Below are 109,611 nucleotides of genomic sequence, written 5' to 3'. Positions count from 1 at the left end.
TCTCCATCACCGAGTCTCCGGCCACGTCCGACTTCTCTTTTTCATTTCCTAAGAATTTGTTCCACAAACTTCTCAGCTTATCCCCATTGATTTCAGAGAGGAAGGGATGGGGAAAGAGAGACAGAAACATCAATGATAAGAATCATTAGCTAGTTGGCTGCCTCCTGAATGTCTTCTCCTGGGGATCAAGCCCGCAACCCAGCCATGTGCCCTTGACCAGAATCGAACCTGGGACCCTTCAGTTCGCAGGCTGACGCTCTATCCACTGAGCCAAAGCAGCTAGGGCTCTTTATATTCTTGCCTCAGTTTCTTTTCCTTTGCTAAGCTAGTCTGCTTTCCTGGCTAAGTGCTGTAATGTTTCATCTGGTGATTTCCAATCCTAAGGGAAGTAAAAGTTGACAGCATGCTCTAATGGAGTCCAGGACCTGGGAATTAAAAGGCCTACATTCAAGTTCTGGCTCTAGTATTTTCTAGCTGAGTTAACCTGGAGAAATTAATTTTCTTATTTTTAGCCCCAGATTAATCATCTATACAATGAGTTAATAATATCAGCCTTACCTCATTAGGATGTTGTATCTAAAGAAATAAAGATGTAAAATTTCACTTGAAAAATTCTGTAAAAAGGAAGGAAATTGTTGAAATAGCAAGGAGAACTATTACAACTCTGCACCTCTACCCCACCCAACCCTAAACCAACATTTTTCAGATGTGAAAACGACCGCCCAGTGATGTCTAAAAGAGGAAAAGAAATTACACTACCTCTGAGGGATGTATCAGGAACACATGGGGGGAGGAGGGTGTAGTTTACACGTAGTCCAACACCTGTCCCTTTCTGAAGAAGTGAAAGGAGATATATATGTATTGACTACTTACCCAATTAACATTTATCATGTACTATAAACCAGGCATTATTCAAATAACTAGGGATGTCTAAATAAAAACAAACAAATGTTCCTGTGATCAAAGAGTTAACAGCCTTGTGTAGAAGGTCAATTACTAGTGCTAAGACCTTGAGCTCTATCATTAGACTAGTTCAAATGCTGGCTCAGCCACATTGTAGCTGTGTAAACTTGGACAAGTTATTTATATCTCTCAGCCTCAGTTACCACATATGACTACTGGAGTAATGATATCTAACTCAGAATTTTGTGAGGATTAAATGAGATTATGCATGTAAAGTGAGTGTCTACTCAGAGAGCCTAGTGAACGTCCACCCTGCTCCCTCCTGCTCCCTGCAGACCCAGATTTGGGGGCCTGGCACCTTGGGTGCCCCCTTAATCCAGATCATGGAGGAAGAAGATTGTGGCCAGCAAGTGCAGACCATTGGCAGTCAAGCAGTTCCATAACTCCAAGTTCAAGTTCCTGCTGCCCTACGGGTCCTTAGTCCATAGCACAAACCACCCTTCACTACCAAGAGACCCAACATCTCTCAGATGCAGGGCCTCCCTGTCCTCTGGCCTGCCCAAATAAAGTACTTGGGGGGAAAATAAAACTACAAAATTAAGTGATAAATGCTATTATTATTAGCATAAGTGAAAACAGAAACAAAGTACTATGAGAACACAGAAGAGAGAGTGATTTATTTCTATCTGGTTAAATCAGACAGATTTACAATGGAGATATTATTTAAAATATGAGCATGTAGCTTAATGTGTTGAAAGAACTGACTCTGAGGTCAGACTTGCATTTTAAACCTAATCCTGTAGGTTTTTAGGTATGTTATCATAGGAAAAGAACCTCTGAGCTTCATGGTGCTATTTATCTTCATGAGGTTGTTGTGAGGATAAACCAAGCTAATGAAAGTAAAGTTCTTAGAGAATCCCAGGTACAATAGAATGGTAGCTGTTATGATTAATTCACAAGGCTGGAAAAGATGTTTCACACAAGTGAAACACAATTATGAAAAAAGACAAGTGTCAAAGTTCATGGCTTCTAAATGGCAAGTGGCGTAATGCTTTGGCTAGAACAAAATGTAGATTTATTTTCAAAGTAATAAGTATCAACGAACCCCACAGGTTAATAATTGTAGTTAAAGTATCTTGTTATTGAGAAAATACGTGGTAATAATTTTAATTTTACTCTCCTTGGATTGAGAGAACACATAATGTCAAAAACCATCATAAATTCGGTGTTTCAAATTAATTTTTCGTTAATTGACATTTAATCATCAAATTTTCAAAAACTTAAAATCATGACTGTCATACACATATATAATAAACATGCATCAAAGATTTATTAACTCATATTGATAACCGGAATGGTGAGCTGAGGCGTTTTTCCCAGGCTCGTGTCTCCTGACGCCGAAGAATGAGCTCCGTGGACGAGAAGATTTAAGCAGAAGTGTGGGAAGTTTATTACAAGCAGATTCAGACTCCCCGCAGGGGCGGGGGACCCAATGGTGGGCTGCCCGTTAAAGCCTTGTAGTCCGGAGATATATATTTGCTACAAGCCTGCTCTGTGTCTACCTGTGTCATCACCTGATTGATTCCTTCAGTTGTTTTTGCCCAGCAGCGGACCTGAACTTGCCCTGTTTCTATGTGTTCTTTCTCTGTTCCTATGCTGAACTTGTTCTGTTTCTGTGTGTTCCTACACCTTGTTGCTGCAGGCCCTCCCTTGTTTTCCCATGCCTCCCGCTTTGAGTCCAGAAACATTTTATTATTTCTGCTTGGTTGGTTCCTGTGGTTAGGCCGGCTCAAACTGCCATGTCTACCCCTGCCTGTTTCACCTGCCTCTGTTTTCCACTGGATCCTTGCCCTATCTGCCTGCGATTCAAGTTAACCCTCCCAATATTAATGTAAGAACCAACAAGACAGGGTATAAAGCTATTCACTAAGCCCTTGCTGGGGTAGCTTAGTTGGTTAGAGCATTGTCTTGGTATCCCAAGGTTGTGGGTGTCCTGATATACCAATCCCTGATCAGGGCACATACAAGAATCAACCAATGAATGAATCAGTAAGTATAACAACAAATTGATGTTTCTCTCTCTCTGTCTATCTCGCTCCCTCTTTAAAAACAATACATTAAATTTTTTTTCAGTCATTATTATAACAAATAAATATGTTGCACATGTTTATTACATATTTATAGGAGAGACATGTTTTTAATTGTTTTAAAATTATACATTGCCAAAATACATATCTGAAAAGTACTTATGCGCTTGAGATTGTTTGTGCTAAAACTTGGGAGGAGAGAGTGCGTAGTGTGAAGGTGGATAGGTCAGAGCTTTTACAGAACAGTCTGTGCTGAAGCTGGCTTATACCAGCTCATGAGAACCAACTGTGTGCATTTCTTTCTGATGCTGTATTCGTTGTTTGGTGACTTCAAGATAGCTTGTAAATGTCCTTTGTGATGGCATTTGTTCCGCACACAGTGATAAGCACTACACATCAGGATCTCATTTTCTGAAGATCTGGTTGTTAAACATTTACTAGCATACACTGTAAGATCTGGTTGAAGGGGGGTGAGGTTGCAAATGCATGCACATTATTACATAGGCAATGTCAAGCCATGGAAGACTTCTACAGAGAGTGAAATTGGGGAGGAGGATTGAATTTCTGTTTTAGAAAACACTTGCTGATAACTATGCTGGCAGCACAGAGGATAGAACATGATGATAAGAGAATAGAGGGAGGAAGGGCATTGAAGATGCAGAGGCATTATTTCAGGTGAGAGATAAGGCAATATTAGTAGAGATGAAAGAAGGTCAAGGACAGATTCCAGAGATTAAATCAAAGATTGGAGTTGAAAATAGTTGAAGTTTCTAACTTGGGGCACACCAATCTATATATATAAAAGGTTAATATGCCAAGTGTCCCCTCAGGAGTTCAACCAGGAGACCAGGAGTTCAATCGCTCGCTATGATGTGCACTGACCATCAGAGGGCAGCGTGGAAGGAAGGAAGTCCCGAGCCGACAGCAGGAAGGCCTCAGTCGGCCCTGATTGCCGGACATGCCTAGGGACCCTACCCGTGCACAAATTTTGTACACTGGGCCTCTAGTAATTGAGATAAAGTAATGGAGGTGGAATAGGCATTTTGGAGATAAGATTCCATTTTGGTTTTGAAGCCTTTAAGATTATTTTAAGGATATGTGGGTAGAAACATTCAGGTTACAGTTGGGGGTGAAATTCAGCTTTTGGATTTATCAGTCTTTAATTATTGCCGAAGTCAAGAACAAAAATGATCCTGACCAAGAAGCATGCAAAGGAAAGCAATAAGAGAAGCTTAAATGTGAAAGGGCTTATAATCAAGAGAGACTGGAGTAAAAGAATATATTTTAAAAGGTAAGAGATGACTAGAAATGATGGCTGCTCTATGAGGTAAGATTTATAAAATATTCTTTACGTGTATGTAGTAAGGAATCTTATCAATTTAATATCAGAGAAAATAGAATGACTAAAATTTGACATAATAAATTTTGTACATTCAATGATTTTTTTTTTAAAGAACACCTTTTGTGGAATCTGAAGACCCAGATTCTTTTTTTTTTTAAATATATTTTATTGATTTTTTACAGAGAGGAAGGGAGAGGGATAGAGAGCTAGAAACATCGATGAGAGAGAAACATCAACCAGCTGCCTCCTGCACACCCCCTACCGGGGATGTGCCCGCAACCAATGTACATGCCCTTGACCGGAATCGAACCTGGGACCTTTCAGTCCGCAGGCCGACGCTCTATCCACTGAGCCAAACCGGTTTCGGCTCAATGATTTTTTTTTAATACAAAGGAATGTAGACACCAATGGAGTAGAGTGCCGGACTTCATGGAGTTTGCCATCTATGCAAGTTAACAGAGAATGATCATATGCTAAAAGGGAAAAAGAGAATACTACTGATAATAATGTTCTTGGGGGCAAAAAGAATATTGGGGATTAGTTATGGTATTGGGAAATATTAATCATACTCTGTTAACCATGATTGACTTGTTCTGGTTAAAGAAAGGACATTCTAACCTGGCTGGGAGTTGTATGCCCCCAGGACCTGGGTGTCAACCTTGGACAGTCAACCTTGGAATGTGGTCCATTCTCATTCAAGAACTGCCTATTATCATGGAAACATTAACAACCCTGTTGCCCAAACAATGGAGTTCCATCCCAACCTGCATTGCGTAACAGCATATTTGTAAATTAGGGTAGTTGGATCCTACAGTAGGATGAGCAATGGAGGGGAATGAGACTGAAGAGACCTCATACCTAATACGATGCTGAGTATGGTTTTGCACTTTATTCTACATAATTGTCACTGTCTGAACACTATCCGAACACACACACACACACACACACACACACACAGCTGGTTTGCAACAGGGGTTAGAAGAAGGTTGCAGTAGCGAGTCAAACTTTGAAGTAAAGGACAAATTCGAAGTGGGCGAAAAGCATTTAGCAGCGTCCACTCTTCGATCTCGCCGTGACTTTTCTAAATGGGTTAGGCTGGAACGCCCAGTACTGACTCTGGCTGAAGAGCCGGTGGCTGGGCTGTCTCCCGCTTCCGGCGTCCTCCGTTGCTAAGGGATACAGGAAGCGCGCCCTTAAGCTCCACCCATGCGAACCGTAGAGTGCCGGAAGAAAACGTGAGAAGGGTCGGAAAGAGACCGAAAAGACCTTGTGTTTCGTGCTAAAATGACGACGTTGGTGCTGGATAACGGAGCCTACAACGCCAAAATCGGTTACAGCCACGAGAATGTCTCGTAAGTGCTCGTTTTTACCGAGGAGCAAGGCACTTCGGCCTGGCAGCTTCACTCGCCGCGCTTCATCTTCGGGACGTCAGTGCGGGGCCCCCGCCCCCGCGCGGCCTGAAGCTGAGCCCCAGGGATGCTCTCGTGGGGGCGAGGTGGTCGGGAAGCTTTGAACTGGAATTTAGAAGTTAATTTGGGGCTGTGGGGCCCCGGAAGTGGGACGTGTGTTTTGTTTTTTGTCACCGGAAATTGCTCTGTACAGAAGGGTTCCAGAGAAGCGGTTCGGGGGAGCCAGGTGGGGTCCGTTTACACGGATCTGCAGGAGTCGTGGGCAAATGCGTTTTCTTGGAGACGCGATTATAGCTTGCTTCATATCCTCAGAGGGTTTTGTGACCCCAAAATGTAAAAACCACGGTCTTAGTAGCTGGAGAATTCGAAAGCTTGTGTCTAACTAAGCCCTTCGAAGTGCTCATTGGCTGACCTGCTCCATTATACTAGTAGAGTCAATTAAACAAACACTACCATAGCATTTATCAAATACTGTATATGTGTTTGCATAAAGAATAAACAGATTTAAATACACGCTTTTCTTCTGTCATTCACAGAGGGGTGTGTATTTCTTTTCCTTTCCGTTTTCTTTTGAAAAAGGACAACTGAACTGCTCAGGAATGTAAATTGTTATAGTCTTCTCTGGAAAATATTTAGGCATGTGTATCATTGTTTTTATTCTTTGACTCAGCAGTTACCAGTTACCTAAGGAATCCATTAGAGATGCTTGAGAAGAGTAAATACTGGATGCTCTGAATTATTTATAGCCACTGTGTGTGGTAGCAAAAATTAAGGAAGGATGCTAAATAATCAAGAATTCCAGATTTATTAAAATTGTAATACAACCATAAGATTGATTACAATGCAGCTTTAAAAAATCATGTATTTAAACATAGAGAAAAACCTGTGCTGATAATGGATCTAGTTTGTCTTCCTAAATAGATTATAAGCTCACGGTGGACACAACCACATTTACAAGTACTACTTCCTACTTCTGTACCCAAAGCATCTTACTGATTGAAAATTTTGACTTTATGGCAACTTGATGTTATGGCCAGAATTTTGAACTTGTACTAGTAAACTTTTTACCATAATTTTATTTAAAATTTATGAATTAAAGCCAGAAAGACCAGGAACTTTACCTAGGTGCCCTTTTATCTGTGTGGTGGCAGGACCAATACCCACCTGTAAGGGTCTCTTGAGGAGTATTTGAGAAAGAAAAAGCATCCAGTATATAACCTGGTATGTACTAGAGCCCTGGGGGTGGCGGGGGTGGGGGGAGATACTTTTTATTATGTGAAGACAATGAGAAACACTGGTTTTGGATATTTTTCTGGCATCCAGGGTGGTGGTTAAGTAAAAATATTTATAGCAACTATTAGGGAATAATTATATTATTTGATTCTTTGTTTATAGGGTTATTCCTAACTGTCAGTTCAGGTCAAAAACAGCACGTCTTAAAACTTTTACTGCTAACCAGATAGAAGAAATAAAGGACCCTTCTGGACTCTTTTATATCCTTCCTTTTCAGAAGGTAATTCAATTATATGCCATTTCTAGCATTATAGATCCAAATTTAAAGATAACTTTAAATGTATATATAAGATTTTGCATGTATGGAAATACTTTTAGATTTCAAAAAAATGTCATTTAGGTGCTCTCCCTTCCGGGAGCACACCCAGGCCTTCCCCTTCCCCTCTCTGCCCCAGGCACGTTACCATTAGCTTCCTCACTTCCAAGCTCCAAGGGACCTTCCTGTACTCCCATAACTTGTTTCCTAAGCCATTACTTCTAGGAATTACTTTTTCTACCTCTGTAATTTACTTAATAAATGTTCTTTTGCAAAAATAAAAATAAAAAATGCCATTAAAATTTTATTTAAAAAAATATGTTTTTATTGATTTTTAAAGAGAGAGGAAGGGAGAGGGAAAGAAATTCACTGTGAGAGCAGAACCTGATCTGCTGCTTTCTGCACGTCCCCTACTGGGGATTGAACCTGTAACCTGAATGTGCCATGACCAGGAATGAACTGGCAACTGGCAACCTTTTTTTTTTTTTTTTTTTTTTTTGGTGCACTGGCTATTGTCCAACCAACAGAGATACACTGGCCAGAGCTAAATTTTAAATAAGATCTTATTAAAACCAAAACTTGAAATTAAAGTGTCCTATTAAAAATAAATGACTGCCCTGGTCAGTGTTCTCAGTGGTTAGAGCATTGGCCCTCACAATGAAGGGTCTTGGATTTGATTCTCAGTCAAGAGCATGTACCTGGGTTTCAGATTCTGTCCCCCCACCCCAGTTGAGGTGTGTGCAGGAGGCGACTAATCAATGTTTCTCTCTCACTCTCCCCCTCCTTCCCTTGCACTCTCTAAAAATCAATGGAAAAAATATCCTCGCATAAAGATTAACAAAATAAAAATAAAATAAAATAAAATAAAATAAATACCATGCCATGCCATGCCATGCCAGCTCAGTTTGTTAGAGTGTTGTCTCACTATGCCAATGTGGTGGGTTTGATCCCGGTGAGGGCACAACAAGAATCAACCAATGAATGCATAAATAAATGGAACAGCAAATCAGTGTTTCCTTTTCCCTCTCTCATCTCTCTCTCCCAAATAAAGAAAATAAAATAAATGAATAAATAACCAACCATGATTATTTACTGGTTGTGGGTATGGGTACTGAATTTTACTTGTTTGTGTTAAAGCTAAATGAGATGAACACATTAAAGAAAATAAGCACAGAGAAGCATCTGTACTTATTGTTACATCTTTTGAACCCTTGACACTTTGTTAATTTGTAATTTTTTGAACTTTTAAAAGGAGAAAAACATAATTAGTTTGAAATTCAAACATCATTAGACTGGTGAAGGTAACGATAAAGAGATAGAAATCAGCAATTTAGAATATATTAATCTGACTTTTTTTAATTGTTCAAATATTTTTGATGATTAAATTTATTTAAAATTTTTTTAGGGTTACTTGGTGAATTGGGATGTTCAAAGACAAGTTTGGGATTACCTTTTTGGAAAAGAAATGTATCAGGTAACAAACTGGAGTATGTATTCAGATTTATTTCCAAGTCTTATTCAAATGAAAAATTAGAGTTTATATTTTAAGGTTTATAAACTTTTGAATATGCTTCAGATATATGTTTAAGTCACTTAATATTCTGTGCGTGGCCTTGATTTTCTAAATAATAAGTAAGTGCAAGTGAATAGAATTTCCGTATTAAAGTGGAATTTGAGGTTGATAAGAGATACTCTGTATGAAACTCAAGATTAAAAGTTTACTTCAGATTTCTATTATTAGACCAATTCAGTATCTTATTTTTATTTTCACAATAAAATATTTTTGCCTAAATATTTGAATGTGTCAATATTACAGTATGAGAAATTTGTGCTTGTAATGCCTGTAGTGTGACTTTAAGTATATAGAGAAAATGTTCAGATGTTCATGCTGCTTAAGAATGGGTGGTAGAGCCGAAGCCGGTTTGGCTCAGTGGATAGAGCGTCGGCCTGCGGACTCAAGGGTCCCAGGTTCGATTCCGGTCAAGGGCATGTGCCTTGCTTGCGGGCACATCCCCAGTGGGGGGTGTGCAAGAGGCAGCTGATCGATGTTTCTCTCTCTTCGATGTTTCTAACTCTCTATCCCTCTCTCTTCCTCTCTGTAAAAAATCAATAAAATATATTTAAAAAAAAAAGAAAAAAAAGAATGGGTGGTAGAGAATTATGTACACATTAAATATCCTCAAGCTTCTAGCCTTTTAACATTTAAAAGCAAAATAACAATAGCCCCAATGCTTATAGTTATTCATTACTTTTGCATAATTATATTTAAACAATTTGATAGTACCATTTTGTTAATGCTACTATTAAGACAGCTGAAATTGAATAGTAGTTAAAGTGCATGAATTCTGTTACCAAACTCCCTGTGTTCAAAGCCTAGGTCACTAACTAGTTGTATGAACCTTGGTAACTTACTCAACTCTCTCAGGTGCCTCCCTTTGCTCACCTATTGACTGAGTATAATAAGAGCTGTCTCCTAGGATTATTGTGAGTTTCAAATAAGCCTGTTTATATATGTGAAATATGTTTGTAATTATAACACAAAGTTATAAAGCTTTTAGGATTTTTTTTTCTCTTTTAGGTTGATTTTTTAGATACTAATATTATTATCACAGAACCATATTTTAACTTTACTTCTATTCAAGAATCAATGAATGAGATCCTATTTGAAGAATACCAGTTCCAAGCAGTATTAAGAGTCAATGGTGAGTTAAAGTTTTGGTTGAAATTGAGTTATGTGAATATGGATATGAATAGGGTAAATGAACACTTAAAATCCAAGAATATTCTTTCAGATTTGAAAAAAATAAAACATGGAATTTAAAAACTAGAGGGACCCTTAGAGATTAGTTAGTCAGACTTCTCTCATTTTATCTTTTACTCGTATAATATTTTACCCTAATGAAATTACTAGCCATGTATATCTAATCTCTGAAAGATTATTGTTTCTGAGGTAGTTATCTTTTCTGTTACAGATAAGCTTGCTATTACAATTATTATTAGTAGCCCTGCACACGAATCCGTGCGCCAGTAACTCGCCAGTAGCTCACTGCCTCCCTCCAGTAGCTCTCCGCCTGCTGCCCTGCTCTCCTGTAGCTCTCCCCACCCCCCCAATAGCTTGCTGCCCTGCCCCCTCCTGTAGCTCTCTGCTGCCTGCTTGTAGCCAGTAGCTCAATGCCACCCTCCTGTAGTTCTCCGCCCGCTGCCCCGCCCTCCTGTAGCTCCCTCTGCCCCTTTGCCCACCCCTCATAGCTTGCTGCCCTGCCCCCTCCTGTAGCTCTCTGCCACCTGCAGCTCTCCACTGCCTGCTTGTAGCTCGCTGCCCCACCCTCCTGCTTATCCATGATCTGGTCGTTATGCGGTCAGTCATTACACTTCATGGCGTAACAACCATTTGCATATTACATCTTTATTATATAGGATTGATTGAAAAAATGTTAATAGACTGCCAACATAGATTCTGTCAAGGAGTAAATTTATTAAAGGTTAGAATCACATTAATGGCCGTATAATGAATGTACTGAGATATTTAGCTTTCAGAATTAAAGTCTGTATAAAGCAACATTTATATATATATATATATATATATATATATATATATATATATATATACACATACATATATATATATATGTATATATATATGCCTAAACGACTGGTTGACTGGTCACTATGATGTGCACTGACCACCAGGGGAAAGACGCTCAGTGCAGGAGCTGCCCCCTGGTGGTCAGTGCGCTCCCACAGGGGGAGCGTCTCTCAGCCAGAAGCCAGGCTCACAGCTGGCGAGCCCAGCTGCAGTGGCGGTGGTGGGAGCCTCTCCCGACTCTGTGGTAATGCTATGGTAATGCTACCGTGCAGCCGGCCGGGATAAGCATGAGTGGTGCAGCACCCGGCCTCGGCTCAGGCTCCTCCCTGGCCACCTGCTGCTTGGCGCTCGGCTACATCCCTCAGGGGATGTCCAACTGCCAGTTTAGGCCCCATCCCCACAGGCCAGGGGATTGCAAGAGGGCGCAAACCAGGCTGAGGGACACCTCCTCCCCCCAATGCACGAAATCATGCACTGGTCCTCTAGTACTAAGAGCACAATTCTGGTTAAGAGCAGAATCTCTAGAACAGTGTTCTCAACAAAGGTGATTTTGCTCCTCAGGGGACTTTTGGCAGTGTCTGGAGACATTTTCGGTTGTCTAGTGGGTAGAGGACACAGATGCTGCTAAACATCTTACAATGCACAGGACAGCCCTAACAGCAAGGAATATTCTGGCCCAAAATGTCAATATTTTCAAGGTTGAGAAGCTCACACTGCATAGGTTTGAATCTTGGCTCTGGTTGGTTCTACTTGTATGACTCTGGACCATTGTTTAACTTCTGTGTGCTGCAGTTTCTGTAAAATGGGATTGTTGTGAGATTTAAAGCACACATACTCAATGGGGTTTAGTATAGTGTCCAACATGTAATGAATGCTCAGTAAAATTATCTGCTGTTAAAATAATTTTATAAGCTGTGAAATGAATATTTACCTTTAAAAATTGATCACAAATTTGTATTTACCACAAAAAGTGATATTTGAAAGTTTAAACACTATAAAGAACTTTTGACAGTTAGGAATACAATAAGTTAACATTTTTCTTATAAACAAAAGAAAACACTTGTCTTTGCCTTAGGTTCTACCTTTATTGCTTTAAAATAATTATAATGTTTCTTTTTCTCTTTACCTTTTTTTTTTAATAGCTGGGGCTCTCAGTGCACATAGGTATTTCCGAGATAACCCTTCTGAATTATGCTGTATCATTGTTGATAGTGGGTACTCCTTTACACATATAGTGCCTTATTGTAGAAGTAAAAAGAAAAAAGAAGCAATTATTCGGTGAGTTGCATTTAATTTTTACGTTATTTTTTAGAATAATACTGAAAAATGTGTGGTAAACTGATCCAAATTTCCATTCTCCTTTTTTAGGATAAATGTGGGAGGGAAACTCCTAACCAATCATCTAAAGGAGATCATATCTTATAGGTAATACTTAACTTTATTCTTGGGAGGATGGGATGCTGGCAATGAAGTTTTTCAAGCAACTTAAAATTATTCTTTACCTTTAGTTGCAATTTCAGGTGGCATTTCTATATGATTAGTGCTTAAAAAGCTGTATCACATATATAAATATTAACGATGTTTAAATCGAAAAGTTTTCTAGCATTTAAAATGGTATTGTCCACTAAAAAAGACATTCCCCAATTCTACAGAATTTAATATATTAATATTTTAAAGTGATAAATGGTGTACATGTGCATTGTAAAACAAATTTAAAATGTGTATAAGGAGACTGACCGGCGTGGCTGAGTGGTTGATCATCGACCTATGAATTAGGAGGTTACAGTTCAATTCCTGGTCAGGGCACATGCTGTGTTGTGGGCTCGATCCCCAGTGTGGGGCATGCAGGAGACAGCCGAGCAATGATTCTCTCTCATCATTGATGTTTCTATCTCTTCCTCTCTGAAGTCAATAAAAATATACCTTAAAAAAGCAATAAAACTAAGATAAACATAAACCTGAAACAAATATGACAGGATTATTTTCTTTATTAATTACAGGCTCTTATTAACCCATAAGAAAGCTATCCTGCCCTAACTGGTTTGGCTCAGTGGATAGAGCGTCCGCCTACGGACTGAAAGGTCCCAGGTTCGATTCCAGTCAAGTGCATGTACCTTGGTTGCGGGCACATCCCCAGTGGGAGGTGTGCAAGAGGCAGCTGATCGATGTTTCTCTCTCATTGATGTTTCTAGCTCTCTATCCCTCTCCCTTCCTCTCTGTAAAAAAATCAATAAAATATATTAAAAAAAGAAAGAAAGAAAGCTATCCTTAGTTAGATAATTCTCAGAAAACAAATGGTCAGTGGCACAGATAGATGATCACTAGAGAGTTACATGCAAAGGGTATATATGGATAATTCTTAGACATAAAAAAATGTTAAACACCTCTAGAAATTATAGATTTAATTCAAATCCTTATCAGTTATTTGTTTAGGAGCTGAGGATACATGAGTTAACAAAATAGACAAGAACTCCTCTTCCTCATGGCACTTCTTAGTAGAGAAAATGCACATTAAAATACCATTTAACAATTCACATTTATGGAACTTTTTCAAAAGATGATGTAGATTTGTGATATGAGCACTTTTTATTTGCTGCTGATCGGAGCACAACTTGAAATAACTTTTCTGGTAAACAATTTGGCAGTATACCAAGAAACTAAGTATTTCATATTCTGTGTTCTAGAGTATGAATAAATAATCATAATAATCAGAGATATAGATACAAGTACTATATTTCATTACTCCTAAGTTGTATGTTTTTTTACATTTTAACCTTTGAAATTGAGGTGAATCTTTCAGTCGTTGGTACCTTAGAATTGTATTAGTTTAATTAGCATTTTTTTCTTTTCATTGGTACATTTGTTCATCTTGGAGAAGGTGGAATATGGGGTATATGACTATGTTGTTAAAACAAAAGCAAAAAGATAGAAGCAATAATTATTATTTAAAATATATATATATATATTTTAAAATATATTTTTATTGGCTTTTTATAGAAAGGAAGGGAGAGGGACAGAGAGTTAGAAACATCCATCAGCTGCCTTCCGCACGTCCCCTACTGGGGCTCAAGCCCACAACTAAGGTACATGCCCTCGGCCGGAATTGAACCTGGGACCCCCCAACCCAGTCCATGGCCTGATGCTCTATCCACTGAGCCAAACCGGTCAGGGCTTTAAATAAATTTTTATTGATTTCAGAGAGGAAGGGAGAGGGAGCGAGAGATAGAAACATCAATGATGAGAGAGAATCATTGGTTGGCTGCCTCCTGCACGACTTCTACTAGGACCGGAATCAAACCTGGGACCCTTCTGTCCGCTGGCTGACACTGTAGTACCCACTATCAACAATGTTGAGTCAAACCGGCTAAGGCAGAAGCAATAATTATTTATTGAGTACAGGGTCTATGCTAAACACTTTATATATATGATTAGAATGATAAACTTATAGCTATGTTAAATTGGCAATATTACCTTTTTAGAGTTGAAGAGTTGGAGTCCTAAAAAGACAAAGTAACTTGGCTACTAATTTGGGATAAAACCTAAGTCTCTGGCTCCTAAGTCCATGTTTATAAACACCCAGGTATCTTTCCTCCCTGATCTAAACTTCCAACATTAGGAACATTGACAGATACATTTTAATAGATCACTCTGATTGGATATTTTAGGGCAATAAGAAATAATTTTTAAAGAGTATGTAATAGCATAAGAAAATGTTCATGAGATCATGTTTAGTCTAAAACATAAAAAGTAAACATGTATATAATCTATATACACAAAAAATATTCAAAGGAAGTAACCTTACATTTTTGTTTTTTACAAATCTTTATACATTAAACCTGTGTTTTTTTTATTTACTCATCAAATATTTACTAAGCATCCGTTACATGCCAGGTACTGTGTGCTGACTCACAATACTTTTGTAATTAGAAAAGAAAGTGCAAAGAGTTAAAAGCAAGATTCTATTCAGAATGGTTGGAGGAAAAAGTTTGCTCTTTAATTGGGTAAACCTTACCCCTTAACACGTTTTCAGTTTCCTTTAAACTGGACTTATATTTGCCTTTAGAGGGATAATGTGGAGATAAAATAAAATAATGGAAATAGGATGGGGCTGGGTGGTGGTGGGCAAAGGAGGGGAAAATGGGGGACATGTGCAAGTGTCAACAATAAAAGTTTTAAGTAAAAAATAATAACAGAAGTATTTCATAAAGTTACAAATATTTTACACATTCAAGAATTTACTATTTTAAAAAATTAGTTAACCTAAAAATTTAATTCCAGAAAAAAATATTTAAAATGATCATTATAAGTTATATTTAAATCTTTTCCATATCATTTTTTAAATATGTTTTTGAGAGAGAGAGAGAGAGAGAAAGGAAGAGAGAGAAAGAGAACATCTATTGGCTGCTTCCTGCACCCCTTCCCCTGGATGGGATCTAGCCCACCCCCCAGGCATGTGTCCCGATCAGGGATGGAACCGAACTGATGACCTTTCGGTGCACAGGACAGTGCTCAACCAACTGAGCTATACCAGTCGGGGCTCTTTTCCATTTTAAATTTTTATTTCTTTTCAGGCAGTTACATGTTATGGATGAAACACACGTGATTAATCAAGTGAAAGAAGATGTATGCTATGTGTCTCAGGATTTTTATAGAGATATGGATATTGCCAAGTATGTATAATGGTAATCTAAGAATTGGGAAGTTGATTCTTGGGAATGTTATCCATAGTTAAAATATTTCATAAGTTTCTATTTTGTTTTCCAGGTTGAAAGGAGAAGAAAATACAGTAATGATAGACTATGTTTTGCCTGACTTTAGTACAATTAAAAAGGGCTTTTGTAAGGTAATTTGAAAAATCCTCATTATATTTCTTCAAGTGACCACCTCAGTTAGATTTGAAAAGCATCCAGCTAGGATTGTGGAGTCTTAACAGAATTGTTGATGGCTGCCTTCCTGGTGGCCATTTTTCCAGGCACAAGTGCATAAATGAATAATAAATGTCTCACTAAAGTTATTTAGAAAAAGAACTGTCAGCTGAATGACAAATCTGGAGATAAACAGAAGTTGGTTATTTGCCTGTTATGAATATTGATACAGTTGACCCAGGACTGAATTGTTGATATTTCTTTTTACATATTTTAAGTATTTTTATACCTATATAGAGGATTAGGATATACTCTATTATGGGAGGAAAATTGCATATATGAGTCAAATGAAGTGAATGTCTATAACTGAATTTAGAAAAGCTGATGATTCTTAGTAAAATTGAGACGGAATATTATTTTAATGATGTAGAATGTTGTAGAAGGAGGTTTTTCCCCCCCTAATTCCTCAAGAACACAGATCACAGATGGGTGGGTTAGCAATAACAAGAATTTCAGTGGTAATGCCCATATATTTGCTTAAGTCATTTGGAAACAGATTTTTAAATAGAGATTGAATAAATAATAAATGTAAAGATGTAGGCTTTTTGCACAAGGGAAAGGGAATATCCTAATAGAAGGAACCACAGTATTCAATAAGCAATAGGGGAGTGAAAGTAGATAACGGAAGAAACATAAGACAGTAAGTGTTTTCTATTGAGAGTATGTTCTTTGTTCTCTGGAAATCACAATCAGTCTACTATTATAAGTAGTTTATGAAGTTTCCTCTCATCTGTTCTTTTCTTTCTGTTTTAAAATGTGTGGAATAAAGCCGGACTATCTTTGGGAGAATAGCTATGTTAACGTCACTAATTATTTATTTGTGTAGTTTAGGCAACAGGAGAGAAAACTACTTATTTCTAACTTTTGAGAACCTGAAACTTCCAAGAACATGTTAATATATTAGTATTACATATTACTAAATGTTATTCATCATGTGAGCTAGATAATGTAGTAAACATTTTATCTTTTGCTTTAAGCCAAGGGAAGAGATGGTCTTAAGTGGAAAATATAAATCTGGGGAACAAATTCTTCGTCTGGCCAATGAAAGATTTGCTGTTCCGGAAATACTCTTTAATCCTTCTGATATAGGAATTCAGGAAATGGGAATTCCAGAAGCTGTTGTCTATTCAATTCAGAACTTACCTGAAGGTACATAGTTAAAATACTGAGTAGTAATGATATTTTTACAAAACCTTATGTGAACTTGAGAAGTCATCTGTTTCTTCCAAATAATTTCAGGAAATAGCAAGTCTTTTATTTGTAGAGATTTCTAGATCCAATAATATACTTGAGTAATTCTTTATTGGTCCCAGATTTTACATCTCCTATGGGAAAAGTCATTATGGTCCACTTAAGCTTGAAGAAATTCTTCTCTCCAGGAGTATTAAATTATATTTATTTTAGAAAAAGTTTTAATGTAACCCACCTTTGCACAGAACATGACTTTATAACTTAGCAACTTAATGGCTTTCAGCTGTTGGTAGGATTGGTTTATTCTTTTTGTTATATTTGGATTGATATAATTTTAATGAGATTGAAGTATGATACTTTGGAGTGATGTCTGGGTTCTCCAGAAGCATGATTTAACTAATATTCTTGAGTGTTAGAGTACTTTTATATCTTGAAAATGTCTTCCTACATCATAAGGAACACTAGGCATTGGAGAAAACCTAGCATATGCAACATCCTTTCGATATATTAAAAAAAGGAAAAATGAAAAAGCAAGTCAATAATGCCAACAGCTAACATAAATATTTCACAACTATTTTCATATTAATATTTCGTATTAATTTCACACTTTATATAAAGTTATAGTCATGAGGTATGCAACATTTTATACTATACTCCTTTAATGTCATGCCAGGAGACTCAGTGTCAATATATACTCATTCCTTGTTTTGTGCTGGTACTCGGTATTGTAATTCTTTTTTTAAAAAATACATTTGTATTGATTTCAGAGCGGGAGGGAGAGGGAGAGAGAGAGAGAGAGAGAGAGAGAGAGAGAGAGAGAGAGAGAGAGAGAAACATCAATGATGAGAGAAAATCATTGATCGGCTGCCTCCTGCACGCCCCCCACTGGGGATCGAGCCTGCAACCAGGGCTTGTGCCCCTGATCGGAATCGAACCTGGGACCCTTCAGTCCTCAGGCTGATGCTCTATTCACTGAGCCAAACCGGCTAGGGCTCAGTATTGTAATTCTTGATAAGTTTCCCTGGGGTACTGAGTAGGCTTTTAATACTGGCTAACCATATGGCACTTAATGTTTGCCATCATGTAACTTTAATGAGTGCAAAACAAGATCCTTTCTTTAAATATTATTATAGATTATGAGTATTTTTCACTATTAAGTATTGCAAAATACTTACACAAATACCTGTCTGAGTGAGATAGTATGAAGTTAAAATGTGATGAAGGACCTCCTTTTCATCTTTCACTAGCTGAGTCTCAACCTACACAAAGATCCCTTCCATTTTAGGGAAGAACAATTATAATTATCAAATGTCCGCTAGTAGAATGTTACTGATATATATATAGCTTATAGTAAGTAGCCCATAGTTCAGCCCCTCACCTTAGACTTTGTTCAATATCTAGAGGTCATATTTCTGTTTAATATATCTATTTATCTATAATATCATTATAAAATCTCAGAAATTATAATTTACATGGTTATAAAAATATTATATAGTTTCCCAACCAGTACCTGTAATCCCTAATTGCTTTTACCTAAGCCCTCATCCTTATTGTTCCATAAAGATAAGTAAACAGATTTTCTAATGTCTTTTTTCTCTCCATTCTCCTTTTATTTCTTTTAAAGAAATGCAGCCGCATTTTTTTAGGAACATTGTTTTGACAGGAGGAAATTCCCTTTTCCCAGGATTTAGGGATCGGGTTTACTCAGAAGTTCGATGTCTCACTCCAACAGATTATGATGTTTCTGTTGTGCTGCCTGAAAAGTAAGTATTGGCTCATATAGACACAAAACATGGCAGACTGTAGATCAAGTGGACTGTGGATAAAGCAGACTTGAGTTTAAAACCTGGTTCTTTCATGTTGGCAGGTTTATGTCACCTTTGGGATCCTTATTTTCCTTTGCTCAAAAATTGAAGTGATAGCCCTGGCTGGTGCAGTAGTTAGAGCATCGGCCCACACACTGAAGGGTCTCAGGTTCAATTCCTGGTCATGTACCTTGGTTTCGGGTTCACTCCCTCCCACCCCCACCCCCCACCAGTTGGAGCTCATTTGAGAGGCAACCAATTGATATGTTTCTCTCACATCGATGTTTCTCTCTCTCTTCCTCTCTCTCTTGCCCCTTCTCTCCTTCTGCCTCTCTTCCTCTCTCTCTTGCCCCTTCTCTCCTTCTGCCTCTCTTCCTCTCTCTCTTGCCCCTTCTCTCCTTCTGCCTCTCTTCCTCTCTCTCTTCCTCTCTCTCCCTGCCCCCCCCTTTCTTCCACACTCTCTGAGAAAAGCAATGAAAAACATATCCTCAGGTGAGGATTAAGAACAACAACAACAACAACAAAATTGAAGTGACAAACCTTCCATTTCAGTAGATTCAGTGTTATGAAGTATGTTAAGTGCCCACCATAATGATTAGAACATGATGGGATGATGGGCACTTGGTTAATATGAGATCACTTCCCTATAGTAAGTCAGTCTTCTTTCCTAAGAGTTTTTATAGGCAAAGCAATTAGGTTATTATCTGTTTGAGTTTCTGAGGTGTGTCATTTCCTGAGAGTTTCAAGTATAGAAATTTACGAATTTACCCATTGAGATAAGTTATGTCCATTCATAAGTTTTTTTGGAATGTTTTAAGATAATTTAAAATATTTTAAATTAACTTTTAAATGTAATTAGTTTTTCTTAAATTCAAACTGTTTTATATATATTCCCCTATCCCGTTTTATGAGAAAAAGCAGATATCATTTCTACTTTACTGGTAAAAAAATTAAGGCAGAATTTTAGAGCTGTAAGGAAGGCTTACACATCATCCTGTCCAATGCTCTTACTTTGTAAATAAAAAGGCAAGGACTCATAAGTTGGCAAAAGCTTTACAGTGAGTTGATAGCAGTGACCAAATCAAAACCCAGTTCTCTTTACCTGGAGGCAGGAGCTCTTACCAAATATACATCTAATATTTGCTTCCTCCCAGGTTTTAAGTGGCAGAGACCCCACATATCTGACTTAGAGTTTTGAGTTTTGTTTTAAAGCTAAAGTAGAAATTTTTAAAACTTACAGCAGGCCCTCATCTGATTACTTATTTCATAGCTATCAGGTAAAAGAATAAACTACCATTAGATATTGAAATGATTTTTATCATCATTGATATTCATATACTCTTTTTACAGTATGAAGCGTACTGGATTTTTATCCTGCATTTTATTTTATTTATTTGTTTCTTTGTTTTAATCCTCTTCCTAGGGTATGTATATTGATCTTAGAGGGGGAATGAGAGAGAGAGAAACACTGATGTGAGAGAGAACATCACTTGGTTGCCTTTCATACGCGCCCTGACCAGGGATTGAACTCACCACGTAGTTATGTGCCCTGACCGGGAATCAAACCCAAAACCTTTTGGTATATGGGACAACGCTCCAACCAACTAAGCCACACCGGCCAAGCTTTATCCTGAATTTTATTTTATATATTTTTATTGATTTCAGAGAGGAAGGGAGAGGTAGAGAGAGAGAGAAACATCAATGAGAGAGAATCATTGATTGGCTGTCTCCTGCACACCCCCTACTGGGGATCAAGCCTGCAACCCAGGCATGTGCCCTTGACCAGAATTGAACCCGGGACCCTTCAGTCCGCAGGCTGTATCTGCTGAGCCAAACTGGCCAGGGCTTATCCTGCATTTTAAATGTAAGTTGTGCACACATTACAGGCCAAGGGATGCATAGAAGTAGTTTTATTCTTTATTCATCAAATCTTTATTGCACATCTACTCGTGTGTGTGTGTGTGTGTGTGTGTGTGTGTTCCTCTCCCCCCCAAGATTAGGAAATGCAATAAATACAATAAGGAAAACATTAACTTTTTTCTTTCTCATTTTTTAGATTTGAAACTGAATTAGGGATAGTGGAACAGTAGAAATAGAATTAAGACACAGAGTATATAACCTTGTTGTAAATAAAGCCAAACTAAATGTTTAACATGCTTTAGTTTTGCTTACTATCCATGTCCTACATGTAACTGTTTATCTTGCACTGTGTTTTCTAAATGTTTCATTTATCAGAGGCAACAGATTATAGCAGCAAAAGCACAGACTGTGTGATAACAGTTCCGGTTAAATCTAGTTCCAGACTTAATCTCTCTGGCCCTTATTTTCCAAACTTATAAAATGGGAGTTATAATAACTATATTGCTGTGTGATGACATATCTTTGCTGCATACAAAAGTTAGACTCACTTATGACAGTGTTTTTCATTTTATGTATTTTTTATCTTTTGCTTGTATTCTTGTTTTCTATTATAAGAACTAAAGGCCCGATGCACGAAATTCATGCAATGGGCTTGGCCCTCACAGCCATAGCTTCGTCTGGAAGGTTGTCCGGGAGAACATCCGGAAGGTCGTTCAGCTGTCCAGTCTAATTAGCATATTATGTTTTTATTATTATAGATTCAGGGCACAGGGAAAAAAAATCAAAAAGAAGAACTATTTGTAATGTTGATAAAGATTATTTTCTTTCTGAGTTTGCTTTAGTCCTATGAAGTTTATGATTATTTTCACACTTTAATGACTCTGTTGGGTAGTGACTGCTACATTTTAGTGACTAATTAATGTTTTTGCCTTTTAGTTTTATAAGATCATCTGGATTCATTTATGTTACCTTTATTTTTAGCCCTATTACTTATGCCTGGGAAGGAGGAAAATTGATATCAGAGAATGATGATTTTGAAGATATGGTGGTAACAAGAGAAGATTATGAAGAAAATGGACATAGCATCTGTGAAGAGAAATTTGATATTTAAGAAACATTTCTGAAAGTTTTGACTGGTTCCGACAAAGGTTTAATTTAAACGTTCTTTTTAAAGGTTAAGGATCTGTGCTACCTTTTATCTTAAGAAAAAGACTTGAACTTATGTAAATACTTTGATCTAGGGGTAATTTTCAAAGGTTTCTCAGCTAGGTTACTAAATGAACTGTAACTCAGCCCCTATTTTCATTTAGGAGCTAGATTACTATAACAATGCTTATGCTGTTTCTGAGAGTAGGTTATCTTTCATTAGAAGATGAAAGAGTGAATGCATTTTAGGTTTAATTCTTCATAGTTGAAAGCAGAGACTTAACTGTCTCACTGGTCAATTTTCCTTAGGAGGTAGTTTTGTGTGACACTGACTAGGAATTGGCCAAAGTGTTTTCAGTCTGGTATGATTTCTGTCTTAGAACTAAGTATTTTACTTTAAATTTGTCATTCTTATTTGTATATACTAAAGTTGTAAAGACCATTCTTATGTGTGTTTAATGTTTATTTTTTACTTAGAGTAAGTTTGAAAATGTGGAGAGTAAAGCCAATTTACTAAAAAGTGTTTTTGGTCACTACTTTGTTGGCAGAAATGTATTCACTCATAAAAATACTGCCCAATTTTGGGGGATTGAAATAAATTTGAAGCTAACTTGGAGTTGTTCAACTTGATACGAATATTAGTGCTTAGTTTTAAAATCTCATATAATTTACAGTAAGTATATTAAGATGTTAAAGGCCATAGCTTTCCTATCGAAGGGAACAGCTTACAGTGACATTAATGAATGGGTCAGGTAGGCTTCTTTGATGGCAAACAGTAGGAACTCACTAGAGCGATCCTAAGCAAAACAGCATTTATCAACAGGACAGAGGACAGCTCAGAAAATCTACGAAAAAGCTGGTCCAATAGCCCTAAGAATAAAAACCAGATAACCTTAGGCATCTAGGTTATAGAAACTAAGAGACAATCCTTACAGAGCCCTGCCATCAAAATATCTCAGCTTCTGTATTTTCTATCTTAGGCCTGTGCTTATAAATCAAATTTCTACCAGTCTCTTTTCCCAACTTGGGATCATGCGCCTACCCCATGGCTTCAGGGACTTTGACAGTCCCAGTAAGACAGCCTAGAGTAAAAGAAGGAAGTTTCCCAAAGGAAAATTAAGGTGAAGAGACAGACGCTGGGCAGGGTGAAAGAGCTGCGTACTAACTACAATTATGTATTGGATCATATTGGGGTAAGGCCAGGTCAGTCCTTCTGAGACCTAGGCTGGTTATCATTACAGAGTTTGAAGTTACCCAGTTACTAACATATAATTTGTGGACATTGTAGGAAAAAGATGCTGTTGGCATAAAAAAGTTTTTGCAACCATACAGTTGAACAGTGCTAGAATTTCAAGGTAATGTGGTTGGAGGTAAAAAGATAAGCCCCACTTAAAGAGCTTTTCTTGATTTGTCAGGATTTCATCTTGGTCAGGTAGAATACTATCATTACCAACCAGGTGTTTTTGCTGTGAGGAACTGGGCATTCCTCAAGGCTGCATTCCCAAAACATGCCCTTACCTGAAGTCTTCTGTTATATTCTACTGAGGATGATGCATGTGTTCATATCCTTACTACAGTAGACTGGAATTTATGTATACAGTGTAGGTCTCATAGTGCTTTTTTGAGACCATAAAAATTAATTTCTTAAATTAATGAACATAGAGCCTAATCCTTTATCTGTAGCATCAAAGCTCCCATGCATTTCAACACCTGCCTGATTTTAAAAACTTTATTGCTAGAGATAATCTTTTAATATTATAAAATAAGTTGACTTCAAAGAGAAATTTAACTTTAGCTCTGAATAATAAACATTGTCTGAGATGATGCATTCAAGATCTCTATTATTATAGAAAAACTAGAGGCCCGGTGCACGAAAATTTGTGCACTCGGGAGGGGGGTCCCTCAGCTTGGCCTGCGCCCTCTCACAGTCCAGGACTCCTTGGGGGATGTCCACCTGCCAGCTTAGGCCCACTCCCTGGGGGATTGGGCTTAACCTGGCAGTCAGACCTCCCTCTGGCAACCTGGGAGTCCTCAGGGGATGTCCGGCTGATGGCTTAGGCCTGCTTTCTGGGGGGAGCAGGCCTAAGCCATCAGTTGGGCATCCTTAGCACTGCTGAGGCAGGAGAGGCTCCTGCCATCACTGCTGCACTTCGCAGCCGTCAGCCCTGCTTGTGGCTGAGCAGAGTTCCCCTGGTGGGAGTGTACTGACTACCAGGGGGAAGCTCCTGCATTGAGCATCCGCCCCCTGGTGGTCAGTGCGTATCATAGCGACCAGTTGTTCCCTTCGTTCTGCATATAATATTTGCATATTATCATTTTATTATATAGGATAGGATATTAATGACCTTTTTTTTTTGAACACTTACCAAGAAAAGCAGAAAAATGAGTGATGATCTTAAGTTTAAAATTTATTAGAAGTAGAGACAGAACTTAGCCACATTAGAGTTTAAAATTTTTATTATAATTTGCATGCAGGGAAGTAACATGTTGACCATGCATAATATACACCTTAAGACAGTAGAGGATTAGGATTTACAGCAATGAGTAATCAAGATAGAACTGCCCTCTCAAACACTTTTCTAACTTGGTTTTGAAATTTTTAATTCAGTGGTGATTGGCCTGAAGTTAGTAAACTGATCATGTCCATCTACTTCTCTGCCTGTCCCAAATCCCTTTAAGCTCAGAGAAGAGAGGCAAATGAGATCAGGGAGGCATACACAGAACACTCAGATGCTACTTGTGATATATTCTTTCTCAACCTGGGTGGTAGGCACATAGGTGTTTATTGTATTAGAATCTATACTTCATTGTGTGCATGAAACAGTTCATAAATTTTATTAGAAGAGTAAATCCTGAAGTATGCCACCCTGAAGGGTGCCATTAATGAACAAATGTGGAAGAACTTTTTAAAAGATGGAAAACTAATTGGATTAAGTTGTTAGAGAAACAAGGACAAGAAAACCCAGATCAGGACAGGAGAAAACTAAAGAGGTAAGAATAATTCCAGAGATATTTTAATTTAGGACAAATCCAGCGAGTAGGAGATCATGGGGAAGCCATATAAAGAATGAGTTAGAAACAGCTAAGCCCTACTCCCTTCCTTGGAGTTGAGGCTCAGCAGAAAGAGTAGAAGTGTAAGAGTTGGAAAGAAACAGAATAGAACCTGAAATAATGTCATATCCACTAAGAGTATCAGAATTTAAAACAATTAAAGGGACAGCTGATTGTGTCACTATCTTTGGCTAAAGACAAGAGCTCAGACCTCATTAGAAAAAATTCTGACTGGGCAGGGCCCTAAATTTAGTACACTTTCCTCCTGCTGGGGAAAGACACCCTAATTAGAACTTAATTCACTGTCAGGGAAACAGGGAATTCATAAATGAAAAAAACAGACACCCAAGCATTAAACATTTGAGGGGTGCTTAACACCACCAAATCCAGCAAACAAGAATGAAACCCTAGGGAATAAAATAAGCAAAAGAAACTTTTAAAGTAATAGTCTCTGAGAGACTGGTGAGGGAATTGCATCTATTACAACAACAACAACAGGTTGCTATAACAAAGATAGATCTTAGAAATTAAAAGTAGAGATTTGTTTAAAAAAATTTTTTTTGTTTAAAGTCTTACATATGTCTCCTTTTCCTCCGATTGACACGCCCCTGCCACTCCCCCGCCTTAAGTAGAGATTTCTTATGCTTAATTGATGGTTGAATAGCAGAACAGATACTACTAAAGACTGAAAAACAGAAAGAAGCTGAGGGAATTTTCCCAGAATGTAGCATAATTGGGCAAGGACTGGGGTGGCTGGGGAAAGAGGCTAACAACCCCAGTGTAGGCTATGCTGTCCACTTAGGGCAGGGGTGGGGAACCGTTTTTCTGCCAAGGGCCATCTGTATATTTATAACATCATTCAAGGGCCATACAAAATTATCAACTTAAAAATTAGCCTGCTATACTTGGTCAGATATTTATTTAATCCAGTCACCCCTAATGCCTCGGCAGGGCCAGACCAAATGATTTAGAGGGCCTTATACAGCCCGCAGGCTGGACGTTCCCCCCTGACCTTCCCCGAAGACGAGGACTGGGATGAGCTTTCATACAGGACACAGGTATCCTTGCACTTTCGGCCTATTCTGAGATGTCCATTCACATACTATCCTGAAGCTTCTCGTTCCCATGTTTTTTGTCTTTGTTTTCAAGTCTCTGATCCTCCAATCAACCCATTAGCCTGTATTTCCAGCCATATCTTGATGCAAACTGGACAACTGGAAATGCTGCTCTCGGTTCTGTTCCCTGGGGTCATTTCTCTTGCCCCCTGCAGGTTAGGCACGCACAGCAGCATGCCATTGTCCAGTGGAAGTGGTACGTACAAGTTTGGACTCAGGTTGGACAAGTCAATTGCATGAGCTCACCCTTAGAGAATTTAGTGCACTGTTTACCTTTCCTTCAACCCACATCTATGACCTCATGGAGGTTCCCTAGTACCAAAGAGAAAGAATTCAAACCTGGTTTATAGGTAGTTCTGCATGATATGGTGGGCACTGGCCAGAAGTGGAGTGCTGGCTTTAATCAAATGTTGAATTATACACCTGTGAGGGAATCAATTGGGCAACAAAGAGTTGCGTAGTAGTGTCATTGATGACAGAGTTGTTAAAGGACAGAGTTGCAGCTACAACACCAACTTTCTGGTTTTTATGTTCAAAAATCTTTCTAGCACGCCAGCAGTTGCATAGTAAAAGCACCCCAAAATCCACTTGTGGAGAGTACAGGGAGGAAAGATTTCCAGGAAAAATAAAAAAGGATCTCAAGAATGGCTTTCAATCTTGAATATTTTGTATATGAATTATATGTGAGAAGAGTTTTGTATCAACATTTATTTCTTTGAGTTAGAAAATCTTACTTAACCTGATAGTACCTAAGAATGTGAATAATATAAGAAATTCAAGCATTCTTAAGCACTGTGAATCAGGCTGTGAATTCCCATGGTAATTTACTGGATATTCTACCAGGAGGTAAGCTTTACAGTGACGGGAGCTGGGTTTTATTTATACAGGGAAAAAAATACTTTGCATATGATGAGTCTCTCAAATTGGGAATTCTATTTAAGCCTAATAACTGTAATTTATGGAATTGTCACTAGGTGGAGTGGCACCTCTTGGTTAGGATTTTCTTTTTAGGAATTAATGCCTCAACTTACAAAAACCATTCAGTAGAAGACAATTTCTTTTTGTAAACAAGATTAATCTAATAGTAGTATATATGTTGATGAAAATAAGCTTCATTAAGAAATGTCATTCAATTTAAATAATAATAAAGCATTTCAAGCATTGCTGAGCAACTCTAACTTCTAGTAATTCTACTTCTAAATTGGATTTTGCCTTAATCAAAGTCATTCACTTGCTAAAATTTTCCCTTCTGAACCCAAATAGGTCACTAGTAAATCCAGGTCTCTGACTCCAGAGCCCATTCTCTCATTGTCTACCATACCACATGCTCGCCCTCGTGCCTCTGATATTTCTGGTCCAGTCCTATAAATGCAACCGCTGCATGTGTATTTTTATTCTAGAGAGTAAAAAAACAAAACTGAGGCTTAGAGGAAAGATATTTACTTAAGGTTATATGTAATCTTCTAATCATCAGATCCAAGGACGTGGTAATATACACTTTCAGCCATTCATAGGAATAGGGAGGAATTCCCCACCAGATTTACACAGAACAATAAAATGGAAACTTTCCCCAGGTATGTCCCTCCAATTAAGAGGAAGGGCGGGTGGGATAGAAAGAGGGAAGGAGGAAAGAAGAAAACCATAAAATTCTCTGTAGACTAAAGAAGAAGTAGACAATGCAAAATCATGGTTTTTAGATATTCATGAATTTTAAATTTATGGCTTTTAAAATCCCCTACTTTCTTAGTCTTACACTATTTAGATGATTCAGTGTTTAAGTAATAGCAGCCCAAGGGGATAGCTTAAAAATAATATATGCTAAGGAAAGTGCATGTTTTCTTCAGAGAACTCAGGTGTGAAATGTTCCTTTTCTGTGGGAAAATCAACCTAAAGACAGTAAATGTGCCAGATCCCTAGTAACACATTTAACACATGACTTCAGCAGCATGATAATTAAGTACATTAGCATACATGAACTTAACTTATATTCCCTTTTAAAGTTAAAAACTTCCCTAACATTTTTTAAAAAGATTTCTCTTTGCAACTTTCAACTTTGTAATTAAGTATTATTAATTATAGTCGCCATGCTGTACAATACATCCCAGGACTCACTTATTTTATAACTGGAAGTTTGTACCTTTTGACCACCTTCCTTGACATTTTATGCACGGTTACACTTGGAATCTATTCTGTCCCTGAGGTGTCAGTGTGGTAGTTTGAGGAAACCCCCAGAGATTTGTTTACATTCACAAATGGTAGTTTTCTGCCACAGAAATGTTAATGCAGAGCTTCTGGATGGTGTTTTTGAAATTCCTTAATTAATTTCTTTCTTTGTTTCAAAGAGATGCTGGGGTTACTAGTAATCTCAAGAGCCAACTGGTGAAGATACTGAGTTGTCATTTCCTTGTGTTTTTCCAGTTCCTTGTATGTCAGGCGTTGGCAAAATGTGAAGCCTTAAAAAAAGTCCATGATCTCATTCATTTGTGGATAATAAAGAACATTACAAACTGTTGAACAAAAATAGATAGAGGCAAAGAAGCATCGAACAGACTGTCAAATTACAGTGGGAAGGTAGGGGAGGGTTGTGGAGGGGTAAGAGATCAAGCATATAAGCACAACCAACAGACGCAAGACACTGGGAGGGGGGTAAGGGCACGTGCGGGGTGGGGGGCGGGGAGGAGAGGCTGGTGGAAGGTCAATTGGGAAAAAAAAAAGGAGACATATGTATTACTAAAATTAAAAAGAAAAGTACAATAGGAGAAGCAAGTTAAAAACAAAACAAAAAAAGTATTTACTCAAACTGGCCTTATTCTAGATTTCCCCCCCCAAAAAAAATATTGTAGATAATTGTACTTACTATACTCAATTTTTTTTTTATAAGAGAAAGTTTATTTAGAAAGTCACAGAGGTAGGAGAAGTGAGTGGTAGAAGAAATGGACTCAGGAAACAAGTCTCAGAGGCAAAAGAAGGACCCTTGGAGCTTAGGAGAGAGAAGGGTAAAGGTAAGGTGCCTTGGGGGTGGGGGAAGGAGGAGGGAGATGGGAAAGGCGGGGTGTGGAAAGCTCAGTATACTCATATTTTGCTTCAGAATAATAATACTGTATCTTCACAAGTGCTCTATATTTAGCAAAAACACTTTTATTTTACATACATTATTTTGATCTCCAAAAAACCCATGCAGTATAAGAAGCAGTGAGGAACTACTCCCCCAGTTTCTAGAGAATATAAGGAATTGAAGTGACATGGCTAATGAACTGGAAGTGTTGGGTAGAAAAAATGTTTTCCTCTTTGGGCCCCTGGCTGGGCCTGAAAAGTAAACTGACAAAGACAGATTAGCAGGAGAAAAGCATACAAGTCTACTTAAAAATACAAGTTACTAAATCACCTCTTATTAATTGGCTCCACATGGTCAGTGGCAGTCCTAACTTTCCGCCACCTTAAAATCACCACCTTAAAATGGAATCCTTCTTAAAATCATGTATTTCCTTGGCTTAATGAGTATAACTTCACCTAATTCCCCTCCTAACATTTCACTTCTGTCTCATTGATAGATTCCTATTAACTTACCCCTTGACCATTAGTGTCCCTTAATGTTTTATCCTTGGACCTCTTATTTTACTCAATATACTCTAAACAGCCTCAATCTCCACATGCTCCCAATCATTTAATTCTAGCTCCTATTTCTTAACCTGAGCTTCAAAATTGCACATCCAGCTTCCCTGCTGAAAATCTTGACCAGTATGTCCCACACATATCAAAAGACCAAAACGGATTCAATCATCTCCCTAAATGTGTTCCTCTTCCTGTTTTTCTATCTGAATCGGTGGCAGTCACCCCACCTGGAAACTTGAGAGTCATCTATGAGTCACCTATATCTCAAACCTGTACCCTCCTCTTCATCCCTCTTGCCGCTGCCACAGTACAGGCCTATGTAATTTCTCACTTGGAGCACTGTAGCCTCCTATTTAAGAACCCTGCCTCCAGTGCCCCTGGCCAGCTTGTCTCCAAATGGCAGCTACGCGTGCTCTATCTAAAATACAAATCTAGCCATATCACTTTCTTAAAAATAACTTTCGACGTCTCCCAAATGCCTAGTGAATTCCATGGTTGCTAAATAAGGTCCTTCATAACCTGACATCTGCCTGTTTCTCTAGTTTCAATTCCTGGCAACCCCTTGGCTGCAGTTTCTAGCACTTACTTATTTTTGCTCACAATGTTCCTTCTGTCCGGAATATCCTTCACTGCTTTTTTGGTTTAGCTAATATTTACTAATTCTTTAAGATTCCTAGTAGGCATTGTCACTTCCACAAGCCTAGCCTGATCCCCTCAAATGAGATCAGGTAAATTCTCCTCCTCCAGTCTTCCATAACCTCCTCTGGCTCATACACATCCCTATTATATTATGACTAGAGGCCTGGTGCACAAAATTTGTGCATGGGTAGGGTCCCTAGGCCTGGCTGGCAATCAGGGCCGATCCAGTTCCCCACCTCCCTGCCTCCTCCTTCCCTTGCCACCCGCGTACCTCCACCACGCAGTTCCCCCCACCTCTCCGCCTCTTTGCCTCCTTCTCTCACTCCCTCAGCACCCCACTGCCACTGCTGGTTGCCCGCCATGTCCTGCTCCACCCCCTGGTGGTCAGCGCATGTCATAGCAAGTGATTGAACTCCCGTTCTCCTGGTTGAACTCCCGAGGGGACACTTTGCATATTAACCTTTTATATATATAGGCTAGAGGCCCGGCGCACGAAATTTGTGCGCGGGTATGTTCTCTAGGCCTGGCCTGCGATCAGGGCCATCTTCCCCAGCTGCCAAAGCTGGCCCTGCCCCCTGCCGCCACCCACCCCTGGTTCCCCATTTGCCATCGGGTGATCGGTGCTTGACGGCCAGGGGACGGAACCCAGAGGTCGGCTGTTCCTGCCTGCTCGCTGGCCCCACCCCAACCACGGGTGGCCATCAGGCGATCGGAGCCTTCTGGCCAGGGAAAGGGACCAACAGGTGGTCAGTGTGCCTCATCTGGTCCAGCGGTTGTTCTGGTCGTTCTGCCGTTAGGGTCAATTTGCATATTACCCTTTTATTATATTGGATAGAGGCCTGGTGCATGGGTGGGGGGGTTGTGGGGTTTGCAGGCCAGCCCTGCCCCTGATCAGGGTGGGGGTCCCTGCTAGGGGGCAGGGCCGGCCTGGGCGAGGGGCCACAGGTGGTGTGCAGGCTGGCCACGCACAGATTGGGGTGAGGGTCCCCACCGGGAGGTGGGGCCAGCCTGGGTGGGGGGCCACAGGTGGTGTGCAGGCTGGCCATGCCCCCGGCTTTGTCAGGAAGGACGTCCGGAATGACGTCTGGTCTATCTTGTCTAATTAGCACATTACCCTTTTATTAGTATAGATTGCTTTATAATGGTTGTCTCTCTCATACATGAATTCTTCCACTGAATTTATTCACCAAATATTTATTAAACGTCTATGTGCTAGTCACTTTGAGCATTGGAACATGAGCTTATTGCAAGCAGAGACATTATCTTACACATCTTAGTATTTTTTGGTGCTTAAACAAAGTCTGACATGTAGTAAATATTTAAAAAAATCTTTGGTGAATAATTGAATGGATAAATATTTGATATCAGGAGCATTTTACATCAACCGATGAATTTCAAGTAATCAATTACTTGGTAAGAAACTCAGATATGGGGAAAAGAGCATACATCATAGAACATACAGATGGTTTTTAAAAAATTCATTAAGTTGCATATTGATATAGTGTGACAATTTTACTGATGAGGGATAAACTTAGAAGAGACAAAATAGTTAAGCTATTTAGGGAAAAATATCAGATACCTCTTCACTTTCCAAGTGCTTATAGCACATGGCACTGTGCAAAACACTTATATTCATTATCTACCTTTAAAGCATATTGTTGAATGAATGTTGAATGGAAATAGATATTAAAATGCCTACAATTTCTCCATTTTCCTCAAAAGCCAAAAGCCATGAAGAATTGAATGTGAAAAGCTAATATAGTAAATGGCAGCCAAATGAGGTTTGTTTTGAAGTTAGATGAGATCAAATTAATCTGAAGAGATTCCTGATGTTAGGTTCAGAATACTTAGCATCATTGTTTAACTGCATCAAAACAAATAGAATACCAGTGGTAACATATCTGTTGCCATATGCCCTGTGTTCAAAGAAGGACATGAGAGAAAATAGCTGAGAAATTAGCTGAGAAATCCCAGTAACTCAGGCAAATAAATGTATGCCCTACTCTGAATGTTTTTTTCTAAAAATTAGTAATGCCTTAGAAACCATCTTTTAAAGGAAAAAAATGTTAACTACTTTTCTAGTTGGCCAAGTTACTTAACCTCTCTAAGCTTCAGTTATCTTATTTATAAAAATGGGATAATAATAATACCTACATAGATTATTGGATAGAATAAATAATTTCATAAATCCATGTTAGTGCCTGACACATAGTAGGCTCAACATTAGTGTCAACTAATATTAAACATTAGCGGTATTTAATATTTATAGTTTATAATATATTATTAATTTAAATATTAAGTATTTTATAACTACCCTATGAAGTAGTTATAAAACTATGAAGTAGTTGCTATTATTTTTCCCATTTCATAGGCGAGGAAGCTGAGGCATAAAGAGGTTAAATGACTTGCCCAGGCAATTCCCAGTTATGGCAATTATGCTATTTTGTCTCTCGAATGACAATCTTTGGAAATTTGCATTAAAACTATTTTTTTTAGTTTAAAGAAATCCTAAATTAGGGAATCAGCTGAACTGCCAGAAGACACTGAGTGAAAAAAAATCATGGAGCCTATTCAACTGCAGGCCAGACTCCTCCTCTGTAAAATTAGGTCATTTCCTAAAAGAGAGGAGGGAGGGGGAGAGAGAATGAAAAACAATAGGAAGACTCAGAGTCAGAAAAAGAGACAACAGAGAGAGCAGGAGCCTGGAAGTGGCAGTGGGTGATATGCTGAAGGGGAGGTGAGACTTGGGAGCAGAATGAGAGAAAGTGTTCACCTTTTTAGAAGAAAGGTAACCAAGGGCTTCCAAACAAACAAACAAAAAACCTAGATATTAACAAGTAGCCTGAATGTAACCACCTTGTATAACATTATATATTTATTACATACTCGGTCCCTCCCAACTTACTTGGCTATAACTGTCGTTGATAAAAAAAGGAACAAGTGTGAATCAATACCTGATACGGCATCTGGATCTTCTCCATGCAGAAGCTTCTTCAGTTTCTTACTAACCAGGTCCAATAAAGTAACTGGTGTCTGCATGAAAACAGGGATTTTTCAAATATTTAATATGATTTTTTTTTTCTATCCAGAAACATAGATAAAAACTTAATGGTTTGACCAATGAGTGGGGGAAAGATTCCAGCTGGGGAGAAGGGGTGGGCAGCAGACCTCTGAATTATAAAAGGTATGAATTCTTGAAATTTTTTTAGAATTCTTATAGTTGTCTACTTTCATGTGTGAACTACATCTGAAACTAGGTTAAACAGTCATTAGTGTAATGTTCTATAAAAAATTATGGTTCTATAGTATCCCTGATCTAAATGATCTTACATTGTAATTACATGGTAAGTATGTAAATAGTAGCTCTAAAATACATGAAAACATTATTATCTTAAAATGGGTAAATGCTCCTTTTCCGGGTTTTGGTTACACAAAGGTAGTCCCAGACTATAACATGTATCCGCTCAGCTAATATTGCTACAGCGGGCATTCCTACACCTACCAATGCTTCTTCATCCTGGACTCCAGGCTGCCTTTACATTAGCTTCTATACTATTTTTTTTTTATTATTATTTTATTGATTTTTCACAGAGAGGAAGGGAGAGGGATAGAGAGTTAGAAACATCGATGAGAGAGAAACATCGATCAGCTGCCTCCTGCACGCCCCCTACTGGGGATGTGCCCGCAACCAAGGTACATGCCCTTGACCGGAATCGAACCTGGGACCCTTCAGTCCGCAGGCTGACGCTCTATCCACTGAGCCAAACCGGCCCCGGGCTAGCTTCTATACTCTTGCCAATTTCGAGTCATGAAGCTGTCATCAATTCATTCTGTCATTCTATAAAAATTTAGTGAGTGATTGCTATGTTCTAGGTGACAAACATCAAGTTTCTGAATTCTTGGAGCTTACATTCTCATTGAAGAGAAAGATAATTAAAAAAAAATAACCTGCAAATAAAAAAAAAAAAAAACACCACAAAAAAACAAAAAAATCAGCAAATACATAATCTGTTTTTAAGTAGTGATAGTGCCATTGAGTAAGCATGAAGCAGGGTAACAGGCCAGAGTGAAGACGATGGGTAGCCATTCTACTTGGGAAGGGCTTCTGCTGAGAGTAACATTGTAAGCAGAGGCCTGAACAGATGGGAAGGAGTGAGCCATAAGAAGATTTGGGAGAAAAATGTTCCAGACAGACAGTAGACAGCATAGCAAAAGCCCCGTAACAGGAAAAAACTTGGCACATTTGAGAGCCTCCATTATAAATGCCGCCATCTCAGCCTCCCTGAAATACCTCCTGCCCTAATCTCCAGAAACCAGCCATGAGAGGGCTTCTCCCTGCTTCCTGAATCCCACATCCGCACTTCCTTCAGTCCATGTCAATTCCTTTTCTCCTTTGTGGCCTGCTGCAAAATTTAAGCCAGTTATGTTTCATTATAACACTGCTCACTCTTAACATGAAGGGAAGGTCAAAAAAATAAAAAAATCCTTTCTAATTTCTTGCCTGTATGTAGGAAAGAGGAGAAATCATTTACCCAGAGGAGGAGGCAGGATGAGAAAAAAAGAAAGTGGAGAGGCTAAGTGCTAAGGAAGACGGAGAGGAAATGTTCTTTCTAAATTCCTAGTTGAAATCTGGGACCTATTTTACAAGTAAACTATAGACATGAGTTTTGATTTAGTGATTGTAGAATTAAACATTTATGTAACCTGGGCTCTCCAACCTCCATTTATTTCATATAAATAAATAAATAAATAAATAAATAAATAAATAAATTTCATATATATATATATGAAATAAATAAATATATGAAATGAAATATATAATATTTTTATTGATTTCAGAGAGGAAGGGACAGGGAGAGAGAGATAGAAACATCAATGATGACAGAATCATTAATCCGCTGCCTCCTGCACACCCCCTATTGAGAATCACAACCTAGGCATGTGCCCTGACCAGAATTGAACATGATCTCCTGATTCATAGGCCAACGCTCAACCCCTGAGCTACACCAGCCAGGCCATTTATTATATACTAGAGGCCCAGTGCACGACATTTGTGCATTTGGGGGGGGGGTGGGATCCCTCAGCCTGGCCTGCGCCCTCTTGCAGGGGAGTGGGCCTAAGCTGGCAGGTGGACATCCCCCAAGGGGTCCTTAGTGCTGCTGCTGCTGCGCTGCTAAGCTCGCCAGCCATGAGCCCGGCTCAGGGTTTCTGGCTGAGCAGCGCTCCTCCTGTGGGAGCGTACTGACCATCAGGGGGCAGCTCCTGCATTGAGTGTCTGTCCCTGCCCCTGGTGGTCAGTGAGTGTCATAGCAACCGTTGTGTCACAGTTTGGTCAATTTGCATATTAGCCTTTTATTATATAGGATTTTGATAAAAGCAAACAAACAAAAAAACAACTATATACATAACAACTGACTTACAAATGAGTTTCCAGAATATATTTCATTCAAAATTCATAATATGGGGACTGTCTCTTGTATATTCTAATTATCACCTTTTTCTCTGAAATAATAGAAAAGAAACTTCAATTAAGGTTGACAGAACTACAAAATTTGAACCAATGTTTATTTCTTAGGACATGAGACAAAATTTTTAAGCAAAAAAATGAAGGAAATAATTTTTTTGTACAGGCTTTGGAGAAATACCACTAAAAGTACCACTTGTCAGTACTAAAATATAGTAGTGAGGCTAAAAAACAATCATTTTCTTGATATATTTTGTGAATCTGACCACATTTTACTAATTCTATTGCTACCCTTGTTTCAAGTCACTATATCTCTTGCCCAGATTATTACAAGTCTGCTAAAAGATGTTCCTGCTTTTACCCTTGCCTCTCAACAATCTATTCTCAACACAAAAGCCACAGCCTATCTAATAAAAGAGTAATATGCAAATTGACCATCACTCCAACACACAAGATGGCTGCCTCCATGTGGACACAAGATGGCCACCACAAGATGGCCAGCAGGGGAGGGAAGTTGAGAGGGACCAGGCCTGCAAGGGAGGGCAGTTGGGGGCGATCAAGCCTGCAGGGGAGGGCAGTTAGGGGTGACCAGGCTGGCAGAGGAGGGAAGTTGGGGGCGACCGGGCCTGCAGGAAAGGGCAGTTGGCAGAGTGGGGACCCAGGCCTGCAGGGGAGAGCAGTTGGGGGGGACCAGGCCTATAGGGGAGGGCAGCTGGGGGGGACCAGCCCTGCAGGGGAGGGCAGTTAGGGGCCATCAGGCTGGCAGGGGAGCAGTTAGGCATCAATCAGGCTGGCAGGAGAGTGGTTAGGGAGTGATCAGGCTGGCAGGCAGAAGTGGTTAGGGGCAATCAGGAAGGCAGGCAGGTGAGCAGTTGGGAGCCAGCAGTCCTGGATTGTGAGAGGGATGTCTGACTGCCCATTTAGGCCCGATCCCAGATTGGAGAGGGTGCAGGCTGTGCTGAGGGACACCTTCTCCCCCCTATGCACGAATTTCATGCACCAGGCCTCTAGTCTATCTTTATAAATGTCAGTCATATCAGGCCACTGTTTTTGCTCCAACCCTCCAGTGATTCCCCATTTTATTCCAAGGAGGAGCAAAGTCTCTCCGATGGCCTACAAGGGCCCCCACATCTCTGACCTCATCTCATACTACCTTCCATTCTGCTCACCACTTCAGCACTAAAAATGGGTTGGGTCACCCTCAGGGCCTCTGCTCTAGGACCCAATCTCTCTCCCCCAAACCACGACTCCCACTACCGCAGTCATTTGGTTGACTCTCTCTTCCAGTCTTTGCTCAAATTTTACTCTCTCATTGAGCCCAATCTTGGCCACCCTGTTTAATACTATAAGTCTCTAGTCATCCCCACTCTAGCACCCATAAGTCCTCTGAACCTGCTCTTTTTTCTTTTTTCTATTGCATTATTGCCCCCTATCAAACTATAAGACTTGACTTGATGATTGTGTGTACTTTTTTATTGTCTGTCATGCTCACCTGGATATAAGCTTCTCAAGGATCCTCATCTTTGTGTTTTGTTTGCTGATGTATTCTAAGTGCCTAAATAAAACAGTGCCTGGCACATAGTAATGCACCAGAAATGGGTTGAAGGAATTAATATATTTTCAAATATTGACATTAAGTCGGCTTCCTTCTCTTTAGTGGGTAGGGGAAGAGAGCATTCCTTCAAACTTTGCACATTACAGGCACTTAATAGATTATTTATTAAGTGAATTACTTGCCTTTTTTGCTTAACAGAAATAGCTTGGTACTAAATGTGCCCAGGCAAAATGCCAGAGATACCTTGAAGAGCTCAGAGTGATATTCCAGTAGAAACCAGATGAGTTGTTCTGCCCGTACTTTTGATAATGATTTGGTTTGAAAAACTGCTTTGGCAAGAGTTTTCAGGACAACCGTTTTATTATCATACTGTAAACAGAAAGATTACATTATCTCGAACAGTTTTTTTTCTTTTTATTGCATTTATTGAGATGACATTGGTTAACAAAGTTATACATGTTTCAGGCGCACAATTCCACAACACATCATCTGTACACTGTATTGTGTTTACCACCCAGTCAAGTCTCCATCCATGACCATTTATCCCTCCTTTACCCTCCCCCATCACCTCTCTCCCCTCTTACCCCAGCAATCACTGCACTGTTGTCCGCCTGAACACTTTTTAAAATAATAGCCCCAAACTGTTATATTTTGTTATATTTTGTTACCTGTTTTTGTAACTTGTAGGTATTAGGCTCTGATGCAATAGCCATAGAAGTAAGTAGCCGTCCTAATTCTTCTCTATTGTTGGCCAACAACAATCTTAGAGTTGTGTTGCCTCCAGTGTTTCTGTTCTTATCTCACTTTCTGTTACATGGGTTACCAAGATGACAAAGAATGGGACAAAAAATGGAGATTATAGAACTTAGTAGCCATTTAAAATGCTATGATGCTGTATTTGGCTTGTGGATTCTTTTTTACAACTTAAAAGTTTTTGTTATGAAATATTTCAAATATACAGGAAATTATCCTATCTAATAATAGACAAATATGCAAATTGACCACACCTTCGCTACACCCAAGCCACGCCCACCAGCCAAACCACACCCACCAACCAATCAGGACGAATATGCAAATTACCCCAACAAAGATGGCGGCTAATTTGCATATCAAGACAGCGTAGAAAGAAGCCAAGAGCTGCAGAAGGGAGCAAAGCTGCAGAGAAGCAAGCAAGCCCGGGGGAGGAGAAGGGAGGAGCAGAGGCGGGGCCGGGGGAGAAGGGAAAAGCAGGCGGGCTGGCAGAGAAGGCGGGCCGGGGGAGAAGGGAGGAGCGGAGGCGGGGCCAGGGGAGAAGGAAGGAGAGCGGGCTGGCGGAGAAGTTAGAAAAGCAGGGGGGCTGGCAGAGAACCCGGGGCGGGGGACAAGGGAGGAGAGCAGGCAGGGCGGGGTAGAGTGCAGCAGGAAACCCTATTGCAGGATTTTTCCTGCAACGGGAACGCTAGTCTAATATAATTCTATATATGCCAAACACCTGTGTAATTATATCCAGCATTATCAAACCGTATTTTGTTTTCAACATGGAATTATATAGCCACCTACATAGCTAAAAAAGTTGCGATACTATGTCACTCAATTTTTATTTTGCTAAAAGGTCACTAAATACCACAGTTTTCTAATCCTGTATTATATCAAAAATATGTTTCTTAGAATGTCCCTGTGATATAATTACCTTTGATATAATGTTCTATAGTGCATTAGTTATATTGGATGGTACAATTTACATGGCAGGCAACATTAGTGAAGTGAAAAAAGACTCCATGCAGTACCTTGACACCACAGAAGAAAATATTAAAATGTTATACTCATATAATATATAGGATTTATTCAATTTGTACCTTTAAAAAGTTTTATTATGCTAGCCAATCACTAAAGACTGTGAGCCTAAGCTCCAATCAAGAGTAAGGGACAGCCGAAACCGGTTTGGCTCAGTGGATAGAGTGTCAGCCTGCGGACTGAAAGGTCCCAGGTTCGATTCCGGTCAAGGGCATGTACCTTGGTTGCGGGCATGTACCTTGGTTGCGGGCACATCCCCAGTAGGGAGTGTGCAGGAGGCAGCTGATCGATGTTTCTCTTTCATTGATGTTTCTAACTCTCTCTCCCTCTCTCTTCCTCTCTGTAAAAAATCAATAAAATATATTTAAAAAAAAAAAAAAGAGTAAGGGACAGGTCACGTGCGTCAGTATTAAAAAGTCAAGTGGACTGCCCACTCAGCGTGCAGGTGCTCCCAGACCATGGGCGTGCGCACCCTCCTGCAAGAGTAGAGATATTTGCCTTGCTAAAAACAAAAAGTTTTATTATGCAAAAAGTTAAAGTTTAAACATCATCTCTTACCTAAAAGTTCAATAATTCCTGAATGAATATCAAAATACTCATCAGTTAACAGGCAATCTCTCTCTTGATTATAACATTTTACTATGACATCAAAGAGTATCTTCTTCTGTTTACTTAGTCTTGTCTCTTCATTTCTGTTTTGTACTAACTGTTGACTAACCGAAACGACGAACTGGTCAGGGAAATACTCCACTCATTCAATTGCTGCATTAAGCCAGTTGTCAATCCTGGAACAAAATAAATCAATGGTTAACATTTCCATTTAATTACCTAAAGCATTGTTTGATAAACATAATCATAACTATTTTATATTTAACTAAATCTAAGGAAGAAACTATTTTTCAGAGAATCATTTCAATAAATTTTATAGGATGAATGAAGGAAAGAATAAGGGAATAGCTTGTTTCCTCACCAGATACCACCATACCTTTCTATACCTTTGTTTTCTTCTTTTTTTTAGACAAAAAAATCTTAAATTGATTTCAGAGCGAGGAAGGGAGAGGGAGCGAGGGATAGGAACATCAACGATGAGAGAGAATCACTGCCCCTGCCTCCTGCACAACTCCTACTGGGAATTGAGCCCAAAACCCGGGCATGTGCCCTGACCAGGAATCGAAGTTTGACCTCCTGGTTCATGGGTTGTTGATGCTCAATCACTGAGCCACAACAGCCGGACATCTATACCTTTATTTTCAAGGAGTCAAAATATTTTGACCACCTTTTCATTATTTATTTATAACTTCATGAATTCATCTGTACTGCTCCATTTCATCAGTGGTTTCCCTCTGTTTTCCCACTACAATAATTAGGTGCATTTGGTTCTAATATTATTATTTGAAAATAAGATACCAAATATTTCCCCATACAAGATGCACTATTTATTCTACCACACACTATCTTCCCTTTCTTCTCTCTCCACCCCAACAAGATAAGAAATGTAGGATCTCTTCACTTCTTCCTTCCTACAATGATGCCTTTGAAAGGCCTTTAATTCCCCCTTAACCTCATCTGCCATCTTACCAACCCCCAGGTTATTGTAAGTTTCCTTAATACTATGTACCTTGTTTTGACTTATTTAGTGCTCATATCTTATACATTCCCACACAGTCTTACATATCAACTTGGAATTAATGTGTGTGTGTGTGTGTGTACAAAATGAGAGAAAATAGAGAGCACAGATCAAAGTTCATTGCTTAACAGTGTTTCTTGGCTATTTTCTTTGCATGAGGTTCCTAAGTAATATACTCTATGAATTCCTTTTTTTAAAAAAATATTTTTATTGATTTCAGAGAGGAAGGGAGAGGGAGCTAGAAACATAAATGATGAGAATCATTGATCAGCTGCTTCCTGCACTGCCCCCTACTGGGGAATGGAGCCTGCAACCTGGGCATGTGCCCTTGACCAGAATGGAACCTGGGACCCTTCAGTCGGCAGGCTGACGCTCTATCTGCTGAACCAGACCGGCTAGGGCCTCTATGAAATCTTGATAATCCTCAAGAATCTTTCCTTCATCTCTCTTCCCTTTATCCTTCCATCTTTCCTTCCTTCGCTTTATTCCCCCGACAGGTGAAAGGTGTATTTTCCCTAATATGTGTGAGTCATTATCTTCTAGATCCTAGTGTTGTTGATGAAAAAATTAATGACAATTGGATTGCTTTTCTTTTGCAGCTAGCCTATCCTTTCTGCCTGGAAGCTTATAAAGGCAGTCTGGCTGCTGTTTCCTGCAGAGGCATCCAAAGAAATCCTGTTTCTTTGCTGGTGTCCCCACACTCTACCTGACTCAGGGCTGGGGAAGACCCAGCTCTTGGTTTGGGCCTTTCTTGGCCTACTGTGAATTAGGGAAACCTGCCATGTGCAAACAGTTGACTATCTAACTGGGTCCACAGGTCTCTTATCACTAAGCTCTTCTCAGGACCTGATGCTTTCTGGTCCTCAGCCTAGAGTCTGATAATGTTCTTTTCTTCTTTGGCCCATAAGGGAGAAAGCATCACATCAGTTCTCTCTGTTGGAATCCCTACTGGTACCCAAGGTCTTATAGCAATAGTTCCCAGCAGAAGGAGTGACAAATATCTTAGAGTTCAGAGAAAAGAGAATGGAGCGTCATTTAGGTTATTGGGTTCCCTGAACCCCTTCCCCACGAATAAGGCTGATTTTATGATAGGGCTTATCTCCTTGAACTGTAATGTTCTGTTTCATGAATGTCTCCCCTTCTAGACTGTGAATTCTTTTAGGGCAGGAATAAATAAACTGATAAAAACTGATAATGTTATATTAGAGTCCTAAAATGGAAATGATAGAACTTTGGAGAATACTCAGGCTGGTGCAGGGAGAAGATGATTGTCAAATCATGACTGAATTCATACGAATGAAACCACTCTGATTTCCAGATCTTCTCGTGGGTCATAATCAATGACTTCCTTTGTTAGATCAAATGAGAATTTAGTGATTAATTTATAAAACAGAGATTGTGTTAGCTTATACATAATGGATATGTGCTCACCTCTTAAAATACCAAATGTGAAATATGTGAAAGACCTTTTAAGTTATAAATTATTTGACAATAAAAATGGTCACTTACTCAGGTACACAGAAACTTGGAATAACCTCTCTGTCTAGACAAGTATTTGAAATAACAAGATCTTCCTCTTTACTTAATTCAAGATTTTGTGTTTTAACTGGTGGCTCCAAAATATTTTCCAAGAATGGAAGGTGAATCAATTGAAGACTACATAACAATGTTTGTTGTTTCCAAGCATCTTCTATAGCTTAAAAAGAAAAATAATGTAACTATCAAATCGAGAAATGACATACATTCAACCAATATTGTAAAATTTTCCCATTTCTAAATAGTACAAAATAAAAGCTACTTTTATATAGTATAATGAACTAATTTAATGCTAAGATAATTTAAAATTTCTAAATTATAATTTTTATTTCCAAGATTGACCTTTAAACAGACATCAGTTGTAAGCATAGTGATTGTATTTTCTGGTTATGTTGATTATAAAGTGATATTATCTAGCTTTTAAGGCCAACAATAGATTAATTCCAAATATAAAAAAATAAATACTGGTCATGCTAATAAATTGTATATCTGAAAGAATATAAGATTGCTGATTTATAATTTTATTCAAAGTAGCACAGATAATTAGTTTATTATTTTTAAAATATATTTTTATTGATTTCAGAGAGGAAGGGAGAGGGAGAGAGAGATAGAAACATCCATGATGAGAGAGAATCATTGATTGGTTGCCTCCTGCACGTCCCACACTGGGGATTGAGCCCGCAACCCAGGCATGTGCCCTGACCGGGAATTGAACTCTGACCTGCAGGTTCATAGGTCGATGCTCAACCACTGAGCCATGCCGGCCGGGCTTAGAGTTTATTATTTTTAAATCAAAGTACAGTATTAGGTTAATCTTCAGTTTCTCATCATTCCTGTTAAGAGTTTGGTTTTTCATTATCCTAAGCATCAGACCATAATTAATGTTTTGTTTTTCCTTTAAATGAAACAAAATCATAAAAGCAACAGCTAAAGTAAATCTCTTGCAAAGCTCCCAAGCCCTGAGCCTATGTAATATATTTGAACCATAGCCATGATTTTTTTTTTTTTGGTTATAAACATTTGAATAAAAATAACCTGAATAAAAATGGGAGATTTCATATAAAATTCTAGGTTTCAAGCTTCTCTTTAAAAAAAGATCTTGCTACTCTGGGCTTGAATTAATCCCTGACCAAAGTCAGCTGATATGAATCAATAGGTACCCCCTTTGCATCTGCATGTCATTTCAAGTTCACCACAAATCCACTACTCCCTGCTGTATCCCAGCTGAGTGCTAGCTACCATTTTCATGGTATTGTCCTGTTGGCTTTGCTACAGTAAAAATTAATTTCCCTGTAATTATATCTTTGTGTTAAGTGGGAAAAGGAAAAATAGCCTGAAAGGGCCATATATTTCAAGCAAAACAACAGTACATTTTTTTCCTATATGTTTGATAATTAAGTACTCACTGGCTCTCAAGTCTGCTTGGCTCCTAAACTCACCTGAGTTTGCTACCTGTGAGCTATTGGCCAAAAAGAAATCAAATTAACAATCTTTTAGTAAAGACTTGAGATCATAAATAGCCTCTAACCAATCAGTCCACATTTGTCAATACCCACGTTTGGGCACAGCACTCATGTGCTTGAGGATCACAGAAGAATCAGATTTCAGTGGATAGCATCAAACTTTATTCATGTCTGATTTGTTAGAGCAGAGAAATTTCCTAATATACTTCCCCCAAAAGTTTTAGTATGAAAATGTAACTTCCAAAAAAGTGAACTTTTTAATGCATTAAATATGAGAGCTACCAGTCAATTTGAAGTTAGTTCTCTTTTGCAAACCTTTTTATAAATCAAAGAACAAGAAACCCACCTTACTGGATTTAAAAAAAAAGAAAAGGTCCTATTAGTAACTTATTAAAGAACTACTTTTCTGAAAACAATGCTATTATTAGAAAACTAAAACAGTTTTTTTGTGTTCCTCTATTCTGAAGGCTGACACATTCAGTTGTCATACCAAATGCATACACTTCATTCCCACATTTTATCATTTACAACACTTTGTTGCAACAATAATGATAAACAATGGATAGAGAGTATGGAAATCTAGGTCTAAATTGTAATTCCATTAGTTAACTGTAGAAACTTGTCATATTATCTAATTTCTCTGTTTCCATATGTATATATGGCTAATATGCAAAGTGTCCTCTAGGGAGTTCGATTGGGAGACAGGGAGTTCAATTGCTCGCTATGACGTGCGCTAACTACCAGGGGGCGGCGCGGAATGAAGGAAGGCCCTGACCAGCAGCTGGAAGGCCCCAATCAGCCCTGATTGCAGGTCAGGCCTAGGGACCCTACCTGTGCATGAATTTCATGCACTGGGCTTCTAGTCTATAAAATAAGCAGTCTAAACTAAAGCAGTGGTTCCCAGACTTGGCTGATTTTTGTTTTAACATAAAATCTCTCTCTATATATATAACACTTAATAGTTTATTGTTTTCTTACTTAATGTTTAAAATATCTGGCTTAATGAAAGTCTTAAGCCTACATATATTCCTCCTATTTTCACCTGATATTTTTTTTGTTAAACAGTATATTACACAAAAAATAGTATAAAAGCATATGTATTATTTCAAGTATTGGGAGACAGAGGTAAGGAAGAGGCCTAAAACCCCAATTTCCTCTGTGGAAAAATGAACAATCATTTCAGTACCCAAAACTGAAAAATCATGACGTAGCAATATAAGCATGCTATTTAGAGATATGGGAAATAAGTTGTAAATGGTTGTCATGGGGAAAGGGCAATGGATGGGGAGAAGGGTAGGGAACTGCTATTATTTTGGTAACAAAACCTATAGGATTCTGTGAATGTTTTACATTACATGCATATATAACACATATAAAAAAATAAGACATTTAACAAAATGTACATAAGAATACCAGCTTTCCTTCCCTACTGTGTCTTACTTATTTATCCCTCCAAGTCTGTTACCCCATTGTTATAGGCAATAAATATAAAATGCATAACAAATTGCTTAGCACGGTGAAAGGTCCAACAAGTGGGAATTATTTTTTATCAGCATCTTTATAAATTAATTACATCCATTTTTAGTTAGGAATTTCTAGAGGTACCCTGTATCCTCAAGGGAAATTGATGGGACAAGTTATTTGTTCATTTGTAATAAATAAAAGCTATAGTCCTGTTGGCTTCTTCTCTTTGGCCTATCCTCTAAATATTAGTCTTCCTCAGAGTTCTCTCCTAGTCCCTCTTCTCTTCCCACTCTTGACATGCTTGCTCTACACCCCTTCTTCGGGCACCCTATATTTCCCTTATCACACTTTTCCTAACTTGTTGATAGCCTTTGCTCCTCCAGGGTGCAAACAATGCTCGTGTTGCTTCTCTCATGGTTTGACCAAATGTAGTAAAGGGTTTAACCATTAATGAATTGTGTATGCATTCCTCTTAATTGCCCTGGGTATGGGGCTCTTCTTTCCACTGTTAGTGACATAATAAGGAGAAAACCACAAGTAGATGAAGTATATAGTCAAGAGGAGTAAAGCAAGAGGTAGCTTAGTTTGTTTTGAAAGGCAAATGGCAGGGAGATGTTTAGGAGGGGCTTACACAATGGACAGAGGATAATTCATTAGAAGATGGTATCGGATTAAAAAGAATAAGGACTGGTAGTGTAGAGTATAGCACCTTTGGTTAATCTGATTATGGTTGCAAAAAATAAACTAAATGTTATTGGATCTAAGTTGCCTCACTTGTCTTGTTTGACGTAATTGCTATGTAGAAGGAAACTTTTACAGGGAAGAGAATAGTGAGTCAATATGCCAAACACACTACTTTTATTATATCTGAAAAGTCAGTTCTTGGAGACAGTAAAAAGATCAGTGGTTGCCAGGGGTTAGGGGGAAGGGAGGGATGAATAGGTGAAGCATAGAGGATTTTTCTGTGTGATACTATAATGGTAGATACATGTCATTATATATTTGTCAAAGCCCCTAGATACACAGCACCAAGAGTGAACATTAATGTAAACTATGGGCTTGACAATGATCTATCACTATAGGTCCATGGATTATAACAACCATTCTGGTGCAGGATGTTGACAGTGAGGAAGGCTGTGTGCCTGTGGGGCAGGAGTATATGGGAACTCTCTATACATTCTGCTCAGTTTTTGTGAGCCTAAACCTGTTCTAAAAAATAAAGTTTATTTTTTTAAGTCAGTTTTTCATTACAAACTTCTGAAAAAAATAATGAAAACAAATTACCTTCTTTTGAAAGCGGGAGAACAGGTTTGTCAACTGTGATATTTGGAGGTAAAGCCAGATTCCCACTCTTTGCATGAGTAAGTTCCTTAATTCTTTTCTCACCAATTTCTGTGCTAGAGGATTTGAAATTATTTCATCTTCTGGTCTGTTAAGAAATAATATGTGAATTTTTCCATTATATACAGGACCAAATTTTCAAATAACAATTTATTAAACTTAATCATATATTCCCTAGTTCCAAAAAAGATCTCAGGCAGCTTACAATAAAAGACACAAGTAATAAAATCTATATATATAAAAAGCCAGCCACCTGAATGCCATAACAACTGGAATGACTGGTCGCTATGGGTGGATTGGGGGCTGGGGCCAGCTGGCCAACCTCCCTCGGCCCCTCCCCCATTTGGCCCCGCCCCTTATCGGCCTCTCCCACCTCAATCAAGGGCAGGGTGGCAGCCACCCCCCTCCTGGCCTTTCCCCCCCCACTCAGCCGGCCCCGCCCCTGATTGCACCCCCCACCGAAATAGGGGGCAGGGCTGGCCAGCCCACCTCCTGCAGCCCCTCCCCCTGCCTGGCCCCACCCCCAATTAGACCCCCACCCCGATCAGGGGCAGGGCCTGCTGGCCAATAGCCTGTGGCCCCTCCCCCCAGCCAGCTCCACCCCCAATCAGCCCCCCCACTCTGATCAGGGGCAGGGCTGGTGGCCAACCATCCATGGCCCCTCCTGCAGGCTGCTGGCCCCTGATAGGCCCCCAACCCCATTCTGGGGTGGGACCGGCCAGCTCACCACCGACAGCCCCTCCCCCCAGCCAGCCCCACCCCGATTAGCCCCCACCACCCCTATCAGCCTGTGGCCCCTCCCCCTGCCAGCTCTGACCCTGATCGGCCCCCCCACACCAATCAGGGTTGGGGCTGGCCGACCCACCGCCCACAGATCCTACCCACGGCTGGCCCCACCCCCAATTGGCCCCCCCACCCCAATTAGGGGCGGGGCCCGATGGCCAATCACCCGCGGCCTCTCCCCCCAGCTGGCCCGGCCCTGATTGGGCCCTGGTTGGGGCCGGCCGGCCAACCTCCTGCCGTCTCCTCCTCCCGACAGGCCCGGCCCCAATCCACCAGACCAGCCGGACCCCACCAGTGCACGAATTTGTGCCCTGGGCCTCTAGTTATTAGATAATAGAATATCACCAAAAGAGGACAGATTAGGGTTGTAAATAAAGAGAAGAATATATTATAAAGAATAATTATAAGGTGAACACTGTTACTATGATAGAAAATTTTTGCACAGAGTTTCCAGAAACCTTGCCTTTTTTTTTCTTCACTTTGGGTAAGTCATTTTTCAAAATTAGGAAACGTACAATTCATCACAGGATATAAAGTTTTTCCTGGTATAAATTCTGCAAAATTTGTGCTAATGTCCTCTACCACACTTTTAGAGCAAATGCTGAATTTTTACACAGTTATTTCTTTTATTGACTTCTGAAAAATACTGAAAGCATAATATTCAATTTTAGCTCAATGACAACTGTTCTGCCATAATCTAAATACAATACAGTATTTCGATTAACACTAACCTTAAAGATTTATTTGCATTTATTTTATCTGTTAATCCATTCTCAGCATCCTTTTTTCTTTCGCAAAAAACATAAGATGATTTATTGCCTAGAAACCTATGGAGTCTATTGTTTAAATCTTCAAATTCCAACTCCTTCTCATTTTTGAATAGCTTCATTCCTACTAGTTGAAATACCTTATGGTTCATTAGAACTTGGCAAAGATGAACTCCTTTAAGACGAGAGAGACCATTACTACTTAGGCACATATTTTGCATAAGATGACTTAATACTACACCAACAGCATCAGAACCAGTAAAACAGTCTTTGTATGTTCGTAAATGATGCCTCCTTCTTTTTATTTCCACTTGAGTCTGAAGGGAATGAATAATATCATCCCATAGCTGAGTAGCTTGAAAAGGACCAGAAGATCCTGAAAATTAAAACCAAACAAAAAAACCAAACACATAAATTACACAAAATTATTAAAATATTTAAGTTTTTCAGTTTTGACACCTATGCTTCTTTTAAATCCTCACCTGAGGACATGATTTTATTGCGTTTAGAGAGAAAGGAAGGGAGAGAGAGAGGAGAAAGAAACATTGACTGGTTGCCTCCTATATTCGCCTGGACTGGTGATGGAATCCACAACCTAAGGTGTGTGCCCTGACTGGGAATGGAACCTACAATCTTTTGGTGTACCGGGATAATGCTCCAACCAACTGAACCACCAGGCCAGGGCAACCTTATGCTTTGTTGTTGTTGTTGTTAATCCTCACCCAAGGGTATTCTTCTGCTCCCCCTGACCCAGGCTATTTTTTCCATTGATTCTAGATAGAGTGGAAGGGAGGCGGGGAGAGAGAGAGAGAAACATGGATGTGCGAGAGACACATCGATTGCTTGCCTCCCCCATGATCCGGATGGGGCCTGCAACTGAGGTACATGCCCTTGACCACAATTGAACCCATGATCCTTCAGTCCCTGGGCTGATGCTCTAACCATGAGAAACCGGCTAGGACACAACCTTATGTTTTTTTTTTTTATGGCATATCAGCTGCCATTGTTAAGTTTCTACTCCTCCAATCTTATGTAAACTATACAATATTTACTAAGATTGCACCAAGTTTGTCTGGGTGTGATGGATGGGGTAGGGTTGGAGTGGGGTGGAGAAGGTGAAAAGTCTGTGAGTGGTGGAGACAATGATATTTTCCAATGGACCATCTGCCTGGAACCGTCATTAAACCAGTGGGCTGGAAGAAATAGGAACCTGTGCTCAAGGAACTTGCCATCTAGTACTTCAACCCCTGGTAGTTCTAAGTGCAGCAAGTGGACCGACAGCATTGGCAACAGCACTTACAGGAAACGCAGATTATCAGGCTATTCCTGAATCCACAGACTGCGTTTTAACAAAAATCCCCAAATGACTTGTGTGCTCATTAAAGTTTGGAAATCACTGCTTTCCTGGACTTCCCCAAGAGGGTAGTTCGGGAAGCTCCATCACGGTCGGATCTTAGTCCAGACCAGAGAGGGCAGGAGCACAGGGAAGGGGCGGGGCCAGGGAAGGGGCGGGGCCAGGGAGGGGGCGGCCCCCAGAAACCTGAGGTGCAAAGGGCCAAACCAACCGCTCAGCTCAGCCACCCTCCCCTAGAGCCTAATATTTGGTTCGGGTACCTGTTCTCCTTTTCCGGCAGAAGCCACTTCCACGGCTTACGAAACTCGGACCCGCTCGGCCCTGGGCCGGGAAGCTCGCTCTGGCTGCCCAGGCTACGAAACCGCGGAGTCAAAAGGAGCCGCCATTCGCTCTCGCGCCGGCCCCGCCCCCGGCCCCGAAGCCCCGCCCCCACCTGATCCTCGGGGGGCGGAGACCAAGGTAGCCCCCGCCCCGCCCCTTCCGGACCAGCGGGAAGTGACGTAATGCCCTGGCCGGCCGGTCTCTGGGTCTCCTTCCCTCTCCCTTACTTTCTCCCCAGTCCCTCCCCTCCCCTCCCCCTTCCCTCCTCCGGCTCCAGCCTGTGAGGGCGCGCGGGTGGAGGAGGCTATGGAGTGAGCTGGCTGCTTCCGCCGGAGCCGAGCCGGAGCCACCTGGAGGCGTTCGTCAGGGCCGGGGAGACGAGCCCAGCACCGCCCCTCCCGGGAGAAGAGAAGAGGTGAGTGACCGCCCCCCCCGGGCACCGAGTGACCTCCCTCACCGGCCGCGCTCCGCCTGGGCTTCCCAGGCCCGCGACGGGGAAATGGGGGAGGACCCGCGCCCGGGCTAGGCCTCCCCAGACCCCCGGTGCTGGCGGCTGTTGCTAGGTGACGGGCCTGCGGGCCGAGGGCCGGGCTGGCCGGGCGGTGGGCGCCCGCGCGCAGTGGAGCTCGGGGAGCGGGTCCGAGAGGCCCGAGCCCCCGGACGAGGCCTGGAAGCGACGGGAGACCGCGGCTGGAGCTGTCTGCCGCCGGGAGAGCTCCCCGCTCCGGCTCGGGAGCTCGGGTTTCCGTCGGCGAAGTCTTGGTTCCCTTTTGGGAAATTGGACGCTCCTCTGGGGACTGGAGGAGACAGCTCCCCTCGGTGCTGGGGTCCGCCTCGGATCACCGGGGTCACCCCCCCAGGGCCCCAGCGCCCGGCGTCCTTTTCTGACAGTGGCTCCGGTTCTGGAACGGAAGGTTATTGTGCTTGAGGTGGGTGGGGCAGGTGTTTTGTTAAGACTGAAAAACGCCGTCCACTCGAGGTTTTTCTAAGCGGGACAGAAAGGATGGAGGATGGTTTAGACCGATAAAGCTTGCAAAAACTTCTTGCGATACGAATGAATACGTACCTATGATTAGCAATTAAGGAGACCAGTGCTGTCAAGTCAGCTCCTGGAACAGTTTTCATGAGGCTCCAGACTTAAGCGACTTAAAGGCAGTAGTGACTTACAGTTGTAAATTGCAAGCTGTTTTTTTTTTTTTTTGTAAGTTGCAAGCTATTTTTTTTTTTTTTGTAGATCAAATTCAGGTATTGTCTGTATGATGATTTGTTTTACAAATTGGATCCATGTGCCTCTCCATTCTAGAACATTAACATAGTTTTACAGCCTGTCCCTGTAAAACCCCCTCATGCTCTGGTAATGGTTTGAAAGTCAGGTGCTTGAAGCTACGTTTTGAACTTTGCAGGTGCTTTTGTTTGGCTTCCTGTCTTATTCTTTAGTATGAATGTTAATTTTTTTAAAATTTAAAAATGATTTATCAGCTGAGTCTAGGTAAAATTCTTGTCACTATTAAACTGTACTCTTAAAAGACGCTTCTGGGGCATTGTGTAAAAGAAAGGAACCTAAGAAAGGTGAGGACCTTAATTCTTTTAGATCCACTTTACACATATGCAGAAACCTCAGAAACCTATTCTTTTGTCTCTAAGACCCACAAACAACCAATAAAATAAATACAAGCACATTATACTTCCATACAACAGAATATTTCTGTACAAATAACTCTAATTGTGAATAACTAGTCATGATCACATGTTTGAAATTCATGATTTTAACCCCCCCCCCCAAAAAAAAGAATAGGCCCTCTTATTGTGTTTAACTCAAGTGACTGGCTTCATCATCTATCATCCTATATAATCCTCCTATATAATAAAGGGTAATATGCAAATAGACCCATCTGAGGAATGACTGGTCGCTATGATGTGCACTGACCACCAGGGGGCAGATGCTCAATCAGGCGCTGCCCTCTGGCGGTTAGTACGCTCCCACAGGGGGAGCGCCTCTCACCCACAAGCTGGGCTGACGAGCTGATGGGCTGGCGAGCACAGCGGCCGGCCTCCTTGGCAGTGTGCTAAGGATGTCCAACTGACGGCTTAGGCCCGCTCCCTGTGGGCCTAAGCTGTCAGTTGGACATACCCCGAGGGCTCCCGGACTGTGAAAGGGCACAAGCTGGCTGGGTTGAGGGACGTGCCCCCCCCCCACTCCAGTGCATGAATGTCATGCACCAGACCTCTAGTTTTCTATTCTATAAGAGGAGAAGTGTGACAGCTTCCTCTTTCTTGTGCCTCATTATCAATCTCTCATTAAGTCCTGTTGATTGTGCTTCTTGAATATCTGTCTGTCTTCATCTTCGCCACTAGTTCCAGCCACGATCATCTCTCATCTGAAGTATCACTAGCCACCTAATTATGGTCTAGCTGCATTTACGGTGCCTCCTTCTAGGTTTCCACCCCATACTGAGTGACGTTTTAAAAATACAGATCTAATCATATTGTCTCCAATATGTCTCCTTCAGTGACTTTTCATCATTGTTTATAAAAGAAACTAAAGTTCTTAACAGCCTATTTGGGTCCCCTTATTGACTTTCCAACCTCATCTCCACAGTGCTTTCTGGCATTCCTTTCTTCCCCAGTCACTCTGTTCTGCTTCAGGCACATGGCTTTTGGTTATGAAGCTTCCTCTGCTTGGAAATGCATTTCCTTTCCTTTTCATCCAGTTAATGCCAACTCATCATGCAGCTCACTTCAGGAAGACTTTCCTGATTAGGATAGATTCTTCTAATTATGTGTTCTCATAACACCATTACAGAGTTGCCATATTTATTAATACTTAATAACTTAATGAGATGTTCCTCATCTTCTGATACTGTGTAAGTGCTTAATAAATGTTTGTTAAATGAATGAATTCATTGAATGCTTCCTAAATATTCCAGGAATTGTACTAGACATTTTACATGCCTCATTATCTTTAATCCTCAGAGAAATCATTTGAAGAATGGGTGATATTTTCCCCCTTTTTTTAAAAAAAGGTTAGAAATAGTGTTAGGGAGGTTAGTTGGTGGTTACAGTGTATTAAGTATTAGAACTGGGATTTGGCCCTAGCTGGTTTGGCTCAGTGGATAGAGCATCAGCTTGCGGACTGAAGGGTCCTAGGTTCCACTCCAGTCAAGGGCACATGCCCTGGTTGCAGGCTCAATCCTCAGTAGGGGGCATGCAGGAGGCAGCCAATCAACGATTCTCTCTCATCATTGATGTTTCTATCTCTCTCTCTCCCTTCTTCTCTGAAATCAATAAAAATATATATTAAAAAAAAAACTGGCTTTTGAACTCAGGCTTTCTTGCCACTGAAGGTTGTGTACTGAATTATATAACACTCAATTCTCACACTGCACATCAGAATCACCTGGGGGAGCTGCTCAGTATAAAATGCCCTGACTGCACGTTTATAAATTCTGATTCGAAAGGTTTGAGATACTACATAAGCATCTATATGGTTTAACAAGGTACTCAGTCATTAGATGTTATTAGATGTTCAGTAGAGTTTGAAAACCATTTGTCTTAGGCAACACTTCAGTATTTTATGAATACCAGTTTTCACATACTGTACTACCATATATTTCAGATTTTATATGTTCTTAAATCAAGAAAGAACTGTAGACCCAAGGAAGGGTCTTCGGTCACTTAGTCAAATTTCCTACCCCAGTTATTCCTTTCTGCCTTTTCTAGCCGAAGACTCTGCAACTCCAGTGCTTCTACATTAAAAAACAAATTACAATAATTTAAACAATATGATCGATTTACTGTAGTAAAAACTAAACCAGGTACATGGTCTGGAAGTACCTTCAAAAGAGTTGGATATAGCCGAAACCGGTTTGGCTCAGTGGATAGAGCATCAGCCTGCGGACTGGAAGGTCCCGGGTTCGATTCCGGTCAAGGGCATGTACCTTGGTTGCAGGCACATCCCCAGTAGGAGGTGTGCAGGAGGCGGCTGATCGATGTTTCTCTCTCATCGACGTTTCTGGCTCTCTATCTCTCTCCCTTCCTCTCTGTAAAAAAAAAAAAAAAAAAAAAAAAATCAATAAAATATATTAAAAAAAAAAGAGTTGGATATAATCTCTCCTCAGATCTTACTTATTGTTCACATTACTAATTTGATATTTAAGCATATGTTTCCTTATAATCTCTCATGTTGCTTTTTAAACTTTATTGCACAATGGTCTTAAGTTTGTAAGCAGTGATGGAAACAATGTTTTACTTCTTTCTCCTTGTTGAATGGATGTGTACTTCATAATACATTGCTAAGTCTCTTTAGTGATTTATATTTATTTCTTAAAATCGGGTTTGTCTTCTGTAAGTAATCTGTCCTAGCTCAACTGATAATATTAGATACTTCCTGTGGTTGTAAAGAGAATGATTGTACTCAGCTGGTATAATCTTTGTTTTCTGAGTAAGATTAAGCATGACTTCTGTGCTAGTATAGGCCAAAGAATGGTAGTAGCCATTTTCAAAAAAACATCTCATTAAATTATTAAGTATCTTTGTAAAACTTCTAATCTCTGAGTGCTCCCACAGGAAAAAGAAAACATGTATTTCAAGAATGTTTCTCAGGATCATCTTACTTTAGGTATAAACAGATAAGTGCTGCATATGGGAGTATAGGTATAAAAAATTTCCCCAAATTTTATGAAGCATTTTACCAAAGGTATTTATGTCATGTTAATGTAATTCTTATTTCAAATTATAAATTTTCATTTATGAATGCTTAACTATTAAAATAACTATAGACGTGGTAGTCTTTTATTTTTAATTTTTATTATTTTCTAATTTTATTGATTTTAGAGAGAGGAAGAGGGGGAGAGAGAGAGAACATTGATGTATGAGAGAAACATCGATTGGTTGCCTTCTGTCCCATCCAAGACCAGGGATCGAACCTGCAACTTGGGTATGTGCCCTGACCAGGAATTGAACCACTACCTTTTGGTGTATGGGACAACCCTTTAACCTTTTGCACTCGGATGTTGAGTGTGACTCAACATGGTTAGCATTAGAATAAAGGAATCAAGAAAAAAGCAAGCAAGTGCAAAGGGTTAACCAACTGAGCCACACCGGCCAGGGTGAAATTATATTCTTTTATTTTTAGACATTTACATAGAAAGAAATCTTAGACCATGGTACCTCTTTAAGGAACAAAACAAACTATTTTGAGCTCATTTGTATTCATTTATATTGTTCTTTGTAGTCAATGTGTAATATTTTGTGCTTATTGAAAGTCTAGTCTCTGCTAGGTGCCATGAGATGAACAGTTACTAAACATAATTTCATCATCAGATGTAATCACAGTAACCTTTTTATTTGCATTACAATATCTACACTAATAAAAGAGAAACATTCAAATTAACCATCACTCCGCTACACCAACAAGTTATGCCCACCAGCCAATCAGGAGTGAGTATGCAAATTAACCCAACCAAGATGGCGACTGGCCACAGAGCTGGAGCAAGCAGGAGGCTTGGGTTGCCCCGGCGATGGAGGAAGCCAAGCTTCCCACCTGCCCTGGCCGGCCCTGGCCTCTGCTCAAGGCTACAAAGTTTCAATTATAGAAGATAAACAAGTCCCAACAAAAATGGCGGCAGCCATGGAGCTGGAGCAAGCAGGAGGCTTGGGTTGCCCCGGCAATAGAGGAAGCCAAGCTTCCCGCCCGCCCTGGCTGGCCCTGGCCTCCACTCAAGGCTACAAAGTTTCAATTATAGAAGATAAATAAATCCTAGATACTTGCTTCCAGCCGTCCCTGGCCTCCACTCATGGAGGCGCTGAAAAAAAAAAAATAAAAAGGAAAAAAGGAGGGGCTGGGACCTTGGGTCGCGGGGGGGTCATCAGGCCAGGATGGGACGGCAGGGGCCGTTGGGGGTAAGCAGACTAGCAGGGGGGCCAGTTAGGGGTGAGCAGGCCGTCAGTGGGGGGTCAGTTGGAGGTGATCAGGCTGGCGGGGGGGTATTTGGGGGCGAGCAGGCCGGCGGCAGAGGCAGTTGGGGGCAAGCCGGCCAGCAGGCAGAGTGGTTAGGGGAAATCAGGCAGGCAGGCAGGCAGGTGAGCGGCTGGAGCCAGCAGTTCCAGATTGTGAGAGGGATGTCTGACTGCCGTTTTAGGCCGATCCCTGTAAACCAACAGTAGGACATCCTTTGAGGGGTCCCAGATTGGAGAGGGTGCAGGTCAGGCTGAGGAACACCCCCCCCCCCCCCCCCCCGTGCACGAATTTCGTGCACCAGGTCTCTATTTTCTAATAAAAATGCAAGTTCTACTTTTCAGTATTTTCTTCTTGGCGAATTAAGAGACTCTTTTTGCACTTGTGTTACTTGAAAATTCAGGACATATTTTTAGCATGAATATAATTTTAACTACTATATTCTTGCTATGTCTAGAGTTTATGAGTAGGCAGAACTGAAAGAATTGCCAGTTCCTTTAAACTACCTGCCATCAGGTACTATAATACTCAACCCACCTTTCATCAGGTACATGTAAAATGTAGTAATACAACAGATTCACCTACTGGTTCTGCTAAAAGCCAAGTGATGGCTGAGCCAGATGGTAGAAAGGTATAATCTTGGGATCATACTGAAGCTGTCTCAAATCTTACTTTGGCTGAGATTTAGGAGGGGAAGATAATTGACTTTCAAGTGAATTCTTGTGGTGTACAAGGGGAAATGGCTTATATGAATATATATTTCTGTCATTTATAACTTTGTGTTTGGAAAATATAGCTTATTTCTTTATTCATTAATCAAGTGAAAATCTGAAAAGCTATCACTTAGTTTAAGAAAAGATATTTAGACTCTAGGTTTTTTAAATGTTAAAAGGTTATTGCTGATAATTCAAAATGTTTTTTTACAAACTCATTCAGTTTATCTGTCCTTAATTTTCTGTTGCTCTCATGATATTCTTCTTAGGTCTCCTTGGGTTACCATTTTCAAGCTCACAGTCTTAACTACTGCACTGCTTATAAGGTCATGGTGCCTGAATTTTGATCTTCAATCAAGAAGTTTTTTCTAAGTTTTTGGCCCACATATTTGAAAACCTATTAGATATCTCCATATGAAAATCATTAAGGCAACTCAAATTCAATCTATCCAAAATTGAGTTCTTCCTCCCACAAAAGACAGTTGCCTGCTTTAAGTCTTGCCTTGGTAAATGGTTTCACTCTCCACCTAGACTCTGAAATTAGACACCTGATGGGATTCCTAGTTTTGTCCCTTTCCTTTAATTGGCCAGTAAGTTTTCTTAATTCTAATGCATACTTGTTTCTTAATTTTTCCTTTCTTCCCCTTCCTTATAGCTATTTTCTTAATTCAGCAACTTCTCTCTTTTTTAAATTTTGATATATAATATATTAAAGGACATAATGAAATTTAATATCTATACTAATAAAAGGGTAATATGCAAATTGGTCATGACGCCCTCACAGTAACAACTGAACAGCAGGCTGCGTGGAGCAACCAGGTTGGCAGGGGGGTTAGCGAGAGATGACCAAAGGACTGAACAGCAGGCTGCATGGGGTGACCAGGCCGACAGGGGGGGCAGTGAGGGGTGACCCAGCTGGCAGAAGGGCAGTTGGGGGCGACCAGGCTGTAGGCTGGCAGGGGGGGCAGTTAGGGGCGATCAGGCTGGCAGGCAGAGGCGGTTAGAGATGATCAGGCTGGCACAGGAGTGGGGGGAAGTCCTGGATTGTGAGAGGGATGTCCTGGATTGGAGAGGGTGCAGGCTGGGCTGAGGGGACCCTCTCCCTCCATGCATGAATTTTGTGCACCGGGCCTCTAGTTAATTATAAAGTAAACATCCATTTGACTAGCACCCCGTCCACTCACCATCTCTTTCCTATCTTCTTTGTCCCTATTTCCTAGTGTCTTTTCTCTTTGTATTCTTGCTTTGTATTCTCTCTCTCCTCCCTCCCTCTTTTCTGAAATACATATTGATATTCTCTTTAGTCTTGCCATATTCCTTACTTTCACCCCGAGTATATCATTCACTCTTCTTAATGATTGATCATCTCACCTCATGCCTGAAATCCGTCTGTGACTTATTATAGCTTGATTTCTTACTACTTTTATACCCATGGCGATCTCACTTTTCTAAGTCTCCTCTCCCATACTTCCTTCTTATACTCCAGCTTTTATCTGAACTGCTTTATTACTCCAGTACTTCTACCATTCACGATCTAGTTCACTCCTACTCACCTTTAAAGACATCTCTAGTTTTACTGTTTGGGGGAAACTTGCTTCCATCTGTTCCTCTTTGTTCCTGTAACACTGTGCATATACTATATTCTTTAGCATTTTATCACTGTAGGCTAATGCTATGGTTGGCTTACTTCTCTCTCTCTTGCCCATTGGATGGTAAGATCTCTCATGACTTATTTTTCTTTTACTTCTTTCTTCTCAGTTTCTTATATGGTGTCAGGTACATATTGGGTCCTCAATAAATATTAAATAATTCACCAGATGAACTTCCATGTCTATTCCTACCTTGTGTACACTAGTGTTGACTCTGTTTAGATTATGAATAGGCATCTCAAATTTGAATATAAACTCTGAAAATATCCTTTGTTTTCATTCTGGACTATTTGTAGTTTTCAGATCACATCATAGTCTTTCTCTCCTTTATGTCTTGGCACATCCTTTCTGGAATGCTCCTTCCCATTTTTTTCTACCTGAAAAACACTTCATTTTTAAGCCCATTTTTGTGTTCCCATAACATTGTACATTCATACTTCTAGTGAGTTGCTGTAAAATTTTGGAGGTCTGAGTCTGCTATTGGACTGAGTCCCTAAAGAGTAGATATGTTTCCATTTACATCTATATTCTCAATGTCTAACAAGTATATATTGAGGTGTGTTTTATGGCCCAGCATATAGTCTGTCTTAGTGGATGTTCCATGTATACATGAAAAGAAAATGTATTCTGTTGTAGAGTGTTTTAGATCAGATTGTTTAATAGTGTTGTTTAGGTCTTCTATACCCTTACTGATTTCTACTTGGTCTCTCTGTCCATCTGTTACTGAGTGAGGAGCCTTCTAGTCCAACTATAATTGTGGATTTATCTCATTATTCTTTCAGTTTTGTCACTTTTTGCTGCATTTATTTTGAAGCTCTCTTATTGAGTGTGTACACAGTTAGGTTTGTTATGTCTTCTTGATGAATTAACTTTATCATTATGAAATGTCCCTCTTTGTCTTCAAGCCTATTCTGTCTATTAATATAGCCATACCAGGTTGGTATATTTTCACATTCTTTTACTTTTAAGTCATCTTGTAAAGTGGTTTTAAAGTGGGTTTCTTCTAAGCAGCATAAGTTGGGTCTTCCTTTTTTTTTAAAAAAAAAAATCTAGTTTGACAATCTGCTTTTTAATTTGAATTTAAAATGATTTATACTTAATGTTATTATTTATATGGTTGGATTTAAATCTACTGTTTTTAGCTCCTTTCAAGCTTTACATGGTTGTTTTTAGTATGAAGGAAGATTCAGACCCTTTACACCACTGTATGTCTTAAGCAGTGGTTCTCAACCTTTTTAATGCCGTGACCCTTTAATACAGTTCCTCATGTTGTGGTGACCCCCAACCATAAAATTATTTTCGTTGCTACTTCATAACTGTAATTTTGCTACTGTTAATGAATCGTAATGTAAATATCTGTGTTTTCCGATCGTCTTAGGCTCTACAGCAGAGGTTTTCAACCTGTGGGTTGCGACACAGATATTTACGATTCATTAACAGTAGCAAAATTACAGTTATGAAGTAGCAACGAAAATAATTTTATGGTTGGGGGTCACCACAACATGAGGAACTGTATTAAAGGGTCGTGGTTAAAAAGGTTGAGAACCACTGTAGGGGTCCAGGTTACATAGTTGAGCAACATTCATATCAGTGTCAAGTGTAAATATGTCTTTTTCTTCCTAGTCTATGACAGTTGAGGTTGCAGAGAACTGTTTGGTTCCTAGACTTAAATTTGCACGAAAGTTATGTTGGGTTCTCAGAAGACTAAACCATCATGTAGCTTTTATCTCTATAGGATTGTTTTGCTGAATGTTTAGATATATTAAGCTTTTCATACTAAGTAATGAATGTTAAGTGCTTAAATATGAATAAAGAAATGATCAGAGCTCCCCTATCCCCCTGTGTTTCTAGGAATTATAATTGCCCAATATTGCAGCCATGGAGTCCATGCTTAATAAGTTGAAGAGTACTGTTACAAAAGTAACAGCTGACGTCACTAGTGCTGTAATGGGAAATCCTGTCACTAGAGAATTCGATGTTGGTCGACACATTGCCAGTGGTGGGAATGGGCTAGCTTGGAAGATTTTTAATGGCACAAAAAAGTCAACAAAACAGGTAAGTTTTCATTGAGTCCAATTGGAAAAAACACATGCTAATAAGAATCATAACATGCATGAATGCATTTTTATGTTAAGAAATGCCAAAAATTATGGGTTCTTTAGTTCTCATTTTGTCTGATGAAGTCATACAAAAACAAATGCTTTTAAACATGCCTTGAATCTCCTGGTTGTGAGTATATTGTTTGATATATCATCTCATCTTATAATTAAATTTTGTTTACTTAATAAACATACCAGCTGCACAATGATTATGTAGGTATTACATTTTAATATTTAGCAAAGTATGTTTTAGAATAAAAATTGTCATGTTGCTTTTCATATTTGTCAATAAGTTATTGGGAAAATAAGCAGTTAAATTTTTTCAGCATTAAGTGCATTCTTATGTAGTGTATTCTCATTCCCTCTTTAATTCTATAGCCTTCTTGAAAATTGACTCCTATAATATTCTTTTGCATTTAACCTGAATAAGTTTTACCATCAGAAAGGGTTATATTGCCCTAACTCGTTTGGCTTAGTGGATAGAGCTTCAGCCTGCAGACTGAAAGGTCACAGGTTCAGTTCCGGTCAAGGGCATGTACCTTGGTTGCGGGCACATCCCCAGTAGGAGGTGTGCAGGAGGCAGCTGATCGATGTTTTTCTCTCACTGATGTTTCTAACTCTCTATCCCTCTCCCTTCCTCTCTGTAAAAAATCAATAAAATATATATAGTCTACAAATATAGCCATTAAAAAAAAAGGGCTATATTTGTAGACTATAATCAGTACTAACATGTCTTGCTGTATACTGATTTTAAAGTTATTTTAAAACTAACTGACCTTTTAGTGAGGAGTAGTTTGAATGAGTTGTAGTATTATTTTCTAAATTTGATTTAGGAGATCCAACAGATTGTTCTTAGAAATGTGGAGGATCATTAGTGTTAAATTTTACTGCAGCTTTCTGTTGGAATTGTTAAAGAATTGAAAAACCTTCCCTTTTAAGGCCTCCGTAGAAGTATGTTCTTTAAAAGGAAAATATCACTATTTCTAAAAGTACTTTACTTCCCTAAAAGTGAAACATTTGGATTATAAAATTGGGATTTATTACACGAATTTTCCGGTGACTATCACAGTCATATAATTGTGGATATGTGTTATTTGTCACTTTTCCAAAATCAGCTTATTTCCCAAACAAGTCTATTTAAGACTAAATTGGCTTTGATAATACTTTTATGAAAAGTATCGCTGGCATGTGGTTTGTATCTGACCTGCAAATCTTGTTTTCTTTTTTTTTTTAAAATATATTTTATTGATTTTTACAGAGAGGAAGAGATAGGGATAGAGAGTTAGAAACATCGATGAGAGAGAAACATCGATCAGCTGCCTCTTGCACATCCCCCTACTGGGGATGTGCCCGCAACCAAGGTACATGCCCTTGACCGGAATCGAACCTGGGACCCTTGAGTCCGCAAGCCGACGCTCTATCCACTGAGCCAAACCGGTTTCGGCGCAAATCTTGTTTTTATTGCCATTTGGAGGGAGTCTTTAAGTCCAATATTGATTTGTGTCCTCAATGCTGACTGATTTGTCATTTTTTGAACATTGTTTTCCCTTTAAATTCAACAAAATTTCATCCACAAAGTAAGTGGTTTCTTGAGTATTGACTACTTAAAAAGCTCATGAAGTTTGAAGTCATGAAGCCTGTAAATGACCAACCTCCCACAATAGCACAGATTGCTTTTACAAGTAATTATATAAGGGGAAAGTGAAAAAACACCAAATTTACTGAATTTTACATTACTTTTTAAGGATGTGGCAACATAATAGTGTCTTAGTGCTTAACCAAAAGTGTCCTAGGTATTTGTGTTTATATTAGTAGTTCATACGCTGACATCCACTGATAATGTTGGAGCTGCTGCTCCTAGAACATGAGAACAAGGCACAGATAATAGATCATTGGTTAACTACTGTACAGTAATACAGCAGTTCTTAATTGCTAACTGCCAGAACTGGGTTCTCTTAGGAAGCTTTACTATATTTCTTGCCCCTTCACCCCCAAATTTATTGCTTTGAGGAAAAATATAGTTTTGAAATATTTCATTGTTCTCTATGGATGTGGTTTTGAAATGTTTTTCTTTGCCTCTTTCACACCTTATGGGTCAGAACTGATGATCCTATCTGGACTACTGGCTCATTCTTGAAGGAATAGCTAAGTCTTTACCCACCTGGGCACTGAATTGGGAATCACAGAAAATAATCTAGAGTTTTGCTATTCAGTATATTTAGTATGGTAGCCACAAGCTATATATAGCTATTTTAATTAATTGAAATTATATAAAATTAAATTCAGTTCTTTAGTTGCACTGGTCACATTTCAAATGCTCCATAGCCACATGTGACTGGTTTTAACATATAGGACAAGATATAGAACTTTCTGTGAACTTATAGAAACTAGAAGGAAAAAAACAAAGGAAAATGATACTTTCCTTAGTCCTCCCCCTCCTTACTTCCCCCTATAAAGGGACATTGAGACTGAGGGCATCTTTCTTGATGTAACATGCAGTGTACTTGATTGCAGTTGTGTTTTACTGGTATAGCAGAATATATGATCTTAAATTTGACTTTGACTTTGAGGTAAACACCAGATGGACTTTGGGCTAAGAGATTCGAATACCTAGTTTTAATAGTTAAAAATAAATAAGGGTGTATCTTATCTCTCAGTCTTCTCAAAACCACCTTATTTTTAACTTAATCTAAATAAAATTTTAGATTTTGCTTTATCATTTTGAGAAAGAAACATTGTTGCAAAATCGCATGAAAAAAAAGAGTATGATGCTTGGCAGTCATCACTGGCCTGTCATGAAAGACCCATGAAATAGAGATCGCAGGGAACCACTGTGTTTAAAAAACCATCTCTGGTGGCTTGAGGGATAGGTTAGTGGAGGTCATGACTGCTGTTAGGAAACCCTAGACACATTGGTCTACATTAACTTAGATTTTATTACTTAAACCAGTGGTTGGCAAACCGCAGCTCGTGAGCCACATGTGGCTTTTTGGCCCCTTGAGTGTGGCTCTTCCACAAAATACCACGTGCGGGCGCGCACGTACAGTGCGATTGAAACTTTGTGGCCCATGCGCAGAAGTCGGTTTGAAGAAGTGGCGTTAGAATACTCAAGGGGCCAAAGAGCCGCATGTGGCTCCCGAGCCGCGGTTTGCCGACCACTGACTTAAACTATCTTGTTTTCAGCAAGTGTTCAACTTTGTAGTAAGCAAAGTAGCTTTTAAAAATTATAAATTAGGCCTATATCAAAAGATAGATACAGACCTAGCTGGTTTGGCTCAGTGGATATATACAGCCTCCATTTTGAGAAACATTTGCTTTTACAATAAATTTATTTCATAGCCTTTTTAAATTTAAAGATAGGCTATTTAGGAAAAATATTGTTTTTAAAAAAATATTTTTTACTCACCTGACATTTAGATTTATTTACCATAGTTCTGATCCTATTGGCATTCCTTTTTTCTTCTTCCTTAATCTTCACCCGAGGCTATTTTTCTATTGATATTCAGGGAGAGTGGGAGAGAAAGGGAAAGACGGAGAGAAACATCAATGTGAGAGAAACACATCTATTGGTTGCTGGGGAGGAGCCTGAAACCAAAGTATGTGCCCTTCACTGGAATCAAACCCAGGACCCTTTGGTCCGCAGGCTGACGCTCTATCCACAGAGCCAAACCATAGAGTGCTAAATATGGCTTACATTTTGTTTTAGTAGTTTTTTTTTTTTTTTTTTTTAATATATTTTATTGACTTTTTACAGAGAGGAAAGGAGAGGGACAGAGAGCTAGAAACATCGATCAGCTGCCTCTTGCACACCCCCTACTGGGGATGTGCCCACAACCAAGGTACATGCCCTTGACCGGAATCGAACCTGGGACCTTTCAGTCCGCAGACCGACGCTCTATCCACTGAGCCAAACCGGTTTCGGCTAGTAGTTTTTTTTTTAAAATAAAAAAGAATCAATTTTTATTTAGAGTTAACAGTTGTTGAATCTTAAGTGGAAGATATATTGGATGATTACACTATATTATCTTTTTGTATGTTTGAAAATTTTCATAATGAAAAGTTGAAAAAGATTTTAATTCAAGATGATAATGAAGAGCTTCATGTAATTGCTTATCTTCATTGACTACCAGTAGGCAATAAACATCTGCTTCTAGGTGTAGATCCTGTGGTGGGTACAGAGGTACTTAAGGCATGGTTTCTTTCTTCAAGAAACTTGTAAACATAAGATGGTAGGAGTTTTACACATGTGATATTTGTTAGCAGAGGTTAGTATAGTGAAGTATTAGAAGGAAAACACAAATTAGAAATTAGATAATAGTCTTCTGATGAAAGAGTTTTCTCATAGGATATAGGTATGAGGCCTAAAGGGTTAGTTAATTAGTAACAACTTTGTTGAAAGTGGTTTACTTTAATTAACTGAATGAAACAAAGAAAATAACCTATTCTGACCTACGTAGGAATCTTTCATCTTTGACCTAAAAGAAGTCTGAGAGAATTTCATGTTTTTCATCTTTACGAACTGTAGTGTTCCTCCTGAAGGTGGTGAAACTGCAAGAGTCAAGAGCCATTTCACATGACCTGTTTTTAAAGACGTAAAACATCTTGAAAAGATAAACAGATTTAAATTGGATGCATTTATAAAATGTGTTATAGCAGAACACTTACTAAAATAAGGTTGTGCACATGAGTAGTGAGATAGGAACTTGAACTTCTAGGTCATTTGTTTTTAGTTCATATTAATAGTACATAATGCTCTTAGCTCCAGATTGTCTTGTGTCTCATAATGAGCAAAAGAGGTAAAATAATGTATTTATATATGAATGTTGTTTTAAGCTCTCACTTAAATGATTGTTTTCCTGAAGGCATATGTCATGTTTTGCTGGGGTGCTCGATATATATTGGTTATGTGTTATTTCTGGGGAGACAAAATGGTATATTGGCTAAGAATGTGGGCCCTAGGATTAGATGGACTAGGTTCGAATCTTGATTTTTTTCATCTTACCAGTTGTGAAATCTTAGATAATACATTTATCTTCTTCACAATACCCTCATCTGTGAATTGGGGATAACTTGTCTCATAGGGTTGCTATTAGGAATGAAAGAATTCCTAAAAAGTACACAGATGCTTAGGGAATGGGATGTTAAAATTCAGTACTAAATAGTCCCTGTATGTTACCACTTTTCAGAGATTTAAGTTAAGGATATCCTCTAATATCCTTAACTCACTTGTCCATATATAAGGAACCTCTAACTTAAAACAGGTTGTATTTGAGAAATTTATTGGTTTGGAATTCTGCAGTGAAATCTCTGTTATGTGATTTGGTTGCTAGGCTAACTTGTGAAAACAGTCATAATGTGGCAAAAATAATGGCAAAAATAATTAGAAGAGAACAGCAATAGAATGGAAAGATATTGTTTTGGATATTGAAGTTTAGTGGTAATAAATTTAATTAGAAGTTTTTGAAAGAGTCTTAACAAATCAGTCAAAAATCTTTCATGACAGGAGGGGGATGGGAGGAGCTGAAGGAAGGCATAAGGGATATAAATGGTGATGGATGGAGACTTGGCTTGGGGTGGTGAACACACAAAACAATTACGATGATGTGTTGTAGAATTGCACACCTGCAACCTGTATAATTTTGTTAGCCAGTGTCATCCAATAAATTCAATAAAAAGGAAAAAAACCTTTCAAAGAATTTTGGAAGGCTAGCATTGATTCCTGCTAATTTTGCTTCCAGCTTTATCAGTTTTCTTTGTATTTATGATGGAGATATAACAGTGTTTATTCATCAACTATCAATATGGCTAGTTTTTGACTGATTTGTTAAGATTGGGTAAATGGATGGGAACTATTTTTCCTGGGTAACTGAGAGAGAATGAAAGCAAGATGACAGTTAAGAAAGATGTATGATTTTGGTAGTAATAAAATAAGCTGTGAATGATCTCAAAGAGAGGTGATGGGGAAGCAACTTCCTGTACTGGTAACCATTCCCATTATTACCCATAACAAGATGGGGATAGAGTAGAAGGAGAGAGAGAAATTATAGGTTATTCATATGTAAAAGAAGCTTATAAATTGTTTTGTGTATACAGTCTTTCTTTTAAAAAGGATTTCAAAATTTTATAATATACTCCAGCGTTACCATTATGAATAGCATTTTGAATTTTTAAACATTTTAACTTTTATATGAATTCTGGTTACTTAAGAGACTACTAAATGTGGGACAACACATTGCACACAGTTTATGTGTACCTCTGATACCAGAGTTCAGATATGGAGATTTTTCCTATGTTCTTAGATGAGGCTGTGGGTCTTATACCTTTAAAAATATTTAGATTTACTAATCATGAAGAAATTAGTTTTTTGATATCAGAAAAGTATTACAATGGTGCTAAAATTTCCAGGTTATTAGTTTTTAATTATTTGAAGACTGTTGTGACACTTAAATAAAATTTTAATACTCTTATATATTCTTGATTAAAATTAGTTACACAATTCTTTTTTTTAGGAAGTGGCTGTTTTTGTCTTTGATAAAAAGCTGATTGACAAATATCAAAAATTTGAAAAGGATCAAATCATCGATTCTCTAAAACGAGGAGTCCAACAGTTAACTAGGCTACGGCACCCTCGACTTCTTACTGTCCAGCATCCTTTAGAAGAATCCAGGTAAATTTTTATAAAAACTTATGTGAGAAACTTCCTGAACAAATAGTTTATAATAACTTTATATATGAAATCTGTCTATATAGTATCCTGTCAGTGAAAAAAATTTTATAAACTGAGTGTTGAGTTCTTAAGGATTAGTTATTTCCCTAAAATTTATTTGCATATTCTATGTATATGTCTGTTTTTGAAATATTAACTGAAGCTTTCTTCACATTTGCCATGAGTCTATTTGCTTATTCTGTGCTAAGCCCTGAAATAGTCAAAATGGAAGATGCAAGAGAAGTATAGAATACAGTCCCTGTCTGAAAGTTGCTGTCCTTGTTAATTTGCTAGAATTTCCTGTCCTCTCTTCATTGATTCACTCTTTGGGGGCTATTTTTATGTGTGTTCCAGGTACTGTTCTATACATTTAACCTACTGTGCCCAGTTTGTTAGTCCATAGCCCTAAGTTACTTTACCATCTTTCTCAAGGATGAGCTTGAGATCTGTTGCTGAGAATGACAAGAAAATGAAATTTATGTTGTGTCATCTTTTAAAAAATATACAATTTTTATTGATTTCAGAGAGGAAGGGCAAGGGAGAGAGATAGAAATGTCAATGATGAGAGAGAATCATTGATCGGCTGCCTCCTGTACGCCCCCCAAACTAGGGCATGTACCCTGACCAGGAATCGAATCCTGACCACCTGATTCATAGGTTGACATTCAACCACTTAGCCACGCCAGTTGGGCAAAGAGCAGTAATTTTAAAAATTTAAAAATCTGCCGAAATTGGTTTGACTCAGTGGATAGAGCGTCAGCCTGCGGACTCAAGGGTCCCAGGTTCGATTCCGGTCAAGGGCATGTACCTTGGTTGCGGGCACATCCCCAGTAGGGGTTGTGCAGGAGGCAGCTGATCGATGTTTCTCTCTCATCGATGTTTCTAACTCTGTATCCCTCTCTCTTCCTCTCTGTAAAAAATCAATAAAATATATTTTTTTAAAAATTAAAAATCTGACACCTTTCTGTTTTTTTTTTTTTAAAAAAAGTATTTTATTGATTTTTTTACAGAGAGGAAGGGAGAGGGAGAGAGAATTAGAAACATTGATGAGAGACAAACATCAATCAGCCGCCTCCTGCACACCCCCAACCGGGGATGTGTCTGCAACCAAGGTACATGCCCTTGACGGGAATCGAACCTGGGACCCTTGAGTCCACAGGCTGACGCTCTATCCACTGAGCCAAACCAGTTTGGGGGAAAAATCTGACACCTTTCAAAGTGTTATATAAAATACATAAAAAGCAAAGCTGCTCCTATGGAATTGGTTATAGGGGACCTGGACCTATGCCCTGTCCCTCTTTCTGATTCCTCTTGCTCCAGAGGCCTTTATGAGAAATCTGTGGCTTCCTTTGCACATAGTCTGAAAATTATAGCCTTATAAATATAATATTTTAGGTATAAAGTAATAATATTTTAAATTAGCTTATTGGTTTTCCATGAAGAAAATCAATAATCAAAAATTACAGCTGAAATAATGTTTTATTTTCTGACTTTTTTTAAGTTTTAAAAAATGTATCACAATGGTTATAACACTTAGTTTAAAAGACTGTTGAATGACTTACCAGTATAATTCCTATGCAAAGCTTCCTGACATTGTTCTATTGGTTTGCGTTATTAAGTTAATACTGGAGAGAAATCTAAAATAGATTATGTTTTTGTTAATAGAACCAATAATATTTTAGGTATATGTAATTTTGATAATGTGGGAAAAAATGATAGTGAATAACCCTTTTTCCTTTTTAAAACAGGGATTGCTTGGCATTTTGTACAGAACCAGTTTTTGCCAGTTTAGCCAATGTTCTAGGTAACTGGGAAAATTTGCCTTCTACTGTGTCTCCAGACATTAAGGATTATAAACTTTATGATGTAGAAACTAAATATGGTTTGCTTCAGGTATGTATTTTTATTCATCATGTGAAAAGAATTTTTCCTTCAAAATTGTTTTTGGCTATTTCAAATTTATTAGCCATGTAGACTACTTTATGTAAACCATTGCATTTTTTTTTTTAGTAATTTAAAATTATTTCTTTGTTCTAGAATTTTCTGTAGTTTATTTCTAGACTTATATTCTATTTAAATTGTTGGAAACATAATATGGGTAACCTTTGGATAAGGGCACTCATTAACTGGTGCATGGGGTGGTTCCCTTTTGATTTTTTTGAGTTTTAAATCTTATGAATTCATTTCATAAATATTAAATTGAAATAATAAAGTATATAATAAAAAGAAATTATATCTTTAAAGGAATTATTTAATAGGTATCAGGAGATATAGTAAGCCATTTCATATATATCCATATTTTCTGATTTTTCTTTCCCTGCTTAGCAAAATATCTTCAGCTCTATAGAATAAATTGCAATAGATTCTTAGTTCCTTGAGGACAGTTAACTGATCATTCCATTAAGAGATCATTCCATTTATTATTTTTAACATCTTTATTAAGGTATAATTAATTGGCATACAAAAAACTTCCATATTTAAAATACACAGTTTTATAAGTTCATAAATCATCACCAAAATAAAAATAATGCATATATCCTGCATATATCCATTACCCCCTATTTCCCCCCCTGCCCCTTTCCTCATACCGGTTATAATCCCTCTCCCCTACTCTTTCTTATTTTCTATCTCTTGCTGCCCTAGGACATCACTGAACTGCTTTCTGTCACTATGAATTGGTTTGTCCTTTCTAGAATTTTATAAATGGCATTATACAATATGTATTCCCTTTTTTGGCCTGGCTTCTTTCAGTAAACCTAAATGTTTTGAGAATGAGAGAACATTAGTTAATATTAGAAAACTGAGCACAATGCTATTCCGAAAAATTGAATTTCAATATGAAGTGTAAGTCTAAAAAATACTAAGAATTAGAATTAAATTGACAAAGGTATCTCTTAATATTTACTATCTGTAACTCAGGAACCAAAGATTTCCTCAGTTTTCAAAATCAGGAATTGAGTAAGTTTGGATAGTAAAGTGCTTTTATATTTTCTTTTCGCTTATAGAAAAGAACTTAATGGCCCTGACTGGGTAGTTCAGTTGGTTAGAGCATCTTCCAGATATGCCAAAGTTGCGGGTTCCACACCCAGTCAGGGCACATACTAGAAACAACCAAATGAATGCATAAATAAGTGGAACAACAAATCTCTCTCCCCCTCCCTCTCTCTCTCAAAACAAACAAACAAAATTTAAGAAAAGACCTTAATAGTTGTACTCTGGTTGTTGTTTCGTTTATCTTAGCAACTGCGATTATCTGCACTTTTGCGTTTGTGATGAAATTTAATTGTTATTTGACAAATAAAAAATCTTTTATTGGGAGAGGCAGCAATTATGATTTATGAGACACTTTATTGTAATTGAAAGGAGTTTTATTTAATGTAAAAATGTCTGGTTATTTTTACATTTAAAGGTTTCTGAAGGATTGTCATTTTTGCATAGCAGTGTGAAAATGGTTCATGGAAATATTACACCTGAAAATATAATTTTGAATAAAAGTGGAGCTTGGAAAATAATGGGCTTTGATTTTTGTGTATCATCGACCAATCCTTCTGAACAAGAGGTAATGAAGGTGTTAGTGTTCTAATTTTTTAAAGCTATGGAAATTTGTGACAGCGTCTGGAATGGTCAAGAGAATTTATAAGCCTGACAAATGTCTAGAAATAAGCTGCATGGTACAATGGTATGCTTAAATTTATAGAAAATTTTTAGAGTTCATTGTACCTAAGAGTATTCTTCAGCTCATTAATTCCACAATAGTTAATGTTGCTTGAGAAAAAGATGCTAGATTTAAATAAATTTGAGGACTGTTGGGTAAGGTATTTTTTTTCCTCACCATGTCAAATGCACTAACAAACGTTGTGAACCTCCAGCAGGCACTTGTTACTTAGTGATTATACCTGCCTATTTACACTTGGAAAACACTGCAGTATTTTAAGTTTTCACTATATATAGTTGTTAAGGGGACATTGATTTGTCCTAAGATAGATTTATAATTTAAGTAAACATTTTTAAGGGAAGCAGAAAGAATTTGTATTGATTATGTACTGTGGGTGAAGGACTGCGTTAAGTCTATTTTCCATATATTTGTTTAATCTTACAACTTTTTTAACCTACTAACTAAATCACATAGGTAGTACAAGAACAAGGTTTCAATCAATAATCTATTTGAGCCCATAAAACTTGAACTCTGTGTATCATAAAACATAGTGTATCATATAGTCTTCTGGAAGAGAACTCCAGTAATCTCAATATAAGAGATCTTTTTATTATCTCTTAAATTTGTTCCATGTACTTTCCAGATTTGGAAATGAGAGAATTTTATGATTTAAGGTGGGGATGACAATTTTTACTTACATGGCTAACTATGAATTTAAAACTAGATCATTGCTACTTGATAGAGGTTTGTTTTAATTTAAAATATGTAAGCTATAAAATCTCTTTTCTGTCTTCTTATAGCCCAAGTTTCCATGTAAAGAATGGGACCCAAATTTACCATCCTTGTGTCTTCCAAATCCTGAATATTTGGCTCCTGAATACATACTTTCTGTGAGCTGTGAAACGGCCAGTGATATGTACTCTTTAGGAACTGTCATTTATGCTGTATTTAACAAAGGGAAACCTGTATTTGAAATTAACAAGCAAGATATTTATAAGAGTTTCAGTAGGCAGTTGGATCAGGTATTTACCTTTAAATATTTGCTTGCATTAAAAATGTATTAAGTGCTGCTTTGATTTTTTTTTTCTAAAATGTATTCAGAAAATTCTGAGATGAGTGTCTTATAGTTTGTTTGCATAAAATCAACTTAGCAAAAGTAATTCTCTAATCAATGAGAATTAGTTAAAGTCTTACTACAACTGTAATCATGGCATGTATTTACTAGACTGAATTTTAAAATATGGTCTAAAAAACTGGGCATTTTGTTTTAGGAATAGAAATAATCAGCTAATAAAGATAAGTGTTTTAATTATCTTGCAGTAGTAGAATTAGCAATATGTTTGAATCTAAAAATATATTTTTAAGTAAATGTTAAGTTTCTTAAATGGACTTGACAGTATAAATGCATATCTCTGAATATTTTTATTCATATTTAATTAATATTATACTTTTTTGAATAGTTGAGTCGTTTAGGATCTAGTTCACTTACAAATATACCTGAGGAAGTCCGTGAACATGTAAAACTACTGTTAAATGTAACTCCAACTGTAAGACCAGATGCAGATCAAATGACAAAGGTAAGTGAGTACACATGAATTTCTGCCTTAGGTAGAGGAACAGAAAATCTGTGAAAGTAGATAAACTGCTTCTAAAACAAGATTTAATCAGATAGAGTCCCCAGATAATATCTGTATTCTTGAATGTATTAAATATTCAGTTTCTTTTACTCTTAAACATTTAAATAATTTATGTATATACCTGCTCTGATATAAAATTAAGATTTCAAAGAAACAACAGTTGTGACATAGTTATACATGCAAAAGTCTTGGACACTCCAACTCTTGTTCACTCATATAAGCGTGGACTTTAATAGATTAATGATGTTCTTTGTACCTCCAACCTATTTTACTTAATATTTCAATATTTTACTAGTTATGTAAAAAAAAAAAAATTATTCCAGCCAACTCAGAGGTATTGCTTCTGAAAATTTGAACTTGGAAAGAAAAATAATTTGTTACTTCCTTATTCTGATTTTTTTAAATTAGAATTTTTATGAAGTAATCTTTTAGCATTTTGTTAAATATTCTGAATATTTTTTCATCAAACTGTGGCAGTTGCAGATATGAGAAGTACCTTAATGTTTATCAAAATAATTTTATTTCCTGTTTTTAGATTCCTTTCTTTGATGATGTTGGTGCAGTAACACTGCAGTATTTTGATACCTTATTCCAAAGAGATAACCTTCAGAAATCACAGTTTTTCAAAGGACTGCCAAAGGTTCTACCAAAATTGCCCAAGGTTTGTTGTTGGTCAGTTTCTTATTATAGCCAGGATTTTAGAATTTAAAGTTTACTTTAACTTGCTATAATAACTCTTCCAAAGAAATAAATGTAACTTTATGACTGTAAAAGACTTGAAACTGAAGCCAGAAGTTTAGTGGACCTTCTTTTGCATTGTTCAAAAATGAAATAGCATAAAAAAATTTGCAAGATAAATGTCAGAAAAGAAGCCCATAATCTGTCATTGTGGAATACTTAAGGGGATATGTTTGTATTAATGCTAGGCCTTTCCAGTTCCTCAACTCTCCCTCTCTGGCTTATTAAACAATGAATGTAATCCTATATAATAAAAGCCTAATATGCTAAGTGTCCGACTGTTCATCCTGTTGCTATGACATGCACTGACCACTAGGGGACAGACGCTCCGACCAGTAGGTTAGCTTGCTGCTGGGGTCCGACCGATCGGGATTGGGCAAGAGAGGCCGGACACGCCCTGGAGCCCTCCCTCAGTCCCTCTCTGGCCCCGATCATGCACTGGTGGGGGTCCCTCAGCCTGGCCTGCACCCTCTCGCAATCTGGGACTCCTTGGGGGATGTTGGAGAGCCCGTTTAGGCCCGATCCCTGCAGGCCAGGCCAAGGGACCCCACCGGTTCACGAATCCATGCACTGGGCCTCTAGTATAGTATAGTATATACTAGTATAGTTTCTATGAATGCTAAAGAAACCACTGGTTAGAAAAAGAAAAATTTCGGGTTTCAAAATAATATCCCATGTTTAATCTGTCAGATATTAATTGGTTATGTACTGCTTGTCTAGCCCTTTACTTAGATCCTATGGAAAATAAAGAGGAAACAAAAATTATTCTTGCTCTCAAGGCCTTTATAGTAAGTGTAAATAGGATTAACATGCATGAAGCAATAATTAATAATATAGGACAGTGTTTAAATTGTGTGGTATGAATCATAAATAATGAAGGAATTAAGAGGAAAAACATATTCATGAAGGCTAATTGAGGGAAGGTTTCCTAATGGAAGAGTGATTATGTATCCTTTTTTATCTGTGACATTACCAAATTATGTCTTTGTCCTGCCATAATTGGTAATAGCACCCTATTTTACTTTTAAAAGTGTCCCAGTTTCAACCATAAATTATATGGTCACCTTACCCAAAGGGATTGGAGATTTTAAACTATAATTTCAATGTTAGTACTAAAGACCTGAAATAAAATTTAGTTTTATGAAACATTTTTTCCTTTCAGCGTGTCATTGTGCAGAGAATTTTGCCTTGCTTGACTTCAGAATTTGTAAACCCTGACATGGTACCTTTTGTTTTGCCCAATGTTCTAATGATTGCTGAAGAATGCACCAAAGAAGAATATGTCAAATTAATTCTACCTGACCTTGGCCCTGTCTTTAAACAGCAGGAGCCAATACAGGTATGTATATAGATAATTTTCCTATTTATCTGCTGTTATTCAGTAATATTGGTCAGTGGTGACTATCATTGAAAACAAGGAGTGGATATGTGACTTTTAAAAAACTGAGGTAAATATAAGACTTCTTTTCCATTAGTCAGCTATTTTTCATGTTTGAAGTGAACCATTCCTAAGATTATAATTGAACTCTCCAAGTAAATGTTTGCAGTTCTCTATAAGTTAACATCTCATAAAATTAATTGTAATGAGATTATGCATGTGTTATGCTGTTCCCATTGGCCTTATTAAAAGTTACAGGTTTGGAAAAAGAAGTGTATCTTTTTCTCCTACACGCCTAAGTGTTTTCATTTGTTTTTTGTTTGTTCTATTATCCAGGGTTTTTCATTTACATAGGTTTATGCCAGTATTTTCTCTTTTATTTTACTGTTAATGAAGAGTTTCATCAGAAAAGTGAAAATGCTTACAGCACCCAAAAATAATATGTGTGTGTATTGTAAATGAAAAACGTAATTAGTGTCTGATGTAAACTCTATTATAATATTTATTTGCCAGATTCAAGGTGGTCTTGGATTTAAGAGCAGTAGGGTCATACACCTGGGTTGGAATCTGTCCTTTATCTCCTTACTTGAACAAGTCCTTAATCTTTTAAAGCTTCCATTTTGCTCATTTCCAAAATGAAAGAGGCTGTTGAGAGTAAATGAAATTTTCTGGCACATAGTAAATTATTACTTGCTTTTGCCACTACATGGCAATCGATTATTAATAAACTATCAGCTACTTGATTTAATGGTTTTGTGGCAGGCTGTTTGCAATCCTTCCCTTGAAAGGAGGGGGACAGAAGGAAGTCTTTGTGGTAAGGCAGGAGTTCCTGTGGCTAAGGAAAGGGCAGATGAAGGAACTGGTGACTTGGAAGCAGCCTCCCGCAAACGCTGTTAAGATATCAGGAAGGAAAGTAGCGGAGCCACATGTCCACTAAGCTATGCATTAATCAATATAGTATCCCAAGGATACCATCTGAATTCTTATTTGCCTCCATTCTTTGGTACTCTTTTCCCCCTTAGTAGTCCAGCTAAAAATTCCTTCTGAAAAATTTTAACCGAGCCTTGGAAAGACTTAAGTATTCTTTATGAACAGAAGAGGCAGTTTGTTCCTTATAATTTAGGTAGGTGGTGGCAGCTAGGTCAAGGTAAAAAAATGAACGGAGACATTTCTTTCTAGAATTTTTCCTGATAGTCTTCTTTATTCCTATACCTTTTCTTCTCTTGAGCTTCATAGAAACCAAGTGACAGAATTTACTTTTGGGGGCCATGTGATTTTGTTGCCCTCAGGCTTTTATTTCTTTACCCAGTTGCTTTCCAGATAGTTGATACTTGTGGGTGAGTGACATATTACTGAAGATTTGTGAGAGTTAGGACATTAGTCTTTATTTAAATGCCTAAACTGAGAGCAGATGTTAAATATTGTGCTTCCAGAAATGTAAGAGACTTGATTTGTATGTTTTTGTCTTCCATGCCCTCAGGCTAGCAACATGGTGAGTGTGAAAATATATAACTTATTCTTTAGAATTTTATTCTTTAGAATATTCTTTTAATTTTGGGATATGTAAAATTATGTAAAGATTCTGGAATTTAATGCATTATTCCTTTTTTCTACACAGATTTTGTTAATTTTCTTACAAAAAATGGATTTGCTACTAACCAAAACTCCTCCTGATGAAATAAAGAACAGTGTCCTACCAATGGTTTACAGAGCACTAGAGGCTCCTTCCATTCAGATCCAGGTACAATATTTGATTTCTTCCCCCCTTTAGTGATGATTTTGATTCTTAAAGCAAAAGAAAAAAGTAAAGTACACTTTGGATTTGAGTCATAAAATCTTTTATATAAATAACTCAGTAGTATATATTAATCAATTGAATTGCATCATACACAGTTACTAAAATGTACCCACTCTTAACTAATTTATTTTTCTATGAGCACCGCCTTTTAATAGCATAAGGGTTGTCACATGGAAGAATTGGCTTGCCCTGCACAATCTCAAAAGTAGACCCACGACCAATTAGTGGCTTCTTCAGAGAGTTACATCTGTCCAGTGTGAGGACAAGTTTATGACTCACAACTGTTCCTTCCAGATTAAGTGTCCAATCCTCCAGTTCTGTGACTTGTGATACCACCCCTGGAGCTTGGTGATGCTTATAACTGTGATCCTTATAAAGTTGTTATCTACATAAGCCAGCTTCACAGTGCCATGTTCCAGAAACAGTTCAGCCAACAAAAATCCCCATGAGTCCTTCATTAACATGCTTACATGCTTCATAGCAATAACCCCCCCTTTTCTTTCCTATCCATGTCTCCCAGTCCCTCAGTTACTTCTGCACCGAAAACCTCCTCAGCCCCAGTTGTTTCCTTTTCCTTTTTTCCTCTTATTTCTTTGTCACCAAAGTCCTAATAGATTTGGTTTTTGGTGGGTTTGGGGCATTTTGGTATGGAGGGCCTTATGGGAAACTAGTGAATTTGTCCATTTGGATGACAAACCATCTTTCTTTCTTTGGGTAGAAGTGAGAAGTTCCTCTTTCTCCTTCACTCTCCACATCTAATCCAGTCATCTAATGTAAATGCAATGCTTGAGGCTAGAGATGGTACAGGAGCCAACCAACCAGTTAGATTAGATTCTACCTTCTAACTTTTCTAGCACCTGCCCCTGCTCTCTTCCACACTATCACAGCCCTACTTGAGGATGCCTTGGAGTCTTATAAGAATTTCTTCAATTCTCCTTTCAGGTCTTAGAGTTTTGCCACTTTATATTACAGCTAAACACATATCTTTCTAAAATTGTTCTAGAAGTCAGATCTGAGCACTTCTCTGCTTAGAGTATTTATGGTTTTCCAGCTGTCCTCAGTTCAATCCAAGTTCCTATTCCTAGCATGTGAGCCCTCCCTGGGTGGCTCCGTGACCCTCCAGCTTCATGCATTTTTCCAAACACCTTAACTATAGGTAGTTCTCCACCATGCCCCCCTCTGAGCCTTTGCTCAGGCTGTGCTGTCTACTGGGGATCCCTTTTCCTCTTCAACTACCTGACAGATATCCACATATCTTTGAGAACTTGACTTAAGCATCACCACTCTAGGGAACCTTCTGACTCCGTCCCTCCAATGAATGCTCCCTTCTTTGTGCATCTCTGTTCTTCCCCAATGGACTTTCACCTGTAAAATCCCTGCATCAGTTCCATCTTCTTCCCACCTAGGCTGGGCTCTGGTAAGTCACAACTGGGTTCCTGTCTATCACTGGCAGGCTGTACTGGGCTGGATCCACCACAAACCCCAGTAAATGTTGAAGGAATGAAAGTACTGTCAGAGCCGTCACACTCTGTAGGGAGACCTGGTGCACTGGAGTTAGATGAACTTGAGTTAAACTACAAACACTCCAAGACCTGTGTGCTCGTGGGCAAGTCATTGGAATTCTGAACCTCAATTTCCTCAGTTCTGTCTACCTCTCAGGATTCTGTGAATTAACATGTGAGTTCCTTGTACAGTGCCTGGTACAGTGCCTGGCTTACTATAAGGGTCAAATATGTATCACTCTGGCAGCCAAGAAGCAGAGAAGGAAAAGGTGTCCCGTTAGTGAGCAGGGGGTCAGGAGTGGGCTGTAAGGGGGTAGGAATACAAATCTCTGAGACCCCAGTTGCTTGGGTTCTTAAAACTGTGCTGGTCACCTGCTCTGTTGTGAGCAAAGTCAAGTTAGGGGGATGGGAGTGAGGGTGACAGATCACAGGTGCCAAGGCCAAGCCAATCCCTGGCTGCTGGAATGGACCAGCACCCAGTGACATCACAATCCTGAGTAGTTGCTCTGGCAGTGCTGGAGGGGGACCCTCATTTCTCTCCATGGAGCTCTAGGATGTAGATGTGAGAAAGGTGAGCAGGGAGGCAGATGACGACGAGGAACAGCCTGAGCTCCATGCCCACGGGCACGGCTCATGGTGACACTGGAGAGGCAGGAACGCTGTCTGCTCCTGATGCTGGCATTCGGGACACAAGTTCAGCCACTCAGCTGAAGATGAAGCCCAAGAATGTGCACAAGATGAAGGCACTCATCGTCGACCTGGGCTCGCAGTACTGTAAGTGTGGCTATGCAGGAGACCCAAGGCCCACCTACTTCATCTCCTCCACGGTGGGCAAGCCCCATGAGGCAGCTGATGTGGGCGATGCCCGCAAGGAGATCTATGTGGGCCACGAGCTGCTCAACATTGAGGCACCCCTGAAGCTGGTTAACCCTCTAAAACACGGCATTGTGGTGGACTGGGACTGCGTCCAGAACATCTGGGAGTACATCTTCCACAAGGCCATGAAGATCCTCCCCGAGGAGCATGCTGTGCTGGTCTCCGACCCCCCGCTTAGCCCCAGCAGCAACCGGGAGAAATATGCGGAGCTCCTGTTTGAGACCTTTGGCATCCCCGCCATGCATGTGACATCCCAGTCACTGCTGTCCATCTATTCCTATGGCAAGACCACAGGGCTGGTGGTGGAGAGCGGGCATGGTGTCTCGAATGTGGTCCCCATCTCAGAAGGCAACGTGCTGCCAGGCCTGACTGGCCATGTTGACTATGCCGGGAGCGACCTCACCAACTACCTGCTGCAGCTGCTCATCAAGGCCGGCCACAAGTTCACCAAGGACGACGACCTGCACATCCTCGACCACATCAAGAAGATGTGCTGCTACTCGGCTTTCCAGCCTGAGGAGGAGCTTGGCCTGGACCTGGAGGAGCTGCGCGTGGACTACGAGCTCCCAGATGGCAAGGTCATCACCATTGGCCATGAGCGCTTCCAGTGCGCTGAGATGCTCTTCAAGCCCACCCTGGTGGGAAGCAGCCAGCCTGGCCTCCCTGCACTCACAGCCACTTGCTTGGGCCACTGCCAGGAGGCAGGCTTCAAGGAGGAGATGGCCGCAAACGTGCTGCTGTGTGGCGGCTGCACCATGCTGGAGGGCTTCCCTGAGCGCTTCCAGAGGGAGCTGAGCCTCCTGTGCCCTGGGGACAGCCCCGCAGTGGCTGCAGCTTCCGAGAGGAAGACCTCCGTGTGGACCGGTGGCTCCATCCTGGCCTCCCTGCAGGCCTTCCAGCAGCTCTGGGTCAGCAAGGAAGAGTTTGAGGAGAAGGGCAGTACAGCCATCCACACCAAGTGCTGAGTGGAAGCCGACAGGCCAGGCCTCGTGGGCAGGCGACCTCAGGCCACACTCTACCTTTACAAAATTTCACATAAAATTTTAACACAATGGCTCTTGTCTAGTCCGGATTTCTTGCTTTAGTCTGATAGCAGAAGGTTGTGGGGAGTTGGGTTTAGAGATATCAGTACCTTTTGCTCTGCTGCATCTGGAGTAGCAGGGGGTGGGAAGTAGGTGGGAGGGGCTCCCCTTACTGGCCCCTCCCCTCCTGAAGGTGACATCTCAGAGCCCAGAATTTGGCTTCCTGTTCCATTAGCTCCTCAGGGTTCAAAACCCAATTCAGCAGACACATTGCTAGCTCGTCTATGGACCAAGGGGGAAATGAAGGCTCAGATTAAGGACTAGCTTTGGGTGTCATGTAGTTAAGTGATGGGGGGACACTCAAAACCAGGTGTTTGACTTCCATCTCCTGTTTCTGCCAGATGTGTGTCTGCCCATAGCTTCATCATTGCTTGATTGCCCTGCTCCCTCACTAACCTCCCCTCACTGCCTGCCACCTTCAGAGGTGCAGCCCACAGGTGTGTGTCTCCTGAGCGTGAGGGGCCTTTTCTATCCATCCGCCTTTCCACTTCAGCCAAAATTGCAACTTTTTTTGCAGTCACAAAGTAGAGCCACTGAATCCAGAGGATGTTGGAGGAACCAGAAAGTCCCTTGGAAATCATGTGGTTCTCTCCCTCCTGTAGAGGTGGGGAAACTGAAGACCAGGAGGGAGGGGCCCATGTCAGTGGATGAGTCCAGGTCTTCTGTCCCAGGTCATGATTATTTCCAGAAGGGCAAAGGTGGTTGCTGTAGTCTGGGCTGCTATAACAAAATACCACAGGCCAGGTGGCTTATAAACAATAGAACTTTATTTCTTACAGTTCTGGAGACAAAATCTAAGATTAGGGTGCCAGCAGGGCCAGGTTTTAGTGAAGGCCCTCTTCTGGGTTGCCAACTGCTGACCTCTTGCTGAGTTCTCACATGATGGAAGGGGTCTTTTAACTAATTTAAAGAATCAATTTACAAATACCTGTATTAGTGAAGCAAAATGAGTCATTGCTTTTATTTATCAAAAATGTACATTCTGGAAGGTTTGATTGATTATAGTTTAGATTATTATATACTTTCTTCCTACATGAGTATTTTACATGTAAATGAAAATGTCAAATATGTATGTGCCTTTTTCTTAAGAAAACATCAAGTAATTCTTCCCATACTCATAATTTTATTTCATACTTGGTAACTTAATTTTCTATTCAGAAATGTTCCTTCTGCATTGAAGCTTATTTGTGTAGCAGGTAGGTAGAAAAGCAAACAGTAATTTAGTGTAATCATTCCTAATTTACTTATAGTCATGCTTTTGTGTCACAAAAGTGATGTTAAAACATCATGTACTTTGCCAAACTTAGTTTTGCTATTAAAATTTTGATTCTATGGCTGGCTACCTGGGAAGAAATTTTGGATTACTATTAAAGGTATAGTTTTTGTGTTTTTACTTTGAAAAATATATATTTAACTAGGGCTCCTGCGAAATTCTTGCACTTGGGGCGGGGGGCGGGGGGTGTCCCTCAGTCTGGCCTGCGCCCTCTCGCAGTCCGAGAGTTCTCAGGGTATGTCTGACTGATGGCTTAGGCCCACGGGGAGCGGTCCTTAGCTGTCAGTTGGACATCCTTAGCGCTGCCATGAGCCGGAAGAGGCTCCTGACACCGCCACTGCGCTCACCAGCCATGAGCCTGGCTTCTGGCTGAGCGGCGCTTCCCCTGTGGGACCGCACTGACCACCAGGGGGCAGCTCCTGCATTGAGTGGGATCGGGCCATAACTGGCTCTCCGACATTCTCTCAGGAGTCCTGGATTGTGAGAGAGCACAGGCCAGGCCAAGGGACCCCACCGGTGCACAATTGGGGACCTGGAGGGATATGGAAGGTTGGCCAGCCAGGGAGGGACCATGGGAGGGCTCCAGAGTGTGTCTGGCCCGTCTCACTCAGTCCAGATCGGTAGGACCCCAGCAGCAAGCTAACCTACCAGTTGGAGCATCTGCCCTTGGTGGTCAGTGCATGTCATAGCGACTGGTCAACTGTCTGTCCCCTGGTGGTCAGTGCACATCATAGCAACTGGTTGACAGGCCGACTGTCTGCCCCCTGGTGGTTAGTGCCCATTATAGTGAGCGGTTGAGCAGCCTTAGCGTATCATTAGCATGTCATCCTTTGGTTGGTTGAACAGATGACCAGATGACCGGAAACTTAGTATATTAGGCTTTTATTATATAGGATGTTAAGAACATTCCACTATAAAAATGGTTCCAAAAGTTTTTCATTTCATTGCTACTATAAAAATTCAGTATAGATTATAGTAAAGAAAAACAGAATTTTAATTATTAAAAGTTATTGACCATAGTGTTTTTTTTCTTAATGTGAGCCTAATACCACATGTATAAGGTCACTTTTTTGACTCATTTCAATCCTTTTCTGCTAAATTCTTTTGTTTAAAGTTGTGAAGTTAAGGTTAAAAATTTTATTTTTATAAGGGCATGCTTTCTAAAAGGCAAGGATATGTTGCCTTTGTCCAAATGACTTGGGGTTATTGGAGAAGGTGTACTTCTACTTTTTAGCCCTTTCCAAAGGAGTTGTCACTTAAAGCTTCTTGAAACATTCCCACAGGCTCTGTGTAGCCAACCTGGTTTTATGTTCAGTGAGATTAGGAAGGAGAGGAAGGTTAAGTGACCTAAAAAGGCCATTTTTTCTTAATAAGGAGTTAGTTTTGCTAATAGGTATCAGCCGGTATTTTATTGAAATAGTTAAAGCACCATGTATGGTATTATTCAATACTAATGGCCTGGTGCATGAAATTCATACACAGGTAGGGTTCCTAGGCCTGGCTGGTGGTCAGGGCCGATCTGGCGGAGCAATCAGGGGGCCCCCACTGGCACTCTCCTTGGCCAGCCTGGGACCTGCGGGCTGAGGGCAGCTCCTGTGTTGAACGTCTGCTCCCTGGTGGTCAGTGCGCGTCATAGTGACCGATCATTCCGCTGTTGGGTTGACTTGCATATTAGGCTTTTATTATATAGGATAAGTGTTTAGTCACCAGTCCAATTAGTAGAAGTTTGATGTATTTAACAGGCTAGAGAGAGATTAGAAATACATTTGGAAAAGTAGGAGATGGTTAATAAAAGTTAGGGTCCTTAGAGGTATTAATAGAAATCTATCTGTACCAGTTTTCTTATATTATTTGCCTTTAAGATTAAACATAGAAGCTATGTTCATTCTCCTCTCCCCACCACCAATTACAGAAAAAGTATAAATACAAGGCAGAAGTTCCTGAGAATGTGCTAATCCTGTTCTTGGGTTCTTCATCCTGTCTCCTCCTATGGAGAGAGCTTTCCTTTCCTTTTGCTTAGTGATTTAATCATAATTCAAGATTTGCCTCTTTGTAACCTATTGCTAGATTATACATCATAGTTCTCTTTCTTTCTCCCCTCCCCTTATCGATTAAAGACTGATCTTCTTTAAGAAGGTACCCTTTGGTAACGAGCACAGTTTCTTACTGACTACTCACCCTTGTTAATTGTCTCCCACCTGGAGAAAATGGGCCCTTAAATGTAGCTTGTATTTCAGTGATGCCACCCATGTCATTATTATAGTTCTGAGTGGATATAAACATATAACTCTATTTGCCTTTTGAAAATCTGGGAATAAGTTAAATAAAATACTTCTCAGTATTTTGATAACAGATTCTTAGTAGTTAACTTGTTTCTATCTGCTAACTACAAATGAATGTGTTTAACAAGTTTTGTCAAAAACTCCTTCTCTGATACACATTTATACCTCCATTTTCTTTAGTAATCCCTCTGCTATGCTTTGCTACAAGGATCATTCTGGCCCTTCAAAGGTATCTGAGATGTTCTTCAGCCAGTTGGTTCTCAGCCATTTTTGTTCTTTTCCTTATCTCACTTAGTCCACTTATCCTCAGACATCCTCCTTTTTCCTATTATCCTCCGAGTTCCCAGTTGCAATTATTTACACTGTGGCTTGGCATTGGTTAACAAGAATGTTTTAAATAACTTTTACTTGTTTCTGTGAGTTATACTTGCTTACGTTTCAGAATTTAAAAGTACTTAAAAATATAAAGAAAATTAAAATCCTCTCTCAGAGAGGCCTACAGTTAACATTTCTAGGTATCCTTCCAGGCTTTTATCCTAAGCCTGTAGACAGACACATGTACATACACATTTTAAAAACTGGGACTATATAATAGTGTCTTATTGCATTTTCTACCCAATATTATTAAACAATGTTTTAAAATATAAAAAAATGTTTATATTACATTCCATCATATGGATATATGTAGCAGCTAAGAAATTCCTTATTTAAGAGTAATAGTTTTACATAACTTTGTTTTTAATTTCCCATCTTTGTGAAAGATAGCAAAACTTAGGTATTACCAAGTTTCCTATTTTTAAAAATAAATGAAGAATTCTGTTATCAGGGAAAGAAACTAGGAATGAGACCAGGGGATTGTGGTATCCTATGCTAGTTTTAGGACCTAGTATAATTTTGAGTAAGGTCTTCTGAGCCTGTTTCCTCATCTGTAAAATTGAAAACTGAAAATAACTATTATTTCAAATAGTTATTGAAAGGACAAAGTGATGTAATGTACATAAAAGTTTATTTCAAACTATGTGACAAATTAGCCATGCAAATGCAAAATATTTTTTAATATGTGAGAAAAAAGATGAGTCCTTAAGACTGACCCAGTTAATTTTCTTAATAGGAACTCTGTCTAAACATCATTCCAACCTTTGCAAATCTTATAGACTACCCATCTATGAAAAATGCTTTGATACCAAGAATTAAAAATGCATGTCTACAAACATCTTCCCTTGCTGTAAGTAATTGCATATTAATTTTTTATTTTTTCTCATTTGTTTAAATAATTTTATTACTGTTTAATGACCCTTTTATAGTGTGTTCATGTATTTTGTCTTGGCTATAGGTAACTGCTAAAGTACTATAAAAGTGAGCAATAGCTATAGTTTTCCCTGATATGTAATTTTACAGTAGTATATAATTTTACAGTAGTACATCCCTGATCTTATTCATTATCCCCTAATTTTGAGTGATTTAATAGAAAATTTGAGTACTTTTTTTTTCTTAATCCTTTTCTGGTTTGATTCACTATTTTGATGGTAGTTTTAAAGTAATCATGAGAGTTTAACTTGGTGTATAAACCTAAACATTTTTTTAATGACTTCCTTTTATAAACTGCCTTTATTTTTAGTCATCTACTCTAAATATTTTTATCCCTCACTTATTTGCTTACTTTCAAAAAAGAGTAAAGGGAACAATAAAAAATAAATTAATAAGTATCAATGGGGAAAATAGTTGTGCTAAAAAGTCTAGAGTAAGGGTAGTTGTCTCCTTGAATACAGAATTTTAATACTGTTATTTGGTAGTCAGGGTGGTAGGATAAATAACAAAGTTCTCGTGATCTCATATTGGGGGCAATAAATGTGCCCAACCTTTTCTCTAACTCTGAATCATAAGAATTATCTCATTGATATTTCTTTATAGAAGTAACATTGAATACTCTTTTCACTGCAAATACCAGCTTTAGAAAAAAGAGAGAAATGTCCTTCTTTCACCTGATCACTTCTTATTTTGATGTTTAATAATGGGCATAGCATTAAATTTGCATTTAGCAAAGATAGTTCTTTGGAGATCTCATCAATTTTTTTTTTTGGGGGGGGGGGGTGAAATGTGAATTTAAATAAAAGTAAATATTTGTAGCTTAATAGATTTATAGGCAAAAGAAGTTTAAATGATATACTCTTACCTTACAGCCATCTAATCCATTTTAGTTCATGTTTTATTTATTTTTGTTTTTCTTTATGGTAGAAAGACTCTGAGATGGAAAACAACACTAAAGTAGGAAAAAAATATAATTGTTTACTGAAATGAATTTGTATGAAATGAAGTAAAAAAACATGAGTTCTTATTCTGACTCTGCTACTAATTATCCTTGTACCCTTAGGCAAGTCACTGTACCTCTGAGTGTCTGTCTTCAACATTAGAAGGATTTGAAATGCAGTCCATTTCTCTGAAATTTTCTAATTTTAAGATTAAATTTTCAAACTACATAGTAGTAATATATAGCTTAAAATTCAGTTTTCAAAATGCCCTTTTAAAAATCACATAGTATTTTATGGCAGCATACATTTTGTCAAAATAGATGTTCTAGATGAGTTCTAAGGTGGGAAGCATGGGTACTTAAATAATCTGTAATGCTCAGGGATGTTTATATCCCCTTTAAAGATGCCGACTGAGCCCTTAAAGGCATGTTGTTTATAAGGAATTATAATGAATGGATTTAGAACAGTAACTGAAATGGATTTGCAGTTTATAGATCACATTCAGTGCTCTTACCTTCACAGTGGCAAATGTGAATTCTTGAATTACATTCATAGACATAGACCTCTAAGGTTTAAATATGCTAGGAAATTCCTGAAACGTGAATCATGAGTTAAAATTATATTTTAATACAGTTCCCTGAAAATAAAGAAGAAAGAAATTCTATGCAGAGATAGATAAAATGCTCCAAGAGCTCTATTTCTTCATGACTCACATGACTAATATTTTATATATCATGAAAGAAAATAAAAGTAAACTTTTTTTTAGTTCATATATCTTTGTGTGTATCTATACACATACATACATATATAAAGAATGCAGCGATTCCTGTTATTAAACTAAGAGCAAGTTTAGCCTTCAGATATAATTTTGAATTTATAAATTCCCTTGTGTTTGGGTTTGAGAAAACAATTACACATTATTTTTCAGAAAAATATTTTCATCTTTTTTTTGCAGAAATACAGTGCTTTTTAAACTAAACTGTTTTCTGCTTTTCTTAGTTTACTTTTTTTTTTTTTAAATGGAGTTTTATTGATACGATCCTGGCTCAGAGTATTCTGTCTTTACAAATTCTAGCTAAAAAAGTAGAGTGTGAAATATTTACCAAAATAATCAAATGAGTGATAGAATTTTTATAAAAGAGTTCCTAAATATCAGATTTTAGTAGCTGTATTAAAGATATATTTAGAAACAATTTTATGTAGGACAAATATGGATTCTCTTTGCATGTTGTTAAAATATTTAAACAATGAATTGAACCTGAGTTATAGAAAAATACTGGAAGCCCAGTAAAATTGATTACTTGGTAGGAGAATGTAGTCCTTTTTATGACTCAAATGCCCAAAGAAATGTTCTTAGTACAGTAAACACATAGTAAAGCTTCTTAAGTCCTAATTACTTTATTTAAAGTGATACAAAACTGAAGTCATTCCATACCTTTAGCTAACAAATATCCTGGTAAAGTCATCATAAATTTTTTCTGAAACAAATCAGGGGAGTTAGTAAATATGTGAAATTCTTGTATCAATAAAGGATGAGAGCTTTTAAACCTACTTTAATTCTTGAGTTATTTTTAACATGCCTATATGAAGATGAAATACTTAAATATTTTGTCCTATATTAAAGACTTTAAATGACTAATTCAATTTACCTCTTTTAATAGGTTCGTGTAAATTCATTAGTATGCTTAGGAAAGATTTTGGAATACTTGGATAAGTGGTTTGTACTTGATGATATCCTGCCCTTCTTACAACAAATTCCATCCAAGGAACCTGCAGTCCTCATGGGGATTTTAGGTAGCTGAAAACTTTGTCATTTGATACTACTTTATCATTTTACAATCATGCAAATACATTTTTCCCTCTATAGAACCATTGTACTCTACTTTCACATATATAGCATTCAGTAATTGGAGAATGATGGGATAAATGCCATGATATAACTTTTCTTTGTGTTAATTTTAGCGAAAGCAGTAGAACCTTGACATTTACAAAGGAATAAGTCAGTTGGGAATTCTAGCTTCACAAATACCATGATAGCATATAGTTTGCCCTGTAAAATGGTACCAAAAAGAGAGGCAAATAAAGCTACTTGAAATACTGATACTAGTCTTAATGGTAATTCCTAATGTTTACTTGGCACCCAATTTGTAAGAGGCTATACGCTAAGTATTTTCTCTGCATTATCTTATTTTGTACTCTCCAAAATCCAGTTAGATATAGATACTATTATTTCTGTTTTACAATAGTAAACTGAGGCTCAGAAGTGAAGTAAGTTCTTAAAGAATATACAACTGATATGTGATGGAGCTGGTTTGGTTTTTTGTTTGTTTGTTTTAAATTCTTTCCCAAGGATATTTTTTCCATTGATATTTAGAGTTGTAGAAGGAAGGGAGGAAGGGAGAGAGAGAAGAACATCTGTGGGAAGAGACACATCAATGGGTTGCCTCCCGCACACGCCCTGACCGGGGCTGGGGATTGAACCTGGAACCCAGGTACATGTCTTTGACTGGGAATCCAACCCGTGAACCTTCAGTGCTCCAGATGACGCTCTAATCACTGAGCAACACCAGCCAGGGTTGGTTTTTAATTTAGATATGTTTAAATCTTAAGCACTGTGTTTCTCTGCTAAGTGATGTGCTGATAAAGCATATCAGCCTTACAGCACATTTTATTGTATCAGCATAATTACAGATTATTATGTCAAGAACTCTGAAATTGTTTGTGAACAGTTAAAGCTATGAGAGTCCAATCTGGAAATGTTGAGGTCTACTCTACTAAGAGAAACAAACATAATTATGGAATCACAAAAAAAATTAAAAGTTCACTTGTTACTAAATTTGAAGTTCTTCATTAATTTTGAAGAAAAACTATATTACTCAGCCATGTATTTTTAATACCTATTACAGTGTCTGGTCTATAGAAAGCCCTCAGTAAATATTTGCAGGAATGGTCAGCAAGTAATTTATTGTGGACCTCTGGAAACGTAGCACTTTTGGGATATGGTATGAAATTTGTGAGCTCAAAGAATTTAGTCTTCTTATTATTCTGTTTATAATTCTAGCATTTTTTAAAAAATATATTTTATTGATTTTATACAGAGAGGAAGAGAGAGGGATAGAGTTAGAAACATCGATGAGAGAGAAACATCGATCAGCTGCCTCTTGCACACACCCCTACTGGGGATGTGCCCGCAACCAAGGTACATGCCCTTGACCGGAATCGAACCTGGGACCCTTGAGTCCGCAGGCCGATGCTCTATCCGCTGAGCCAAACCGGTTTCGGCGAATTTAGTCTTCTTGAGAAGGTGTTTGGCATAGTGGAAAGAGCCTAGTCCCAATCTGTTTCTTCATCTATCAAATGAGGATGAAAATAACATCATTATAAGTGGAATCTGTGAGAATTCAGTGAGAAAACTGAAGAGAAAGTAATTAGTATAGTGCCTAACAAATAAGCATTCAGTACGTTCACAATAAAATTGCTATTTCAGTATATAAGTGAAGTGTACATTAACAGAATAATAGGAGATGGTGTGCTACTCAGTTTTGGATTATATGCAAAATGCTTACAACACAAAAACATTTAGAGAACGAGGAGTAAATGTGCTCGGTTGACCAAATGCAGGGTTTGTGGAATAGGTGTAACCAGTAGTCTTGAAGGTCCAGTAAATTGATGAGATAATAGAGGAGGGTTGTGTGGAGATGAATTAAGTTATTAAGGTTCAAACATGTTGAGTGTTATTGATTAAAGATGTGAATAAATGTATAGGAGCTCTACCCATACACTTTGAAGTAGATGTCTCTACTTGAGTGAGAGGTCTGAAATATATACCTAAATGTTTTCAGGGTAGAGGACATTCTGTAATCTTCTTGCTGCACTGTAAGAACTGTACCTAGTTCTGATAGGCTTTTAATGTTATGCTGTTATTACATGTGCTCTTAAACCAAAGAATACAGGATAAATATGTCCTGGTGTTTAAATCTAAACTGATGACAAAGCTGGAAATTATTCCATATGCCATATGTAAGAGCATCCTCATCCTAAGCACTGATAAGGAAACATTTATAGCTAAACTGATTGTCAAGAGATTTCATGTAGATGAGCTGTTTTCCTAATTTCTATTAATTTGTGGTATTGAATTATAAAGTTTTTTTATTCTTTTCTATCAGGCATTTACAAATGTACTTTTACTCATAAGAAGTTGGGAATCACCAAAGAGCAGCTGGCTGGAAAAGTATTGCCTCATCTGATTCCTCTGAGTATTGAAAATAATCTTAATCTCAATCAGGTAGGAGGAGTTTTGTGCTTCTTTCACTTTATTCAACTTACTGTTTCTTGGCATTAAATATATTACATATTTGTATTGGTAAAACAAGGAAAACTGTGTCACAGAGTTAAGTGAAAGCTTGTGGGTTTGAAGTAAGGGGTATGTGAGGTGGAAGGGTGGATTATTGGAGGCTTCATTGGGAGATAGTAAGTGAGCAGAATGTTGAAAGATGTATAGGATTTGAGGCTACTTTACATTTGGGAAGTAGACATGAACAAAGAAATATTAATGTAATGTGCCTGGGATATGTAGTCATTATTGCTACATAGCAAGTCACCATAAACTTGATGGTTTAAAACAACAAGCACTTAATCTCACAGTTTCTGTGGGTCGGCCAAACCAGAGCCTGGATTCTCTGCTCAGTTTCTCTTACTTATACCATCAAAGGCTAGGTCTCACCTGAGGGCTCGGCTGGTGTAAGGATCTGCCTCTAAGCTCATTACATGGCTGTTGGCCGGATTCAGTTCCTTTTGGGCTGTTGGACTGAGGGCCTCAGTCGCTAGCTCTCTCTTAGCTGGATGCCACTGTCAATTCCTTGCTTCATGGATCTCTCCAACATGGAAACTTGTTTTATCAAAGCCGGAAAGAGAGAGAATCTGCTAGAAAGATGGAAATGACAGTCTTATAAAGTAATCAAGGAAACGACATTCCATTACCTTTGCCATGCTCTGTTGGTTACAGGCAGATCACAGGTCCTGCCAATGCTCAAGACAGGGGATTGCACGAAGGCATGAGTAGCAGAATGAAATCACGGAACCATTCTACCCTATCTGCCACTGGGAATGAAGAATTTAATTTGAACGAGACATACCTATAATACAGTAGGGGAGTAGTGATATGATACGTTAGTCTAGAATAGGTATGATTTAGATATTCAAACTTTGAAGGGATGGCAAATGAGCAAAGGAGTAATGTGTTCTGAGTATTATAAAATTGCCTCTCTTTATCACTGTGGTTATCACAGCTATGTACTCACATGCCTGACTGTCCTGCAAGGCTGGTTTTTATAGCTTATTCTTCAATATATCTTCAGCAGTTAGTTCAGTGCCAGAAACAAAAATATTTATTGAGAGAAAATTTGAGGTACAGAGTAATGGCGTAGTTTGTTCACCACAGAACTAGTGGTTAATGAAGTATAATGAAAAGACTGGGAAGGATTACTGAGAGTTCAGAAATAGATAGGCAGGCAAGATTTGGAATTAAGGACTGAAAGTGAATTAGAGCAAAGCTAGGAGTTAAGCAAGAGAGCTTTGGGCATAAGGGGATAGTGCTGAGTGAATGGAATTTTGGAATTAGAGAAATGTATGACATGAATCAGACCCCAAATTTCATTGAAGTGGTAGGGTAAGCCTCTGAAAGTTTGTGTTCCTAGATTTTAGTTTTGGGCTTTGTTTTATGGCGAAATGGAGGGTCCTTTTTCCCACTGGGTGCTGGGGGTGTAGTTCTTACAGTATCTTGAGAAAAGAATTTTCTGAGACTTGCTCAGGAGAATGAGTGATTTTTATTTGCCTGGAATTACACCCCTAGGTTTCCAAGGTACCATTCCCCTTAGTCCAGTCATAGAAGAAATATAGCTGGGGTTTCATTAAAACTCAAGGCAAAGCCAGTGTCTGGAGTTTCCTTTCCATGTTGGAGCTGGGTCCAGTTCAGCATCAGGCTAGTTGCAGTCCATTAGTCCATTGTGTGTGGGGTGAATGCAAGGGAGCCCCACAAGCCCAGAGTCACATAAGTCCCAAGAGTCCCAAGAGCATAAGAGAGCAAGCTTCTTTGTTCAGAGAATTAAGTATCCCAAATTTTTGCGCCCTTGCAGTGGCCACCCCCATTCTGGCCGGCCACCTCTGTCCCTAGGTGTGATTGGTATCAACCACCTTCGCTAATCCCCCCAACTTTATTGGGTATGTGTCTGTCTTCTCTTTGTTGGACCCCTGGGAGGGTAAAGTAGTTTCCTGGTAAAGCTGCCTAAATGACATGCTTGTAATATCTGGCTCCCCACTTTGCTCCTTTCCTGTTATTAATAACTAGGTTAATCACAACGGTTTCAGCTTGTTAAGTTTCTTTATATCTTGGATGGCACGGTTGAGGTTATGATTGGCAAAAAAGGGACAAAGTGAATGTTGAGGAAGAATAGGATGATCATATGTCCAAGATAGTCTTCAACTTTGGGTCATTTCTGTTCTTATATTTATGATTTAAAGTATTTAAAATATTCCCAAATGCTTATTTTAGGATATATAATTTCATTTGAAATGTGGTGTTAGATTTGCTCAGCTTTATGGTTGATTTTTTTAGGGGCCTATTTTCATCAACAGAAATACTTTGATTCATGTGTTATGGCATTTTACAATAGTTAGTGGTCTAACTTAGAGTGCTCGCTTTCCTATATATTTTATGGATAGGGTTCCTAACTCAAGACTCTTCTGTCAGTTCTGATGTAAAATAATCTAAGTATATTATGCATTATGTGAAAAAGATAAAGTAACTTAGGAAAATATATTTTTAGCATTTGATTGAAAAACAGCAAATTCCACACAGCAATTAAAACACAATCACAGTGGTGTTTGGGAGGGTTTCTAAGACCACCCCAGATTCAGTGATTCCCTAGGACTCACAGGCCTCAGCATAAAATTGCATTCATCGGTGATTCCTTCTCTCTCTCTCTCTCTCTCTCTCTCTCTCTCTCTCTTCTTTTTCCTCACCCAAGGAGTGAGGATATTTTCCCCATTGCTTTTCAGAGACAATGAAGGGAGGGAGGGAGGGAGCAATATCGATGTGAGAGAGAGACACATTGACTGGTTGCCTCTTGCATGTGCCCTCACTAGGGGCAAGGAGCGACTGGCACCCACTGAGCCACTCTGGCTGGAGTGAATGGGTGATTTCTTATGGTAAAAGAATATAAAGCAAAATCAGCAAACGGAGAAGGCAAAGTAGGGGCTGGGGGGCAGGCTCAAGCTTCCAGAGATATCTCCTGCTGGAGTCACACAGGATGTGCTTAATTTCCCAGGCAATGAGTTGTGACAATAAGTGTGAAATGTTGCCAAACAGAGAAGCTCATTCGACTCAGTGCCTGGAGATTTTTATTGGGAGCTGATCAATAGCACCCTCTGCCTGTCATGTACTCAAATTCAGACTCCCAGAAGAAAGGCAGGTGTTCAGCATGAAATGTATTCTTTGTGCAGTTAGACACAGTTTGCCACTATCATCAGTTAATGGGGGGAACCCGCTAAATTCCTGGACACCAGCCAAGGGCCAGCCTCGTAAGCAGGCCTTTCAAGGAGAGCAGTCAGGACTATGTTAACTCTTGCACCAACTACATGTGGCATGGATGACTGTCAGAAACATAATGTTGAGCAATGAAGGTAGACATAGAAGAGGATTGGAAAAAATAGTCAAAACTACGTGCTAGAAGCCAGGCTAGTGTTTACTCACAGGGCATGTGGCGGGTGGGCAGTAAATGACTAGAAGAGAGCAGAAGGAATCTCTGGGGTGCTGCCAATGTTCTGTTTCTTCATATGGCTACTGGTTAAGTTCAGTTTGTGAATTTTTTGAGATGTGCACTTATATGTATATTTTTCTGTTAGTATGTTATACTTCATTAAAAACTTTAAAAAACTAATTAGCAGAGAGTCAGTCACAGTAAGGAAACATGCCTTTTGTTACTCTCCTGGTAAGACAAAGGATAAATGGATGGTAGAGCATGGTGAGAGGCAATGCAATGTAAAAAGAGCTAAGCTTTGGAGACACAGTATGAATTCTACTTATGCCATGTAAGTTATTTAATATCTCTGAGTAAGTTACATGCTTATTCATGTTAGAGAGAGGGGAAGCGAGAGAGACATCGATGTGAGAGAGAAACAGGATTGGTTGCCTCCTGTCTGTGCCCTGACCGGAGATTCGAAGGACCCGAAACCTTTTCAGTATAGGGGCCAACTCTCCAACCGGCTGAGCCACACCAGCCAGGGCATTTACTTTCTCTCTTGCTGACCTTGGGTTTCCTCATTTATAAAATAGAAATGTTAATAAGTCAACTTTGAAGGGTTGTGAGGATTAATGAAATAGTGTATGTATAAGCACCTAGCACAAAGATGTAGTTACGAGATTTGGAGAGGGGAAGGAAGTGTCTAGATTTTTCCTATAATATATGGTATCTTATATAATAAAAGAGTAATATGCAAATTGACCAAACAAATTGACCGAACGGCGGAATGACTGGTCACTATGATGTGCACTGACCACCAGGGGGCAGACGCTCAATGTAGGAGCTGCCCCCTGGTGGTCAGTGTGCTCCCACAGGGGGAGCGCCACTCAGCCAGAAGTTAGGCTGATGGCTGGCAAGCGCAGCAGCGGTGGTGCGGGAGCCTCTCCTGCCTCCACGGAAGTGACATCCCCTGAGGACTCCCAGACTGTATAGGCCAGGCTGAGGGGACACCCCCCCCCCCCCCCCCCGCCACCCAGTGCATGAATGTCATGCACTGGGCCTCTAGTTATTTAAATACATTTTTTAATGATGATCCTGAAGGGGACTATAAGAATTATTTAACCAAAGTTTAAGATATAGTGTTAGATTTACTTTATGAACTTTAATTATTTGAAAGTTAGATTATGTATATTTATTATTTCTTTTTAAAATATATATATTTTATTGATTTCAAAGAGAAAGGGAGATGGAGAGAGAGAGACATCAATGATGAGAGAGAATCATTGATTGGCTGTTTCCTGCACGCTCCCTACTGGGGATCAAGCCCGCAACCCAGGCATGTTCCCTCAACCGGAACTGAACCTGGGACCCTTCAGTCTGCAGGCTGACACTCTATCCACTGAGCCAAACCCGCTAGGGCTACTTAGTATTTCTAACTTTTTAGAAAACAAGGCTTACTTTGGCCAAACATTTTTATAATAATCTGAATATACAGTAATATTTTTTATGCATTATTAAGCAGATTGCTTCTAGATATGCACAAATTTTGATTATTCTAGAAAAATCAACATGTAATAACTGCTGGGGATGAATTTATATGAGACCCATGAATAATAGCTGTTAGACAATCAGGATATAAAATTAATTGAGACATGTTTTCTGGAACTTAAAAGTCTCATCAACTATATACACCACCATACTAAGATATGGTGAAAACTTGCTATGATATGCTGAATTTAAATATACTTTTTGTGACATCAATACTATGAGTAGGTCATATTCTGGTGAAAATAGAGGATATTATGTTTCACTTGCTGAATTATCTCATTAGATAACATTTGTTGCTAACTTGAAACATTATAACCATATCAACTTCTTGTTATACCAGTTCAATTCGTTCATTTCCGTCATTAAAGAGATGCTTAATAGATTGGAGTCTGAACATAAGACTAAACTGGAACAACTTCATATAATGCAAGAACAGCAGAAGTAAGTAGGTGGCATGTGAATTTTTTGTGGTTAAGTGTGAGATTAAACTTATCTAATGATTAATTTTCTGAAATACGGACTAGAAAAATTGATGGATTTTAGCTTGACTATATTTCAAACATTAAAAAAAAATTCCAGCATATTAAATTGAACTGAGTTAAAATAGACTGTTGTTGAAAATCTAATGTTATTTCTGAGTACAAAAGTATAATAATATGATATAATCTTAGCATTTTCTCTACATAGAGAAAATTGTTTCTGAGAAAATCTCAACATTACCTGCTGGTTCTATAAACTCAGGGTGTTGATCATCAAGAGCACCACTTATAAATATTTTTCAAATCTATTAAACCTTGGTGTTTTAATTTCCCCCTTCCTTGTTTCTCTAACCCCAGAAACATTTATAGAACGTTCATTTTGTGTTCAAAGGAAGAAGGGAAGGTAAAAGTTATGCACTAGAGCAGTGGTTGGCAAACTCATTAGTCAACAGAGCCAAATATCAACAGTACAACGATTGAAATTTCTTTTGAGAGCCAAATTTTTTAAACTTAAACTTCTTCTAACGCCACTTCTTCAAAATAGACTTGCCCAGGCCGTGGTATTTTGTGGAAGAGCCACACTCAAGCGGCCAAAGAGCCGCATGTGGCTCGCGAGCTGTGGTTTGCCGACCACTGCACTAGAGAATGCTAGTTTATTAAAATAAAATCTTTGCTGTATTCTTTGCTCCAGGGACACACACACACACACACACACACACACACACACACACACACACACACGGTTTTAGGATACTTGTTAAACTTTGACCATAAGCCAAAGACATTTGGCAATCAGTAAAATTGATATCAATTGTGAGCAAGGTTCCCAAATAGAAACTCTAGCTTCTACCCCAGTGTAAGATGAAGGCTTATGTAAGTAAATACACAAGGTGTATTGTAGAATGATGTGAAATAGCCTTGTGTGCTTTAAGTATTCTGTGATCTTCTATAATAATAAAAGCATAATATGCTAATTAGAAGCCAGGGTTGCGAGGGAAGCCCAGGTCCCAGGTGCCAGAGGGAAGCCAGTGCTGCAGCCAGGGGAAGGAAGGCCTACTCTTGCACGATTTTCCTGCATTGGGCCTCTAGTGTGTGTGTGTGTGTGTGTGTGTGTGTGTGTGTGTGTGTGTGTATATATATATATATGATGCTTGATAGATTGACTATATAAACATCGAAACCCTGAAAAATAATTTTTAAAAATTTATAACAAATTTTTAATATCTAGCATTTATGCTTAAGGTATAATGAACCTTCTCTTTTTCTTTCTTTTATTTTTTTTCTTTATTGATTAAGGTATTACATATGTGTCCTTATCCCCCCAATGCCCCCCCCTCCCAACCTACTCCCTCTTTTTCTTTTTCCAATATAAATCCTATCTTTTTTTTCAAGATGTAGATCTGGTTCACATCACAGTGATTATAGCATTTATTGTTAGAGTCACAGATTCTGAACTTTTCCCCATATTACATCTTATCTCTCAGTGTATAAACTGATGGTAAGAACCATGCTTGCCTGGTTTTAATACATTCTGAGTAAATTTTGCAGTAAATCTCAAATGTTGAGTTAAAAAAAAGACTTGTATACAAATGTTCATTTGGGGCGGGGCGGGGCAAGCAGACATTACTACTAGTAAATAGTGAAAAATATTTATGACTCTTCTTAAAGAATGAAGTTGCATTTTGTTCAGGTTCTAATAAACTCCATGTGACTGAATTAATTTTAGCATGCATATTTCAAAAACATGCATTTCTTTTTATTGCTTTGTCATAATTATCAATTTTCCTACAGATCTTTGGATATAGGAAATCAAAGGAATATTTCTGAAGAGACAAAAGTTACAAATGTTGGATCTCAGGTATGAAAATATTTAGATTAAGTTTTTGTAAAAAGTGCTTCACAGTGTGCTTCATTTGGGGGCTTTTGATCTTTAAGAAGTAAAATCACAGTATGTTTTTATGTCATTTAAGCAGTTGACTTTTTTCTATTTCATCAGATTGACAAAGTTTTTAACAACATTGGAGCAGACCTTCTGACTGGTGGTGAATCAGAAAATAAAGAGGATGTGTTACAGAATAAACATAAAAGAGTAAGTTTCTTTACTACTGTTCTTTTTATCATATATATATATATATGTACATGTATTTTATATATATATATATATATCCCCCTATCTAATAAAAGAGTAATATGCAAATTGACCATCACTCCAACTCACAAGATGGCCACCCCCATGTGGACACAAGATGGCCGGCAGGGGAGAACAGTGGTGGGTGATCAGGCCAGCAGGGGAGGGCAGTTGGGGGTAATCAGGCTGCAGGGGAGGGCAGGGCAGTTAGGGGCGACCAGGCCTGCAGGGGAGGGCAGTTGGAGGGGACTAGGCCTGCAGGGGAGGGCAGTTGGGGGGGACCAGGCCTGCAGGGGAGGACAGTTGGGAGGGACCAGGCCTGCAAGGGAGGGCAGTTGGAGGGGACCAGGCCTGCAGGGGAGGGCAGTTGGGGGGGGACCAGGCCTGCAGGGGAGGACAGTTGGGAGGGACCAGGCCTGCAAGGGAGGGCAGTTGGAGGGGACCAGGCCTGCAGGGGAGGGCAGTTGGGGGGGACCAGGCCTGCAGGGGAGGGCTGTTAGGGGCAACCAGGCTGGCAAGGGAGGGCAGTTAGGGGTGACCAGGCCAGCAGGGGCGGGCAGTTGGGTGACCAGGCCGGCAGGGGAGGGCAGTTATGGGCAATTGGGCTGGCAGGGGAGCAGTTAGGCGTCGATCAGGCTAGCAGGGGAGTGGTTAGGGGGTGATCAGGTTGGCAGGCAGAAGTGGTTAGGGGCAATCAGGCAGGCAGGCAGGTGAGTGTTTGGGAGCCAGCAGTCCTGGATTGTGAGAGGGATGTCTGACTGCCCGTTTAGGCCCGATCCCACCAGGATTGGGCCTAACCGGGCAGTCGGACATCCCTTGAGGGGTCCCAGATTGGAGAGGGTGCAGGCTGGGCTGAGGGACCCCCCGCTCCCGTGCACGAATTTCGTGCACAGGGCCTCTAGTGTGTGTGTGTGTGTGTGTGTGTGTGTGTGTGTGTGTGTGTGTGTGTGTGTATGGTTTCCTGTAAACCACAGACTTTTGTTGGGAAATAATGTTTAGCATCTTAATAAGAAACATTATTTATTTATTTTTATGAAATTTAAGTTATCAGTGGAACATGAGCTGACCCATGTTGAGAATATAAAATTATACTTTCCAATTGAAGTATTGGTAGCATCCAATATAAAATACTACTTCAATTTTGAATTTCTGCTGAGGGCAGTTTCCTCTTTTCATTCAACAAATGAGAATACCTATGTGTGTAAAGCCATTGTGGCTTTTCAAAATTGTAAGAGTTTATAGTTTAGCAAGATTGATAAAAGAAACAGACAAATGTCAAATTTGATGCAGGCATTGTGAAAGAAGCTTTTTACGTCTTCCTTTGCTTTTTTATGAATTCCTAAAATATTTTTGGAGTGAAATAGACTAAAGTTGAACAAAATCTCCTAATTTTGTAAAATGAAATCACCTAATCATATTCTCATTGTCTGTAAAAATATGATTTAATGAATGTTCTTGAAACAATAATTATTTTCATACTAGAAATATTTTAGCACTGATTCTGTAACTTCCTACTTAAAGATTATTTTTTGCAGTTTGTTTAAAGTTAATTCAAAATGTAACTTACCTGTAGCAATCACCAATACATGAGTAGTTTGCAAACTATTTGGTATTGTCAAACATACCAAAACATGCTTTGCAAAAAAAAGAAATCTTCTGTGTTATAAATAGAATTATGAAGTTGCCAGTTAATTTTTTTGTTTTGTTTTGTTTTAAGGCATCACTTACACTTGAAGAAAAACAAAAATTAGCAAAAGAACAGGAGCAGGCACAGAAGTTGAAAAGTCAGCAGCCTCTTAAACCCCAAGTACATACACCTATTGCTCCAGTGAAACAGGTCAGAGTTCATTTGTTTTTTTTAAAGCATACACTACTCTTAAGGAGTAAGGTAATATAGAATTTAATCTGTTTATTGGGGTTTGTATAAAAAGGTATTGTAAATAATACTTTATTTAATATGCAGTTTCTGAGAAGTATGGGCATAAAGGATTTTCCAACAACTCTCAATACCCTGCCTGGTGGATAATGTTTCATGATAGTGCTTGTTACCAATAAAGAGGAAGCTAGATGAACAGGAGGTTATTATTATTTTTTTTAATATTAGGTCTTGTACTAATTCAACACTATTCACTTTGAAATGATCAGTAATATAATATGCATTTATGTATTTTTGACTAAAAAATAATTTTCAAATTTTGGTGTTTCAATTGTAGTTGGGCTTGTAACTTGGTTTAGGAATACTTTTTATGTATTTCCTGACCAGGAATTATTTCCTACTATTTTCTAGGCAGTGTTATATAGGTGCTGGTACTGTGGCAGTGATTAAAGTCCCTGCTTGTAGAGAGTGTACATTCCTTACTGGTTTCAGAAATAACTTTTTCTTCAAAGGTTTCTTTAAGTTATTTTTTGTTATCTTTTAATCTCTAAAATTCTGGAAAACATTTTAGTGCGTCAACATGCAAAATCTAGAATATTATATATATACTAGAAGCCCAGTGCATGATTTAATCATGCACGTGTAAGCTGTCTGTCTGCTGGTCAGCAGCTCCGAAGTCCCTGGGCCCCTAGGGCGAGGCAGGGCATGGTCCTCCTTCGGCCGGAGCCCAGGCCGGGGTCTTGCCTTTGCCTCCCGACTCCTCCCCGGGGAGCCGCGCTGCCCGCCCGCCCACCCCCGCCGCCTCCAAACCTCCAAAACGCTGGCTCGCTGCCCCAGAGGCCTGTCTGTGCCGCAGCACAGCCATGGCGCAGACGCTGAGCTCGCGTCGCCACTGGCAACGCAAGCTCAGCGTCCTGCCGGCCCAATCACCACCCCAGCCACCCCGAGTCCCGCCCTCTGTGTCACCCGCTGGCCCAATCGTGGGCGTAGCGGAGTGATGGTAATTTAAATATTACCTTTTTATTATGTAAGATATATATATATATTATTGATTTCAGAGAGGAAGGGAGAAGAAGAGAGAGATAGAAACATCAGTGATGAGAGAGAATCATTGGTTGGCTGCCTCCTGCACTGCCCACACTGGGGACCAAGCCCACAACCCAGGCATGTGCCCTTGACCTGAATTGAACCTGGGACCCTTCAGTCTACAGGCTGACGCTCTTTCCACTGAGCCAAACTGGCTAGGGCCAGAATATTTTTAAATTACTTACGTAATAATAAAGAAAACAAATTTTCACAAAGTTTTGATAGAGTTCAAAATATAAAAATAATAAAGTATCCATTTTTGTTATAAAGATTTACTAATGAGAAGACTACAGTTCTCTTTTGGGGAAGGTGGGGAAGACAACAATTCATTTGAGTTCAAAATTAGTGTTCCCTATCAGCAAATTGACTACAAATGTTCATCTGTGAAAAAACAAAAATATGTATTGATAGGTTGGATTTGGTCTGTGGCATGGTTTGCTAACTTGGTGTAGACTGTTGAGCTTAATTTTAACTTGTCCTTTATAATATAATCTATCAAATGTTTATTAATTTAAAGTAATTTATAATTCTTGGTAATGAAGTAATTCCCTCATATTTTTCAGACTAAGGACTTGACAGACACATTGATGGATAATATGTCATCTTTGACCAGCCTGTCTGTTAGTACCACTAAAAGTTCTGCTTCAAGTACCTTCACTTCTGTTCCTTCCATGGGCCTTGGCATGATGTTTTCTACACCAGTTGATAATACAAAGAGAAATTTGACAAATGGCCTAAATGCTAACATGGGCTTTCAGACCTCAGGATTCAACATGCCGGTTAATACAAACCAGAACTTCTTCAGTAGTCCAAGCACACCTGGAGTGACCACGATGACAATGGGAACACCTTCCACTTTGCCAAACTTCAATGCTGTGGGGGTTCCTCCTGCTGGTGCAAAGCAGACTCAACAGAGACCCCCAGATATGTCTGCTCTTAATAATCTCTTTGGCCCTCAGAAACCCAAAGTTAGCATGAACCAGTTATCACAACAGAAACCAAATCAGTGGCTTAATCAGTTTGCACCTCCTCAAGGGTCTCCAGGTATGGGCAGTTCAGTAATGGGAACACAAATGAACGTGATGGGACAATCTGCCTTTGGTATGCAAGCCAATCCTTTCTTTAACCCACAGAACTTTGCACAGCCACCAACTACTATGACCAATAGTTCAGCTAGCAATGATTTAAAAGATCTATTTGGGTGAGGTGTATTGCTCCTATTTTTAAAGGATTCTATTTTAATCATGTGTGAACTGATTTACATCTTTATATAGTTGGCTTGGAGGAACTATTTCTGTGGGAAAAGGAATGGTTCTAAGATAGAAAACATCTGTTTCTATGCCAGCATAGTCGTTGTATGGACTCCTCTAACAGCAGAGTTTTTTAAAGCATTGAGGAATTTTTTCCCTCTTACCATATTCTCTTTGGGTTTTTAAAAGACCCAACCTGTACCAATCTCAAAGAGAAGATACCTGAGGACCTTGAATAGCAAAATTTTTTAATCAAATGTTTATTTTGCTTGTAAATCTTATTTTAAAAAGTTGAGTTGATGGTAATTGCAAGTTTTACCTATTAAATACTACATGGTACATAGTCTGCCTTCACAAGTCATTAGTCTTCATTTCAATATGTGAAAAATCTTGATGCTGTGTTGATTTGTTTGCATTTAGTATGATTGAGTGAGAAAATAATAAGCATAATGAGAAAAGGATCATTACTTTTTCCAATCTTATTTACTTCTCAGATGAACTAATGTTTAGTACAAAAGACTGAGCAAATACTGCAAAATTTAACTTAACATTGATTTCATTGGTTCAAACTAAAGGCATTACTAACCATCTTAAATGCAAATTAATCATTGTAAATTATATTTTAGCATGGTCTGCCTCAAATAGTAATGTATTTTTCTGCATTTCCTTGGATATATTTAGAATCACTTTTTCCTATGGTGTCCAGACAGGAGAGGTATGTACTGATTTGTACATATATTTGACAAAGCTCCCTGATGTGATTTCCCTGACTACTGCCTTTATATTTCACTTGAATTCAAAATTCCGAGGTTGCAGTATATATGAATTGCATTTTCAAAAGGAGATTTGTAAGAATTAAACTATATTTAATGAGTAAACATTTGAGATTTCTGCTGTATTGTTTCAAATGTAATAAACTTTACTTCTATAAAAATGAGCAGTTGTATCTTCTGGCTACCAAGAGATTAATTTTGAGTTTACCATGATAAAGTGTGACCTCATCAATTACTACAACTGAAGTTTACTTCTTTTCTAGGAATTTCAGAAACCTTTTGTTTGAAAGTTACAAATAGATATTTTTAGAAGGAAAGATTAAATTCTTCTAACAGGAAACATGCTTTATTTTTCAAAGCCTTTCTCTGATATTTTTCTTTGATTTGCTGATTATTCATTCAGTCGCAGATGGAGCCGTATATTATAAACGTGATTTTTATTTTGTTAAATTATATTCTGCCATTATATGACAACTTTAAAATCATCTTTCAGAGGAATATATATGTATTATAGTTGCTGCCGTAGAGTTTGTGGTTTTTTAAATATGAGACCAGCAATTCTTTAAAATAAATCATACGCTATTTAGTGTGCTGATACTAAGTTTTCATTGAAGTACGTATGTATACACATACTAAATATGTCATTGACCAGACAGTACTTGATTATAAAGTGATGGTAATATTGATAGTGGCATTCAGTAAGAGTATAATTTAAAAAATAAAAAGTCAGCACCTGGCCAGTGTTGCTCAGTGGTTGGGCATCTACCCATGAACCAGGAGGTCACCTTTCGATTCTCAGTCAGGGCACATGCCTGGGTTGTGGGCACAGTCCCCAGTAGGGGGTGTGCAGGAGGCAGCCAATCAGTGATTGATCGTCTCTCATCTTTGATGTTTCTATCACTCTGTCCCTCTCTCTGAAATCAATGAAAACATATTAAAAAAATAAAAAGTCAGCTTTATATTGGGGTTCTGTATGAGCTGTATTTTGTTACATGGTTTTAGAAAAAGGACTCAAATACTGAAAAAACAGCCAAGAAATAAAAAGCACTAGGAAGATCAAGTGTTTTGTCAAATACATTCACCTTGACCAGATTATGTCTTGTTTGTAACACAATATTTCTCCTGAGAAAAGTTTACATATGGAATAAAATTGCTTAATGTTAAGAGTTTTTCTTTGTAACAATTTAGTAGTCACTGTTTATTAGGAAATTGCTTTTTATTTTGTAAAATACCTTGATGTCAGTGTGTTGAACTTTTAGTTAGAAGGAAAGCTTAATGTAATAACATATACTTTGAACTTATAAGTATGAAATAGGTTACTTGAAAAATTATATGTAATTCTTACATCTTGAAATTTGCTCATTTATTGAGGTAATGGTGCTACATCTGTAGAAAACATTTCCCTACACTTTATTTTCTTGAAGGTATTTTATTTAAATCATTTCCATCAATGAACTGTTACCATTGCCTTTTTCTGTTGAGAAATTGCCTCTGAAAAAGTTCTATATTTAGACTTTTATTTCTGTGTGAACAGAATTTTCAAAGTACTAGATCACCTTAAAAATTATTTCAGATATTGACAGCATTTAAGTTTTTTGTGCTTAGAGTAGAAAATTGGTAAGTTAAAAAGCACCTGTAGACAAAAATTACAAGGAATATTCCCTTTTGTTTGAACTGGCTCTTCTAATGCTGAAGTGTGTGATACACGTAGAAGATGTACAAAGGGAATGGAAATAGACCCTGCACTTGGTTGGGTTTGATTTGTTTGTTTTTGTTTTTATTTTGGAATGCTTATAACCTTTCTTTTCACTTGAATAAGTTAAGGGGAAGTAGTTTTTTGTTATGTTGTCTTTTTAACCTGTAAAATACCTCACATGATTGCTTTTACATATTAAAGAAAAAGATATATGTGAAGGCACCTGAGAGCAAACACAGAGTATGCACCAAATAAATGTTAGCTTTGATAAAACTTTCCATATAAGTGGTGATTTCATGCTTCGTGACTTACTGGTCTTGAAATAATTTTATAACGAAACAGATCGATAAGAATTCAAACTATTACATAGCAATTTAAAAGATTACATCATTGTGGTTTTTAAAAATATATTTTATTGATTTTTTACAGAGAGGAAGAGAGAGTCAGAAACATCAATGAGAGAGAAACATCGACCAGCTGCCTCTTGCACACCCCCTACTGGGGATGTGCCTGCAACCAAGGTACATGCCCTTGACTGGAATCGAACCCGGGACCCTTCAGTCCACCGGCCGACGCTCTATCCACTGAGCCAAACCGGTCACGGCCACATCAGTGGTTTTTAAACTAACTGTGACATTCACTAAGAAATATGTTATAATGCAAACCAGTATGTTAAATATACTGGCTGTGTTGCACAGTGATTGAGCATCGACCTAAGAACCAGGAGGCAGCCAATCAATGATTCTCTTTCATAATTGATGTTTCTAGCTCTCTTTTCTCCTTTCCTCTCTGAAATCTATATATCCTATCTAATAAAGAGGGAATATGCAAATTGACCATCATGCCGTCACAAAGATGGCGGCACCCAGAGCCACAAGATGGCAGCACCCAGTCCCCTCAGCCCTGCCGGAGTCCCACAGTCCTTTCACCCCAGCCGGGGGAGCGGCAGGTGCACTGTGCGGCCAGACCCGCCCTCAGCCCCCCAGCCCCCCAGGTCCAGCCCAAGGCACAGGCAAGCATAGGGTGTAGGCTGCCCAACTGCTCAGGGTGGGCCCGAGGCGCAGGCAAGCCTTGGATGGCAGCTGCCCAGCCGCCCAGGGCCACCTGAGGTTCAGGTAACCAGGGCCAGCCGAGGCTTGCACTGCCGGCAGTGGCAGCAGCAGAGGTGTGATGGGGGTGTCACCTTCCCTGATCACTGGGTCACCTCCCGCCCCTGAGGGCTCCCGGACTCTGAGAGGGGGCAGGCCAGGCTGTGGGACCCCCCCCCCCCTTTGTTGCATGAATTTTCATGCACCGGGCCTCTCTCTATATATATATCTGAAACAAGTTTCAGAAAATGTCTTGAATTTTTCTATTAAAAAGAAAGCTGGTTACAATCTCTAAAAGAATTTCATGTTGTAGTTTGAATAAAAATGAAATAATTCAGCCCTATCTTTCTCTAAACAGATGTAGAAACAGGGCCAGAGATTTACATGTTTCCCAAGTTGGTCAGAGCCAGGAAGAGAAGCTAGATGGTTTCCTAATCTGCAGTCCCAGAACTCTGCCATGTTGCATCCTTTATGTCCTTTACTGTATGAATTCTTCTGGAGTTGCTTTTGTTGAAACTTTTTGTGGCAAGTATGTGATCATTGCAAATTGGCTTTGAAGAGGGAAACGACAGAACAAATGTTTAGTCAAAATCAGCCTGTGGACTGTTTCTCTGAATTGTAGGTGAGGAGGGTTGGGGAGCCGGGTCAGCAGTGCTTGCAGTATGCATCGGAATTAAAGCATGTAACCCTGAGGAGGAGGTGCAGTACAAACAGCCATTTCACCAACTGGAGTTTGTTGGATACTAGAAACATTGTCCAAAGCTACTCGGGGAGCATTTAATACTTGGGGTACAAGCCATACATGTAATTTCCTAGTGACCACATTAAAAAAAAAAGTAGGCAGAATTAATGTTAATAATATTTTATTTAACTTGACTAGAGTCAAAATAGCATTTTAACATGGAATTGATATAAAATTTAAGGAGATATTTGACATTTACCGTATACCTGGTCTTTGAGATATAGTATATATTTTGTTTGCACTTAGCGCATCTCAGTTCAGGCTAGTCACAGTTTAAATATTCAGTAGCCAACGAGTAGCTATTGCATTAGTGTAGGTCAGTGGTCGGCAAACTCATTAGTCAACAGAGCCAAATATCAACAGTACAACGATTGAAATTTCTTTTGAGAGCCAAATTTTTTAAACTTAAACTTCTTCTAACGCCACTTCTTCAAAATAGACTCGCCCAGGCCGTGGTATTTTGTGGAAGAGCCACACTCAAGGGATCAAAGAGCTGCATGTGGCTCACGAGCCACAGTTTGCCAACCACGGGTGTAGGTTATATAGAAGCTAAGTAGCCAAAAGACTGAACTATGGCCATTACCACTTACTGTCTCCCAGGTCCAAATCCCTCCCTCTTGGCCCTGCTTTGTAATACTGGAGCGGACCCTAGAGAGGCGTCTGCTTTGCCAGCTTGCAGAGTGGTACCTCCTAGGTAGAGGGCCCTGAGGTGGCGCTGCTGAGCAGTAGCGGCCAGAAGACACTTCGCCCTGGGCTCCTCCTCATTTCCATTCATAGGAGCCCTGTGGCCCCAGCAGAAGAGCTCCAGCTAATCGCACCTCGGCGCACACCTGCCAACCCTGCCGCCAAGGTGCAGCTCCTCCCCAGGGGCTACTTCTGTGGCAACCTGGCCATCCCTCAGGCAGCTGTCCTCTGTGGGCCATTCCCTCTACAAGTTCCTTCAGCACTGGCAGGCTGTGTTCCTGTGAGGCCACCCCTAGGAGCCTCTCCTAGTCTTCAGTTCCTTCATTTTTTTCACTTTTGGCTTAGAGATAGAGCTGGGGTTTTTTGTTTGTTTTTGCAACTGTTCTGGACTCCTCAGAGTCCTCTTCTATTCTTTTGAAACACGGAAATCAAACTGAAATGCGTGGTTTTCCTCCGGGCAGGATGCAAAGGTGATTTCTTTCCCGGGTCCTTGTCCAGGTGGATTTGAAGAATGAAGCCACGGACAAAAGGTGGTACAGGAAAAGGTGGAAATTTATTGGGAAACAAGCACAGACTCCCGGGTGGGGAGGGGGTTCCAAAGGGGTAGTCCACTAAGCCCCTTTTTCCTAAGGTTAATAAAGGCTGCAGTTCCTTGTGTCCTGATATTCTCCTCTGATTGGTCACTATAGTAGCTTCAAAGCTCAAACCCCACGGGGCCCTAGCTGGTTTGGCTCAGTGGATAGAGCGTGGGCCTGTGGACTGAAGGGTCCTGGGTTAGATTCCAGTCAAGGGCACATGCCTGGCTTGCAAGCTCGATCCCTAGTAGGGGACATGCAGGAGGCAGCCGATCAATGATTCTCTCTTATTGATGTTTCTAATTCTCCCTCTTCCTTCCTCTCTGAAGTCAATAAAAATAAATGTTGAAAAAAACAACCCACGTGGGGCCCCTTCTTTTTCTCCTCCTCCTGTGGTAGAGTTCTCTATTCCCTGTGAAAATCTGGTTTCCTCTTTCTCCCTGTTGTTTTTCTCCCCGTGGCTTTCCCCTTATCGCCTGTGAATGGGTGTCTTCCTTTCCCCTTACACTGGCGCCTTTAGTTCTCGGTGAATATATGCCTTTTGCCAGCTCCAAGTCCCCAGCCAGCTGTGCCTCCCTCCCCCATGAGTCCCCTAATTCCTAAAACTCCCTAAACCTGCCTATTTTACCCCTAAAAACTCTTTTCACTTTTAAGTAATCACCTATGAATTATTTTATTAAAATGGTCCTGTTCAAGGATCTTGTGTGATTTCTGTCTCCTGACTTCACTCTCTGATATGCTCCTGAATCTGCTAAGCCATTTTATTTTATTTTTAAACTTGTGGCCTGGTGCATGAAATTCATGCACATTAAAAGGGGATTAATTAGAGGAAATAATTTAATATTGCTATTTGCCCTTTCTCTATAATAGATGTGTCAGAGATGAAAGAAAATTAGTAAAATGTATATGAAAACCTTCCTCCTGTTAGAGTCTGGGGCGCACCACAGGACCCAAAGTCAAGTCCCCGCTTACCCACATGCCCCTCAAAATTGCGTGAGACCCAGACCCCCAGACCCGGCCGCCTCCCCACCCCCCCACTGGGCTAGATCCAGACCCGGCCAGTCCCACCCTTGTCAAGCCGGGCAGGGGGCCTAGCCTCAGGTCCCCTAGCCTGGTGCCAGGACAGGGGGCATGGCCTGAGGTCCCCCAGCCCAGCCCAGGGCGGGGGGCGTGCCTTGAGGTCCCCCGTCAAGCCCCGCCGGGTGGGGGGCATGGCCTGAGGTCCCCCATCAAGCTCTGCCAGGTGGGGAGGGCGCAGCCTCAGGTCCCCCGTCAAGCCCTGCTGGGTGGGGGGTGCGGTCTGAGGTCCCCCTGCCTGGTCCCAGGGTGGGGGGCACGGCCTGAGGTCCCCTGTCAAGCCCCACCTGGTGGAGGGTGCGGCCTGAGGTCCCCCAGCCTGGCGCTGGGGCATGGGAAGCAGCCTGAGGTCCCCTAGCCCAGCACCAGGACGGGAAGCGCACCTTGAGGTCCCCTGTCAAGCCCCATGGTCCCTGCTGATTGCTCGTTAAGGCTCCTTATGGGAACGTGGCCTCAGCTGTGGGTGCAGCCATCTTTGTGATAGAGTGATGGTCAATGAGCATATTCCCTCTTTATTAGATAGGATATATTTTTTATTGATTTCAGAGAAGGGTGTGCCGTGCCAGCACTGCCAAGGGTGAACCTGAGTGGGGGTGGCTGAAAGGCTGAGAGAAGACAGACAAGAGAATGAAAGCTGGGTCTTGGTGGGACGCTGCTTCCTGAGAGACAGTGCCGACACTCACAAGCCGTGTCTTTATTTTATAGCAGATGCCACGAGGCAAAGTAAGGGCGTGGTCAAGATGTTTACAACATTCTCGTGGGTTTCAATCCTACTCAATTACATGCACCTGATCAAGCTTAGTTTACTTGCAGCCTATATCACTTAGGCATGTGGGGCCATGTGTTCAGACCATAGGTTCAAGCTTACAACTATAGCTGTTGGCTGTAATTGTGCTGGGAGGGCTCTGCCCTCCAAGCTGGGACTTGCACATGGCACGAGAGACTGTGCCCTCTCATCAGTCCGAGGCTTGAACCTGTCCAAACACTGTAGCCGTGCCCCACAGAAGGGAGAGGGAGAGATGGAAACATCAATGATGAGAATCACCGATCAGCTGCTTCCTGCACACCCCATGCTGGGGATGGAGCCCGAAAGCCGGGCCTGTGCCCTGACGGAATCGAACCGTGACCTTCTAGTTCATAGCTCGATGCTCAACCACTAAGCCATGCCAGACAGGCCGCTAAGCCATTTTAAACATGGTATGTACTTATGCTGCTAGCAAAAGCCATTTGTGAGTTATATATGCCTAGCGGCTAGCCTATATTAACAACTTTCCTTTCTTAAAAGAGTTCTTTTAAAATGTGCCTGAGGTGGAAATACGTTCAGCTACTTTAATTATACCTAGTTGATGCAGCTTCAATTTATATATATTTTTTATTTTCTACTTTTTGGATATGTTCCTTTGTGAGATGGCCAAGAAAGTCAGTGTTTGACTTTTTTTTTTTTAATTTCTTTATTGATTAAGGTGTCACATATTTGTCCTCATCCCCCCATTCCCATCCCACACCCCTCCCCATGGATGCCCCAACCCCCTGTTGAACTTAACCATTGGTTAGGCTCATATGCATGCACACAAGACCTTTTGTTGATCTCTCCCCGCTCCCCCCACCC

At 39.3% G+C, this 109,611-nt stretch overlaps 4 protein-coding genes across 5 annotated transcripts; 3 read left to right on the top strand and 1 right to left on the bottom strand.

Annotated features, from left to right (window-relative positions):
- The first annotated feature begins 5,548 nt into the window (after window positions 1–5,548).
- On the top strand, window positions 5,549–23,716 carry ACTR6 (actin related protein 6). Of its 2 annotated transcripts, XM_079773391.1 has the most exons (11): window positions 5,549–5,684; window positions 7,137–7,254; window positions 8,696–8,764; window positions 9,869–9,992; window positions 12,019–12,154; window positions 12,245–12,301; window positions 15,448–15,546; window positions 15,641–15,719; window positions 16,779–16,950; window positions 18,617–18,755; window positions 21,639–23,716. In XM_079773391.1, exons 1-11 carry the CDS (start codon window positions 5,617–5,619, stop codon window positions 21,766–21,768), a joined length of 1,191 nt encoding a protein of 396 aa, XP_079629517.1. In that variant the 5' UTR covers window positions 5,549–5,616; the 3' UTR covers window positions 21,769–23,716. The 2 variants fall into 2 exon arrangements, with proteins under 2 accessions (XP_079629517.1, XP_079629518.1); XM_079773392.1 differs by lacking the exon at window positions 5,549–5,684 and having other exon boundaries at window positions 7,203–7,254; window positions 8,696–8,777.
- Window positions 23,717–32,338: 8,622 nt separating this feature from the next.
- On the bottom strand, window positions 32,339–52,320 carry DEPDC4 (DEP domain containing 4; the record flags this gene model as incomplete). Its single annotated transcript, XM_079775503.1, is given in 13 exon segments — window positions 32,339–33,253; window positions 37,908–38,008; window positions 38,011–38,046; window positions 39,571–39,763; window positions 39,767–39,797; window positions 42,149–42,335; window positions 46,387–46,497; window positions 46,500–46,531; window positions 47,958–48,369; window positions 49,608–49,659; window positions 49,661–49,726; window positions 49,728–50,435; window positions 52,255–52,320. Coding segments are annotated over 13 exon segments (2,127 nt in total). The 3' UTR covers window positions 32,339–33,121.
- Window positions 49,946–104,110, top strand: SCYL2 (SCY1 like pseudokinase 2). Its single transcript, XM_079773887.1, has 18 exons — window positions 49,946–50,083; window positions 59,838–60,041; window positions 66,595–66,752; window positions 68,540–68,684; window positions 70,201–70,350; window positions 71,247–71,468; window positions 71,907–72,023; window positions 72,619–72,744; window positions 73,984–74,160; window positions 75,818–75,940; window positions 84,124–84,237; window positions 86,923–87,055; window positions 89,428–89,546; window positions 94,889–94,989; window positions 96,819–96,885; window positions 97,024–97,116; window positions 98,873–98,992; window positions 100,681–104,110. Exons 2-18 carry the CDS (start codon window positions 59,865–59,867, stop codon window positions 101,320–101,322), a joined length of 2,784 nt encoding a protein of 927 aa, XP_079630013.1. The 5' UTR covers window positions 49,946–50,083; window positions 59,838–59,864; the 3' UTR covers window positions 101,323–104,110.
- LOC307100935 (actin-like protein 7B) lies at window positions 77,775–83,665 on the top strand. Its single transcript, XM_079773579.1, has one exon. It carries the CDS (start codon window positions 78,087–78,089, stop codon window positions 79,338–79,340), a length of 1,254 nt encoding a protein of 417 aa, XP_079629705.1. The 5' UTR covers window positions 77,775–78,086; the 3' UTR covers window positions 79,341–83,665.
- Window positions 104,111–109,611: the final 5,501 nt, after the last annotated feature.

Source organism: Cnephaeus nilssonii, assembly GCF_951640355.1.
Source record: "Cnephaeus nilssonii genome assembly, chromosome: 6".
NCBI classification, from domain to species: domain Eukaryota; kingdom Metazoa; phylum Chordata; class Mammalia; order Chiroptera; family Vespertilionidae; genus Cnephaeus; species Cnephaeus nilssonii.
Note: the sequence above shows the minus strand (reverse complement) of the source record. Positions and strands in the feature narration are given on the sequence as shown.

Coding starts and splice junctions, on each gene's coding strand:
- LOC307100935 (XM_079773579.1), top strand. CDS start 78,087: ATGACGACGAGGAACAGCCTGAGCTCCATGCCCACGGGCACGGCTCAT.
- SCYL2 (XM_079773887.1), top strand. CDS start 59,865: ATGGAGTCCATGCTTAATAAGTTGAAGAGTACTGTTACAAAAGTAACA. Junction 72,024..72,618: donor ATGCAGATCAAATGACAAAG/GTAAGTGAGTAC, acceptor TCCTGTTTTTAG/ATTCCTTTCTTTGATGATGT. Junction 74,161..75,817: donor AACAGCAGGAGCCAATACAG/GTATGTATATAG, acceptor TTTTCTACACAG/ATTTTGTTAATTTTCTTACA.
- ACTR6 (XM_079773391.1), top strand. CDS start 5,617: ATGACGACGTTGGTGCTGGATAACGGAGCCTACAACGCCAAAATCGGT. Junction 7,255..8,695: donor ATATCCTTCCTTTTCAGAAG/GTAATTCAATTA, acceptor AAATTTTTTTAG/GGTTACTTGGTGAATTGGGA. Junction 15,547..15,640: donor AGAGATATGGATATTGCCAA/GTATGTATAATG, acceptor TTTGTTTTCCAG/GTTGAAAGGAGAAGAAAATA.